Raw genomic sequence first — 144,179 nt, forward strand, 5'->3', positions numbered from 1 at the left:
ATGAATGATGACAAAAGCAAAAATACTTCCCTCTTCTTTTTTCTCACATAAAAACCAAACAAATACCGTGGACCCCTGTTCGTTTGACCATTTTTAATCTGAACACTTTTTAATTTCAACCCCGTTGGTTTGCACGACGTGCAAATTAAAAATGGTTCAAACGTCATTCTCAACATGACATCATTTGTTTATGCAGACAATGCACATAAACACGATTTGTTTGTACTGAACTAGCGTGTTTAATCGGTTTCACATGTCGTTTTTCTAACGATTAAGATAGAAATCCGATCAGAAAATGCAATATTCGCACTTGCAACTGCCAACTAAAACAAACCACCAAAACAATAACAAAGAGCAGGGCGGCCAGTTCGCACAGGTTTCAGCATATTTCGGGTTACCAGTTGTTCAAATTAAAAAGTAACCCCGTTAGTTTGCATGAGGAATCGTTCAAACGAACGGGGGTCCACTGTATCAGCAACTTCGTAGACGCGAATTGTTTTTGTACATCGAACTCATCGAACTGTCGGGTGAAACCAGGTAAGAACTGTCACTGTGAACTGAGCTATTGTGTTACCTGACTCATAACGCACCCCTATTTCCGAAATTCTAAAATCTCATGCTTTTATTTTAGGAGTAAACATGTAATTTCTTATGTTATGTACCCCAAGTAACCATAAGCAGTAATCCAAAACAGTATATAAAAAATGCATCCCTAATGCCAACCTTTTGTATATTAGCAATCTTAATGCTAATAAAACGTTTATTAACATTGTTGATGTATAGAAGCATTATCGTAAAACAGCATTAAAGACAGCAACATATGCGCATATAACGTATCAATATAATGCATTTGGTCAATTAAAACGAGTCGTAAGTGTTGATAAACGGCTTGTACTTGACTTCTTATTTTGCTATTCTACGGCCACTATTCGTGCCCTCTTCCACCTAATGGATGCCGTCCTTTTCTATTGGTAATGCAGGACAAGTAGCTGTGATATGAGAGGGAATATTACCAACATTTAAGCACAGAGAACAGATTCATAGGCTCGAAGGAAGTAATCGATTTTTTGTGTGTAAAATCTGTCGGTGGCGCCCTCCAGAAATAGTTTGCCAAACGCATCAAAAAATATCCATGTACCTTTATCAATATTTCTTTGTGCTGGAGTTACATAGCAGCGATGGCAGCGACATCAAGATTTAGTTTGCCATTTACTGCTCGAGGGGTGCTCTATAGGATTACTCGTAGATTACATAAAAACCTTTTACACACTTTTTGTCGATCACCTAATGGTAGTCTGTTCTCTGTGATTTCGGTGAAACAAACTGAATTTTGCATAAATCTGTCTCCCGTACCTTTCTACATCGCTCTGCTGTTTGACATAAGCGATTACTCGCTTGTAAGCAAGTGAAGATAGAATTAACAAAAGGGCGAATGTCGCAAACGTAAACAAACCGAGTGAGGGTTGATTTTCCTATATGCTGGCCCAGCAAAAAATAACTCTCACCCGTTTTGTTTACATTTGCGACATTCGGCCTTTTGTTAATTCTATCCAGAAGTGGTCGTTTACTTGCAAGATTTAACTAAAAAATTAAAAATTTTGCAAAATGGTTCACAGCCGTATACTGGAAACCCCTTGATCCGAAAGGGAAATCTTGGAAATCCAAGAGGCATCCTATTCGGCGTATTGTAATCCCGGTTGTTCGAAACCCCTTGGTTACTATCTTCAATTTTTCGTCAATTTCAAAGTGACATTTAAAGAATACCGCATTGCTGGCAGTGCTGCGCTGTCTAATTGGAAACAAAAACACAATATTACACACACATAAGAAGTATAGGCCTTTCACAGCCTTTGACGTGTGGCGCAGTGTAGAGTGTAGTGCAGGCATTCCGTGCTCTGCAATTGGAATCTGCCGCAGTTTGTGCAAATTTGTATTCGTTCTTGATAGTCGCGGTCTTAGACTTAAAATGTAACTTTAATGTAAATTGTTTTCCATACTATCGAGGCATAGTATTTAGTTAAAAAAGTTGAAAAGTGCAACTAGCTCGGTGTTATAACTACCTATTGCAATAACCAATAGTATCTACTAGGAAGAAGAGCCTTTCGAAGGTGAACATTATTCATCCCCAAATAAGCGGTCGCTTTGTCAAATTCTGGCCGCGATACAGCTTTTACACGGTACGGAAACTTTTAAGATGTAATTGCAACATTATTTTAAATATTATAGATTAGCTGCAGAACTTTAAATTAATTTAGACCATGTCCAATAAAAAGTACACATTTTGCTTTGTTTAGGGATTATTATTATACGTCAATGTTAAGTGTATTTCAGTTTTCTTACACGTAGTTCTTCAAAGTCCGCGTTATGAAAATGCCAAACCGAATTTTCGTTGGTCTTGCTGAATTTTTAAGGGCAAGTTTCGATTTCCGTGGTTATTCATCAGTGAAACGGGCGAGGGCCGATGGTGGTATACACGCCTATGAACGGGTGCCTCAGGAACTACTCTACGGTAATGATCTCATGAAACAGCAGCAGCAACAGAAACCCGGACGTGTTTTCTTCGAGTCTATTGTGACTCTGGGTGACGAGCTTGGAGCAATCAAGGTGGTGAGCAAAAAGCATATGAAGAAAGCAAACTAACAACTAAAAACACCTAGTATGTGGCAGTATCCACCGTTACCTATGGAATAACAATTTCTAACCAATGTTGTGGTTTACTAAACTTTTACAAGCTTTAATGGTCCTGTAGTAATGATCCTACTTACTCCTATCTATTTGGTTGTAGAAAAGGTGCTTACTGCAAGATTCACATAGTTGCACTGAGATGATCGCCGCAATTTACATTGTTTACTCTTTGTGATCGGCGGTTTATATATTTTTACACGTGGTGTTCCAGAAGTTTTCAAATAGCATTTGCTGTTATTCTGATACGGACAGTATTTCCAAATCCATGTTTTTATTTTGTTTTATGTCAATAGAAGTTTAGATAACCAACAAATGACGTTAATTACGAGCAAATGCTGCTTGTTTGGCGCGATTCAACGATGTATTGTCTAATCTAAATCAGAAAACAGCAATCATTTAGAAAATTACATAAATTGCAATCTCAGACCAACTCTACAACATGTAATAAACATTTGAATTAGGAGGACTTGGGCTGGGCAAGACACTAGGCCGTATGAATAGAAGAATTAGAGCAAATGCTCCCATACGATTTAAACGGAAAAAGCAAAGTAAACTGTTTTATTCATATGGCCTACTGTTAGCATAGCATAGCATAGACAACCGTACACATCATGGGTGGCTGATACGGTGTACCCGCAAGCACACTATACACCTGGCCATGTCCTTACGATTTAAGAAATGGGTACGTTAGTTGAACACCTACTTTACGAGGATGCGTAAAAACTAACGAAATCTTCATAGGTGTTCATGTACCCTATAATATACGATATGAACATAATATGAATATATAAGCGTAAAAATAAAATGACATGGAGCATATTATGGAGGGTTTTGCCCATAGAACAATCTCACCAGCCATCCGTCGAATTAATTATAATTGCGTCATTTGAGTTTCCATCAGTGTATCTAATTTCCAATAATTAATTTAACTCTTCATTCTGATATCCATGTGCATTATTTAAATTTGTCTCGGCCAAAGTTTTTACTGTACAGTAGGAAATGCTTGATGAGCTGAAACAAAACAAATTATTAGAATAATATATTAATTAGGCTTGCCTGGCCGTGTGGCTCAGCCGTCTGCTCAAAATCGCAGTTTTGAAATCAGGTATTCGGGAACCACGCAGCGTTGCAACTCCTAGCTTAGCTACTCAATAGAGCATTACCGTGCATGGCCGCGTGGAGGCGCTAGGTAGCGGCTTGAGATGGCAAGAGCTATGTTGGTCGCTTTCTTGTTTGCCGCCGTTCGACCGCAATTGCTTATGATTACTAGGGATCCCGACTTTTGCTGATACTACACCTCCGAATCTCACGGCTGGTGTCATTGTCCGTCGTTACCAGCGAGCCATTCGTCAACTACCTCAAACTCATCGCTGTCGATCAATACCCTGGTGCTCAAGCGGTGTCTGTCGGTCTTCGTTCCGCCAGCCAGCATGTACTTTGTTTTAGACGTATTTACTTTCAACCCAATCTTTTCTGGAAACCCCGCGTGTTGATATCTGCTCGATTCATAACACTTCGTAGCACTACGTTGAACTAGAGATGGTCGGGTAGCGGAAAATTTGCCCGAAACCCGCACCCGTACCCGTACCCGCCGGGTTCGGGTCGGGTTCGGGTATTAAAAAAAATAATTTGCGGGTTCGGGTCGGGTCGGGTATCTCCATTCACCTTTTTAACATTAAAGATGGTCGGGTAGACGGGCCCGTCCCGTACCCGTCGGGATGCGGTCGGATTCGGGTATCAAAAATAATAAACTTGCGGGTTCGGGTCGGGTACGGGTTTTCAATTTTTTTCTTGATCGGGTACGGGTCGGGTTCGGGTATTCAAATTTTCATACCCGACCATCTCTACGTTGAACAGCAGGCATGACCATCACCTTGACGATGCCCTCTGAGTGATCCGAATGAACTCGACAATCCATCAAGCAAAGTCATGGGTATAAATGTCCTCAAGTACTTGACTTTTCTTTATCGACAGACTTCGCAGCCGGTTACTGGAGTACAAGAAAACTACGGGGCTAGCGTAAAGATCCTATTGACTCGATATCGGCACCGCCTGACAATCCATCCGAAATCTGAACCTGTGTTACTTTGTACCATCCATCGTAGAAAGGTTAAGTTTGAAAAGCTTCTCGGGGAAGACACTCTCGTTCATGATTTTCCATAGCTCTTTCGGTCGATGGTATCATATGCTGCTTTTCAGCCGATTTATTATTCTTTAGTTGTCTGATGGCCTCCTTAGCTTCGCCTATCGTTGGCTGGCACCTCTTTTCCGTTTGTCCCATTGTTGAAATTTTTTCCCCGCTGCGATAGTTGTCTGCCTGGGTGCCATTCTGATGTTCATTGAAGGGCTGCTTCCACCTTTCGATCACCTCACGATTGTCCTCCAAAATACTTGACCAAACTCGTGTTTTAGTCTTTGACCTTGAAATGCGGTCAGGCATGAGGCATTAATATTAATATTTTTTGAAAACGATGGTTTTTACAATTGATGGAGGGACGGCAGGGGAAAGCAATGAATTTTTTTTAGGAAAGGAGAGGAAAGAGTGTGAAGAAAGGGGGTCTAAAAATAACCCGCAACCAGTCACGTCGCTACATTAATAAGGGGGGTTGTGAAGACTTGTTTTGTCCAGCGCTTCTATGGTTCAAAGGTACACGGGTACCAGCGAGCCACACGCCCTGGCAGGTGTTGTGGGTTCAAATCCGGTTATAATCTCTGATTATAGCTTGGTTCGACCCATGCACCTTCCAGAATTGGACAAACTTGTTAAGCGTAGCTACCTATTACCCGCCCCCCCTTCCTTCCTTCCAACTCTTTCCCCTCATTTCAAAAAAAAAAATTTTTTTTTCATCCATCAATTACCGTCCCTTCATCAATTGTAAAAACCATCGTTTTAAAAAAATATTGACGCCAAAATGCTGTTATTTTTATCCCGACACATTTCGACTCGCGGCATAAAGCCTTTCTGGTAGAACTTTCACGTTTCCTGAGAATTACGTAACTGATCCAACTGCGCAGACAGGTATTTTCTCCCGGAAAATTTGGATTCGCTGCATCTTTTTCTTTCTGTGTCTTTCCCCATTCTGACGTGTCTGCGGCACGGCACTGTGCATCTTTGCCGCCCGCGCAGCGTTCTCCTCATCCATCACACTCCTACATTCATCTGCAGCATGCTCTGTGATTACTAAAAATTAATGATCACTTAAGATTATTATTGATCATTATATTGATTACCGTTAGTTACGTTACGTAAGACATAAATGATTAACTACAAGAGTAACAGCTGATTACTACGCTTTTATACACCTTAGAGTGATTTATGTATTTTGGCATTACGCGTGCTCTATTTTAGGCATTTACGGCAAAATCCATTGATAATATCTCAAATAGAGCACACATAACGCTTGTCCAAAATATATAAATCATCCTACTGGAAACCCCTTGCGCACACGCAAGTTTCTATTGCAGTTGGTGGAGTCCCACTGTGCTGTTGCAGAGTTTTTCAACCTGGGGGAAAACAAATCACTAACACAATTATAAATTAGCAACCTCTGTCAGCAGAGCGCACGTCCTCTTTCGCTGCTTGGGATTGGGTTTGAGCTTAAGCCTTGGGCTCAACTATAAGCTAGTGATAGAACTCATCACTCCCTGCTCAGTCAAAGATACGACTGAATCAGCATGTTTCTTCCACTTTGAACGCATTTATTTAGCTCTGTTGGCTGTCCCCCCGTTGACAGTGTTGTGTTTTTCAATGGGTCGAAACTCCGGACAATTTGGTGGGTTCATCTTTTTTGGCACCAAATCGAAATCATTTGCTGCATTCTGCATACCATCCAAGCACCACTTTAGAGTAGTCACAGCTAGCTAAATCAGACCAGACTATAACGTTACTGTTATGTTTACGAATCAAATGAATGGCAAAATCCGTTTCTTCAAGTATTTTTCCATATATAAACTTGATATCATTGTTTACAAAAAGATATGAAAAACTCATTCTTCAGTCCACAGCTACATATTCCTTGCCAGATCATGGCATTTTTTGCGAATTTATCAGCAAACACGAACTTATATGAACTAGGCACTTACAATTTTTGACCAGGAAGTTGCTGAAAGCCATTCTCACGTAGGCTTCGTCGTCCATTAAAATACATTCGTTGAATTTCGTTAAAACTTGCTTCTGCTAGGCATTTGTACATGCTTTTTGGCTACCAAATTCTGTATCAAGTACCGATTCGGATGTTTACTGGCACTGTAAGACCTATAGCCTTCTCGAGCGAGGATATTCCGCGTGGTTTGATAGTTTGCTTCGTACCTTCTAGCCATATCCCGGATGGAGATGCCAGGGTTACACTTGAATTTGAATATAGAACGCACCTCAATATCTTCCCCTCCAGCTTTCAGTTCCTAGTTCCGGTTTTCTTAAAAGCTCTTTGCCACCTTGCCACACCTAGGTTCTCCCTATAATCTTTTAAAACATTACACACTGTTGATTTAGGAATTTTTAGCACTTTCGCAAACTTTGTTCCAGACCACTCTGGATATTCCAGGTAACGGGTGGCAACTAAAATTTTGGATTTTTTTTGCGGCCCTTATACTCAACAACAAACGAGCTCAGAGTGAAGTGAGAGTATGTGTTAGCTCTCTCTCTCCTCTTTTTGTTAATATTTTTTGTTTTGTTTATGCTTACCCAGTTTTGCTAAAAATGGCGTCGAAACAAGAAGCATTTCGGAAGCGCGTTGTACATTTCTACGAACTGCAACAGAAATCTCGGCAAAAAGTATACGGTACAACATTTAAAAAGCAAATATGTTGCGGCTTCGACTGTTTACCATTTCCTAAGATGCCCAACAACTATTCGCAAGCAAGGTAGTGGAAGACCAGCCAAAATTATGGACGCAGAAGGACGTCGTTCTCTCTCTCGTTTCTTCAACAACAAGCCCTCTGGTTTAGCCATCAATTAAGATGCACCAGACAAATGTTTGGAGAAAATTTTGATCCCGTTTCTACAAACACATCATGCAGATGGATAATACGTGCTTTGGCCGAATAGAGCATCATCACATTGCGCCGAAAAAACACAATCGTTCCTAAATACCCATTCGATCCCACTTTTACCTAAGAATCACGATCGGAAAAACCTGTCTCAGTGCGCCCAATCGAAGATTTCTTCGGGATGTTGAGTTCCTTGGTGTACAAATATAACTGGAGAGCCACGAATTGCAAACAGTTGATTGGTATAACCAAGAGATGCATTCGCAACGTTGACATGAAGGCCGTACAACACTCCTGTTTCGACGTCAAACGAAAGCTTCGCCGAACAGCCGATTACGGACCGTTTTTCTAATATACACTAATTTTTTTTGAACAATGGATAATGTAGCTTTAATTTCAGATCAGATCTTCTTCATGTATCTTTGTCTTTTTTTGACAGCTTGACAAAAAAATTTCAAAATTTTAGTTGCCACCCGTTATTTGTGTAAGATTTTTTTACGTTGGTCGAGTTCCATTTTGTACTGCTCTGCAACGTGGTGCAATATTTTGACGAGACTTGCACCAGTTGTTTTTCATAAACATGTAAACAAAGCTATGTCAAATGGTTATAATTTCTATCATAATGGGCATACCGGTTTCTCGCATAAGGGGCGTCCAAATTTGTTTATAGGCGGGCTTTAAACATGGGCATAACTTTGGCTACGCGATTAATGAACATGCATGATGTGGCGGAATCAAATGGGTAGCTTGTACCAAAGTCTTCCACGCAATGATATCTTAGCCGAGTTACCACTGGAAGGGTCTAACTTAGACCGAGAATGAACAGTTAACGACGAGATGAGATGATATCGCAGACCTTCTTCAGCGAATGCCAAATCCAGAATGTTCTATTCTTTGCCGAAATTTTATGTTATCTCGCAGGTGAACTTTACATATAAAGTGGTCAACAGAGGGCGCTTGCATATAAATATCGAATGATACGCACTCTGTTGTTTAATATAGACTGAGGCACTGCGGTTTTAATCAGGTTACTGTCATCTGTATATTGTTGTACCACGAATGCTTAACGCCGATTTCGGACCCCTTCTTTTTCGGGCCCACAACAAATCCTGCCCCGGAAGATAGAGTGTTCATTACGTGCTCGCACCTGCTGTAGTTTAAGTGGCACGTGTATTAGTTTCAGCTTTGTACAAAGCTGGTAGGGAGTAAAGGGCCAAACAGAATGCTGCGTCATCGCGTCCGTCAGCGTTATTCTAATAGTTTTCCCATGGGTTTACTGTCAAATTGACACTGACGGATGCGTTGACGCAGCATTCTGTTTGGTCCTTAAGTTGCGGTTCTTACCACGAGAATATAGCACCCTGTCAGGGGCTTGGTTTTGGTTACAGACTAGTCTCATATATATTAGATTATTAGATTATATAGTAGATTATATGTTGATACACTCAAGTGACGAATGTCGGGCCTGTCCCAAATGTATTGAGAAATAAATAAATGGTCTCTAAGTTGCCCCGTTCTTAATAATCGAAAAACCAAACCGTGTATAAAAAGTACTTGAGTGTGATAATTTTCTATTACCAAAATAAATATCCGAAGAGATAACGGTTATATTTTGCACAACAAAAGGCCCAGCAAAATAATCAACACAAGTGAGTCATTTTGGCCGAAAAGATTACGTCACTAGCTCACTGTTTATCATGGGCAACGCCGTGGCTGTGGGGGGTGTAACTATTTCGAATAGCAACTTGGGAAGTTTTTCCGTAGAACGTTGGCTCTCTTATCGCTTGACATTTCCATTCTCAGCCGCTCTCAGAGTGCTCGGTCGGGGCTCTTTTTCTTCGTTGTTGCAACACGCACACTCATACGGGAGCAGTTCGAATTGATACTGGCAGCGCAGGGTATCTATACTGGCGAACTCCCGCATCGGAAGGACATTTGTGCCGCTGCGGTCGTCGTGCGCGAATCTTCCGTTCTGATTGCGGTCGCTAAGTTAGCAATCGGTGGCTACGAGGAAGGAGGGTGATAGCAGCTGCAATACTGTAGCCTTCACCCAAGCTGTGGATGGGTGGGCAGGACATGTCGCCACGATCCTTCTCCACCCAGTCCGTAGTTTTCCGATCGCTCGGCCGAGATAGTGAGTGTGTTGCGGTACTGTGGTTGCATTTTTTCCCTTGACGCGGAGCGGTGAAAATTCGATTGAAACTTTCTAGAATACAAAAGCAAGGAAAAAGACATATAGTTTATCATTAAAAGTTAATTTCTCAGTTTGTGGCAGTTGGTGCACTTTCTGTGAAACGATGGAAAACGAAGAAAATTGTGAAAAAGGCGACGGAAAAATTGCGAAACCAAGCTCAACCACCAGCATGGATAACAAGGCTGCGGAAAAAGTAATTATGCGTCCGAATTAGTTCATGGTTTTTGTTTGTTTGTTTTTTTTATTCGATAGTAATTTTGATTCGAACGATGTGTTTGCTAATCGATGTCACTTGGTTTTGTGCTTTTGATGTTGGCCATGACTGAAGGCATTTGTTTCCTAGAGAAAGCAAAGTGCACAACAAATTCAACCTTGCGTGAGTGACTGTATAATGATTCCGATAACCCGAATAGATAACGGCACGAATTAGTCGTTTGTGCAAACATAAATAGAGGAACTAGGAAGCACTCGGTGGAACTACCATCTTCGGTTATCATAACAATATTCTTCAGTTGTTGCTCATTAGAATTCATCACCGCAGGTGGTTTTTGCGCTGAATCCTGCTTGATATGCATTTCTCGTTCCGTTTCATTCGAACAGTATGTATTCAACACGTTTATATATATTCTATAATGCTTCAATGAACTGATATTGAAAAGTATACTGGCCTATCGAACGGAAGGTAAGGTTACACAGTAGGACAGATGTCTAACATCCCTGGTCTGTCCGTCGGTTTTTAGTGCTAAGGATTTTATTAAGCAGATACATCCTATTCCTGGTAGTTTTGCATTTGTGTTGGTGGCCATCGCATTCGAACTAGTGACTTGAGAGAGATGAGTTTCTTTGTTTTTGCTGGTAACTTATAATTATTATACCACATATGAATGCTTTTTCTGTCAATTTTTTTTATAATGTGCCCGCAGTGTTTCCAGTGTTGTTGCATGTCTTTAATTTGCTTGAGATACATAATTAATTATTTAAATATTAAGAAGTATTAATGAATAGTAGTAAAAATAAATAAATAAATTCTAAGTGACTATATTTGTAAAGTTGTCACAATATATTAAATGAATTAAATAACATGATGGCCACCCACTGCAATGTGACAATGGAAGATGATGTACACAATGCTAGTTACTTCATCGAGAAAATCCTTTTCACTATCAGGAAATAGTTTAATGAACGTCCGGAAGCGGCTGATTCGAGATGAACAACACAGGATCGAGATTGTGGTTTTTCTCAAAAGAAAAAGTAAATTCTAAGGTTTGAAAAATACCAGGGTATTGAATGATTTTACTTTGTGTTGGAGCAACATAGATTTAAAATTCGGAAATTTATTCAATATGTTCATGAAGTTGCTGGAGTGGATGAAATTATTTCCACCACGAAGTCAGACTATCTGGCTCAGCGTTTTTCAGATAAGTAGTGTTTGCGTTTATCGATTTAAATTGCTGGAAAAAATTTGTTCTTGGTTATAGGTTATATAATTAAAAGCGATACTTTTAGACGATTAAGTTTATAGAGTTTATACTGATATATTACAGCCTTCTTTTATTTTAACCAGAAATCAGTGTACGTTATGTGGTGTTGGATTAGCGTTTTTTTTAACCAAAATTAGTTTGAAAATTTATACTTATTTATTAAGACTAAAATGTGTTTCTTGCTTTTACATTGCCACTCAGCGGTTGGTCACAGCGAATGAATGTAAATTTTCAGTCGAATCGGAAAAATAATCCCGGTTTAGTACACAAATTCGCGTGAAATGTGTGCAATAAAACAAGAATAAGAAAATTTTCACGAGATTAATTCCGTTGCGGAGAGAACCATAACACAGAAGCGCTTGATGAAAATTAATACTAATATTTATCATTTTCTATGTACCGAAAGTGAAAATGTAACCTGTTTAAATACTTTCCAATTGTTGCTAATAAGGAAACCACCGAATTGATTACTTTTTATTCTTACGCATCTTTCACCTATATTGATTGATTAACAAGTGTTCTGATGCAGAACAGATTTTTGCATGTGACGTATATGCCGTGAACGTAGACGAATTATATTTAAAAAAATAATTAGCTTCAATTGTAGGTTATGTGTGAAAACGTACCCTTGATAATATTGGATTTTTATAAACTATCTATGAAACCTATCGATGTATAAATACCTACACGACTCGACCGCATTATTGACGTGAGACTGGTTGTTCGATTTACTAATTAGTGATTTTAGCTTTCGATTCGAAGAAGAGTTAATTTCGTAAATAAACATTTGTAGAAGTTAAGATATGATTTGGTGGCATTAAAAAATGTCGACAGGTATGGTTTATACTATATTTTATGCGTGCTTAACCCATTAAGCCCCACACTTTTCCCAGCAGGGACAGAAAGTTGAAACTTTCAGGAAAATTCTCTTTGCGGCCCTGTGTTCCGCAACGCTACGTTGCGAAAACGCACCGCTGGGCGTTAGGGGTATACCGTTTTTGCATACCTTCATTATTATGCATATAAATACTTCATACTTTTTTACCGTTAAAGCAAACTTGGGATTTTTATAATGTTTCCGGGATATTTTGAACAAGCGAAAGATAAGATTTACATTCATTTGTTTACTAAAAAGCAACGACTTCAAATGAAACATCCGCAGCGAACGAACGAAAACAAACGTTCCCGTTGCAAAATTTGAATATCGTTTCTTCCTAGCGTTGCGTTTTCGCAATGCAAGGCTTAGAACCTTTCTTAAAATTACAAAAGTAATCAAAATTATGAAACAAAGTGTTTTTTGGCAAGCAACCGATTCTTACTAACACCGATTCATTGGTCAGACGTAAATAGAGGTAAAATCGAGTCATATGAGCATTTTTCCTTAACTGTCTGAAAAATAGCAAAACCTGTTATTTTGTCACAGCTGTAATTATGTTACATGTAACATCTGACCTTTGAGCGAAAACAGGTCGACTAGATTTTTTTTTCCAATATTCCTTTGTTTCTCAGGGTCCAAGTTGATATTTTAAACATAGCCTTCACTAGAATCGAATGAAAGTGCGTTGCGTTTTCGCAACGCTGGGAGGAAATGGGTTAAATATTTAATATGGCAAATGCCTAGATGACATAATGAAGTACAACGGAAATATGCCCTGCAATGGAGTGCGGACTCGTTTTATCCCCTGTCTCTTATTAGCAACTATAGTAAAATGTTATAATGAGAAAACATATGTTTTATAATGGAATATAAAAATAAATAAATAAACGACAGTTTAACTGCTTAACTGTTATTTTTCTAAGGCAATAAATCAGCAAATACCTATACAATAATTTTACATGGGAAAAAGTACTATCGAAAATTAAATGTGTTCTGAGTTGGCTCAAATCTTACGTAGTTGTATATTTGAGTTATGAAAAACTTAGTAAAAACTTGTGCATTAGGAAGTCAAATATGTAATTTTTATTCTGAGTTATGGTGGTGCCAAAAATCATCATTTTTGTTCATTTTGCTTTTACATTTTTTAAATATTTATTGCTATTGGTCCACTGAACTGATTTTAGAGATTTCAATAAGCCATATGAACATTTTATCTTGATGCTTAATTTTTTATCATTCCCAATGGGGACGAGTAATGTTTTATTTTTCCACGCGAGTAAATGGATATTGTTAGTTGAGTGCCTTTCTGCAAAATTCGTTCGCTTCTGTGTGTGAATGTGTGTGTATATCCTATCTATCTCGCACTGTCCGGCAGTGATTTTATGAAAAAAAGGTAACTGCAGTGATGGTTAGTCCTTGTAATTATCTTAGTTTCGGGTTATAGATGGTTTTAGCTCTACTGACTATTCAAAGACCCATGAAGAATGACTGAGTACTTGCAGCGCATTCCGGAATCATTTTCTAGTCAGCAAGTCCCGCCAGAAGGTAATACTAGATTCATATGGATGTTACTATTACATTCGGACTCTCAACTCGTTTGGTATGTTATTAGCAAATAAGTTGATCCGTATATAGTAACATGTGAAAAAATTCGACTTGAAACGATCTTACCAAATTGCTGATTGAGTCAGTATAACATTTTCTTACTAATCGCGTCAGTGCGTCTTATAGCCAATAATTTAATTAATTTTTCCTTCTTAGTAAGGAGCTGAGTCCAGCTTGCTACTGCCGGAGAGTATCGTCGATTTTCTCCTGGATTCGATTAAGGATCACTTTTCACAGTACTTTAAGAGTGGCATATAAAGCAAAGCCCATAAACGTCCTTCAGAACTCAATAGCGGCACCACCCAGTTGAGATTCGAACCTACGACGATTGGCTTGTTAGACCAGCATCGTACCCCGGCGCTAACTGAGCGGGCAATAACAACACATAACGGCGGGCGGGCGGGCACATAACAACAAAATATGCTATCTTTGTTGGTGACTATGGACCATAGGCAGTGTAAATATTGACGAAATTGTTTGGCATCTGAGAAAAATACTTGGAATGACTCTAACAGCCGCTCCCAGTCGACATTCGAACATACGATGATCAATTTTCCTGATGCACTTGTGGTCGGGGTTTCTTCAAACTTTCAGGGGAAAACTGCAGCACTATGGTTATGGTTAAGGGTCCAATACAGTCTCACCTAAGTGGGACTGCTGAAAGGGTAGCAGGCATATTTGGGGGTACTCGTCCCGATAGATTTGCGGGGATGGTACTTGTCGAGGTTGTATGGTTGGTTTGTCTTGCCGCCGCAACCACAGATGGTCTGCCAAATCAAGGACTTTTTGGCGAAACGCCAACCGTGATGCGGCTAAACTCGTAAAACTCGTGCACATGCAACTGCTTTCTGGCGCGAGTTTTAGCCTTCCGGATCTTGAAGACGTGGACAACTTGAAGACGTGGACGTGGTAGAACTGGTACATGTAGAAGAGCCGAGAGCCGCGGTGCTTGTCGCATCAGGAATTCCTCTCCACTCTACTCGGTTCTGGGATACTTATTGCCGATTCGTTGCGCGTCGAGACATACGCAAGTTGGCTTTAACCTGGTTGAGCCATCTTTCTAGCTCGTTAGACTCCTCTATTTCTGGCGCCGGTGGGATTTTGGAAGTGAACGGATTTTACTGCACAGTCGTCCGGCATCCTTGCGACGTGGCCGTAGTGTTCCAACTTTCGTCAGGTGTACGATGGGAATCTCTCCAAGTAGTACCTGCAATTCGTGGTTCATAAGCCTACGCCACTCTCCGCTATCCGTTTGTATTCCGCCAAAAATAGTCCGCAACAGCTTTCGTTCAAATATGGCAAGTGCACGTATGTCTTCCGTAAGCAAAGTTACTGTCTCAAGTCCGTAGAGGACTACCGGTCTCACGAATGTTTTGTACATCGTCAGCTTTATGCGGCGTCGTATGCTCCTTGATCGAAGTGCCTTGCGGAGGGAAAAGTAGGCTCGATCTCCAGCTTGAATGCGTCGGTGAATCTCCTTTCGCGTATTATTGTCAGCGGTGACCTGAGATCCCAAATATACGAACTCATCAACCTCTTCCAGTTCATCGCCGTCAATAGGCACTGTCCGTTGGAGGTAAACGTTGCTTTCTCTGGAGCCTCTTCCTATCATATATTTAGTTTTCGACGAATTGTTTTGTAATCCAATCCTCTTAGTCTCCGTTTTTAATCTGGCATAGATTGCCTTCGCCGTCCCAAGGTTTCTAATAATGATGTCGAGGTCATCTGCGAAGGCTAGGGGTTGGCTACTCTTGCTGAAGCTCGTTCCTCTCGCCTCAAGGCCCGCTCGCCGGATCACAATACTTTTTTTTACTTACTTTATTTTCGTTATCAGCCGAGAGCCGTGGTGGCTCTTGCCGTATCAAGAATTCCTCTCCATTGTGCTCGGTCCTGGGCTATTCGTCGCCAATTCGTTGCACGTCAAAAATTTTACATTGCAACGTGGCGATGTGCCAGACAAGTATTAGTTGGTGTTTGCTGATAAATTCTCAAAGGTCATGATCTGGCAAGGAATTCGTAGCTGTGAACTGAAGACTGAGCCTTTCATCACTTCCTCAATAGTGACATCAAGTAGGTATGTTCAAGAAAAAATGCTTGAAGAAACGGATTTTGTCATTCATTCGCAAACATCGTAAGTGGTGCTAAAGTCGTATGCAGCTAATAATGTCGATTTCGTGCCAAAAGAGACGAACCCTCCAAATTGTATGGACTTTAGACACATTTAAAAATGTTAGGCAATTGTCAAACAACGACTTCGACGAAGCGGGGAGACAGTCAACAGTGCTAAAAAAATATGCGGAAATCTTCAACTGTGCAGGATGATGCGTTCTATTAAGAGAAAAATGGCGAATTTTATCAGAAACAGAGAAATGTAAGGATGTAATATTGGGACATTTAAAGCTAAATAAAAATGATGCAATCCAGTCATTTACGTTTTTTTTGCGAAACTCCAGTTCCAAATTATAGGGTTTTCTATGCCTCTAGATTAACTTTTATTTAGGCTTTACTTAACAGATTGTGATGAAATTCTGTCAACGTAAGCATTACACTCAAAATTTCATCAATTTCGATCCATACGCTACAACGCTAAAAACTAACCAAAACGCTTTTTCGCTCGTTTTTGCCCAAATGCAATGTGCCATTTTTTAGAGAGCAGTCTTTATAGTAACATTATCTCATCCTGAGCAGATTTTTTTTTTCGGATTCCAAAACAATAGTAATTATTATGAAAACTGGAGCGGGTTTTGAAATTATTTGTTTACAGCGGTGCTTGGTAGATTTCATACCATTTGTTCAATACGATCGAATCAAGATTTGCCACATGTATAGTGCACTCAGGTCTGGATCCTTACTGTAGACGACAATTAACTGCTAGTCTGTCCTTGTTCGGTTGCATCACTGTCGAGTTAAGTAGAATGGTCACATTATTGCAGCTTGCAAGAAAAATTCTCACATCGCTGTTATCTTGATTGTTGAACCAAACTACCAAAAGATTACCGCAAAACTGATTTCAGTAATTGATTACATAAAAATTTACTAAATCAGTTGTTTTTCATCAAAACCATACAACAAAATTGTTATTTTGTAGAACTGCAAACTATAAAACCAAAGTGGTGAATGACCCTCTGGGTTAAAACTAATCTAATAAAAAAATATAAAACCTAAACTTTAACATTGCGTTTATCTCGCGGTTATCTCCTGAGCGCGTCATCACCGCGGCTGCAGGTTTTCATAAGCGCCGCAATATACAAGTTGAGTAATTTTTCGTCGCTGGGCAATCGACTTAGCCGAGTTACTCGTCAGAATCATGTCTAGCTCGACTTCTATAATACCAAAATGCACGTGTCGAGAAAAGTAAAGTTCAACATGACTTTCATAATAGAGCCATAAGACGCCACAAACAAAGGTCGCATATTTATTATTCCTAAGTGATCAAGTGTTTCCAACTTCTCTAGCAGGGCGAAAAAACGCAACGAAAAAGTTAGCATCAGTTTTTTGGGAAAAATTCGACCTATCAAAGTGAAACATTCCTCTTAGCAGTCGTTCAATGTTCGCAATGTAGCTTAAGAAATAATACAAGCTGAAACGATTTTTTAGGGCTCACGTTGAATAGCCCGATTGAAAGAGTTTCCAATATAGCTCGAAACACATCCGGCAGATAAAGTAGACGCCATTATGTGAAGGATAGATCATTATTACGTTGTCAAGTTAGGAAAAAACGAATGACGGCATGATGATAGCGGCAACAGCTGTACCTGCAATTGGAAGTTTGTATTGGTGAAAAATGCAGAAAAAAATATAGAAAGCTGCTGCGATCTGTAGTGGAACAAAAAAATATGAAGGTTGGTTCACAGTGTTTAATTCAATGAATCTTCCAATTTTATTTGAAATTGTATTTACATATTTGAACATAGTGATAAGTAGCTATTCATATAGTAGTTAATATATTAACAAAATAAAAAGTAAGCAAATGCATGCACCCTACAAAAGTGTACGGTTATCCCGGCAAACGGTTTTAGTCCTTGTTGGCGGAACTTTCGAAGAAAAACTTGTAAGACACCTGTCTTTTAGCAGCACGTACTGGTGCAGCTTTAAAGCTGCAATTTATTTTAATTGTAAATATTTAAGTTTAGTTTTAATTTGATTTTAAACTTACATTTTTAGTATTCTTTGTTCTATAGGTTAGCTTTCCTCATTTGTTCTGACTTCCAACTATCTTTCTGTCCTATAGTTTCCAAGATTTTAAGTTAGATTTTAAATATTTATATAATTTTATTTGTTTTCCTACCTTTCGACTATCTCTAACTTTTCAATCACTTCCCGTTTCTCTGTGCTTTACTAAACACTATAATTTATACTAATTTTATATATCAAACTTTTAACTTTATCTTCTATCAACTTTGGGCTTTCTTCTTTCAACTCGAAATAACTCTTCACTTTTCTTCTGTCAAATTTCTTCTACCTTTGAAACGAGCTGCGCTGTCAGCCTGACAGTCGCGTTCGATTTTGCGAAAGGGCGAAACCGGTACTCACTCAATTCGATCGCACAGTGGGTGCGTCAACATCCCCCCGCCCGTGTAGTTCCGGTGAGCCTGAAACCGTCTAACGAACCTCTCCACCTTTATGAGCGGCTTGTTCTCGACTTGATGATGGAGATTCATTGGGCGGTGATCCTCTTCTATGCTGTACTTCTCCTTCGTTTCCGTCTGCCAGCTTTCTGGTCCTTTCTGAAACTTCAGGCATCCATGAATCTTCAACTGTTTATTGGTATATTTCGCATGAACGTTTATATATTCAGGAACTCTTGCTTCAGCGGTGTGCCGCCCATACACGCACCATCCGAGACGGGTTTTAGCTGCTACCAATGCCCCTGTACTGCTCTCCCAACTCTCGAGTACACTGATGAGATGAGCGTTGTCTACTCCGATGATCAAACTAGGAGTGATTTGGTTGTAGCTACTCAGTGGAATCCCTTTCAAGTGAGGATAGTGTGCGCAGAGTTCAGCATAGTCCACTGTTTGGCTCGGTAACTTTAATTGTTCCACCGTTCTTGCTTTCAGGGAGAAGTGTTTTTTCTCGTCCCTTCCTGCGATCGTGATTTCGATGCGCTGCGACTTTCTCTCCATTCGCGAAACATCTCCCGTCCAGCAAAGATGTAGAGGCTCTCTTGGTCCTTCGATCCCAAGTAGATTAGCTACTTCCGCTTCAAGCATTGTTGATAAGGACCCGTCGTCGAGGAATGCGTAGACTTCCACGGTCTTACCATTGCCGTGTAGCGATACTGGCAGATATCGTAGCAAAGCCGATGATGTCAACGAATGATGATGTTGATGTGCAACGTAGCTGTTCGAATGCCTCGAAGCTGAAATAGAACTAGACTTAGATTCGTCCGAATGCAGCAAAGGATGATGACGCATACGACAGTCTTCGATCGTACACTTCCTTTTGGAGTGACATGGCCACGTACGATGAGGTATGAGACAATTCCGACATAGCCCCTGGTGCCTCATTACTTTCCAACGTTCGTCCATGTCCAGCTTCTTGAAATCGAGACAATTAGCAATCAGATGATCTGTGCGATTACAGTACCAGCAGGATTTACTGGTGTTATATTTCATTTCCTTCTGTTGCGGCCTAATTATTTTCGCTACAGTAGCTGAAGAAACTACTTGATGAAAAAACAGGGTTTCCTTCGTAGCCTTCTTGTTCTCCGATTTGGTTGGTTGCGGATCTACGCCCAATGTTACCTCGCTTGCCATCTCTACTAGCTCTGCCATAAACTTGTTGAACGTCTCCAAGTCAACTAGGTGATGGGCACGCTTAAAAGACGCCCACTGTAACTTTAAAACTGGTGGAAGCCTCTCCACCATCTCGTGTAACAGCATCGGATTGTTGATGTGTTGACGTTGATTCGCTATTATCATGTGATCAACTAAATTTCCGACTGCCATTCCAAAATTGATTAAGCTTTTCAGATCATCACCTTTTGGAGAAGGAGTTTCTCGCATCCGCTTCAGCAAAGAATGAATGATGACTTCCGGTCTCCCGTAAAGTCGTTCCAGTGTAGCCACCACATGAGGTACAGACTCGGGAATCAGGAGCCGACTGCGAACACTATCCAAAGCATGTCCGCGAAGGCACCGTTGCAACCTTGCAAGATTCTCGGCATCATTGTATCCGCAGGCTTCCGTAGAGTTGCGGAAGGAACTGAGAAATAGCGGCCACTCCTGCGGATCGCCGGAAAACATTGGTAACTCCCTTGCTATTACTTGGCGAGCGGCAAGCTGTTCCGCGGAGGGTCCCGTTCTACAACGTGGACGAACTAGATCGGCGGCATTCGGCTGCCTTGATTCGGTTCCATGACCGAAATAATCAAATATACGCGGCTGCTCAGGCCCCGACGGTGGCGCTGGCGCCAACGGATTCGACGCGGAAACGTACTGGTACCCTGACGGTGGTACGAGTACAGACGAATTCGAATTTTGTGGTTGTTGCCCCGACGGCGGCAAACGTACCGAAGATTGCGGGTCACAATACTGCTGCGGCCCCAACACGGGTAAAACCATTGCCGCTTGGGATGCGGGATACTGTTGCTGCATGTACTCATGCAAATACTCAGACGGCTGCTGACTCGGTGCTGCCGTTTCAATCATCTGCCGACGTGCTCCCGAAACAATTGATTGTTCACCGCGTCCCCAGCGTTGCTCTTGTCCGAAAACAGTCGAATTCATCGCTTGCTGCACACGTACATACGGGATTTGCTGCTGCGATGCTGTACGCTGTTGGTCGTGTGCTTTAAGGCCCGTGGTTGCACAATGAAAGCGTCCCGACGTCGACTGATTCCAATTCGGTTCAGGTTGCAACTGTCGCGTTACAAATATGTTCGAAATTGCACACTTTCCAACTCCTGGATTCACTTCACAGTTTGGCTTGGACTGCGATGGTAATGGAGGCATCGATACGATTGGTTCAATTGTTTGCTTAGGCCCCGGCGGTGGCAAAGGCGCTAACGGTTTAGAATTGACACCCGGCTCGTATTTCGACGATGGAACTAGGTGGGGCGGGTGGACAGAGGCTTGCATTTTCGATTGAAATTCACTCGCACTCGGTATTGGTGGGAGTGGGTGACTTTTAATAAGCTGTACCTGACTAACTGTTGCTGTAGCTACTGACTTAACAAGATTTAATTGCCTACGCTGAGCTCCTAGCTGACACTCTTTTTTATTTGAGTCCTGCACTACGGATGACTGTTTAGGTGTACTAGTACTGGCCTTGACTATAGGCAGTGGTCCAACATTCGATGATGTAAACTTAACGCTCACCTGATTAGCAGACGACTGACCTGCGCTGATGACGTTACCGTTGTTACTTACAACAGGGATCACATGATCCGTACGCAGCGTACTGCCAAGCTGCTCGACTGGTGTTTGACCTGGTGCTACAGCAACTTCGTTGGTGACTATTTGTTTCACTGCCGGCTGGTCCCGGGCCACGGCTGGCGACTTGTTGTTAACGGTGGATGACATTTCCGGTTGACTTTGGAGGTTGGTAGGAACGGTGACTGTCGATGTGGTTGCTACTCGACCCTCTGTCTGACTGGCTGCTTCAATCCACCGACTAGTGTTTTTCCGGACTATCCTGGAGCTGACTCTGCTCCTCACACTGGCACTTTCCTCCTCCTCGAGTTGTGCCTCCAGCACGTCGAAACGCTGCTGCTGGTGTTCTGCCTCTACCTGTTGTCGAAGCTGCTGATATTTTTCCGCCTCATCTAACTCTTTCAAACGATTTTGCCGTTGCAAATCCACTTGTTGCAACTTGAGGGCAACTCGGGCTGCCCGTCTGCTGCTGCGACTTGTCGCACGGGAGTGCTGACTGGTGTGATGAGACAAAATGGTTTCCGTTCCATTGTGTTCGATGCACCTCTTGCAGGTGAAACTCCGATCTTCATCGGCAATCGAATCACCGACATCCGCACACGAAAAATGCACGTACCCGTCACATTTGTCGCATTGAACCAGGTCATCGGCACTATCCGGCCGGTTGCACGACATGCAGTGACTTTCCGGATTCATCTTGTAATCCACGTGGAAGATTAAAAATCTTTAAAGTATGTTGGCGGAACTTTCGAAGAAAAACTTGTAAGACACCTGTCTTTTAGCAGCACGTACTGGTGCAGCTTTAAAGCTGCAATTTATTTTAATTGTAAATATTTAAGTTTAGTTTTAATTTGATTTTAAACTTACATTTTTAGTATTCTTTGTTCTATAGGTTAGCTTTCCTCATTTGTTCTGACTTCCAACTATCTTTCTGTCCTATAGTTTCCAAGATTTTAAGTTAGATTTTAAATATTTATATAATTTTATTTGTTTTCCTACCTTTCGACTATCTCTAACTTTTCAATCACTTCCCGTTTCTCTGTGCTTTACTAAACACTATAATTTATACTAATTTTATATATCAAACTTTTAACTTTATCTTCTATCAACTTTGGGCTTTCTTCTTTCAACTCGAAATAACTCTTCACTTTTCTTCTGTCAAATTTCTTCTACCTTTGAAACGAGCTGCGCTGTCAGCCTGACAGTCGCGTTCGATTTTGCGAAAGGGCGAAACCGGTACTCACTCAATTCGATCGCACAGTGGGTGCGTCAACAGTCCTGCTGGTTGGCTGTCTGGAAAATCGTGAATCATTTTCACTGTATAAAAGATACAATCTATACGAAGGCATAAAGCCATCATTGTATAGCTTGTACAGGCGTCAGTCTCTGCTGGCAAAATATCTAGAGAAGAGTGCGAACTGATGAAGTGAAACTAAGCACCACCGGAAGTGGGGAATGGTAAGAAAGCGCAGGACATACTTTTTGTTCGTCCCGGTTTTACTAGCTTCTGTCATGACAGTTTTTCCTGTATCTATTGTGATTCGTTGCTCGAGGTTACACTGTACGAAGTTACGATTTCAGTTCAGTCCGGTTTGGTCATTTGACACGCAGTATAGTGTGTTCCATCTCGATCCTTTGTAGTTTTTTGTTTGCGCAACGTATGGTGGTGTAATTTCTGTTGAAGGTATTGTATAAAATGTTTCATTATTCCTTTATGGTTACATGAATCGTGTCGATTATTATCGTAGCGTTTCCCGTTACAGCTACTCTAAATTTCAGTTTGATTGAAAAAGAAAAACCCCATCTTTTACTGTTCCTTGTATTGGCACCCTGTGATGCAGACAAGGGCTAGACACCATGGCTGTTCTTTTCCCGGACATTTCTCCTTTGATTGCATGAATCAACTATTGGGTATTCATGAAAGTTTGAATAAACTTTTGATTGTATCAAAAGGCAAACGAGCTTACTCGTTTGGTTCAACTTCGTTTTTATTGAATCATGTGGCAATGTTTTCAATTGCTGAAATAGGAACTCGGGAAAACTAAGATTTAATGGTAGCTGTAATGTGTATGTAACATATAATTATTAATCGTTTCCAAGATTTACCAAAAGATGCTAATATGGTGAAAAGTCAACATTGCTATTTAGATTGCTTCAAGCACGAACTAAAGATTCCGTACCCGTGTCGTGTTTGACTAAAGCAAATTGAAGCTGTGCCTTCATGCAGAATATTACTAGACTTGTTTGAAAAAATATTTGCTCTGGTAGACACAAATAAAAAAAGTATGCTGAAATTACACAAAAATCTATTGTATCTGTAAAACCCTTATGACACTATACATTTTGTACATCTAATTTACAGTAAAACGAAACAATGATCGTGCCAGGGCCAAATAAAGCTCGCCCTTCCAACAATGGAACGAGTACAAAACTGTTTAAAAAGAGCTTCCGTTAATTACAAGCTTCATTGTTTCACCCACTTTGCACTAGTTTTACTCTCGAAATCTTGCACTCCGAGTGTAAACTTTCTTATCAGCTGCAAAAATGCCGGCATTTCAGTTTCGAGTTGGAAAGAAGCGAGTGAAAATTGAAAGCAAAAAGCCCCTTCAAGTGCAGATGATGAGAATGACGGTGGTGCCGACGACGGTGATGACAACGACAGAGCTGGTGATGCTGGCTATTCAAGCTATGTTACTTTTACGTACAAAGAAGCACCACATGTACTGACACATATGTGTGCCATATGAAACCAAGTAGTCATATTACGTGTAACTTGGAGTTAATATTACAGCATTTGTGTAAATTACTTTCAAGTGATAAAAAAAGCTTAAACATTTCTGATGATGAAAGAACTTTCAAGCAGACCACTCACGGGCGGTGGTACCACTTTTCCTACTTCTTTTCAACATGTTCCATTATTCGATAATTTCTCGGATTTTCAGGATTCGTCTGTCGGTCCGTGTTATACAAACCAAGCTACTCGACAATGATGACGAGGACTCTACACGTTCGTTGGGCTGCGCTTTTTCTGCCGCACTCAGCTCTCTTTCCCTTGTACGTTCTGGTCCATATCATATAGCCATAGTTCACATTCCTATCAAACCCTATGTGTATGTATTGTGTTTCTCGTTTACCACAGAATGGATTTGACCGAGATGAACACTAATGAAAAAAATAAAATCAATGAACACATCCAATTTTAATCAAAAATGCTCTTCGTTTCGAACTGATAGAACTGAGTAATTTTCGAAAGCTGTAATGAAACTGTTCTCGAAAAATTACAGATTTTGCTATCAGTGTATATAACCGTGTCCTTGTGCTGTTGTACCGCATTAGCAGCGCAACAGAAACCGAGTACAGTTGTTCCTGTTTCACTGAGGATCTGTTGCTTCTGTCTCACCACCACATGGCCAGCTTCAAGGACCTGTTTCTGGACATGGAGCCCGACACGCATGATGGTTGCCATATCTGCTGTGTCACATATATAGTACCTAATATATCATCCTTCTGTTGACGAAGGAATCGTCTAACCATTCTGACATAAACTATTGTTTATAGTTCCCGGCAGGAAATGAGCAAAAGCACCCAATGCCAATCATCAATCTTGCTTCGTCTCGCTGATTCTGCACGCAAAATCTAGGTTCTCCGTGTTCCGTGCAAGGATTGGAATTTGATCTCTTTTCTTGGTGTACCTACGTATAACATTGGTCTTCGCTATCGGGAGAGTTGAAAGAATGCATCTTTGCTAGGTAAACATGAAATCGATCACACAATGTTACACAATGTTGTAAGTTTAGTGACAGTTGAAAGTTGTTTCAAAAATGTTTTACTAATTAGGCATACCCAGTAACAATTCTAAAGCCATTTCATTTAACTTGAACTGGATGTAACACTTATAGCTATCTATAAAACCATAATGAAACTGTTAATGAAGACGAATTTCACGCCAACTCGTCTATGGGATTGGTAGCACCCTCTCAGAATTAAATGAAACTTTTTTTGTGTAAAGTGTTCATGTAAATAAGCAACTCTTTGATACTTAGAACAACCTCGTGTATCTGTCTTGAGGTAGAAAAAAGTCAGTCTAGACTAGTATTTAGGTATGCAAAGTTGCTTATGAGCATGAACTCTTTACACACACAAGCTCTGGTCGAGTTGGCGTGAAATCCGTCTAAAGCAAATTTATAGTGGTTGCTTATATTATCACGATAAAACTAGTTGGTTGCATGATAAAATTTAATGCGCATATGCTGCAAACCTACGCTGTTGAAAACTTATAAATTATTCTATGGTATATTTTATAGTGATGGCCAAACTGCTGCCCGCGGGCCGCATGTGACCTTTTGAGATAATTCGTGCGGCTCATGGACTGATGAACAATGGTGAAATTATGCGAAAATTTTTAGATGACATAGGAGTCCCTCAGTTTGGTCGTAATGCCTCGTGCATGTTGTGAATCTTTCCGGTTTAAATCTTGTGGTGATTCCTAGAAAATGGCTTTTGTTGTTGCGTATTTTACATTTTGTTATGCACAGAAATGGCCAGAGATTATTGCGGCGCGCCGCGGTATCTGATCTGCGCGGCAGCGATCTGATTTGGCCCGCACCATGCCCAGGGCCTGGGCACCACTGGACTAAATGATAAAATTATGAATGGTGGCTTGGTGGGGAGGACCTTTTACGAGGAGGGGTTTTAGTAAAAATAAATCGGAAAAATCGGATTTTTTCAGATTTGTGACGTCTATGTCACGAAATCCGTATTACTTAGAACGATGTTTTCTTCTACAAAAATATACGCGGACACGAGATGTTCAAAGTTACGTGTAGCATTTTACAGGATTTGCTCGCTAGATGGCGTTAATGCGAGAATAATCTGTGTTAGGGCGGCTTCAAAAATCTTCATGTTTGCCATTCTTTCTTTCTTTAAAGTTTCCATGTTTTTGTAGTTCGGAATGCTTTGAGCTATAGTCGAATATATTTTCGAATACATAGTTGATTAAAATATCTTTTATTTAGAACCAAAATCATTAAAATCGATTCAGTGGTTCAAATGTTATGAAGTTTTGAATGAAATAAAATCGGAAAGCATGACGATTTTTGTGGCCACCCTAACTCAGAAAGGGGCACCCTAAGCGTCAAATAAAAAACAACATGGGTTTAAAACTTTTTAACTAGGAATAAACACACCAACTTTGAACGAAATCGGGGCACTTTCGCATTTGCTCCTTTTCCTATCAATACATTCTCAGATTCCAGTAAAAATTGTAGGGTAAAACAAGGCAAACAATTCCCTTACACGACATTTTATTGAACAACTTGACCGTCGTTCGATCTTCTGATTTTTTCAACCTACCCAACAGGCATGCCTTCTTGAAACTCTGGTAAAAGTATCGAATTGGTATTTTACCTGTAGTTCGAAAACCTTGAGTAAGGTGGGGCAAAACAGGGTTCTAGATTATCTTACATTAAAATAAAATTGTTCATATACCTTTTTCCTAACATTCTTCTTCTTTTCTTACCATAGAATCTCAAATTAGAGAGAGTTTGTACATGTTTATTTCAAAACTATTAGAAAATAGGGGTGAATGCGGCAAAATGGGTTGCTTCCTGTCATTTTCGCACGTTGATAAGATCACCAATCGATTTCTTGAGATTTTTTACATTAGAACTTATTACCCTTTAAAACAGCGGTAACAAAAAGTTCCGTTTTTTCGGTCGATTCTGCCGACTGTGCATTGTATTATAAAAAATGCCTCGTGCATTATACGAATGTTATAAAAGTTCATAATAAAAAAAGTATAATACCGACACTTATTGGAAAATTGCGAAAACTTTTTTCTCCGAAAAGCTCGTTTGTCACAATACCGCAAGAACAACCGACAACGCCGCAAACCACAGAGCCACGACGTCTGTATATTAAGCAGGTCATAATTGCACAACTATATTTTCTTTTGCATGTAATGGTGGGATGGGAAGGAATGTTAGTCCAATACTTCTTGCTACTAAAGACCAGGGAATCCTCTGCATCTTCACAAGTATTTCGGGAAAGGAATTGTTGTTAGTATATGGGGGGAGCTAGATGGATAATGTAAGTATGTAAGCACCAGTTATATGAAACTAACCTGTATATTCGAAAATTTTCTCGTAAAGCTAGTAATTACGAAAATCAAGATATAAAAATGCCTTTTTAAAAAATTTAGTATAATGCCGTTGGTGCTGATATACAACCATAATTTAATTTATATCGAAAAATACTATGCACATGAGAGATTTACGACTCGAAAACTACGTGACAACTTGAACTTATACCTGAAAACAAAAATCAGGGATAATGAATCGAGCCAATATAGTCCCTAAGTTGATAAGCATTTCCTCTTACCAATGCTAATATGAAGAGATATAGCGCCCTACACGCTTAGCTTCAAAGTTTTTCCAACCTTTGCTGCAAAGTAAAACTTGTTTTGTTTTAAGTTTAAATTCTTTACTATAATTCAAAACAAGGCAATGTTGCTAATAATGCCTTAATTATGACAAGGATTAAACATTGACAGTTAGAGACAGTTTGGCAGTTTCCGGTCATATAAATATGACATCTGGTAAATAAATAAGGGTCATTCCACGAGAAGTGTCCGAGCCCCGTGTAATCGACCTTCACGAATTTGAACCAAATTTCGACAGATTGTTCGTTTTCGGTCAGAAAGCATAAATCGAAAATTTGGTGCCGGTCGGATATTCCCTCGATTAATTTTTTTTATGAGAGCTTGAACCACTGCGACCATTAGTTAGATCTATTGTGGTAAAATTAATGATCGATTAATGAGAGCACTTCCATTTTAAAGGAAAATACCCTTTTTTGTTAAAACCTCTTATTTTCTTTTGCTTATATCTCTGGAAGTATTGGGTGTAGAAAGACACTATTTTCACACAAAGGAAATTAACCAAGGAATTCGAAAAAGTATTGTTTTTAAGCACCAGTGCTGCCAAACATTTTTAAACTCAATTTAAAACTAAATCTAAATTTTTACTCAATGAAGACAATTTGATCTCAAAAATTCCAACTTCATCGTGTTTTGCAGATTTTTTCCATAAGAATCACTTATCGCCCTGAGGTATTCTTTGCCAATCCCGAGATACAGCGTTTTAAAACAAGCGATACCCCATTTTTATGTAATTTTTTTTCTCCGGCGATATTTACTTTATAAAGACACTATTTTCACATTTTCAAAGGAAATCACCCAAGGAATTCGAAAAAGATATTATTTTTGAGCACCAGTGCTGCCAAATATTTTTAAACTCAATTGGAAAACTAAATTTACATTTTTCTGTCAATGAAGACAATTCTAACGCAAGAATTTCAACTTCATCGTGTTTTGCAGTTTTTTTATACAAGAATCACTCATCGCCCCGAGGTATTCTTTGCCGATCCCGAGACACAGCGTTTTAAAGCAAGCAAAACCCTATTTTTTATGTATAACTATAAGCAAAATAACTTCTTTTTAAGCAGTAATCCTCTACGCAATGTAAAAATACTTTGCCATATCGGGAAAGCATTTATATAATATATAGCAAGGTTTTTCTTAACAGTGTTGCCAGCTTTTCAGTTTTTCGTTTGATTTATAGCACTAGATGAGGAAATGTTACTTCAAAAAAGCGTAAAATATACGTTAGTTGTTTGATCGTAGCCTTGTAAATTGTTTTTCATCTCGCTAATAGGCATGAGCTCTTACCTTCCTTGTTTATTGCGTTTATTGTTGCTAGGAAACTAATATTCCCTTAATTATTGTAACTAATCATGCGGATCGGCAAAGAATACCTCGGGGCCATGAGTGATTCGTATGTAAAAAATTTGCGAAACACGATGAAGTTGAAATTTTTGAGATTGTCTTCATTGAGAGAAAAATGTAAATGTAGTTTAAAAATGTTTGGATGCACTGGTGCTCAAAAATAATATCTTTTTTGAATTCCTTGGATGATTTCCTTTGAAAGTGTGAAAATAGTATCTTTCTAAGCTTAATATTTTCGGAGATATAAGCAAAAGAAAAAAGAGGTTTTGATAAAATCGGGTATTTTCCTTAAAAATGGAGGCGCTCCCATTAATCGAGGGAATGTTCGATCTGTACCAAATTTTGCATTTTTACTTTCTGACCGAAAATGAACCATCTGGCAACATTTGGTTCAAATCCGTGAAGGTCGATTACACGTTTGAACTTTTTCTCGGTCACTTGGCATGGAATGACCCATAAATATATATGAACAGGATGTTGTTTGTCATTTCGGCAAATATTTTTGCTCAAAGCTGTGTTTTTAAAATTAGGGAATAACATTTCTTAACCATCGTCGTCGTCAGCATAGAGCTGGGTGGTGCTCTTGCTGTTCCAAGCAGTCGTCTCAATTGAATTCTACTTGATTTTGGGTCACATATCTTCAATTTCCCGGGCGTCTCAGAACTCGTAAGTCGTGTTTCAACCTGGCCAAGGTTTGCACGTTGGGTTTCTCTGTTCCTGAGGCTGAACGCTGACATTTCGTAGAACTATATGATTATGGATATAAACATTTCTAATCGATTTATACTAATATCTTTGAAAACTGTTATGAAATTATTGAGATATCAGCGTACAAAGCCTATTCACTTTTCGTTAAATCTTACTTACTACTTACTTTAGTGCAACATTATGTTAAAGCTTTCGTCTATGTGAACAAGCCTAATACGTTATACAGAGTGACACATATATATTCGAACAAAAATCATTTTATGATTGCAGCGGCGTATACAATTAATACAATCAAACTAAGACCTTGTGTGTGGCATCATGGCTTAAGTCTTACTTGACGTATTTTCATTTTCGTATTGTGTCTCGTTCGGTGTGCACGTACCAGAGTTTGAGTTACGGTCGTTGATAATAAATAAACTGTTAAACGGTGCTCCTTGCGGCACTATTTTTCGTGACCTTGATCATCACGGCATAAAAAGAGGATTTGCATGCTATATTTGTCTGAGCCATCTAAATGTCCCAAATGTCCACTAAAGAGCTCGTGTTGAAAAATCCTGTCATTTGATACCCCATTTGCCATATTTTCAAAGAAAATTCCAAATGACCACTTTTGAGTTCCGGTAGAACCGACAACGGATGTTCCGAAGTGCGGGGCGTAAGCCAAAATGGATAAATTTTGCGCAGTTGATTAAGCAGATTTCTAGTTTTATTTTATCTGCTACTTATGACGTCAAAAAAATCCCACCGCGATCTGGAATATCTCCGGGTAAATGGAACCATAATTTACCAGCACATTTTTTCATTAAAGGCCAATCTAATGTGGTTCTTTTAAGACTAGTTGCATAAAAATTGATTGAAAAACAGTGGAAATAGAGCCAAAAGTGTAACTGAAAGTACCTTCATTTTTGATGTCGGGGACGTAAAGGTTAAAAAGCGTATGAAGCGTGTTATCCAGGCAAAAGGCGATTCAACAGAGTATGTTTGTTTGTTGTTTGTTGCGTTCTGTATCTATGGGTAAACAACTTCTGAAAGCAAAATTCGAAATTCAGCCTTTATTCACAAAAATATGTTTTATACTCTTTGATTTTCACCGGCTCTGGCATTCTGGCACCACTGCCGCGAACAGAAGCGGGAGATCTGCAGTCCTCGTTTCCAGCTGGTAAAACATGCCTGCTCGTGTGTGATTCCATGTTAGCTCCATTGCCATCTACCATACTCGTCACTTCATCGTCATCATTGTCTCGCCGCCATCATCGTCGACGCTTTCACTGCTCCTTTAATCGGCTACTGCATGTTGGGTACTTAGTTTTCATGGGGCGTGAGTGCAGTGCATCACGACCCGGCACCGCGAGAAGGGTTGGATTGCATATGGTTTACACATACCTACGTCACTAACATCTCTCAGGTCACAGCGCTTTCACCTGAGCAAGCATCCCTAGGTAGACTCGCGCAGGTAAGGGAGAGGATAGTTGCCACTTAAATGAGGCGAAAGCGGGTTCAAAGTGGCAAAAACTTACGAAACAACACGAGAAAATATGATTGTTTACGTTTATTAACTCTCGGTTTTGTCCTCAAGTGGGTGTGCCCTGCTGAGTTGCTTGGTCCCGTCAACCCAGTCTAACAAGGGATGCAGAAGCAAGGCAATCCGAACGAACGAACGAACATGAGATTGCGTTGAAGTTGAGCATTTTTTGTTTGCCAGCTTTCAGCTCTTTGAAGGTTTTTGCTTTCTGCTTTGACGCTGGATCTTTGTAGCGTGGCAATAAAAAGTGAGCATGGAGGTGCTGTGTAGCTGCTTCCAGAGCGGAGAGCTATTAAGTACCGGGCGTTTCCATGAATCACTTCACAGGCGAGCACCCGAACAAGAGATGAAGATTTAGAATGGTTTTTTATTATTTTATTGTTGTGCAGTTTCTTTACAATTGAAAATCGTTTCTTCTGCCTGAAATTGTAAAGTGTTGTGTAGCGTTTATTCATTCCTAACAAAATCCATAGTAATTACTGTAGAGTACTGTCCTATTAAATTCATAGTGAGTACTGTAGGTATGCTGACCTAATGATATTTCACACCAATGGCCTCAAAAGTATTATGTAATATTTACCTGAAAAATGAACTATATTGTCTCACAAAGAGATCGTTAATCATTTTAGTTGCTTCATCTATTATGGACAATTCATTTGACATACTGCATGATATGCGTCGGTAATCTAAATTCGTACATTTTGTTTGTATATTATAAAGATAATGTCCACTAGCACATCAATCAATTATTTGTGATTGTGATTACTGCAGAGGCGAAATTCATGAATGTTTAATTCAGTTTTTCCTATAATTAATGTCTAATCTATCATTGCGTCGCAAACATGTGACCAAATGCCCATTCCAACATACGTAAAAAATTAAAAAAATGTATCGCACTAGTTAGCTTACAGTATTGTCTGCATTCATCTTATAATGGTGCCATAAACCTTGATAGCAGAAGATTATAACTACGTTCATTTGACTTATTTCCACATCTTATCATTGTGACGTTATTTTTAGAAAGGAAGTTATAACTTAAACAATAAATTAATTTGATTTTTGAATGTTCGTTTGTACCTGCAATAATAATTTAATCCTAAAGAACATCTATCAACTAGGCTGCGATATATAATGGACAGTTCAATAAATATGAATTATTGCAAAATATTTATTGTGGATGAATATCTGAAACGCAGGAATTTGTTTCCCTTTATTTTATCACATCTCGCAAAAATCAGCGCTAGGTGAATGGGACAATGAAAACAGCCAACCGATAATGATAACGAAACGAAAAAACATCGAAATCGAAATTTAATTATTATTTTGTTCGTTCTCAATGAAACCATTTTTATCTCGCACTCCTGTTTTTCGGGATATCTACCACTAATCCCTCTTATTACATCCCCTCCCAACAGTTCGCGTGTCGCCAAATGACAACGGATGTGGTAATGGAAATACGGTTTCCTCGGCCCGTGGGAGACGGAAGTACGGACAGGCGTAAAATTGCAAAATGGTTTTCGACTGTTTGCATATCGCATCCACTAATTGTTAAACGTGGCGTCCCAAAATAGCTATCAACTGTTTTTAGCGCAAATGAATCATTAAACGGATTTAGCAAGCGGAACTGCTAAGCGGAAATGGGGTAATGCGATTGCATTTTTAGTTAATGGCAACCGAACTTGTATCCCGTCGGAATTATCTGATATTGGCTAGAGTCGGTTGAATCTAGCGCATGTCGAACAACAAAAAATAAAGTGTAGGATATAGAAACTTTTTGCCTTCATTTCATCGCTATACACTGCATTCAGCTTATTCGCTGGCTGTCCTCAGAGCAGGATGGCCTTTTCGGGCATGCGACGGCATATCACCACTTGAACGAATGATTGCCCGGTTGGGTAACATACGGAAGGGAAAATACGACAGTAAAGTGACACTTAATTGAATTTTCCCGAGTTGCTCTGGCTTTTGCCAGTTTGGATCGACCGCGCTGTGTTGTGGTCATGTGCGAATGCGAACCATGCACGCAAAGTCATCGTCGTTGCGACTACTTCATACATACTCACATGACCACTGAATTTGTCGTTTTGGATCCAAAAATGATGCCGCTTTTGTTGTCGAAAAACGCTGACTGTCAATCAGGATGGCCCATTGAAAACTGCCACGTGTACTTTACTACACCACTCCAGCCACTGACTGTCAAGCTGCGGAGTTTGAATCAACCTGTTTGATGATGCAAACAGAAATAGCCGAAGCGGGAAAACGGTAAATCGATATTTGAAAACTCGTTACTATCGACGTATCATTTTTTTTCGACGTCTGCGTCTGTACGATACAGCCTCGTCTCCTACCGCTTTCAGCCGAATAGAAAGAGCAAGAAAAAAGTTTTCCTATAATCACTTGCTGGTAGATTGCTAACTGCGAATGATGCCTTTGGAAATGTTGTTCACATTTTAAGCTACTGCTCAATAGCTTTCCTTGTCATTTTGTACGCTCCATTACTTCACTGTTTGTCTCTGTATTTGTCAGGCACTAAACTTTACTAAAAGTGCGATGAACTTTACAATAAGAAATTTTGCTCGATTGATTCTCTAGAACGCAATAAAGCACTTAGCAATAAAACTAAGATGATGTAAACCACCCTCTTAAGAAAGAGCCTTCGAAATAGGATTGGGAACTGGTGGTACAATTGAAAAATAAGAATTAGCCAGTTCACCACTAACCAAGAGTATAAACAAGAGTACTTACAATGAATGGCAGTCGTCAGTAAATTGAGTTATGAACTATAAAGTTTATTGGATTTCACACATTTTTTCCTGTGTGACCTCATAGTTATATCGCCCGCGTGTTTGCTATATCCCGCACTGCATTTATTTTTGCTCTAATCGGGTTTTTACCTTTCCTTTAAAGCATGTTCTACTTCACCCATCTCGTTTTTCATACGCCAGTGCTATCTCTAATTGTAGCCGTCCGTAGCGAGTCCTCATTACGTTTCTCTGACCAGTTCACTTACTAGAGTGACTTTCGCAGTGTCAAGAAGGCTTTGCCGTGGTAATATATATCTCAGCATGAAGGAAGCCCATAACCCATACCGTTGCTCCGAACCACCGTGCGTTAAAAAAATTCGAAAACAACAAAGGTTCTAAATTGATACCCCGAGGAACATTCAAAAAGTTGGTAAACCGTAGTAACAACAAGTTTAATTTGCTTACAAACAAACTTCTGACAGAATGTAGCGAGCAATGATGTTAAGACAACACTTACGTTAGGAACAAAAACATTGTCATTGATCGTTCGTTAAATGTCCGTGTTTTTTAGTTACGTACCGGTTTCGGTGCAGCTTTTGCCTATCCTTTTTCATCAATTAATAGGCTATTTATTATTATTTAAAAAATTGATAGTTCAAATCAAAATTCCAAATAAACTATCTGATGTTGAATCTGTAGGTTAAATGTGTTTAGACTCTAGATTAATTTTTATTTATCCTTACACCTCTCTTTTTGATGCAGCAATAGCACTTTTGGCATTTTTACTTGTTTTTCGGTTTAGACTTTTAGCTTTATATCAAAACTTAAAAACAAACGCATAAAACTTAAAACACATTTACACATACTACATATCTAGAAGCATAATGTGAGTGTCGGTTTTACAATGGCCGAAAGTGTCGATTTTACCCCCCGGATTGACTTAAAATTTCGAAACAAAGTTTTAGAGACTCATAGAACTAACGTATAAACAAAAAAATCGCCTTTCTTTTTTACAAAGTAGACTAAAGCATAATCTGTGGTATATCAAGCATGCAAAAAGTATCGAGTTTTACGAATTTTTTCGACTAAAACAACTAAATTCTGTTTGCGATATGCCGATGTTGATTGTATCGCAAATTAAGTACAACGCAATTGAAGGAATGACACACTCGTTTTAGTGTCCCGCAAGGCAGTAACTGAGGATCAGCGTTACTTAAGTTTTTTTTTAATAAGTTGAATTTAGATTGATCCAAAATATAAATTATTTTTATATGATGCTGCTCAGTTAATCACAGTTGACATAAGGTCGACGGTTAACAATTAAATTACTTGCCTTTATTAGTGGAGAGTAGACGAATAAAACTATTAATTAAATATGATGACTTGCTTTAGTAAATTCATAATTATTATTAAAATTAGCGTTCGGACTATGGTAGAAAATTTCGTGTTTCGGTGATTCTCATGGGGTTTGTGAAAAAGTATTACGTGTATTTCGTAGCATCACAGTTCACTGCTAATATCATAACAGTCTGGTTTCGCTGACTTGCATTCTCTAAAATTAGCAGCAAATAATATTTCAACAAAATTCCATCCTAAGCCTATCGAGAATTCGAGTAGTGATGAATGATGCAACGTGTGCAGCAAAACAATGAGTTAACACCTTCCTATACCCGGCACGCTAGCATATGATGGTCGACACATTGTCGGTAGTTATGTGCCTAGCTGCTTGTTTTTATGATCAACAAACCAACTGAACGCAGCACGACTGTAATCTGCTTGATTCGGGATAGACATGAGTTCGTACTATCGACCGTTCGTTGCGGTCGCCGCTGCCGTTCCGCTTATAACATTTTGGGTTAAGGGACCTGTTAGTCTACCTACGCCTGCATTTGATAATTCTGTCCCTTCCGGATCCTACGCTCGCTGGTCGTACTAAGCACCGAACAAAGGCCTTCAGATAAAGGATATTTGCTGTTTTCACAGTGTGGTTTTTATGGTTTTCGGTAAACATTTGAAGGGAAGCGGTTTCACTACCATGTACGGTTTTCAGTTTTTTCTTTGCGCGTTGGATGTTTTCATAACAATGGCTTTAATGTTAAGCTATCGAAAACCAGACACCCATAGAAATATGTTGCGAAAACTATTCTACCCTCACGAAAAAGGCTGCTTGCAATGATGCTAACATTTAGACAAAGGGAACTAATATTTTATTTTTCCTATTCATGCATTATGAAAAATAGCACGAAAATTGTTATTTGTGATAAAGTCCGTTTATTACGAAATTTCACTCCAATGTTATTACTCAACTTTTGAAAAGCACAGCTACGACAAAAGTCACTCAAAGCTCTATTAATCCATGGAGAAAAACGCTTTCAACACTAAGGACCACTGGCAGAAGCATTAACCTAGCAGCTTCGAGTCACGGCTTAAATACTCGAGATGAAAGTTTCAATTGTTTGCAGCATCATTGTTGAGTTGTTGAGTTCACGTATACGAAAGTTGAGTTCACGTATACGAAAAAAGGGAAAGCAGCATGACGGGGGTGTTTCCGGAGCAACAGAAAGCAAGAGAAGACACGCCTTCGGCCGCCTCGAATCAACAATGTAAAAGTGGAAAAGTTTGACTACTATTTCTATCAGCAGCGGGAGGATCTGCCGTTCGACGCCTTGAGCTTGTTTTTCTTTTAACGACGGTCCATAGGGTAGTTTGTTTGTTAGCACCTGCTACTACAATGTTGCAACTGAAGTAAACAGACGTTGTTTGGCCCTTGTTGATGCACTGAAGAAAGTGCAAGACGAAATTCGGATTTCCTTCGCCGGACGTGACTGTCGAAAGTGTGACAAGTTCGTTTCCAGATCAATTGTAAATATTTCTGTATCAGGAAATTCGGTAATTGTACGTTGTACAACAGCTGAATTTAGTTATATAAAAAAATAAAATATTTTTTTGGCAGATGATGTTATGAATGAACTCGGCAGCAGACATTAGATCATCGAACGCGTTAGCCTACAATTTTTATTTGAATTTTTCACGCTGCTTCGCCATTGGAGTACCAAGGAGTGCAATTTCAGCGTGAGCGATTCCCCGAAGTGGAAAATTGCCAACGAATGGTCCCAACTGAAGCGTTTCTCATCTGTCTGTCCGCCGGCTTGTCTGTGTATGTTTCTACAATCCAATCATGTTTTATTGTATTTCAACAGTCGTTCCTAGAAAGTCGTTATGTACAGCGCTGAGAAACGGAGATTACAGCACACCGACTGTTTGCGGAGTGTGCTTTATCATTGATCAAAACAGGACGACTGGTTGCGGAGATAGTGGTAAAGGTCGCCATTTTTGCTGTATGTGTAAAAACCTATGCTCCAGCTGATAGGTATATAAATGCACATATACAACATACGTTGCTATTAAAACGTTTGCATTGCATATTTACAACGAGTTGTAAAATGGATGGGTCGATAACAGGAACAGCTACCCAGCAGCTCCTGTTGCTTTTAAATACATAGAGTCTAAAAAGAAAAACATTTAAAAATGCCCCATGCTTTTAGCGTTCAGGCATGATTGATATGATAAAAATATTCGTCCTCAGAGGATAACAGCTATCCGAAGGTGGCCTTCGTGTAGAACCGAAAGAAATCACGTAATTTTTCATGACAGTGCTAAGCGCATTAGCAGTCGTGCTTTTCATTTATTTTCCGTGCGTTGATTGTGGGTTGGTCTGAATACTAGTTTCGTGGAAATTGAAAATCCCTTTGTCGGTATGCATAGAACAAAATTAAGAAGATTGACTTTCTCCTTGTTAGATTCTTTTCTTTGTTTTCTAAGTAAAGCGGTACTTAAGCAAGCACTTTTCCTTTCACATTCTCAAATAAGCAGAAGGCCTAATAATGCGTGGCACTTGTAAATCCTCCAGATTATGTCCTCATAGTATGTCATAGTCCTCAGCTCTACATTTCCACTTGGTTAGGTTTCGTGCTAGTTTTCTATTAGGCTACAGTCTGGTAAAGCTGTCAAGTGGTATGACAAAAACATTAACTGCTCATAAGGGAACCCAACACGAAGCTCTAACGAAGTCGTGGATTCTAGGTGGCGTGGATTGGCTATTTCAAATCAATAACCGACGCATTTTTATACAAATCTACCGTTTGACGTGCTGTCTCGAAAAACGCATTCATTTTGATTTTCTCACCGAGGAAAGATGTTATTCAATTGAGCAATCGTCATTTTTATGTACTTTTTATAGTCTTTTGACCTTCGAGCTTGTTTTTCTGTGACTTCACTATCTGACATGCTGTTAAATGCACGATTTTATGGGTTGTACATTTCGCCGAATGCCATATCGCGGAGTACTATTGTGCGGAACGTACTGCCACGACGAAAACCTTTTCACGAAAAACAGTTTGGCGAAAAGTACCATTTTGCGGCGTAAACTGTTCTGCGAAAATCTCTATAACAAATTGTGCAAGATTTTGTAAACGTTTTATAGATGACTAGCTGACCCGACAAACTTCGTATTGCTACAAATTATACTGTGTTGTACATAAATCGTGAATCTTGGATGACCTTTGTCACAATCTCGAGTTTTGCAAGTTTCTGAGGAGTTCAACCTTAGATGATTTATTTTGGAAGTTATGTAACTATGAAAGCATGGGTAGGTATACAAAATTGCAATTTTTCCGCACAGTAAAGTAGAAAACAACTCCCCTATTGCTTAGCCAGATAAAATAAAGCGGATAGCAATATTCGGTGTGATTGTATAACATTTCGCCGAATATCATTTCTTGAAAAACACTGCGCGGAACAAACCATTTCACGGAAAACCTTTTTTGCGGAATGTACCATTTCGCAGGGGTGATCCTCTTCTTACTCGCTGTCGCTCGTTCGGGCCCAAATGAAGGAAAGTAGTAGAGGTCAGCATACCTAGGAAAACAAATACACCTAGAACAGTGGTGATTTCTAGGTGATGGCGGTTCGCCGGTAACACTCGCGGCCTATGCCCGTCTCGCCCTGAATCATCTAGTGTTACTATAGATAGTTTTTGGTGGTTTTGTTATTAACTAATGTTTTATGAAAGTTTAAAATTTCTAGAGTTCGATTAGTTTTTGAGTTACGCAGAAATTTCTGTTTTATTTGTATGAAAGTCCTTATCCCCCAACCACAGGAGTGGGGGATCTCACACCATCATAAAATAAATTCATGCCTCCAAAAATCCCCGCATACCAAATTTGGTTCCATTTGCTTGATTAGTTCTCGAGATATGAGAAAATTTGTGTTTCATTTGCATGGAAGCCCCTCCTCTTAGAACAGGAAGCGGTTTCAGTACACCATAGAAAAAAATCCTGTATCCTAAAACCCCCACCTGCCACATTTGGTTCCATTTGCTTGATTAGTTTTCGAGTTTGTATGGAAATTTGTATGTCATTTGTATTGGAGCCCCCCTCCTAAAGGGGGGAGGGGTCCTAATTGACCGTAGAAAAAATTTCTGCCTCCTAAAACCCCTACATACTAAATTTGCTTCCATTTGCTTGATTACTTCTCGAGTTATGAAAAAATTTGTACTTCATTTGCATGGGAACCCCCCTCCTAAAGGGGGAAAGAATCCTAATTTACCCTAGAAAAACTTTCTGCCTCCTAAAACCCCCAGATACCAAATTTGCTTCCATTTGCTTGATCACTTCTCGAGTTATGAGGAAATTTGTATTTCATTTGTATGGGAGACCCCTCTTAAAGGGGGAGGGGTCCTAACTCACCATAGAATAAACTTCTGCCTCCTTAACCCCCACATACCAAAATTTGCTTCCATTTGCTTGATTACTCCTCGAGTTATGCAGAAATTTGTGTTTCATTTGTATGGGAGCCCCCCCCCGCATTTTAGTCTCGAACCATTATAAGAACCTTCCCTGGTCCCAAAAACCCCTACATGGAAATTTTCACGCCGATTGGTTCAGTAGTTTTCGATTCTATAAGGAGCATACAGACAGAAATTCATTTTTATAGGTATAGATTTAGGGCGAGGCAGCCGCAGGCAGCGAGTGTTGCCGGTCGAGGGAGAGGGTAGGCCAAAACCTATTACCAGTATGTGGATACAATCGAGGACATCAAATTGGACTACCGCCATCCGGGGTGAGATTGTGCCAAAAAAGCATATGTTTTTGTTCTTTAGCTCAGTATACACACAATTTAGGAACTAAGCTGATGTCAAACCTGTCCATATATACTAAATTGTTCAATTAACAACTACCGTAGAGATGGTTTAGTTACAATGAAACCTAATTTTACTGGAAGTGCATGAACTTTGGCACAATCTCACCCCTTCTAGGGGGTGACATTGTGCCAAAAACATAAAGTTAAGCTAAAAACCTAAACAGTGAACATTAGCATGTTTATAAACAACACACATAAATGTCAGAATAAAGTAGTTCATATGGGGCCGTCCATGAACTAAGTGGACTATTTGGGACAGGGGGTCGGTCAAAAACAACGCATCATACAAAAAGTATGAACGAAAATAGCCCGGGGAGGTTTGAAATAACTATAAATGAGTCAATGGACAGCATTTATATAGCCAGTAGCGTTTATAGGGTTAATAAGGGGGAGATATATGAAGTGGTGTATCCTAAGGGGGCACACCTATTTGATCATTTAACAAAAGTAACCATTACTTCGTTCGAGAACTCGCGGCCGCAGAACATGTGGGCCTATCCCAGCCCCTTCCCCTCCTTAAAACTGGCAGTTTATACACGGTATAATATATTCGTCTTATATTAGAGTGTTTATTCAAAGCATCTGAAATTTCCAGAGAAAAAGTAAAAATTAGTTTAAATTTTTTATCATAGGTCTGATGCTGTGTGCTCCAAAATGGATGATGCAATCTAATCTATCAAAATATTGTGCATAATAGTAAATAATGTAAGTGTACTTGTGTATAATGACGTATTTTTGTTGTATATGTGAAATCCACAAATTGGATCGATCATTATGGCTTGGCACAATCTCACCCCCGTGAAGCTCGAAAAGTACAAAGTTTCGAAAAATATTATTTTCCTAATCAAAACTTATCCAACGCATAATAACCTTTCAATAAATTGTAAATGATTAGTTTATATACCTTCGAAATAGCAAGTTGATGCGATTTCTTGTTTGGGTTGGTTTATGCGGAACATTTTTTTCAAGCGTTATTTCCGAGTATTTTTGATCGCGAACTTTGAAACCCTATATAGGCTAAATAATTTGCTAATATTATCTGTGTTTCATTCTAAGTTATGAATAAATATGTTATGTTCATCATCATTTTGAATTTAGGTCACCAGTCGCTATAGATATAATAAATTTTCACAAATAAACATATTTGGTTTTTGGCACAATCTCGCCCCCGTGGCACAATCTCACCCCGGATGGCGGTAGGTTTATTACGGTCCTTAGGAATTTTGTCAGGACGAAGGGACTTTATCACTTTTTCTGGCGTACTTCCCAAGCACAGATATCAAATTAGGTAGCATGAGTCTGAACATCGTAAAGGGTCTTCGACCTGTTGGAACAAGGGGGCTTTGTCGCTTTCTAAAAATAAAGTAATCAAAATTACAGTAAACAAATGGTGTGTTTAACTGTCGTCCCTGCCTGTGAACCAAGAGGATTACGAAGAAAATTGATGGGGAAATTTGACCTTGAAACCTTTCGTTAATTTTTACTCATTCGTGATTGAAAAAGAACATTCGAATCGAGATAACATAATTGCTACATCTGTTATGAGCAGCACCCTGCGGTTAGACGTTGTTCTACATCAAAAAAACTTTTGGTAAAGTTTCAATCTGACGGTGACTGCAATACACCTGCGGAAAATAGGATTGAGAATATTCCTTTCCGAAACTTACCACAGATTGAAGATATTATAGTTTTGTTAGTTACTGCTGTGACAATTTTATGAATTCATGCCCTGCTTGTGGAACAAAAGTGCGAGTCGACACTTGATGAGAAAGATGAAGAATTTATTTTGCATTACACTATTACTCCAGATAATTTATAGTTGTATGTGAAGATACTGAGCTATTACACCGAGCTGGTGCCGCATGACCGACACATAAATAGCCGAAATCCAAATGGCCGAATTTCATTTGTATGCTGTGGCCGGCCGTCGGAAGTGTCACAAAAGCACGTCTATTTAAGTGCATTGATTTTGTTAGGTTTGCTGACTAGTAGGGATTATCTCTTAGTTTAAATCCGAACAAGCGGCAGCGAGTAAGGTAAGCATGTACCCAACGTTTGTGCAGGTCGAAGGCCGTGAATATTTTCGGCCGAATGTGACGTTCGACCATTCGTGTTTCGGCCTTTTGTGATTCGGCAATTTGTGTTTCGACCATTCGTAGGTAATCCATTGCATCAATATAAAATAGGGCACAGGATGGTATTTTCGGCATGCTTCTAATTATTGGGCCTATCGGCTTTCGTGTTACCTGTACCTTGAGAACCAATTTATTACCACGAAACGAATGTGCAACCATTGTAATGTATATTGGTAAGAATAAGTGATGCTTTCCCCCTAGGATGCGGAGAACAGAGGGTAGGCCCAAAATAGAAACAGGCTGAAAAACTGATGCGGCAGCCCTATATTTTAATGTTGTGTTGTTATGTCTCACAAAAATTGAAGACAACTTCAAACGTCACATTTATGCCCCGCCCTACTCTATCAATTATTATAGCCATCAGGATCGCTTTAGAGTCGGCCTATATGCCAGGGTCTTTTATCACCAACGATTGGTTGTGTGCGAGTCTGTTGAATGAACATAAAAAACAAAACTCTAGTACCGAAACCGGTAGCATAGCACCCTGAATTTATTTTGCTCGTATGGAAAATGGCTTGAAAAATTAAACGCACATTTTCAAGCTCACAATAGACAATAAAATATTAATTATGAGCGATAAAAATTTGTCTCGAGAGTGAAAATAAAATTATAATTTAATTAACAATAATTGCATGTGTAATCCAGAAAAAAGAAATATAGGCTTAAAAGCCATTATGTTGAAGATTACTGCTATAAAGCTTGTTAAGTGTATGACATAGGGGAACTGTGGGTAAAATGAAGAGGTGGGGGGGGGGGGGGGTAAAAGTGAACAGGCAGTCAAATTCCCAGTTAACCGAATAAAATCTACTCCAGATCAATAGGTATCTTCTCCTAGAAGTATTTCAAGCTGTTTGAGACAATATGCGGTAATCATAAGCTTTCCAATGTGCAAAAATAGAAAAAGTAAAAAATATTTGCAGAAATCTGACGCCGATGGTAATTTCCACTATTAGTAAATAAGCTATTTTGGCGAAACCAATTAAATTTCGACTATTGGTATCATTCAGTGTTGTTTGCTTATCACTATCCTGCGGATCTGTCGAGAATTCCAAATATTTTTGTCAACTGTTTGTTTATAATAAACACTTGAAAACAATTGGTGTTTTGGGGGTAAAATGAACACCTCGCTATGGGGGCAAAATGAACAGTGTGTATAATGATGTTTTGTTTTCCATTTATCAGCAGCTACGAAATAATTACAATTCAAGCAATAAAAATGATCGATCTCTCGAAAAATGACGGAAAATGACCGAGTGCTGGAAAATCCTGCGAGCTAAAAGTCAAGCATTGTATGAACGTGGCGAAGATACATTATGTTAACTTTGTGGAGTTCCATTTTAATTCCAACAGCCCTGTTGAACCTTCAACCTTGAAATATGGATCGCAAATTGGTGAAAGATTTATTTGTCTTACATTATTGTAACCGACAGAAAAATTGGCCAAACCTTAAGTGCTTTAGCTGCACAGTTTGTTTTTACCGTTAAACAGTGAAACGTTACTCAGCAGGTTACAAGAAGGTGAATTAGTTGCTGGGTGGTTAAATCTGTCAAGAAACTTCTTTACTGGTGCCTGAACGCACGCAGTAAATCACGTGAACCGACGGACTAATGGAATTACCGCGTCGTTGGAATAAAGTATGCGAAATCTGTGATGAATTGCACGTAAACCACAGCGCTTCTATCCAGTTCGTTGTTGAATGCCATTCAGGCATACCTGAATGGTACCAACCAACGGAAAGGTAGAAACAAAATTATTAGTCCACTTCAGCTCCTTCTGAAGCTGCCAATGATTTTGGTCCGGAGGGGTTTCTATCAATCCGTCCCGACGGTTTCATTTACGTTCACGTTTTGCAGCAGGAACTACGGGTGCCGTTTACATTCATTAAGGGGGAAAACTGAGCCTTTCTCAAATAAGCACGGTTGATAAAAACTAATGCAAAAATGTAAAAAGGTATTTAAGAATATACTAAAAAGTTTTTAGTTTCATTAATTGCTGAACTCTTCTTTGCTGTGAGTTTACGGAACAATCACGCGTGGTAGTGTTCTTCAACTTTTCTCCGAGTTTGGCTTGTCGTTGTCACATAGAAAGTGGAAAGTGCTTGAAGTTGTATGAAAACCTACTCGAGAAGCAATATAGTCGTAGCGATATTGGAGAAGTGGCTCATTCTGGAGTTATTTAGTGAAGTGCTTGATGAATGGTGTTGATTGCTGTCGGAGATGGAGTCAAGCTTACTTCGGTTTGAGCTTTAAATTGAGGGTGTAAAATGTTAAGCTCCTCATACTGTGTGCAACTCGTCGTGGTTGATTAATAGTCTGGAGTTTTTGTACGTTGAAAATCCTGTGTATGCTTCCAGTTACTACCACCGCACCGTGATGAAACTGGTATTTTCAGATTGTTTTCAGATTTAACCAGACATTGCTTAGCTATTTAGTTTAGCATCTTAAAATACAATTGAAAAATTAATGATTTGTCTCACTTCGAAGTAATAACTAACAACGAAACCACTTTCTCGAACAGGAACACCGACCACCAACAGAACGGTAGAATTGGTTTAATGCTTTCCATAAGTAGCCGGCTTGTGTCTTCTTGAAATGTTTGTTGCAACCCACCTTACTTGGTGATATCGGGTAATTACGGGAAACGAGCTAATGGATACTGCCATTTTTAATTGAATCTCGGTTTACCGCCTCAATGGCATATTATCACCAATACCGTAGCAGTAGCGGAATGAAGAGGAACTACCGATAGGTCTGTTGGTACATACTGCCAAAAACCAGTATCACTCTGCTGTTGACGTGACGGGTGCAAATCGTTGTACCGCATGTTGTTTCACAACACACGCTAAATTTCAGTAGACTATTTAGAGCTGTAGCAAATCTATACCTATAAAGAAGGATTTCTGTCTGTCTGTCCGTATGTTCCTTATAGAATCGAAAACTACTGAACCAATCGGCATGAAAATATGCATGTAGAGGTTTTTTGGGGCCAGGAAAGGTTTTAGTGATGGTTAGAAACCCCTCCCCCCACTAAGAGGGGGGGCTCCCATACAAATGAAACACAAATTTCTGCATAACTCGACAACTAATCAAGCAAATAGAACAAAATTTGGCATGTGGGTGTTTTCGGTGACAAGAATTTATTCTATGGTAAATTGAGACCACTCCCCTCTTTATAAGGGGAATTATAACTCCTCTCCTCTTTAAAAGGGGGGGGGGGGCTTCCATACAAATTTCCTCATAACTCGAGAACTAATCTAGCAAATGGAACCAAATTTGGCAAGTGAAGGTTTTCGAGGGCAAGAATATTTTCTATAGTAAATTAGGACCTCTCCCCACTTTAAGAGGGGGGGCTCCTGTACCAAAGAAACACAATTTTCCTCATAACTCGAGAAGTAATTAAGCAAATGGAACCAAATTTGTCATGTGGGTGTTTTTGGAGACAAAAATTTTTTCTATGATGAACTGGGACCCCTCCCCGTTTTAGGAGGGGGGGATCCTATACACATGAAATACAAATTTCCTCATAACTGAAGAACTAATCAAGCAAATGGAACAAAATTTGGCATGTGAAAGTTTTCGAGGGCAAGAATATTTTCTATGGTAAATAAGGACCCCTCCCCACTTTTAGAGGGGGGGCTCCTATACAAACGAAATACAAATTTCCTCATAACTCGAGAACTAATCAAGCAAATGGAACAAAATTTGGCACGTGGGTGTTTTTGGAGACAAATTTTTTTTCTATGATGAATTAGGACCCCTCCGCACTTTAGGAAGGGGGGCTCCTATACAAATGAAATGCAAATTTCCTCATAACTGAAGAACTAATCAAGCAAATGGAACCAAATTTGACACGTGGGTGTTTTTGGAGACAAAAATTTTTTCTATGATGAACTGGGACCCCTCCTCACTTTAGGAGGGGGGGCTCCTATACAAATGAAATACAAATTTCCTCATAACTCGAGAGCTAATCAAGCAAATGAAACCAAATTTGGCATGTGAAAGTTTTCGAGGACAAGAATATTTTCTATAGTGAATTAGGACCCCTCCCAACTTTAAGAGGGGGGGCTCCTATACAAACGAAATACAAATTTCCTCATAACTCGAGAACTAATCAAGCAAATAGAACCAAATTTGGCATGTGGAGGTTTCTGGAGGCAAAAATATTTTCTATGGTGAATTAGGACCCCTCCCAACTTTAAGAGCGGGTGCTTCTACACAAATGAAATACAAATTTCCTCATAATTCGAAAACTAATCAAGCAAATGGAACCAAATTTGGCATGTGGGTGTTTTTGGAGGCAACCATTTTTTCTATGATGAACTAGGACCCCTTACCTTTTTAAGAGGGGGGCTCTCATACAAACGAAATACAAATTTCCTCATAACTCTAGAACTAATCAAGCAAATGGAACCAAATTTATCATGTGGGTGTTTTTGTAGGCAAGAATATTTTCTATGGTATATTTACTATGGATTTCCCCACTTTAAGAGGGGGGGGGGCTCCTATACAAATGAAAAACAAATTTCCTCATAACTCGAGAACTAATCAAGCAAATGGAACCAAATTTGACATGTAAGTGGTTTTGGACGCAAGATTTTTTTCTATGGTGAATTGAGAATCTATGGCGAGTTATGGCCCATCTCCCCTTTAAGAGGGTGGGCTTCCATACAAATGAAATGCAAATTTCCTCTTATCTCGAGAACTAATCAATCAAATGGAACCAAATTTGGCATGTGAGAGTTTTAGATGGCAGAATTTTTTTCTATGGTGAATTACGACCCCTTCCCCTTTTAAGAGGGGAGCTCCCATACAAATAAAATTCAAATTTCCTTATAACTTGAGAACTAATCAAGCAAATGGAACCAAATTTGGCATGTGGGAGATTTTGGAGTCTTGAATTTATTTTACGATAGTTACCCCTCACCCCTGTGGTAGGGGGATATGGACTCTCATACAAATAAAACAGAAATTTTTGCGAAACTCCATAACTAATCGAACTCGAGAAATTCGAGACTCTTCCATAAAACATTAGTCAATACAAGACCACAAAAACTATCTATAGTAACACTAGATCATTCAGGACGAGACGGTCGCGAGTGTTGCCGGTGACCCGCCGTCGGAAGCGCCGCCCACTGGGGGGCTTGCAAAACTCGAGATTGTGACAAAGATCATCCGAGATTCATGATTCATGATTCATGATTATTTATGTACAACACAGGTTAATTTGTGGCAATACGAAGTTTGTCGGGTCAGCTAGTGTGCATATAAAATAAATTGTGACAACACTGTACAGTGTAAGCACTTTTTTATTTGTGAGCATCTTTCGAAATTATCGTACAAAATGGGTCGAACTTCATGAAATTTTGTACGTGAGTGTATTTAACAGACTAAAAGAGTATTTAAAAAACCCAAGATCTCCTCTTTTCTCACAAAACTTTTTTCCTATATATCAATTCCTATTGATAATTTTTTTTATAACAGTGTTTTTTTTTGTTTCTAATTTAAGGCCGGAGAATTGTCCTAAACATTCTTAATTTTATTAATTCATATCTCATAAGAATAACACGAGCTGTCAACTTAGAAACGGTTAAATGCAATGCATTACTATTTGTGGCAAGCGCATCTTCTCAGCCACATTGCTTATTGCAAGGGGTTAGTGAATTCTGTTCCTGATAAGAGAGTCGGGCTACTGAAATAAGGTTCCTAAATTTTATTTTCAAAAAATAAAAGGTGTGATTTTCACGATATGAGCTGCACTTATGTGATTTAATATTCTTTTTTGTATTTCCGTCCTACTATCGCTATGCTCACCAATTATTGCATGAGTTGTTCTATGTCAGAACGGTTGAACCGAAGCGTGAGTATGTAATTTTTGTGAGTGTGTCATTAAATATTTCATGCCTTTTCTACGTATGTACGTATTCACCATCCATTCGTCTTCGCTTTCCGGCTTGATGAGGATTTGGCGTCAACAATTCCAAAGTGACACAATGGAAAATGAAAAAGGATCGATACTACCGCAAATGATAGGGTTCCTCAGCTTTCGGTAGGAAATTAGGTCCGCATTTGACAAAATACATGCATCCTCGCGAACCAATTTTTTTATTTTCCATTTGGACCGGATTACATACCGATGGATCTGATCATGCCACGTTGTATTTTCTGGTTTCAATACGGCAAAGTTTTAATGAAAGATAGAAATCTTATACGAACAAGCAAACCCTGATTTATTGAATCATCATCTGCTATAATTGAAGTTTAGTTTTCCTATTTTATAACATACTCTGTAAATATCAGAAATACAGCCCTGAAATTACCTTAACTAACTCCGGAAAGATGGAATGGGGTTTACTAACTTATTTACTAACTTTCTGCTAAAAAGTAGTTTTCGCTGCCCTTGTGTCGTTGTGACGTTCTGACCACATGTCCAGCCCATTACAGTCTTCGAGTTATTATACGTCACTATCTAAGCAATGTTTGTATACTTGATACAATTCATGGTTCGTGCGGCTGCCTTACAATCTATCATTCAGTTTTTCACCAAGTATTGAACACAGTAAATTCGCTCGAAGAAGTCTAACATTCGTCGATTAGTCTGCTTTATGCCCGTAAATGGCTTTTGGAATGATCAAAATTCTAAACCATGCTAATTTAGTGCGAGTTTGCAAATTACGGAAGTTAGGGCTGGCTTATAGTTTGTATAAGGCCCTATTCGCAGCTGCAACTCGTCATTTAACTTTGTGATTCACGTCGTTGTTACATGTCACGAGCATATAAATTTCAAAATCACTTTTAATTGTTCCGTATTTGGCTCCACCAAAACACTAATATCAATGTACGTTTCCTGTCAACTAGGAACTTTTTTTGCAGAATTGATGATGATCCGCAATTTCTCAGTTTGTCGCTAAAAGTTTCTTTCACAGCCTAATGATAATTCTGGAATCTTGTCAGATTTCATATCAAAGCAAAGCCTTGGGTTTATATCGTTTTTAGACATTACCCTTCTTTATCGACAGACTTCGCAGCCGGCTGTTCAAGTACAGGAAAATTACGGGGCCAGTGCAACGATCCTACTGACTCTATCTAGCAAACACAGCCTAGCTGAGATTCGAACATACGACGACTGGCTTGTTAGACCAGTATCGTACCTCGAAGCTAACTGGGCGGTCGAGATTTCATATCAATAAAACCGTCTATTGTCATAGCCTGATGACCAACGTTTCTCCAATTTACTTGGTTGTGGGTTACCGCTCTTCAATTTCTTGGACACCGTGTACTCTCCGCACGCACGTGTTCCCAGCGTCAATCGAATGAGTTTCGCAGGAAAACCATATCGAAGCCTTATCTGCCATACTCAGCTAATTTTGTTTAACTGAATCATACCCCGCCTTGAAATTCACAAATAAATTATGTGTTATCTGGAATCTATGGTTACATACCGTTTTCGAAACCTTATTTTCTGATATGTATTATTTGTCAGGCTTCGCAGGCACCTGTTAAAAGTACAAGACGATCCCATTAACCCCAAAAGGCTCTCCCAGCCGAGATTCGAACATATGGCAACTGGCCTGTTAGGCCAGTCATACCTTAAGGGCAACCGGGAGGTCCGGTCTCAGTTTCATAAACAACATACGAGAAAGTATTTTGGGATACAGAAATAAAAAAAGGAAAATGCTTACTTCTTTAATCTATAACTACGCTAATAACAAAAGGTATTTAATATTTATTATTTATGAATTTGTTTGCATATTTTTTCATATTCAGAGTGATTATTTTATTTTTTGCCAGAAGGGTGGTGTTTTAGTATAGTTGGTCAATTAGATTCCCAGTAGGCCTCGGGGTACCACAGAGGGGTCTAACAAGCCAGTCGTCACATGTTCGGATCCAGAATGGGAGAGCCTTTAAGAGTCAACAGAATTGTAGCACTTTCGCCGTATTTGTGCTGAACTCTTCCCTACTAGCACACGCTATTTTATTAAGTTACAGTAACCCATTTATCATCATTTTTAGTCATAAATAGGTTGCAGAAACAAAATGTGGCAGAAATGTGCTACTTGAGTTACCTTACAGTTACTGCGAAGTCTGTGGTATAAAAATAGAATGTCAAGTTTTGAAACGAAATGTAGCACCTGGGCATTGCTTTGGATCAATCATTATACCGATTTGAGTAGGTCTAGGTTTAAATCGATAAGATGGAAATGTAATTTTTTATTTGTGTCAATTGAAACAGAATAATAATCAATATGAGACTTATAGTGTTCGTACTGGTTACTCTTCATGTAACGTGAGGAAGCAACAAATATGCGTCGGTATGCATTTGCTGCGGACAAAAGAGTTAATACAAGTTAACGCAGCCTTGAAACTGCGTAATCGGCACGTTGATCGAACCGGAAGATTGATATAGATTTTTCTATTATCCGTACACCCACTATACATTCACAAAAAACAAGCAATTTCTGATTTACGAAATTCACTGGAATATGAATAGATGAAATAATAATAACCAATCTTGAAAGCTTGTTTCTTATACTGGTGCTAAAGGAACTATGCAATAATTGCCCGACTTTTGATATTTCGTTGGTTATTACAACAAAACAATCCTAAATGTTTGACTTATTACAGGGTACGAAAGGTATTTACGAACAAAAGTCTCTGATGGTAATTCCATTTCCATAGCATTGTGACTTGCGATTCATATTATCACGAGTCATTTACTTCATCATACTCCTACATGTGAAATAAGAAATCAACTCAGTAAGGAACAATTTTGATGTCAGCCATCGCTCAGGTCCTTTTACTGAAAATGTACCCAATGCATGACTCGTCTGGTATTTCAATAGTCCAGAGTGATGCTTACGGGAAACTAGCTACCTTATTTTTAACGTCAAACTTTGTGTGATATTTACAACGTAGCATACCTAAGCTAAGCTTGAGCTTAGCTAAGTTATTCACAATGAAGCCTTAAGGAAGATGCGTTATATTCTAATTGAATTGGTTTTTTTTGTTTTACACGAATACATTAAGAATAGTTTTAGAGAAAAATTCATGTTTTTAATGCGTGGCTAGCAAAACAATGAAATTCATTCATACTAATGAGATGGTGTTCCGCGTTGTAGACGACTGAAAAACAAATTTTACATGCTTCTGAACATATACTTTTTTGTTGTAAAACAGGAACCATAGACTGCCTTCTGTTGCTTACGTAAGCACAGCAACTAATAGGTCAGTTGCCAAGCCTGTAAGTTGTCCCAGGTCCGTCCATACTATGCTGGCCCATATATACATATAACCCAGACACAAGCGTGCCGCCTTTGCCAAGGCTTACTTTATAGTTCTTAAAATCTGTCCACCTAGAGCTAGTTTGGGACCTGCCCACCTCATTGTTTCTAGTGGCTTTACATCAGTTAGCTTACAGACGGAAAACTTCCATCTGTCCATCTGTTTTTGGACTACGGGAAAAACTACTATGAGTCAAACAAAATAAAATAAAATTGCGTCTGCATGTTCCAAACTAGGAGTTGTGTGTAGGGGTCAGTCCCGGCGTAGTGGTTAGCATTCACGCCTCTCACGCCGAGAACCCGGGTTCAAATCCCATTCCCACAGAAGTCACGAATGACCCAAGTTCGTTAAAGTGACTATAATCTAACAAAAAAAAAGGAGTTGTGTGAGACACTATCCCTAAAGCGTACAACTTTGGTGGTCTCTGGGAGCCAGCGATCAAGACTGCCGAGCGACATTTCGACAATAAGGTGGGACATTCCTTACATTTGAGAACTATTATACGGTTCTTCACCAGATCGAAGCAGCTATGGATTCATGTCTGCTACTACCTACGTCTGACGATCCCAACGACTTGGCCTCTGTCCATCAGATCATTCGCTTCAAGCCTTGCCCGATTCAGATATTCAGCAAACGTCAACCATTCCATTCAGCGATCATTCCAAAGAGTGCAACACGTCCAGAAATTTCGGTCCCATTGGTGATCTGCAGTAGCCGATGGATGTCTACGATACGTGCTGCCCAAAACGACAGTATCCAATATCTTCCGGAATCAACCGTCTAGGATGAGCAACACCAGTCAGAGCAACGAGAAGAATTATTCAGTGCGGGTTCGCCTTTTTATTCCACGAACCACAGCGCGTTTGTCTAGCCATTCTAGCAGCCATATTCACTCGGTAGACTAGGCATCTGTCGTCTCGGCAGTTTAGTTTATCCCTTTCAAGAGTGGCATATAATTCTGAGGTGAAATACTCAGGAGTCAATCACTATAAATAAAGTTCCGTAAGCACCTACGAGGCTGCAGCAATCATCTATGACTTTACCGTTTCTACCATAGTCGCCTTTCAGCCGTACGATCTAAGGGGCTGAGGCTGTGGAAGTCAATAAAGTCATAGTACTAGCCTTGCGGGGCGTTACAGACTACAGGACGATTGCGAGGCTAGTGTTATGATCCTATTGACACCTTCTCCCAGTTAAGATTAGAACGTCTGGCTGCAGAACAATAAATGTGAACCGCAGGTGTTAATTTTATAGTCGTTTCAATGCCTGTTTCAATGGAAAACAACCGGAAAATCGTTTCATAGTTTTTTTTTCTGATGTACAGATGTAAATACTACCGTTTACGCTAGAAACATTCGCATCTGTTGATATAAATAAATTATTCTCTGCCGGTATTCTGCTCGTTGCAAGCATAGACTAGCGGAAAACATTTTATGCGTTTTTGAAATTAAGACGCAGTTTCTCCTTGGTTAGCCGAGCGTCTCGGCTGTGCTTATAAGATTTCGTAGGCTGTTCGCACATTCAAAAAATCTCAAGTCCTGTCAACGCGTGTGTCATGATAAAAGCAAATATTTGCCTTCCTCTTTTTCTTACGCAAAGCCCGGAACAATATCAGCATCAGCAACGCTGGTATCGCCAATACGTCGGACGATACTTTTTGAAGGATTTTTTTTCGTGGACTTGCAGGGTTTATTTCTAATTCCCGTCATAGTAAGGAAAGCCACTCCAAATTTCATCATTCCTTAGGTCGCTTTCAAGAATTCTCCAAAAGTTCTTGTGCTGATTTGACTAAAACACACTTACCTTCCGATCCGTGAACTTTGAAATCACTGAAAAGCGATTATTAAAGCATATTATTGAAATTGCGCAACTGACTTTATTACTTAAATTCGTCGGACCGTTTTAAAATCCGTCCATCAAAATTTTTCATCGTCCGAATAAAAAATCTCAACAATATTTACGAAGCTGACACGCATGTGTTTGTGTAGGACGACAAGACAAATGTTATTCTGCAAAATTTCTGTAGGTCAGGCAAGTTTTCCTGGCTGTAGAATAACGACAATGCCTTGCGTGAGTTATTTTCATTTATGAATGACGGAAATTAAAACGATTAGTTGACATTTTCTTCTTCGGCGCACGAAAAAACGTCGGAAATTTGGCTGGTAGGACTTCTTTAATGATAAAGAGCATTTAAATAGATCACAGCTCACTTTGATTGATCGCGTATGACAGACAACAAACTAAAATATTAGGGACTAACTAGTTTTGCATTGTGTGTCATAAAAATGCTGATATTTTTAATAATTTGTGTTGGATAGGACGGGAATAGGTAACTACGACGAAGCAGCAACATACCCTATGTTTGTTAATATCTTTCATTTTAATGTCACAGGTTCAGTTCAGTACACTCAAGTCTTTTTTTTACTCGGGGGATACGCAGCACGTAAAAGAAACCCGTTATTTCGAAAAATGTTGCAAAAAAATGCGTTACCATCTGCCGGGGTGAGATTGGCCGAAAAAAGCATAGGTTTCTGTTCTTTAGCTCGTTATACACATAATTTAGCGATTAAGTTGATTTAAAGCCCGTCAATATATACTTGAATAGACCATACCTCGTGCTTTTGGTCTTGACCTTGAAATGTGGTCAAACATATATTATTATTTTTTGAAACGGTGGTTCTATAATTGATGAAGGGACGGTAGGGGAAAGTAACGAAAAGTTTTTTTTTGAAATGGAGAGGAAAGAGTGGAAAGATAAGGAGGGGCGTTATTGGTAGCTACGCTTAACAAGTTGTCGTTGTGACTCCTACCTTTTGTCCAATGTTGGAAGGTGCATGGATCGAACCAAGCTATAATCTGAGATTATAACTGGATTCGAACCCACAACACCCGCCAGGGCATGTGGTTCGCTGGTACTTGTACCTTTGAACCATAGAGGTGCTCGACAAAAGAAGACTGCGCTACCCCCCTTATTAATGTAGCGACATGGGTTGGGTTATTGTTAGACACAGATAGAGGCACGATCAAAAATCACCGAAAAAGCTATTTAAAATGCAAAAGTCGTCGGAAAAACCGCTGGGACCTAAAAACACTGAAAAAACTACGTTAATTTGAAAAAATGTGAAAAACCGCATTAGTTCAAAAGTCGTAAAAATAAACCGTGTAAAAATACGGTAGAGGTTTATCTCAAGGAAGGTCATATTTTTTTTCTTGAATCTACTAAATTAATCCAAAATCACTCAATGCTAATTTATTTGTTACAGAATGCCAGCACGAAGGCAAATCTATTGGAAATGTGAGAAATTAAATCACAACACCGACTGGGAGTATGAATCGTAAAAATTAAATTAAACTCTAATTGTGAAGCTCTTAACACATGGAATCCCTGTATAAACAGCTGACAGCTTTTATTCAACATATTACTCTTGTATTTCCATTAATTTAAGATACTCACGTGTCAAATTACTAATGGGTTTTGTAATGTAAAATAAATTTGTAGATGGGTTTTTTCTTTGCAATGCTCCAACGAGTGTATTTCTAAATAGCTGGTTTTCATTCCGCTTGAAAGTGCCTAGGTCTGTCACGTTTGATTAGGACCGACTTTCATAGCCTTATCCGTCGGAAGATGGCTCGTATTGAATTTCGTTCAATATATATATTTTGCGAGTCTTTCCTGTACCCTCGGTGTTCGCTGAAGGAAATCCTTATCATGTCATGCTGCCAGATAACCCGTACGGCGCGGTGGGTGTCGTACAGTTCAGGAAAACGAACTGTTGAAGTCCTAATCCTACTGCGTACGTCGGCACGGACGGTTTTCCCTAGGGTGGCGATACTACTAAGCTGTCCTTTTTTGCTCGAGTATCTGTTTATTGAAGGGAAATCGTAAGAGTTTCATCTGCCAGTCAGCACAGAAATGATCGGAAGGAGGGGCGAGAAGGGGTAACGGATAACAGGTGGAATAAAAATGACGTTTTGAGCTGTGTGCTTTTCTGTTCGGTATTTTCAGCAGAGGACGTAATAAGACGCGCTTAATCGAAAAGAAGTTTTCAGTAGCGGAATGCGATGCCTGCACCTGCAGTGGTGGCACATAGAAGGGATAGATCTGTTTTTAATTTTAATTGCACCGGAACTCAAAACGGAAGTGAAAGTTTCTGCTAAAAATAGTTTCAAACTAGTTGAAATTTTATGGAGCGTTACCTCTGGAATTGCATAGAAACGAGTAAGGTCTTTTTTGCACTAACTACCTACTACACATTATTTAGCTTCAGGTTTTGGATTCAATCTCTATCTTAATTAGGTGTCGTCCCGGCTGTTAATTATGTCAATTGATTTTTGACTTCCCTGAATATTGAAGCTGTATTAAAACTCTTTCTGGAAACTTCAAAGTAGTTCTGATTCATTCAGTACTATACCTGTATTCTGTAATAGCCGAACATTATAAAAAGAAGTAAAATCAAATATTTCTTATCGCCTCTATTCAGTGTAACATTTTTGAATGACAGAATTTAACTTGAATTAGCTTCAATTGAGTCAGTGCTCTCTTAATTTAATTTCAAATATTTATTTATGCAATTTCCCATAGACTGCCAGAAAACTATTCTGTTCTTGAAAAGCACCGGAAATTAGCTAGAAAAGTTCAGCACGAACTTCTGTTTCTGTTAGCCTACAAACAACGCTTTCCGGAAGGGCTTTCGGAAGGTCTCCAATATACATCAATAACTGGTAGAAAAGTTCAATCGTCCCGAGGTGGTGCGGGAGATACTACCGCTACTGCACAACAGTGTTTTGAAAGGATTGAATCTGTGAAATAACTTTGACCGCATTGCATATACGGAGACACACAGGATGCAAGTTGTGGTTCCCCAACGTTCCTGCTGTCAGATAAAGCACTGTGGACACAAACTTTCACAGATTCAATGAATAGTTGAATATGTGATTATCAGCGTCGGTTCGGCAGGGTAAGTGAAAGTTTTGAAATATGCACTCTAACTAACTATCATTAATCAAGCGGGAATGGAAGCGAAACTCTTCCGTTTCTCTTGCAGATCAGTGAATGTGGCTGAGTTGTGCAATTTTCGAACAGTTGCTGTGCACTGTATTGCCAAAGCAAGCGTTTACTCTCGAAGCATGACGAACAGAAGTAATTGCTTTCGAGTGCATTGCTTAATGAGTCGATTTTACGCTAATTAAATCAATCATGTAATAGGATTCAGTTCTCAATGGGTGGCAATCGTCGATAAACCGATTTTATAGGACCGTAATGTAAGTCAAATTCGATTATGCGTTAAACTGGCTTAGTCAGAACTTTACAGAGATGATTCCAAAAGCCTCGAATCCTTTCGAAGATCTTATTCTTCGAAAGTCCTATGCAATTTCCGGGCTTGGTGCATTTTCCATTTCCTGCTGTCCCTCTGAAAAAACCGTCATGAATTCTCAAGCCTATGTAAATGAGAGATTATATTTCACCCACATAATCGATTTTTCCCCTTTTTCCCAGAGCTGATCTCCTACATAGCCAAGCTCGGGAAGGAAGACGCTTCGGAGCCACATTCGGCTGCTATAGTTACTCTCTATCGTCATTCCGCAAGTGATGTCTCTCGGATTAAAAACCGGGAATGGGGATTTTCATACATTGGCTGTGCATTGTGCATCCTTCATCGGGCCATTAGGATGCAAATGAATAAGGCGCTTCCTTTTTCCTGCCCTGTTCTACTATAATGGCACTGGCGCCTTAGCGCGAAAAACTACGTAATCGTTTATATAGGTATACTGTGAAACGGTAGAGGGTCGCTACGACGAAAGATGATTTGCATCAGGTCCAAGAGTAAAAAATCTCGGCAATATATTTACGAGCAAAAAAACGGCTTACGCGTAAACTACCGCCAAAAACTAAAACAGAAGCAAGATAACTAGCTGTATTCCCACTGTGGACCGGGGAAACTGTTCGTGCCTTTTTAGCCACGCTGTCAACGTTTTGAATTTTTCACTTTTTATGGCTGGAATAATATAATAAAAAAATAGAAAAGTTTAAACATAAACATCTATCTGTTGCGATGTTTTCAGTTCAAACTTTTGCTTTGCCATTACTGCCATTACTGTAAGTGTTCAGTGATGCCATTTAAATCAGTGTTCTCAAGATGCCAAACAAGGCTAGTAAGACTTGTTCTATCGAATTGGACTTCGGGCAATTGCTGTTATAGTATATAAAGCTTTATTGTTTTATCATTTGAATATGCCATTTAATGGTCTCTGTGTTTTATCCTTCATGCAGTCGTAAAATTTCAGAGTCTTTAATAAATAAAAATGGGTGGTGAAATTAGCTCTAAAAATTTTCAATTGTCTCTCAGAGTCTGTTTTAGCAAAATAAATTAAAATAAAATATTGTTCGTATGTCCACGACTTTATACTCATAAGCAAATTGATGGTTTAGTTAGATCTTCTTCCGTTTTGGGAGTTTGTTTAGGACTTTTTCTGCAGTGTGCAACATGAACCGGGCGTTAGCACTTTTGTGAGGGAAAGTGTATACATGCTCTATCTTGCAAAAAACCTGTTACCGTCTCTGATCTTGAAACAAAAAAATTTAAACTATTGCGTATTAGAAACTAATCCGGAATATGTCGTACGATTCGCCGTTTACCGAAATTATTTTGCCAAAGCGCTTGATGCATGCCTTTTTAGATTCACATACTGCCTGATTCCTTCCTATGGAGTGTATCTATACTGATTTAGCCACCCCCAACTGCAGTATTACTTTTTTTTCTTTCGAGCGAAACACGGTTATTTTATGTTTTGCTGTTTTCCGGATCTGCTGTACTGAACGATGTCTCCGACATCCGGGACGGTGCTGTGTCGACGTTTTATCTTTTCTGAACGTTTTCACTTAAAGAACATATCTTGTACCTGGCAGATTTGTCTTTGTGAATCATACAGTATGCTAAACGAATATTTTCCTAGTCCTAGTTTCGTGTTGTTTACGGGACTTGTTGATTGATTCGATTTAAATTGCAGCGTTCGTATATCATGTATGATTTCGGATGATTTGTTGGGCAAAAATGGAATAAAATAAATTCGTTTGATTGGATGTCGTTTCTTTAATAGTGTTTTGGGCGAGGGAGCTGTTTGCATTAGAAGTTGCCGCTCCCGGCCTCTCGAGTGTAAAAAGCTGACTTACCGGTTACCTACCGAAACCTAGGAACTAGAACTTATCGATTTGCTTAAAGTTTAAATGAGCGGTTGTGAGTTAGGACATCATACGCCCCGACAATCGAGCCGGCGAATATTTCTTTTTTTGCATAAGTAGCGGTTTGCTGTGCATCCTATCAAACAATATACAATCGTATTTGATATGCAACTATAAACACTGTCACGATCAATGAAACATTCTATCCATTTTTCCTAATAAGTCATTCGACCATATAATCAAAGACAAACAGACATAACCCATCTAGCATTTTCATATGTATAGAAAAAATACAAATCAGCATTACGTACAGATATACATGCTGTTGGCAACGCCACTTGGTAGAATAATGTTATTGCGTTAGTTTCGTATGACCCCTCATTATCCCAACAGTCGAGTCGAAGTCAAACGTCATGCTCAAAGAGATAACGTCAAAATAAAGCATAAAATTATTGCAAGTCATCCAAATCAAGACAAAACAAAAACGATATTTGATACTTGAGTAAGTCGGTGTAAATTAAAGCAGTAGTTAATGTTATTATAGTGAAAAATTAACCTACAGTTGGATTTTCTCAAGTTACAATTGTTAAATCTATAAGTAGGTACCAAAATTTATCACTAAGAAGCAAATAATGTTTGTTATTCCTTATAGCAACGGCAGGTCAGTGTACCGTTACACCACTACATTTGTTCGGAATAAGTTCAGAGAGTTGAACACTAAAATGTAAGTTTTGTCATTTATAAGATCCCAGCCAATATTAATTGAATGAATTTATAGCTTTGAAGCTAACGTAGGTTAAGCTATCAAAAGGCGTTTGACTCATCACAACTCCGATTCCGAACAAATGGTTATAAATCGTATGTGATGCGCAAAATTGGCATATCCGTACTATTTTGGAGGCGATATACGTGATTAGGAATAATTTTAAGCGTTACGACTTTATAAGTATTTATTTACGATAATATCCAACTAAGCGCGACTCGCCTTGTACTGCTATGCCATTTTGTGCTGAAAATCGTATGTATGTCAGTTATTATGATTATATACGACAGAAAACCAACCTAGGCCCACTTTAGTTACGATATCCAATTTGTTAAGAGATATTTACGATAATGTTCGTACATTGTTATACGACTTGGTACTAGCTGGGAATTCTTTGAAAAATATCCTGCCAAAAACATCGTCTTGCACATTTTGCTAACTAATTGTGACTAAAATTCTTTCGTTGAGTCTCGTAGTAGAATTTGGAAATAGTAAAGAAAGTGTGGGAGAAATGCCCAAATGGTGAAAAAGGCCTTTGTTTCGAAACGATAACAGATGTACAAGTGACTGGGAGACAAAGAAGACCCGAATACGATCGGGTACTTAGCTAGTTTAAAATAAATGCGGTACACTAAAAAGTTCACCAAAATGGAGCACTAAGAACAAAAGCAAGAAATGATTTAAAGTAATGAAAATCTGCACGAGAAGAAAGACTAGACTTAAACGTTCGTTATCTGTGATGTAAGTGATAATCAAATTTCTGAAAGTGTTACTTAATTGGCTGGTTTTCCAGCAATTTTTTTTATCAACAGCTTGTTAATTTAGCTTTCGTCGTGTGTTGACATTTTGTCGCTGTTATGACCAAAATTACTCATCTCTGACGTCAACCTAGTGTCTTGCGTCAGAACTAAAAATAACATCTGGCTGTTAAGTGATACCGCTAGGATCAGTTCTAATTGTCTAGATTATCACATCACATACAGCTGCGAAAAATGTTATTATTTTTTGTAATGGATTTGCTTTGATTTGGTTCTAAGGCTCAGTCGCGACAAAATAGGGACAAATGCATTTTAGAATGTAACAAATTGGCTGTCAGTTTAACTTGTCAATTTTAAATTTACTTCAGCCATGAGGATTAATGCAGACTTCTCTGCAATTGCAAATGTCGAGCGAACGATATTTAAAAGGTACGAACAGCGCTTGCATGAAAACTAAGCATTTTAGCAAGTTTTCAAATCGAAAGATCAGGACTTTCGACGCGACTGTACAGAATTGCTTTTCAAACTTGCTGTTCTTCTGCCGCCATTTTAGACTAACATGCTTCCACCGCTTTTTGTAGCTTGAAATATCGCATCAACGAGATTCAAGTGATGTATGTGGTTAGACAGCGTTTGACTTTCATCTGACTCAGAAATGTTGCGTTCTAAATTTGTCTCAATGTTTCGATGTTTACTGTATTAGGTATTAAGAGCTATATGGGCATTGTTGCCTGTTGGTAAAGTTATAATAAATAAAGCGGTCACGTTTCCTTCTGAATGTACACAGTACGGAGGGGGTTTCCAAGTTGCGAAGAAATATTATGAAGTGGCTAAACTAAAAGGTTGAGCTATGAATTCCAAAACCAGCCTTAGCTAATTTCGGTTTTAATATAGAACCGTATTGATATGAAGAAAACAAAACGTGAACAAAAAGTTTACTGCCAAAACATAATATTTGAACTTACTTATGGTGCACTCCAATGTGTTAATTTGGGCCCTTTTCTTTTTATCTTATATGTTAGCGTTCCTTTTTTCTTTCAGCGTACCAGTTGTATTTTTTGGAACCATCACCCACCGAAACTATCATGTGTTTCTGGCTAGAAAATATACATTTTTGGTTATGTTTTCCCAGTAACATCCGTTTGCTTGTAGTTCAGAAAAAGGTTATACGTCTGCTTAACATCAGAGATATTTTTATGGACATTAACACTGCGAGTAATATTTGAATCTATTATGCTATCGTCCTGGTGTATTTGTCTGTACTCTGCATCTTGTTTTTTTGTAGCATCCGAACAGCTTAGTATCCACGCTTTTAATCCTTTTTTGTGTTTTTTTCTGCTTTTCAAGCAATCGCGCTCTCTAGAACCAGGAAGTGCGGAGCTAATTATAATGTTATTATGTCCATGAACAAGATGGTGATATATGCAGAATTCAGTATGAAGGAAGGGTGTGGGCTGTACTTAAAGCGGTATTACTCGCTTTGACGGAGCTGCTTCCGGATACTGTGGTATTTTATAGAAATTCCTACCGGTAACCAGGACAGGAAAATCTTGATTTTCAATCCAACATTTTCTAAAAAGCTCATGAAAATACCTTCTACAGTGGACCCCCGTTCGTTTGAACAATTCCTCATTCAAACTAACGGGGTTAGTTTTTAATTTGAACAACTGGCAACCCTAAATATGCTGGAACTTTTGTGAACTGGCCGCCTTGCTCTTTGTTATTGTTTTGGTGGTTTGATTCAGTTGGCAGTTGCAAGCAGCGAATATTTCCTTTATCGATCGGATTTCTATCATAATCGTTGGGAAAACGCAATGTGAAACCGAATAAACATACTAGATCAGTACAAACAAATCATGTTTCTATGCATTGTCTGCATAAGCAAATGATGTCATGTTAAGAATGACTTTTGAACCATTTTTAATTTGCACGTCGTGCAAACCAGCGGGTGTAAATTAAAAAATGTTCAGATTAAAAATGGTCTAACGAACGGGGGTTCACGGTATTTGCTGCCAAAATCGGTTCAGTGGTTCAATAGTTGTGAATTGATAAGTTTCAAGTTCTCCCTATTTGTGGAGGAGGTGTCCTGAGCGCCAACTAAAAAAAATGCGGGTCCCAAATTTCTCGCAAAAGCACGAACACAAAAGCTTTGAACAAAATCAGAGCATTTTGAAATTTAGATATTCTGTTACTATATGAAGTTACTGAAGATATAAAAAGTCTACATCTGCTTTGCAAATACAAATATATAGATGCATAAATAAGTAAGAGATTCTCATGTACAGAGGATGTTAGTCATATCTCCTATTTTTTCCACCCTGTCGGGTCGGGTAGCTCATTTTCTAACTCTTTCTCTATTCCAGCCGGCAAATGATGGTTATATTTCTAATTCTCGGAATTAGCATATGTGTTGGCAAAAGGTCTTAGGGCCACAAAAAGTTTTAAAGATCCAACTGTTAACAGTATATGTAACACAATCACATGGCGTAGAGAGGCGGCAGTATGTGGTACCTATTTAATTATTCACACGTGAATGGGACTCAATTTCGAACAACTTCCTCAACATAACGCTGCGCTGCTGTGTGGGATTTGGTGGAAAGGATGGATGCGAAATTCAATCCCCATTCAAAAAGTTGTTAATACCGAGAATAATTATATCAATTGGAATACATAATTCATGAACATCGTTCGGCCATAATCGAGCAAAAGCAGGGTCGCTGGTGACAAGCAGGGAATGGAAATATGGGCACTAGGGTGATTCAGAACTATTCTCCATTCAGATGCTGCTTTTTTAAATAATTTTAGCATCGTTCTAAGATCTTTTTAGTTTTAAGGTATTCGTTTTTGATTTTTAAAAACACGCCAAAATTGCAAAAAAAGTGAAATTTTTACCAAAACCAAAATGAGAGATTATTGATTATTGAAATCGTCTCTCAATTAGTCCATTGTTTCGCGTGCTATGTAGCAGGTAGCACCATCATGCTGAAACAAAATGTCGGCCTGATTCCATGTTTGCTCTTTCTTCTAGCAGCATAGAGACGGAGCGGTTTCTCCGCACGCTGTCCTGGGCTACTCGCTGAGCGTTTTGACACACGCATGTCAGCTTCAATCCGCGCGAGCCATCTAGCACGTTAAGTCCCTCTATTACTGGTGCCGGTGCGAGAACGGATTTCACATCACAGTTCACGCTATGTCCGAAGGCAATTATTATTTAACTTTCATACACCTCAGATTTTTCTTCACAGGATGTTAGTATTGGTCAAAACAATTAATTTAGAGAAGGTCTTAAAATATTCTACCTTGGGTTTTTTACAAAATTCAATTTTCAAGGTTATATAGGGGTCATTCCCTCTCAAATGATCATATCCGTTGTAATCGACCACCTCCGATTTCAACCAAATTTGGTATAATTACTCATTCCGACCCCACATTCAATTTCCCAAAGTTTTGTACGGATTGATCAATCCCTCTTGCAGTGACATGCAATGAAAAATGAGTTTTTTCGAAAATCTAAGAAAAATGGAGAAGCGTCACTGCAAGGGGGATTGACCAATCTGTACAAAACTTTGGAAAATTGAATGTGGGGTCGGAATGAGCATTTATACCAAATTTTGTTGAAATCGGAGGCGGTCGATTACAACGGTTATGATCATTTGAGAGGGAATGACCCCTATATAACCTTGAAAATTGAATTTTGTAAAAAATTGCCTCCGGACATAGCGTGCAGTTGTGCTGCATCCTTTTGAAGTGGCCGACCCACTGTAGCTTCCCAACTTTCGCCAGGTGTACGATGTGAGTCTCTCCAAGTAGAGCCCGCAACTCGTGGTTCATGCGTCTCCGTCGCTCTCCGCTTCCTTTTGTACTCCGCGAAAAATAGTTCGCAGTACCTTCCGTTCAGATACGGCAAGTGTCGGTATGTCGTCCGTGTCTTGCAGATACTTCCAGCTTGGATGCACATTTCGAATTTTTTTTGTAAATTTACATCTTTTAACATACACATAAATGGAACATCACATTTAAACAACAACAACACATTTACAACATAAAACATCGCAGCGTGTGTTGCATACATGTAGACTAATTTATTACATTTGGCTTGATGTAGAAATATATCTTTAAAAACGATTTATTCTCTTTATGTTTTATTTAATGGAAAAATATTTGTGATTTTTTTTACGTGTTCAATAATTTATATGCATTTTAGTTTACGGCGAATGAGGGATTTTCATTTTTTCGTTCTGTGTGCATCGTAGAATCTCTTTAGTCGTATTGTCGGCATTGATCAGAGATCTCAAATATATGAACTCATCAACCACTTCCAGTCCGCCGTTAATAGTCCGTGCAAAGCAAACGTTGTTTTCTATGGAGGTTCTTCCTGCTATTTGGTACTTGGTGGCTCCCTTTATTTGGTTTTGATGCATTGATTTGTAACCCAATCCTTTTAGTCTAGGTGTTTGTAGTTTTTCAGGGTTTTAAAGATTTTTTTACGTCGTTCTAGTTCCATTCTGTACTGCTCCGCAACGTGGAAGAAAATTTTAACGAAACTTTCACTAGTTGTTCTTCATATACTTTTAAACAAAGTAATGTCAAATAATTCCAAATCCTACCACAGGAGGTGTCCAGTTAGTTAGCCTTTATCACGAATCACGCTTGGGCTGTCCAAAGTAAAAGTTTGAAAAATCACCCTTTATTGTTGCATAACCTACTATTAAAAAATGACCAACAAGGGTTTTCAAATCTTTCCACAGATTTTCTTTCATACTGAAATAAACATTCCTAACAATGGAGCCCCTTGGCAGGATAAGTTTTATAAGTGCTACTGCCTCGAAGAACGTAATGAGGCCTTTCATGCAAGGAAATTGTGATTTGTTTATACTTCCTGGTTCTTAGAGTAAACAAAGTATATATCTATATATTCTGGAGTGGAATGTAAACAATGGAAAAGTCAGACGCACAAGCACGGGTATAATAAATTATTAGTATATCGCTTATTTAATATTGATATTGCAAAGAAAAAGAAGAAGTGCGGAGTACAGAAAACACGGGAATAATATTCAAATAGAAGATATTGAATTCCGGTTTTTTGAAGTTAAATAATTATAAATTTTTCGTACAAATTTATTATTCGACTTCCATAATTTAGACATTGACTGTAGATTATCATTATTATTCTGTATTTGAGAGGTTTTCAGCCTCGCGCACCAACTAGATATTCTCTGATATTAACAATTGAAACAATTTATTTTACTTATTATATTTATTATAATATAATTTATTATAATATAAATTATAAAAGTTATTGTAAAGGAACTATTCACACGTTAATGGCAGTAAAAATATATCCGGAAGATCTTTACGGGTTGAAAATTTTCTCAACTGGTGATGTTGCGCTCATGCTACACTCTTAAATGATTCTACCCGTAAATAGGTCGGATTTTAGCTAAAGCTAGGTTGAAACTATTCAAAATGCCCTTAAAGTGTACAAACTCAAATTTTGGGTAAAAAAATCAACCAATTTTGGCTACTTGCTACCGATAATTGAATTATTCTCTGTAACAGATAACGCACTTTCAAGTTCCTACTACCAATTTTTTGGTTGAAAACTACTCAAAATTTGAGTTTGTACTCTTTAAGGGCATCCTAACTTTAGCTAAATCCGACTTATTTACGGGTAGAATCATTTAAGATAAGAGTGTATGCCGTTCTGATTATCCGTAATCATGTAAATGGTGTAAAATAAAAGACATTGAAATAATAAAATTGACATAAGTTGATCCTGAATGTAAAATCGGTTCCGATTTGAAACTTTAACTATAAAATTTATTCAAAAGAATTATTCTTCTACCATCTGAATTGTGAACCGTTCTAACGCATACACACAAACACATCCATGCACAGTAGGAATATAGGCACGTCATCTGAGGAAATTGAGTATCACTTGAGCAGCAGGTGCAGTCCGGGAGATAGAAATTGCAGCTCATCTTTCTCATCTGTGGTCGATGATTGCTTCGGGAAACTTTTGTAGACTGAATTATTGATCGCAGTTCGAAAGAAGAAGAATTACTTATCTGAACTTCTGTAACAACCGTTGTCGGTATTGATAAATATTAAAGTAAATAATTGTTGATGTAAATAGTTTACAACTTTTTGCTTTAACATGAACTATCGACACACCGTTCAGATTCCTTCGGAATCAGAGAATTGTTTCTCTTATCCCTACGCTGATCGCTAAACAAAGCGAATCCATTGTTTTCTGTGTGAGCTTCTGGAGCAAATCTGGGTTTGGCTGTGAAGTCTGGTGTGAAAGATTTATCGCTTTTGTAATGCAACTGGCATAAGGCTATAAATGCACCGCAAAAAGGAGAGCTGTTGGATGTAACTCTCGTGCAAAGTGGAACAGAATCACCGGAACAGAATGATATGCTATTTGTGTGCCTCGTCCCGGTTCCAAAGAGAATGTAGCGTATAATAGTGACATTCAATAGTTAAGTATAGCAAACAGGATATTTTGCAGGCAGTTTATTTCTATTTCGTTTATAGGACCACTAAAGCACAAGGCTATAAATAGCGTAGATCCGGGAATATGCCACATGTCCACCCGGTTCTATGAAGCCATCTCTGTGAGCAATGGTTCCAGAAGTATGCACAAAGCAGAGGCAGAATATCGTGAAAATATTTTAATTAAACTTTTCCGGTGCTTTTCTGGCAGGAGGGAATGGGGGTATAGCAGACACGCAAGACTGATTTTTTTATTTAAACTATTTTTGTTCATGTTAAACAAATTCAACAACCACTGTTTATAAGACAACATTTCAAATTTTGCCACTATTTTTACCGCGCCTGTTGCAATTTTATTCTGAAGTACTCTTGGTTTCGCTACCATAACCGCTATGTCTAATTTTGGAATTTTTTCCACTTCATGCTTCTATTCCTGTTGGTATAGTGGCTGCTTTAAATTGCTATTCCAGAAGCAACACTACTATTATTCGGAAAACCTGCAGACATACCCCAATTCCGAGGGTGGACTTAGAAATCTTTGAAAATTAAGCCATTTGAATGCAATTTATTTCTCTACACATGTGTTTTGCAGCAATAAAGCTGTTCTTCGATCCTTTGGAAATGGTTTAATTATATATCCAGCCAGAATCGTTATTCCATTTATTCCTTAATGATAGCACGTATCGTAAGTAATGGTTTATCGATTGATTTGGTGACAAAAAATCGGTGTGGCTTATGATAGTTTCATACGCAATTACCGGCCTTCCAAATGTTGGCTTCAGGTTTTCTAAAACAAAACGAACGGTTGGTTACGAATTCATGTTTAAATTAAATTCATCGAGATTGTTCCCTTTTCCACGAAGGTTATGCTACGGGCTCTGCACAACAACATTCACCTTACATAAATATCCCAAAGCTAGAAGGGTGTTTATTTTCCCACGCATACGTATTCAATCATTCGATTTCATGATTGACCAGGACTTGAGGGGAAAGTCACGTAGAGGAGTTACCGGTTCGGTTTGTAAAAGAAAATGAAATGAATTTAACCTTTGATTGTTGATTTTTTCAGTTTTTGCTTCTGAACGTATGTTTGTATAAAAATGAGCTTCAAGAAAGTTAATTATTATTTTTTAAATATGCGATTTATGTGGTCTGCTTCAAATTGGTAAAAACTAAGTGATTGGGTTTCCACCTATAAGCATACAAGCTTGAAGGTTTGATTAAGCATATTTGAAGTTTTTTTTATTAAAGGTGGAGGACCGTTTGGTGAAGAAGAATGGTAGACTAGATGATGCGAAACTTCGATGTGGGCCCAAAATATATTTCGTACTGCAATTTCTGAGTGGGACTCTAACCCACATTCTCTCGGTTTGCGCCCAAGTGTTTTGATAATTAAACTATCAGTACACGACACCCTATATTAGATAATCTCACATCATCACATATCACATGATTTACCTTGCGCCGCGACAGAGACAGACAGAGACAAGTAAAATATATTTTAAGTGCTACGTAAAAAAAATCACTTGCTATTACCACAATGCTTTGAACGTTAACGTTAAAAGCCATTAGTCTTATTTGAAAATCATCCAAATAACATACTTTGGACGGTAAGTTTAGAAAATCAGGGTTTTGATGCGAGTTTTGTGATTTACATTCAGAATTTTTTTTTATCAAAAACATGATTATGTTTTGCCATAAGAAATCGGTATAAATTTCAATGAATGAAAATGAATACACATAGTGATCATCGTGGAGATCTTCCAAAATAGCATAAGGAAACGAACTTGGTGAATACTTTGCCCAAGTGTATGACCGGCTGAATGTCCTCGGTTGACCTTCTCGCTCACTATCTATCCCGTGCCGTGGGGAGCAACTTAATTACTTTGTTCCGCATCCTGTGAGTCTTGGCTGGCCATCGTAACCAGACCAGCAGACTCCCGGCTAGGGTTAGAGCTCGCATTGCGCAAATATCCTTAATAGATTATTCCCGCAAAAGCTGGATCGCACTCCGCTCGACGGACGGCCAGTCGCCCTTTTCACCTCTTTTATCAATTATGCAAACAAAGGACGAGCAAACATAATTTATGGAACTGCTCTCGCAGGAAGAAGAACAGAGCAAAAATTCAAGCTTAGTTTTAATTTGCTTTTGTTTACTTCTATCCTTCCGCCGGATTCATTATAGCCATGGGTGCTGCTGATGCTGAGGCGATTACGTCTGAAGCGTGGGGAACCGCGTTCGTCTCGGTGTGCAGATGCGACCTTCGACTCTTCACTTCTGCTGAGGACGTCCCGCAAAAAGCAACAAGCTTTATGTGTGCGCTCGACCAAAATGAAAGCTCTCCATCTGGGAAGCTAAACAGCATCAAATCGGGGTCGCACCCGTTTCAACTTTCAATGGTTCATTGTCATTCCCACAACAATTGCACAGCGTCGCACCGAGTCGCCTGGTAGCAAAGTGATAAAAGCTCCGACGGATTAAATTATAACAAAAAATTTCATTAAACGCAAGCCCATCCTACGTGCACCGCACGCTGTGTGGGAGGTGATTTGCATATTGCAATGAGATTATGTACGGGAGTCTTCATGTTTGATGCTGCATCCGTGAAGGGCTGTTGTCAGTGTTACTCAGTAAATAGCAGCCTTTCGTAAGAGTGCTTGTATTAAAAGTGGGTATTTTTTACAGAGTTTTAAACAATGTCTTGGACATTGACTGAATACTAAACTTTTAACATTTCAGAATGCTTCAATCTCCAGTGGGAATTGAATAACAACTTAACGAAAATTTTGTGAAGCTGTTTAATCGTAAAGAAAATATGCCGGAAGCTCCCCTGAATAGAGACCGCAAAATGCGGCCTTTCCACTGGGATGCTGGGAAGGCTTGTTTTCGCAAGGGTTATTATCTTTCTTTTCAATCTTTACCGGAAGCTACTGCGGTTTGGTCGCTTTGGCTTCGAAGAGAAATACAATAAAATCTACTCTTCCGATGAATTCCACAAAAGGGAAGCTCAACCTGTATGGAATAAAATAGAATAAGTGTTGAAACGTTAAAAAAAACAATTCAGTGTAAAGAACTCTGTTAAGCAAACAAAATGTGCCTCGCATATAAATGCCAATGTGACTAGGTTTAACTTACAACACCAAAAAATTGAAAAATAATGAAAGATCTTAAAAAAAGGAAGCTTTTCATTGACTCCACTCCTTTTCTTTCACAAATAAATGATCAGTAATTTTTTACTCCATTGGTGTGTTGGTAAATGTGGTTTTTGTGAGCACCAGGCGTGAAAAATAGTAAAGGTTGCGCCACAACATTAGTTTTACTTCTTTTCAATTTTTCCAGCTAGCTGAACTCTGCTCTACAACATGTTGCAGGCAACTAGTTAGCGGTTTGGTTATAATTTATCAAATGCGATTAACTCACTCCACATGGCAGTGAAACTTTTAGTAGTACGAGAGTCAGGAATACCCGAACAGAGTCGAGTCGAGAGTTGTATGCCACCGCTTCAAGTGGGACATCTTCAAGCAGAGAGGAAAGCGGTAGCAGCTACAACGAATGCTATAATACGATTAAAGGTTACTTGTTGGAGAACATTTTCCAACTGCTGCTTTCCTAATTGAGTCAGTTTAGTACAGTGGGTGTTTTGTGCGGTACATTAATAAGCCCAACGAACGGGTATAGTTGGTAACGTTTCTTATCACAACCGAACACGCCACCTCGTTGGGAAATAAATTTATGTTCTGTGTAGCAACCGGTTAATTGTGCGGTTTTATAGTTTTTGATCTATTTCGTAGACTTTGCTTATCTTTTATATAGGTAATGTTTTTGTCTATGTTTTAGAAACAACGTATGCTGTTGTCAGTAGAAACGATAAATGGAAGCTTTTGTGGGTTAATGCAACTTATATTGCTTTAAAAATTGATATTTGTTTTCATTGACTCTCCGTCGTCCTTCATTTTGTTGTAGAATTATCACAAACACTTCACAATTTTATTAACTGTAACAAATATTTAATAGTACCTACCTAGCGTAGTAGAAAATTTATGTCCAAACCCGGTATTTTTTTAATGATGATGAATAATCTTTTGCATGCCGTAGTTTTCATTTTCTCGTTTCATGATAGGTGATGTTGAATAGTTGCAGGATAAACAGTTATTTTCGACTGTATCATATGCTACTTTGAAGTTAATAAAGATGTGTGTTGTGTGTTTACCAGCATTTATGCTATGGCGCGATAGTTGCAGCAGTCGAGTCGATTATAGATGGGACAAACAACTCATTCCATCCATTCCCTCGGTAGCTTGGAAGTAACCCAGTGTAGAACCGCTGCGTTGGTGATATGCGGTCCTTAACAGCGGCATTGTTGATCTTCAGCAACCCGATTTCTCGTTTGACTTCTTAGGGATCAAGTGCTGGCACATCACTATCTTCCATCGGCAGGTCCCAGGTTAACTTCCGTGCCGCCTCCTTCTGTAACTTAATCATTAAGGTGTTCATTGAGGAACTGCTTCCATCAGTCGGCCATCTGCGTTCGCTTCCCATGTTAAGTTTCGGTGTGTAGCTCTTCTAGAATTAGTTCACCTTCTCGTAAGATTTACGCGTGTCATTAGCTCGGAATAGTTGTTCTAATTCTTCACGACGTCTGTCCTCGTTCTGGCGCTTTGAACTTCTCAAGATCATAGTCAAATGGCTACTTACTCATCGGTATTTAGCCAGATTCTCTCTAGCGGTAATGTTTTTCCAAGCCTTTTTTTTCCTCTTTACTGTTTGTTGGCATTCCTCATCAAACCAGTCATTGCGTATACCCTCAAAGTATACGTATCGTCATCTTGTATCACGATAGTAACCTCTCCGATGGCGGAGCGTATTCTGGTGTAACGAGGGTTAAAGCATCTAACTTCTCGGAAGAAGGCAGTGCCTCATACAGTATTCGCGTGTAATTCTCGGCAGACTGTTGGATATCTAGCTGCCTAATCTTCAACCGAGGAAGACGGTTTTAACGCATCAGGGAGTTTTGAGCGCACATATGCTGTTATTAGGTGATGGTCAGAGTAAATATTCGCACCCCGTAGGGAACGCATGTTCGTGATGTTGGAGAAGAAGCAGCCATTTATGGGAACGTGGTAGATCTGGTATATTGTACGTTGGTCAGGTGATTTTCAGGTGACTTTGTGGATTTCTGTGCGTGGGAAAAAGATGTTTCGGATCACCAGGCCTCGGGAAGCTGCGGAGTTTATACAACGTTAAGCGCCATCGTTTGTGCCGAGGTGCATGCTATGGGGCTATCAGGGGCTTATACATTTCTTCCCTAACGACCTGGCGTTCAAATCCCGATGATGGTCTTAATGTCCCGTGGCGAATTGTTGTCGTACGTTTCCTCAAGCCGCGCGTAGAATGCTTGTGGGTCTACCTTCGTGCGGGTAGTGCATGTTGATAATACAGTAATTGACAAAACGGTCCTTTATCTTCAATAGACACACCCTCTTGTTGATCGTTTTCCAATCTATCACGTGATCGCATTCTGACCAACACTACAAAGCCCGTCCCTAGTTTATTGATAGTGTCCCCACTCTGGTGAAACTGGGCCTTTCTAGCGCGGATTCTCAACAGATTATCTGGAGAGCTACGATGTTGAGTTGGCAGCGTTTAAGCTGTCGAGCACCCTTCGGTCGCCTCCTACGAAATTCAGCGAGTTGCAAATTCAGCGAGTTGCAACGTTTGTTAAATCAGCCGCCCGCTCCGGGTCAGACGCTGCCGTGAGTTGCTAACCTGGAGTGCAGGCACTCACTGGGTTGAAGAATGTAGAGCAGCCTCTGTCAAAGTTACTCCTCGTACTGCTTCCTTCCTTGTCCGTATACGATCTTAATTCCCACTGGGGTTGGTTATCCGATCTCTACTAAGGTCGCTCATAATCTAGTTAATTCCAAGGTGAAAGTACGAATGGTCTGGTATTGCTGAGAGGCTGAGAACCATGGTGTCTATTTTTTTTTCTACAGGTACACGAGTCACCAATGGCCGTTCATCAACCGTTTCGTATTCCATATAATTGTTACAAAGAGGCGTCAAAACTTTAGTAATGGGTTAGGGAACCCATTCCATTCCAGTACTCCACTCAGGATACCGCATCTCCTAGCTCGGCTATTCAATTTCAAATTGCCTATTGCCGTATTACAGTATTGCCATTCCTAAAAAATAAAAAATAAGAAAACTTATCCAATTTAATTCTACTATGTGTATTTTATTCACGACAGATACGTATTTCGCCTACGACTTGCAGGCTGGCGAAATACGTATCTGTCGTGAACAGAGATGCCAGAAGTGAAGACATGTCTTCATTTTGAAGACATTTTTGTTACAAAAAAGTGAAATGTCTTCGCTTGAAGACGTGTGAAGACATGTCTTCACCATGCAATTTAAATGGGCGGAAAGCCGAAGGAAGACAAATGAAGACATTTTTCCTTGATTCGTGAAGACTTCTCAAAAAATCACCTGGCATCCCTGGTCGTGAATAAAATACACATAGTAGAATTAAATTGGATAAGTTTTCTTATTTTTTATTTTTAGGTTTCGTATTCTACTAAGACGCTCCAAAAACTTCAGTATTGCCATTACCGAGTATGACTGCGTAGAGGACTAGTTAGGGATTAGAGATAGCTCGAGCTATACTGGGATGTTCTTTTCAGTTGCCTCGTATTTGTATTTGTATTTATTCTGGTAGGCTGTTTGCTTTTAAACACTAATTGAGTTACAGAATAACAAAGATTAACTCAAATAAATTCCCCTTTTGCATTTCAGTGTTGTCAGTGTTTCCCTAGTGTTGTCAGTTTGTATTATGATAAAATTAAGAAGAGGATTTCTTGTAAAGAAATACTGAATTTCTTGTGATAGTCGTCTAAAAGCCCCGCTGTGCACTTGAGGGTAAAGATGTAGTACCATTTTTACCGAATAACGCTAATTGCGTCTATTTTCACATATTTAGGTCGTAATATATCTAGGTAAAAGTGTATAGAAAGGCAGATCATATGAACTTTTGAATTACTGCACGAGAAATCTATGTATATTACTTTTGAGCAACTATTTTTCTTTTTATTGATTTTGTTTCCGGAGCTTGAAACAGTTTTGCATATATTCATAAACATTTGCTACATTAATCATTCAACAAATAAAAGAAAAAAACCTTTTATTTCGTTTCTTAAATATCATGCTATTGGAATATCGAATAGAATAAAATTTGAGTTTGAATTAAAAATATCTTTTAGATTACATAATGTGAAAGAAAAATTTTATCACCTTCAACTACAAATAGGGTTTATTTCTAATTCCCGTCGTAGTAAGTGAAGTCATTCTAATTTGCATCATTTGTTGAATGGATTTAATGAATAATCCAAAAGTTCTTGTGCTGATTTGACTAAAACACTCTAACCTTCCGATCCGTGTACTTTAAAATCACTGAAAAGCGATTATTAAAGCGTATTATTGAAATTACGCAACTGACTTTATTTCTAAAATTCGTCGTACCGTTTTAAAATCCGTCCATCAAAATTTTTCATCGTTCGAACTAAAAATCACAATGTTTACGAAGCTAACGCGCATGTATTTGTGTAGGACGACATGATAAATGTTTTTCTGCACAATTTCTGCAGGTCAGGCAAGTTTTCATGGCTGTAGAATAACGATAATGCCTTGCATGAGTTATTTTCATTTATGAATGACGGAAATTAAAACGATTAGTCGCCATTTTCTTCTTCGTCGCACGAAAAAACGTAGGAAATTTGGTTGATAGGAGTTCTTTAATGATAAAAAGCATTTAAATAGATCTCAGCTCACTTTGATTGATCGCGTATGATAGACAACAAACTAAAATATTAGGGAATAACTAGTTTTGCATTGTGTGTGATAAAAATGCTGATATTTTTAATAATTTGTGTTGGATAGGACGGGAATAGGCAATTACGACGAAGCAGCAACATACCCTAATTGAATCTTGTACTGTACCTACTAGGAGTCAACCACAGATCCCACGCCACTCTCTTAAATCCCTCTATTCTGAACTATTCTTTTGCAATAATTTAGAGTAATACGAAAATCAAATACTTAATAGATACTGTTTCAACAATACATTATACGATTTTATTCGAAATTTTCCCACAACAACTGAGCTTTGACTGAGTTGACAACGAAGCTGGCGGGTTAGCTTTCTCACACCAATTATCCATCAGCTTGAGGATCTTAACGGGTGGTGTGGTGTACATTGTATTCAACCCACAAAAAGTAAAATATACAGAAATTACTATCGATTTCAGTTAACTGATCACTTAATATTGAACGATATTGTTGTAGGTAAAACGACACCATCGCCGCAGCAGCAACAGCGGCAGCCAATTACATGCTGTGTTAGATCGCTTAGGAAGATATGCATTCGTAGTCAATGTATTATCAGTCGAACAATATTTGTGATAAACTCACGTTGTCGTACCGTGCCATGCATGCGCTTCCCACAGCCATCGAAACACAATTGTGTCACCACAAACCACAAATAATAATGAAAGCACAATAATGATTAATTTCCCGCCCTCACAGATGGTTAAAAGTTCATGGTTCAAAAAGTAGTTGTGGGTACAATCATAATGTATGCGATTTTAATTCGCAATCATTCCAATTGAATCGAAATATTTTCAGTAATACCTCGATATAAAGCGATTTATTTTTATTTTATTTACGTTATATAGAAGTTACGTTATATCGAAGCAAATACGAAACTTTTTCCATTTCGAACGAAATTGATTGCAAATGAAAGGGGAACCTTTCAAACCGTTAACTTTCAAATTTTATGTCTTGTAGTTTGAGAGATACATTAAGAAATGTAAAGAAGCGAAGTGTGTGTAAACATTTTGGAAATCTAAATAACGAAATTGTATCATAACTTACAAAACTTGAAAAATAAAAATGATTTTCGCACAGTAGCAATGAGAGATCACATTAACTTTCATTGTTAATTAATTAATAACGTTAGAACGAGGTAAAAGCCATGTTATTGCGAAGTTGTTTGGAAAAGAGGTTGATTTATATCGAGGTATTACTGTAATCAATTTGTTACTTCAATCCTCAATAGTCATGTGTCATAGGTGTCATATATGTCATATTGTTCTCAAGCTCTATTAAACAATGTTCGGTGTCACGAACATGATGGCATGATGATTAAAAGAAAACGATGTACAATTATTTATAATCAATTTCCCTAATCTATTCAAATAAACATAGAAGTGGGCACCGGTTCTAAATTTTCCTATAATATCACAGTTCGACTTGAAAACATAGAATAATTAAAACTCATGTTCAGGACTCGAAAATTAAAACTAAAATAGTGTTGCACAAGAAAAGGCTACAGAATGTTTTTATTTAAAAATTTCATGCATTAATTATCGATACAGTGCGGCACTTGTCACACTTGTTGATATAGCAATTGCACACCTTTTATCGGACTCGGTGTGACTTCGATGAGAATGTCGATTTAGTTCAGCTCGAAACGGACCGTGAAGTGTATAGTTTGCCCGTATAGGAGCGTACAAAATATTAACGACTGGCTGTGTGATAAGGCTCTGTGCATCGATCCGTGTGAAAATGACGCGATCTTATCGCACGTTTGATCTGTTGCAGGTTAATGCTCTTTGATTGCTCGTTTGCCTCTAATCATTATTATTAGTTAATATTTTCTTACACCACTCGCCGTTAACCGCCGTGCCTTGCTTTGGTCTAATGATTGCTCAAGTATTGATGCCGTTATTGTCTAACCGAAGAAACAATGGCAAATGGCTGAAAAATTGTGTTAATTGATTTATCAAATAATGTTGCTTCTCTTCTAAGAAGTTCTAATTAAGTTTCGCGTAGAATCTTCTGTTTTAACTGCAAAACTAACAACCGTTTGGTGGTAGTGGTTTGCTTTTTGGTTTTAATCAATATAATAGAATAATACAATAATAGAAATACGTAAGCATAACTTATGGCGTCTTTTTTTTATTGTAATTCGCAGAGTGACGACACCACTCCCGGTGACTCGGACGAGCTGAAAGAGATGCTGCTATCCACCGCGGAAGCATCGACCTACTCAGCCCAAGAGGTAGCGGCCCGGCTTCGAGTAGACGTCCGGACGGGGCTGCGGTGGTCAGAAGCCAACAGTCGATCCAAAATCGTAGGCTACAATGAGCTTAACGCGCTGGACGATGAACCTACGTGGATGAAATACGTTCAGCAGTTCAAAAATCCTCTTATATTGTTATTATTAGGTTAGTAGATAATTAGCTAGATTAGCTTTGGTAAAGATTATAGCGTAATAACTACAATCGGGTCAATTAAATTCATATGTTTTCTACTCTAATTGCAGGTTCTGCATTAGTAAGTGCATGCATGCGACAGTTTGACGATGCTGCCAGTATTACGATAGCGATTATTATCGTCGTCACAGTCGCATTCATTCAGGAGTATAGATCTGAAAAAAGTTTAGAAGAATTGAAAAAACTGGTACCACCAGAATGCCATTGGTAAGTTGGTATTTTAATCAATCTCTAGCAAATTTTCATAAATCCGAACTTTTTCGCATTCCAGTTTAAGAGAAGGCCGTCTGGAAACATTCCTTGCCAGGAATCTCGTCCCCGGCGATATAGTATATCTGAATGTGGGAGACCGTGTGCCGGCCGATATTAGAATTTTCGAAGGTTTTGATCTGTCGATTGACGAGTCGAGTTTTACCGGTGAAACGGAACCGGCTCGAAAGAGCACCGAGGTGGTGCTGAACGTTCACAATGCCAAGAATCACACCAGCATGAAAAATATTGCTTTCATGGGAACGCTTGTACGGTGTGGCAATGGAAAGGTTGGTATTCACCGGATTATAACAGGATATTTGTAATATGCTGTATTTTCCTTTTCTTTTCTAGGGAATTGTGGTGAGTACTGCCGAAAAAAGTGAATTTGGGGAGGTATTCAAAATGATGCAAGCAGAGGAAGCACCCAAAACACCATTGCAGAAATCGATGGACATTCTGGGAGCACAGCTAAGTTTTTACTCGTTTTGCATCATCGGCGCAATCATGCTATTGGGATGGATCCAGGCAAAACCACTGGTGGAAATGTTTACTATCAGTGTGAGCTTAGCTGTGGCAGCTATTCCCGAAGGTATGTGGAGAAAAACCACGAGCTTGTTTTTGTGGTTTTGAAAAGATGTTACTCGACGTACAATGAAATTGAAAAATGTCTCTCGTCATGTTTTGACTAGAACGTCTAAAAATGAGTGGTAGTTTTTGATTTCCTCGTCTGTAAATGGTCGAAACTCTTTTCTAAAAACGAAATTATTATTAAAATTAGCCATTGATTGCTTTTAATTTGTAATGGGAATCATGAGGAACCGCGAAAAATGTTTCAATATTAGGTATATTGCACAAAACAAATTGTATTATTTTATTCATATACCTAGTTAACTTTATACATGGGTTTGTTGCGATTGCGTATTGAATTGGATTGGATTGCGTATTATGTTTCAAACTATAAAAAGAGACAATTGTCTCTTTGATAATAGCAAAATATAAATATGAATATAATTACCGGCATTAGAGAAGGCACAGTTCATTTAGAATTGAAGACCAACAATTTAAAAGGGCTCAAGTCTAAAATGTAAACAAATCGAGTGAGAGTTATTTCTTGCTGGACTAGCTAGAAAATGAATTCTCTCCCGGTTTGTTTATATTTTGGACTTGGTCCGTTTTCAATTGTTGGTCTTCATTTCAGAATGATTTTCAGAATTACTATTGCCACTATTTCCTAACGTTTGCTAGAGAAATACTAAAAAGCTATTAGTATGCTCCAGATTTCAAAATTCGTTTTTAGGTTCATTTCAAAGAGATAGGTATTTACCGAATGATTCTTTAACCTGTCTAAATTACATCATTCACTTTATCTATAGCAAAAAAGTATGGATAGCAAAAGAATCATCCCAACATACAAGGTAGATTAACGAAACTATTTTCGCTTTCAGGTTTACCGATCGTGGTAACGGTGACACTGGCGCTTGGCGTTATGCGTATGGCCAAGCGTAACTGTATTGTTAAAAAGTTACCTACTGTGGAAACCCTCGGTTGCGTAACGGTTATCTGTTCGGACAAAACGGGCACAATAACCAAAAATGAAATGACCGTTACTGTGATCATTACCTCCGACGGGTATATGGCTGACGTCACCGGTGCCGGGTATAATGATAACGGTGAGATCCACATTCGTGATTGCAATAGTATGGACAACGCTAAGCGAAGCATCAATCAACTGCTGGAGGCAGGGGTGGTTTGTAATAATGCCATTATACAGAACGATACGCTGCTGGGGCAACCGACTGAAGGAGCCCTTCTGGCGGCTGCTATGAAAAATGGTCAATATTCGGCTGCGGATAATTTTCTGCGGATACAGGAATACCCTTTCAGCTCGGAACAAAAAATGATGGCAGTGAAAGCGGTGCCGAAGTATGCTAACAGTAAAGAGGAAATTTATTTTGTCAAAGGTGCCATTGAAATAGTGCTGCCTCAATGCACAAAATTTTGGTATGGTGGCCAGGCAATTACGCTGAGTAAACAAAACGAAGCAGAATTTCTTCAGGAAGCGTATGAAATTGGAAGGAAAGGTTTGCGAGTTCTAGCCTTGGCTAGAGGAACCTCGTTCCAGGATTTAGTCTACTTGGGATTGGTTGGTATTACCGATCCTCCACGACCGTTGGTTCGAGAATCAATTGAAATGCTTCGTGCGAGCGGAGTACTAGTGAAAATGGTAACCGGAGATTCACAGGAAACAGCTATGGCAATTGGTAAGTTAAAATTACATTTTTTTTATTTCTCATCCAAAGAATCCATCAAAATGCAAAAGGTTCGCCAACTTTGAGGGCTTTTCTTTTATTTCTTTCTTAATTACTGGAACATGAATGGGGACCTTTATCGCGTGTGTCTCCGGAACATAAACATCCTTATAAACGATTTCTTCGACTGGTACTTCCTTGACAACCTTAACCACCTTGTAGTGCGGGATTTCTTTCACGACGGGTACCTCTCGAATCAATTCAACCTCTCGGAAGACTGGAACTGGGACTTCCACTCGCTTGTGTACAACCTTTTCCACGGGTACTTCGCGAACAACTTCCACATCACGAAACACTTTAACCTCGTGTTCTACCGGTACCTTTTTGACGTATGGGACTTCATGAACGTGCGATACGGTGTGCTCTACCTCAACTTTCTTGATGACAGGAACCTTAACCTCCCGTACGGGAGAGACTTTCTTTTCCACATGTTTTACATCCAGTACCGGGACCTTGATGGGAACGGGGACATCTACCGGAACAATGTGCGCCTCGCAGGCCAACGCAAAGATGCCTAACAGAGCAAGCTGAAAAAATTGAGAGAATTGATAGAGATGGTTTGACCCAAGTCTCTGAAATGTACTTACAACTATGATTTTCATTATGAATGAAAAACTGTGCGTTTGTATCGGTGAAATATTTCTCCTGAACTGATAGCAAATTTGAGCGGTATGGGCATTATATAGTCATTCAGTTTGTAACATAATAGTTCTACCTGGTTCAGGCTAAGGTTCGGTGTGGGTTTCAAGTTGAACCGGTTTATGAGAAACCATCGCCATCGAGTCGTGATGAGAAGTACGGTTTAGAAATTTAGAAACAACAAATTTCGTAATCAGGTTATGCGGTGAAATGTCTTGGTAAGTTATGTTGCTAAAGCAAAACTTGTGTAACAGGTTGAATAAGGAAGACAAACGACAACCCTTTAAAGAGAGAAAGTAAGGAGTTTGCAAATCAACATTCTTCGCATGACGTTAATACGTTTGTGTAACATTTTGCTTGCGTGGATTAGAGAGCACACTGCACAGCTTAAACATGCAATACTAGGATTCTGCAAATCAAATTTGTAAAATCTGAAGAAATTGAATCAATTGGGTTTTTTGGAGAAGATCTGCTTAAGCTTTTCAGCTTAACTTAATGTTGCTATTTTGGTCGTTTTCCTTACACCATAATTAAATTAATATTAAGATCAATCAATACAAAGGAAAACAACCAAAATAGCAAGGTTAAGTTAAGCTGAGAAGCTTAAGGTAGATCATCTCCAACATACCTAATTTAAATTGAGTAGAAAATGAGTTCTGGTCATTGTCGCAAAGAAAACTGTGTTTTTCAAGTATTTGATGCTGTTCCGTTCGGCTGTTTTGCTCGTTTTGCTGAGCTGGAACCATCAAGGAACAAAAATTGCTTCTCAGTTGTTATGTCGTTCATGCTTGGGAAGTTTGTCTGGAGCTGCATTGACAATAATCAAACTGATGCCCGTGCTAATAAAACAGCTCTCGCTTTCTCAGCAAATGTATTGGTAATGGCTATAATCTGATAAGGCATTTCATTTGGCAATTTTTCAATAATGCACACCTGATTTCAATAGCTTTCTTTATTAATGACGGTGCGCAGAAGATTGTTCGCTGGATTGATGGATGTACAAACATTGAAAATCGGCCAGGAAATCGCTAAGTTATTAGTACTCAAGCATTAACAATTTTTGTGCAAGCTTCATGTCTAGATTTTTGGATTTTCCCATTAGATAAATTCTAGACTTTCAACAACATGCAACATTTGTGTTAGAAAGTCATAAAAAAGTTATGGGATAATTCAAATATATGCAATGTGATTGATAACCCTCATGAGAATGATTTTGGCATTTCTGCCGAATGCTATTATATCACAGCGCATGGAAAAGTCTTAGTCATGGGCTGCAATGTAGTGATAAAAAGAGAATTTACATTCGACAACTCCTAATAGTGATAACATTTTGTTAATATAGACCGCTTATTCAAGCTTCGAAACTATTGCGAGGTTTTGATTTATTTTAGCAGTGCAGTGATATGATTCAGTAGTTGACATATCATTCGAATGGGAAAAACAAGATGATAGACAAAAGTTTTTTCTATTATTTTTATTACAATGTGTTTTTACTCATTTGGTTATTCACCGCGAAATAGATAAAACTATGAAAATTTAATTAATCAATCGACAAATTGCGACACAGGTTAAAGACCTATTTCTTCAATACACTCAAGTCGCTTTTTACGCGAAGGATACGTTCCGCATAAATCAAAATCGCGTAAAAAACCGCGTAAATTTCGATATTCGCGTAAAAAAAGCCACGTAAATTCCGAAATTCGCGTAAATAAACCGCGTAAATTCCAAAATTCGCGCAAAAACAACCAAAAATTCGCATAAAAAAAACTTTGTGGATTTCAACGTATCGTGTAAAAATAGACTAATTGAGCACATCCGCGTAAATTCCGAAAATCGCTTAAAAAACCGCGTAAATTCCGAAATTCACGTAAAAAAACCGCTTAAATTCCGAGATTCACATAAAATTGGCGCGTAAAAACAAACCGCGTAAAAAGCGACTTCAGTGTATATAACAAAACTAAGGTATTGCGAATTGAAATCAAACTATTTAAATTATTCGACAAAATATTGAGCAACAATTATTCCAATTATGAAATAATTGTTCTTCCACTTTAAGAACTTTCGCTTTAATATAGACCTACAACGGTTACCAGTTGCACATTGTCTTGTTGAAAGCGGCCCAATTAAGTGCGTACAACGTAAGAAACGGGTTTTAAGATTTCCTCCTTCCACGATGACGATACTATTTAAATGGCCATTGAAGCAATGGTGAATATCAATACAATTTGCAACTCCGTTCAATACAGTTCTGCAGCTGAACGTCTTCAGTATGAATGTGGTAAGTAATCAATCGTGAATTTAAAATCGTAGATGTTGAATGGCAATTTTCCATCCATTAGATACTGCTGGTATGTGCTCTCGTGGGTATCGCCCATGCACACGTCCCGTCGCCACCCGAAATTCCTGTACCGATTCTCAAGCCGTACATTGAAAAAGTGCCGGTGCCAATTGTTAAAGTGGATTTGGTCCAGGGAGAAGAAATCGTAAAGCACGTACCACAAACTGTCATCGAGAAAGTTCCAGTGGAAAAAGTGGTCAATATCGAGAAACCCGTGGAAATCCTTCAGCATGTGCCCGTCACCAAAGAAGTCTTCATTGAGCGACCGGTCGAGGTGATCAAGGAAGTACCAATCAAAAAGGTTATCATCGATAAGGTTGAGGTACCGTACGAAGTGATTAAACACGTGGAAAAGATAAAACATGTTCCCGTTAAAAAGCACGTCGAAGTGATCAAGCAGGTGGAAGTAATCAAGAAGGTCCCGTACAAAAAGTATATCTACCGCCCTGTGCCAAAGAAGATCGACTACCATGTTCCGTACCTGGTAGAAGTACCCTACACCATCACTGCAGTGCCGGAGAAAACCGTAGAGAAACCGTACTTGTCGAAGCTGCCCGATCCGATTGGTTTAGTGAAAAAGTTACTGCATAAGGAGGAATAAATTTTAGGGTTAACTAAATAAAGTAAAATGTGTATATTTATTAATTATTACTATTATTTCTTTATTACATTTGAATTAATCAAAGTTTGCCGACTTTGTACATTTAAGAATTTTCTAGCATTTGAAGATTCGTCCTAAGAATCTTTGGCAGTTTTCACAAGGGTTTTGAAATAGGCTTCAGTAGTTGTTCAGGTTTCCCTCTTCGTCCCTATCGGCCAGGTTTCTGTATGTAGCCCTAACGTGATTGATTCTTTATTCGTCCATCGCGTGGTGGCATTACCCTTCCAACCGGTCATTTCGTGCACTTACCATTCGTGCCGGTGTGCAGGCTATGGACCTAGGCGTTTATATCCCAGATGATGAGATTGATAACCTAAGGCAAACAGCGTACGTTGCCTCCAACTGCGCGTAGGATACTTCCTTTTCGTCGGCCTATTTACCCTGGTGTTGCACGCAATGCATGTTGATGGAGCTGGCATAATGAATTGAAATTGAAAATAAAGCAAACTGTCGTTTACGTACAAATACAAAGAAGATGTCTTATATGAGCACCTTGCGGGGCCCAAAAAGAAATTTGAATTGTATTCGAGTTCCCAACGCCAATTTTTTAATCAATTTCATTTTTTACCAATGCGTTCAATACTTTTGAGTAAAGTAAAATGATTTCTGCTACAAAAGACCATTATTATTGCAATTGAGCTGCCCTTCTAACATATTAAAAAAAACTTCGAAAAGTTTGAGAATGAAAAATAAAACTTTCAATGTCTCTTCAATTTCGAGAGTAGGAAGAAGTCGTAGGAAGTTATTGCATGAGGGTAAAAATCGAAATATGCGACGTAGGACATACCTGTAGCACTCTTTGGTAATTGCTTGACCCTTGAGAGCATTTGAGTATCATGGGATGCTAATGACCAACAAAAGAGACACGCGGACAACCCCTCCATGTTTTGCTTTGAGCAACATTTCACGATCATCTATCAACCATGTCCGAGTAAAGCTCTTACCGAATACCGATCTGATCGCACAATAACAGAGATAAAAATCGTCCATCATCTCCTCTATTCTAGCTTCTAAAATCGGACTGGATATTGTGCACATGCAAGCCTTGTCCGGCCATGACATGGACCAGTTGAACGAGATGCAGCTGGAAAAGGTAATCAACAACGTTAGTGTGTTCTATCGGGTAACGCCGAAACACAAGCTTGCCATCGTCAAAGCCTTGCAGCAGAATGGTCACATTGTGGGTATGACCGGAGACGGTGTCAACGATGGTGTTGCGTTGAAACGTGCCGATATTGGGATTGCCATGGGTAAAAATGGAACGGACGTATGCAAGGAGGCGGCTGATATGATTCTTGTGGACGACGATTTCCACACAATTATGTAAGTGGACTTGTGGGGCAACTGGCTGGTATTAGAATTAATCAAAATTATTACTTTACTTTAGAGCTGCAATTGAGGAAGGCAAAGGCATTTTTTGGAACATTAGAAACTTTGTTCGTTTTCAGCTGAGTACGTCAATAGCGGCACTTTCACTAATTGCACTCTCTACCCTAATGGGCATATCTAATCCATTGAATGCGATGCAAATATTGTGGATTAATATAATCATGGATGGTCCACCTGCGCAATCGCTCGGTGTTGAACCGGTTGATCAGGATGTGCTCAAGCAAAAGCCTCGCAACGTTAAACAACCAATGATTTCTAAATCGCTTATCATCAATGTACTGCTCTCCGCTGGAATCATCATCCTAGGAACGCTTTGGGTATTCCAGCGGGAAATGGCGGATGGAACGGGAGTGACTAGTCGAGATACGACAATGACTTTTACCTGTTTCGTACTGTTCGACATGTGGAATGCTCTAAGCTGTCGGTCACAAACTAAGAGCGTTTTTCAGGTTAGTTAGCGTTTTAGATAGTTACTTGATAAAAATCAAAATCTTATATGTAACACCTATTCTCAGATCGGTCTATTGACGAATCGAATGTTCCTGTTGGCGGTTGGATTCTCCCTGCTCGGTCAGCTGTTGGTCATTTACTTTCCCCCGCTGCAGATGGTATTTCAAACCGAAGCATTATCGGCGATGGATCTCATCTTTCTGGTGTCACTGACGTCCAGCGTGTTCGTCGTATCCGAGCTAAAGAAATGGTTCGAACGGGCCATGGAAAGGCGAATGTACCGCAAGCGAAATGAGCTGGATTTCGTATGACAGTCGCCTCACGCTGGAAGATTGCACAAGAAGGACTAAAGGAGCTGAGCAAGACCCCGCATAATTGGTAACATTAACGCAGCACATACAAACACACTGTAAGAGACTTATTTAAGCTTAACGTTCAACTCGAGAGGGTAGAAAGAACTTACGAGGAAGCAGATCGACGAATTGCGTTTCCACAGAAAACACTATTCTTTGTCAGCTATAAAGAACTATTTCCGACTCCAACTGCAAGAACATCAACTTTATGATATTTCTAAACAAGAAATGGAAATGAATGTTAAAATCGATCTAATTGGAAAACTGTGAGGGGGTATACAACAGTTATGCTTGTTTACAACAAAAAAAAACTACATTTAATTAGCATTATTTATAGAGTATTTTGTAGATTTTTTATACAAATTGATATGCCATTGGCTGCTCATCATTCGTTTTATTTATACATACTGAGACTCGTTTCCTCTTGATATAGCTGAAGTTGACAGTAGAATTATATGTAGGGTAATACAGTGTATTCTGTTGTAATTTGATTTGGCTTTTAGTTTCGATTATTTGTGAAAGAAATTTTCTTTATTTGGTTACGTGTTAAAACCCATTTATTTATTATTTTTATCTTTTCAGTTTTTCTAGTCCTGTTTTTCATTAGGTTTAACCATTTAAGGTAGTCTTACTTAGTTTGCCTCTGCTTCTGTTCGTTGATTTTCATTAACTCAATTGGAATGCATATGGCGTTGCACTTTAGAGCAATTGGTTTGACGGAAACAATCGCCTCTATTCTATCATACCGATCGTACCCGGATCGTATCAGAAATTTCGGTTCGATCAGAATACAACGTATGCTATAGCACACGTCGATCGGGATGTTTCTGATCGGAAGTGGCCCGATCGAAATATAGACTCAAGGCGAATATAGCAGCACTGTGGATAATTTCTTTTTAATATGGGAAGTCTTTTAGCGAAGACTGCAGATCTCATGACTGGGCATAGTAGAAGGTTCGCAATTTCAATTTATACACAGCGAAGAACGATACTACTAACACCAACCGTTATCCATAGGCAGTTACTATTACCTATAAATGTTAGTGAGCGACCATCTGAAAGAATGTATGCGTGTGATATTGATATCATCAAATGTCAGTGTGGTTATAATGATGGTATATACATAAACTAGCATTTAGCACCGTTGTCTGTGGAGGGCGTACTAACCATATCCGTAGAGACTTGGCAGAATGCCCAGTTTTGGGTTCTGTCGAATCTCTACGAAGTCTCTTTGATCGAATGGAAAACATAGCACAACTTGAACGTAGGATATCTAATTACCAGCAAAACAATCCTGCTGGAACTTTACAGAATTCTTCCAGCAAGGCCACCGTTCTTGGATGCATCTCAAAATGGAGTTACGTCGAGTTACAGCTATAGTGTCTTTTGTTTGAAACGGCCCTCCTTTCAATGGTCTTTTAAATTTGGAGAACAATTAAAGGTGGCGAGAATTATGTCAGAAGAGTAAAGACCTAAACATAGTCTTCTATAATTGGTTTTTCGCAGATTCTGGATCATTTTGCTAAAGGACTAGTCACAATATCCCAAAAGGTGTCTGTTTTCTGATAAACCAGCCCGGTAAGAATTGTCGGACGGACGTCGTCCGACACAAGCGTAACTCTTGCTTGCCTCTGTCCGACGTCGCACGTCAAATTCTTCTCGTCTTTTGGCGCGTTGCGTCTTTTGGCTGTTGTCTAATAGCTTCTACAAAAATCTTTATTATTGCCAATATTGATTACATTCACATCGTTGGATGAAAAGTAGGTGTTCAATTAGGTACTCACCTCTGCTGTTGGCCTCCGAGTACCCCACAGGTACGGTGTACGTTGGCGTCTTAGCCTACCACAAACGGCTTGTTGGCTGCTCTGCAGTTCTACACGAGCTCAGCTACGCCATGTGGTGGTTCATCGTTTCTGTCCCTCGAGAAGTAGGTGGAGGCAACGAGTATCTCTTGCAAGTCACCTTGGCTGCAACCGTCATGTAAGCTTAACAGAATAGTAGTCTTAGGCTTGGACTATGCACAATAAAAAACCAACTTACTATTGGTGCCAGGTAAGCCAAGAGCCTTGACCTTGAACCGTTAATCCATGGCTCTTGAGTAAGAGTAGCAGTTGGTTGACCCTTTGTGTGGTGAAAGTTCTGCTGGATGTAGCGAAAGGTGCTCTTTTTCCGGCAGTTTTCCCTTTTTTGCTTGATCAATGGATTGAAGCCTGTCGAACGAATGCCGGCAGCGTTTTTGCTGTGTTATGCGGCTGCTTTACCGGCAGGCTTCTGTTGTATCAGGTGACAAGCAACAAATTACGTAACGGCGGATAGGTTCGCTGAGCTTGATTACTATCAACAGGTGGTTGCTGCGTATGCCTCTTGCAAATTTCTTGCGGCGCCTTTCTAGTCTTCACAAGGTTGCATTATTTAGGTAGTGGCGGAGTACTCCCAGAAGGGAGTACTGCTCATACCGTTCTTGCTTGTTGCCGCCAACCATGTGCTGAAAAGGCGTCATTCTGATTCGGGAGGAATCGCAAAAAAATTTTCGTCCGTGGTCTCCAAACTACCTGGGAAGTACCCTATGAAGACAGAATTGCTAATTGGACTCTAATTTGAAAATTTAGGTAAGGATACTGTTAGAATAGGTTCCATGACTATGCTGAAAACTTACACAATTTCTCAGTATGTAACAATGATTGGTCGTTTTGGAGCCAGAGAACTTGCGCCTGATCGGTTCCATGGTCTCATTTTATTCACATCTTCCATGCTAATAATCAGCGACGCCAAATACAGAGACACGTGTTTCAGGGCTTCGTTCCGAGAAACCACCCCAGGTAACAATGAAGGTTTTATTACACTCTTATGATGGTTTTTATGACTAAAATTGGTCATAAATACCATCATAGGAGTGTTATAAAACTCAAAATGTTACCTGGGACTTCTGCCGTCGTCGCGGTGATTTGAAGACCCCCAAATAGTCTCAGGTTGCCCATTAACCTCAGCTCGCGATGCCGGATTGTGAAGCTTATCCGTGCAACTATCCTCATTCCCTAGCGGCAAAAATAAGCAGAGGGTCCCTCCAACGGCAGCCTGCGGGCGAGGCTGAACTTTTGGTCCAGTGCCACGTCTTTCAGCGCACTTTTGATCTTCCCGCGGTATCTCCAGTAGTTAGTTTCTTTATCCTAGTTTTCGTTGAACTTTTCCAAAATGACGATGTAAATTTGCTGGAATGAATCAATTATTTTTAAAACCAGCTTAACAAAAAGGGGGGAATGATTCACTGTGCAGGGTACTCTGGTAGCATGCAGGTTACACTGCGAAAGTCAACAAATAGAGAGAAAATATGTTATTTTTGAAACAGTAAACCCGTACTGTGCGTACAAGATTAGACTCTTCTTTATAGACAGACTTCGTTGCCGGTTATTGGAGAGCAGGACAATTTCGGGGCTAGAGCACCGATTCTATTGACTCTAGCAACTCGAACCAGCCGAGATTCGATCATATGATGACTGACTTGTTGGACGAGCATCGTACCTACTTCTTTTGGTTCGTAAATTTTGAAACTTTGACGTAAGAAAGCTTAAGAGTTCGCAGAAATAAGTTGTTAAATAACTGTTGAACAAACAGTGCAACGTCATTTGCATTTTCCAAGCATCGTGTTATCTCTGAATATCATTTCTGTCTGTCTGATAGTACAATGGTGGGTGAAAAGTGCGGAACAAACATGAAAATGAAAAAAAGAATGGCCAAACATATCGAATTAAATTGCGGTGTCCAACTATTAACTAGCTGATGATCTCAAGATTCCCAAGGAAAAAAGAGCACAAGTAACGAAACATGCGTAGTATATGACTAGCAAGCAAATATTTACCAACTTTATTAGGATATGTTTTATGAGGGCACAGGTACGAACCGATCAGCAAGTTCCATCAGCAAACTGTGTAGGTACTCGTTCGTTGCACCATTTAACCGGTTAGGTAGATTACAGGCGAAAGCGAGAAACCTTTTTCTCCCTACTTAGCACTATAGGTTCTCGTATATCTACGGCAGCAATTGTAACCACAAACAGTGAAAACTAAAGACAATAGACTCGTGTGAAAAATGTAGACTTGTTCATTGCCGGTCATTTTCGATTGGTTTATGGACATTAGTTTATTTGGATATTCATATTTTTCTATTATGTAAACGAAAGGTGCAACGGTAGGAAACCCATGTCTGGCGAAAGCAGGTTGGAAAGCTGTTTGAAATTTAGAACCTGTAGAATGTGAAAAATGCGGTTTGATTAATGCAGGTAATTTGATTTGCGTGAGTAATGCTAGATCTGGGTTTAACTGAAAGAATGCCATTAGTGATTTGAACCTAAAAATTTATCCATTTGACGCAGACAAATACAATCAGTAAATTTTGTCCTCTGTAAAAGAAGAAACTAGGAGCAACTAAGTGGAAAATGTAAACAGAGTGGAAGTTTATTCTACTTAGTTTGTTTACTTTTTTCAGTTAGGCCATATTAAAAAGCTGACTTAAGAATGTGCGAACATTTGAATTGTGTTTGAGGGAATGATATAATTTTATACCCCTTCAGAACATTATTCGAGAGTACCATTTATTATGTTCCTATCCTTTTCAAAAACTGAATATTGAATTATGTGGATTGCAATTTGTGGCAAACATGAAACAACACGGCAAAAGTTGATCTGATTGGTTGTCTTCTAAAAGTGATTGAACCTAAAGCACCAAAATAACATTAACAGCAATATGAGAAAAAAACACCAATCGAAGCGAAAACATCAGCAATGTCTAACAGATGAAAGGAAGAGTTTCCAATAACATCACTAAGCAAATCTTCTAGCGTGACTATAAAAAAATCGATACTAATCTCACTGTACGAAAATTTTTACAAAATAAGACAGAAACGTTATGAAAATAGTTGGTAGTATAGAATTGGCGAATGCAATAGAAAATGAAATCACAAATGAAAAAAAGCACTTAGTTTTGTTACAATAATAATATTGAAGCAAAATTATAATAAAAATTAAACAAAAATAGAATAGGATGAGTTTTAAACTTAAAAAAATTCAATTCATAAAATAATTGTTTCGTTACAACAACTCGTGTTACAGCGATTAGTAATCTGGCATAGATGACATAAGAACACGCATAGACAGCACTTCATCGTCATTTTAGAAGCACAATCAATTACTGCAATCAACTACAACTACACAAAGCAGAATGTAATGTTTCAAGTGAACGTTTTATCACTACATTATCATCACAATCCACCAACTCGAATTTTAGATCATAATCTGACGGTAATAAAGCATTGGTACACTTTGTTCCCTGTACATACTAAAGAAGCTAAAAACCTACTATTCCTCATAATTTGGTGTGAACTTAGAAAACGAAAAGTATCCTCTCGAAAGAATTTTTCTGCAAAGAAAAAAACAATCACTCGCTTGCCTAATCCCGCCAACGAAAATTGGCATGAAAATTTCTAAAACTGTTCTATCATTCTAGCTCATTTCACATATCAAACGAACAAAAAAAAAAGCATTCCACATTTGCTTTCCTTTTATCCTTAAACATCCTTTTCTGAACAATTGACTTTTTATCCAGCATACACATATGCACCTCAACACACACTCACCTTTTCTCAAATGCTATGAAATCGAAGCTATATTTTCATCTTTTACTAACAATATTTACAAAAACATATACATGTGCGCGCCAGTTTTCCTATATATTGCAATGTTCATTGTACACCATGGCCAGCTAAATGCGTCATTAAATTAAACATAAGCATAATAGTAAGTCAGAATGCAACAAAGATACAATAATATTAGTGAAAAAACACAAGTGAAATGAAATAATACAATTGCATTACTCAACCAGTATACATTTCAACAAACAATTGAAGAAAGATTGAAGCAAAAATGAGTAAGGTCGAATGACGTGCTTGCAGATTATAAAATCCATAACCCTAAATGTAGCAGGAAAAGCATTTGAAACAGCCAACAAAAAAAAAGAAATATTAAGTTGCAGGATATTATAACCAGTAGATCCGTAGAAATTTACAACCGTAATTCTGACGGGTATTGTGCGTTTTTGCTACTCCCTTTTGCAATTGGTTTTCTTGTTTCACGCTAGCGAAGTCTCAAAGCTCGGTGATTTTATTTAAATGTTTGGCATTTTCGCAAGGAAGGAACATAATTGGAAACGTAAATTATACATTGACACACTTTGACCAAACAATGAAGTGCACACTGTAATGCACTCTCACTCAAGTACGTTGGTAAAGAAACAATAAATTTTACAAGTTCACGGAGTTTTATTACATTGCATATCACACTTTCTTAAGTATTGAGAGAAATGATGAAATATCCTAGTTTCATTTAAAACTTAATGGTAATAGTTATTATATTATGTTTATTGATTTTACTCATCTTTTTGATTAATCTATATCTGTAGAGAACGAACAGCCGAACCATGAGAGGCTGAAACAACAATTTTTTAATGTATAAATATTTAAGCGTTTTAGGCATTATTTTACCGCAAGTTTAATCGTGAAAACCTAATTTATTCTTGCTTTTCATATGTACGTTGTCGTTTTCTATGCGAAAATATACCAAAAGAAATAGACAACCGAAAGATTTTTTTTTACCATTTTTTGGTTATCGCATTCCCAAGTAACATGTTTGTTGTATAATAGCTTATTAAACTGTTGTACAGCTGATTCACGTAGAACAAGTGCTTGATAAGCTATTTTACAACAAAAATGTTACTTGGGTTATTCTAGCTTTCTCTTCTATTTCGTGCTAGAGGCGTTAATACTCCGTATACTCATTTTTACAATTCTTTAGGCTGTAGAACCCACAGACAATTGATCTTATATATAAAAATGGATTTCTGTCGGGATGTTCCTTATAGAATCAAAAACTACTGAACCAATCGGCGTGAAAATTTGCATGTAAAGGTTTTTGAGGCCAGGAAAGCTTTTAGTGATGGTTAGAGACCCCTCCCCCCACTAAGAGGGGGGGCTCCCATACAAATGTAACACAAATTTCTGCATAACTCGAGAACTAATCAAATAAATAGAACAAAATTTGGAATGTGGATGTTTTTGGTGACAAGAATTTATTCTATGGTAAATTGAGACCCCTCCCCTCTTTAGAAGGGGAATTATGACTCCTCTCCCCTTTAAGAGGGGGGGCTTCCATACAAATGAAATACAAATTTCATCATAACTCGAGAACTAATCAAGCAAATGGAACCAAATTTGGAATGTGGGGTTTTTTGGAGGCAAAAATATTTTCTATGGTGAATTAGGACCCCTATCCACTTTAGGAGGGGGGGGGGGGTTCCTATACAAATGATAATAAAAATTTCCTCTCAAATTTCCTCCACTGACTCCCCGCAGAAATCACTACTGTCTAGGTTTATATGTTTTCCTAGGTCTACCTGGGTTTCCTGGAACGAGCGACAGCGAGTAAGGAGAGGATCGCGAAATGGTACTTCCCACAAAAAGTTTTTCCGTGAAATGGTACATTCCGCTTAGGGTTTTTCGCAAAATGATATTCGGCGAAATTTTGTACAATCATGGCGAATATTACTATCCGCTTTCTGGCTATGCAATGAGGGGACAGGGGAGTTGTTTTCCACTTTAATGTAAGGGAAAATTGCAAATTTATATATTAAACTAGCCATTCTTGGTAACTAATAAGCATTAATATAAGCAGCAAATCAGCGTATCTGGCATTTTATAATGCACGTTGTTGTATATTAGCTTTTTGACTGCATAGATGTTGTAAATTGGCATCCAAAATTGTATTCAAATTCTTCGTGTCCGTAATTAGCTCTAAATTAGCATTATCAGCACTATAAGAAGGTTATCAGTAAAGTAGCTGTGTATTTTGCCAAAATAGCATTTAAATAGCATTTAAGGCGACTTATATAGAATAGCGGAAGCCTTTTCCAATTTATTAACATATATTTCCTACATATCGATGGTTTGTTTACATGGACTTAGAATGTGGGTTAACATGATGAAAGTGAATATTGCTTAAGGGCTTTAACGGCAAGCCAGAAAATCACAAAATCTGCCATTACAAGAAGTTTGGAAGGCGACATGGCTGGACAATACGTTTTTGAGACGTTTAACTCCATTTTATGCATAACGCGTTTGCAAAATTCGACTAACAATTAGTAAACAAATCACGAGTGGATGTCAAATGAGTGAATCGTGTTCATTCGTGACCTCACCTTGCAAAACCTTATATCGCATGTATTCTGTAAGTACCTTTATAGATAATAGGCTGTGAACCATTTCGCGAAATTTTTAACTTTTTAGTTAAAATATGACAGTTCGATAATTATTCCTCCTCGAGTGGTTAAAATTAGTTCAGAATGCGAACCATTTCATATTTGACATATTTGACATATTTGTTTTACTCAATGATAGCATATAAGGTGAGGATGAAGATATGTTTCTGTAATAACGAATTTTTTATCCAGTCTGGGTTGGAATTGGATGAATTTTTGGTGTTTATTTGCTCCTATTAGATAGCTAATAAAAAGCAAAGCCTAGGTGCTACATTCCGTTATAGAAACTTAACCTTCTGTTTTTATACGATAGACTTCGCAGCCAGCTGTTAGAGTACAGGACAATTGCAGGGCCAGTTGCTTACTTACTTACTTACTTAGGTGGCTTGCCGTCCTAAGACAAAGCCTGTTGAACAAAGTTTCTCCATGTAACTCGGTTGAGGGCTACCGCTCTCCAATTCCTCGGACACCGAGTACTCTTCGTCAGATCTCGCTCCACCTGGTCTAACCATCTTGCTCGCTGCGCTCCTGGTCGTTTTATTCCTACCGGATTTGAGGCGAACATCATCTTTTCAGGGCCAGTTGCTACGATTCTATTGACTACTACCCAGTAAACCATTTGGTTTGTATATCTCGATTGCAACTGAGATATACGAAATCATATCTGAACGAAAAAGTTATATTTCACGCCATATAAGAACATATATGTACTAAAGTGGAGGCGATATACGTGCGAAAGCTTTGACAATTATTTGTAATTCTTTTTTGCGTAGTTTTTATAACACGCAACTAAATACTCCTGAATATATGATTAAGATATAATCAAATATTGCAATCGTCTATACTGCTTTATAATTCACAGTCATGAATTGTATATGAAGGCACGCACGACTGCAAAACAACTTATTGTTCACTTCGATTTGATATACTCTATTTATTATACAATTCCAATGTGAAATTGACATGAAAACGATTTATTATGAACTTTCTATTACGATTTTGTGTTATCTGGGTAGGCTCTCCCAGCTGAGATTCGAACATAAGTCGACTGGCTTATTAGGCCAGTATCATACCTCTAGACCAACTGGGAAGATTTGATAGATAATATTCATCTCATTTCGACTCGAGTTGAATAAACAAATTCGTTATACGATAAGCATTCATACATTGGCAAAAAATCCAACGAAAAATCAGTGAAACACATCGAAGCTCTCTTACTCACCTGTGCATATCTTATAGTTGCTCTCAGAATAACCATAGAACTGTCAAAATAACCATGCTTCAGAGCAGGGTTATTTTCGACAGAAGGTGGAATAAGTGGAATAACTATCGAACTGTCACATTTTTACTATTATAGAGTTAACAATTTCGCAAAATGGTTCACAGCCTTAAAGCCGAGCCAGCGCTAGCGTCATCAAACAGCGTTAGAGCGAACGAGAAAGATAACATTTTGAAAATCTTGAACATTTCTTAAATAACGCTACAACATAGTTTTTCGAATTCTTCATTGTAAAACCCGTCCCTGTTATGGTATATCACTAATAGTTGAGTATTCAAAACCATCTAATAAAAGTGCACTCTCATTGAAAGTTTTGCTTCGTCTTTTTTCTCTATCTCCCGCTGAGGCGCGTCCGGCAGAAATCGAACAAAAATCTGGCAGCGAAAAACTTTTTCTGCCAGACATTCTGCCGGATTTCTGGCCGCCGTCACCCGTGAAAACTAACAGAAATGACACATTCGATTCGGGCAGAAATTTAGCCTTGCGGTTTTCTGCCGGATTTCTGTTCGATTTCTGCCAGAAATTTCGAATAAAACCGGCTTTGTACCGATTCAGCTTTCCCTCATCTTTTGGAGGGTAGCAGCAGCGGATTGTAGCAGCAAGAAGCGTGCAATAAACAGGTTAACAATTAAATTATACCTGCTTTGTCATGTTCCATATTATTCTCTTATGAACTTGATGAACCACTTTTCTCCTGCCTCAAAGTGTCACATTTGACATAAAAACAATCGAGCGAAAAATGAAGACTGGTTCTATTCGATTTCTGCCAGGCATCCGACTTTTTCGTAAGCGGGCTATAGTGCGCTGGCGTGGCCTTAACAGGAACCATTTTTCGAAATCAACCCTATTCACGAGTAAAGGCCTTTTCTGTATTTCGAGCAGTTTGTTTCTAGCAGTTACCGAAATTCAAAAATATCTGGCAGCTCTGTCACATTTGTTTATATGTTTTATCGGTTTTATCTTATAGATATAGAGTAACTATTTTTAATTACTAATAAAGTTTATTTTAAAATGAGTCTGTTCGACATCGAAGATATTAAAGTGAAGCCGGACATTGTTTGTACCTATCCGGATCCGACGGTACCCGCCAATGCAGCAATTATAATTGATAACGGATCGTACCAGTGCCGAGCCGGTTGGGCTTCGAAGGAGTCGCCTTCGCTGAGTTTCAAAAACGTATTGGCTAAGCCAAGGAAAGACCGCAGCAAGAAGGATGCAGAATTAACGGTTCAACCAGCGGTGCAAATTGGAAATGATATTGCCAACATTGAGGCGGTGCGGTTTCAGCTCAGGACACAGTTCGATCGAAATGTGGTAACTCACTTCCATATTCAGGAACAAATTTTTGATTACCTCTTTGGTAAGCTGGGAATAAATACCAACGGCAGTATAAAACATCCAGTCTTATTAACGGAATGTGTTGCTAATCCTAACTACAGCCGAAGTCTAATGGCGGAGCTAATGTTCGAGTGTTACGGAATTCCAGGAATTTCGTATGGCGTTGATAGTTTATTCAGTTTTCGGACGAACAGCTCCGTGAAGGATGGACTAGTTATTTCATGTGGATATCACGCTACTCATGTCATACCAATTCTTAATGGGCGGATGATAGAAGATAAGGTTCGCAGAATCAACCTAGGAGGTTTCAATATGATCAACTTTATGTTCCGATTGCTGCAACTAAAGTACCCTGTCCACGTGAATGCAATAACATTAAGCCGTGCAGAAACAATGATTCACACTTACTGTTCTGTTGCTTATGATTATCTTGAGTCGTTGAAAAACTGGGCCTGCTTGGAATACTACGATCAGAATGTAATCAAAATTCAACTTCCTTATAATCAAGCAGCATCGGCTCCGGTGTTAACAGCAGAACAGAGAGTAGAGAAACGGAAGGAGTTATCCCGAAGACTGGCCGAAATCAACTTACGTAAAAGGGAAGAAAAGCTTGCCCAGGATAACATACTTCTGTCTCGCATGATTGCGGCGGAGGAAAATTTGGACGATGACAATGTGTCGCTAACTTTACAGGAATTCGGGGTGAACAATACTGAAGAACTAAAAAAATCTATAGTCACGCTAAAGGTAATTGATTCTAAAAAATATTTTATTAATGTTGGTTGTTACATTGCTTCTGAATTTTTTAAGGATCGTGTCACCAAAGCTACGCAAAAAATGAACGCGCCACAGAACTCACAAGAGGAGGAAAAACCACGGTTTTTGCAACCGCCTTCCAATATGACTATTCCTGAGTGGGTTCAGGAAACTCGCAGAAAACGAGACGAAATTTTGGATCGCAAACAGTCTCGTAAGCAGCGGCGACAAGATCTAGCAAAACGCAGAACTGCTGCTGCTCAAGAACGTATGCGAATCATTTCTCATTTAGCCAAGAAAGAGAAAGGTGTGGACGACTTCGGTATGCGAGATGAAGATTGGGACGTGTACAAATCTATAAGTCGCGATGGTGATAGCGATAGTGAAGCTGAAAATGAAAAACTTATAGAGTGTGAAGAAATTCTCAAACAACATGACAGCAGCTACGTTGAACCCACGACGTCAGTGGGAAATATCGCAGAATTCCATCAACTCCATATTGGAGTAGAACGTATTCGTGTGCCGGAAATTCTCTTTCAACCTAGCATCATTGGAATTCATGAAGCCGGCCTCGCCGGTACAATTGATTATGTGCTAAAATTGTTCCCTCGGAAGGACCTAGATAAAATGATTGGAAACATACTACTGACAGGTGGATGTGCAAACATCCGAGGTTTCAAAGAACGATTGACTCGTGAGTTGCAGCAGCTTTTACCATTTCAATCTGTATTTAAGCTTCAAGTTGCTTCGAATCCTACTATGGATGGCTGGAAAGGTGCCAGTCAATTTGCTATGAGCGAGCAGTTTAGGCAATCCCTCATTACGAGGCAGATGTACGACGAATTCGGTGGAGAGTATTTTAAAGAACACTCGGCTAGCAATTACTACTGTCAAACACCTTCTAATTCGGAGTTAAATGAAAGTTTTAACTGAAACCTTTCAAATGCTTTGAATATTTTGCAGAGAAATTCCAATGCAAATGCATTAGTATTTAGGATTAGTACAATTAGAATAGTATTTTTGCATACGCCAAATAACGTACACAAGTGACGCAATCGAATCTGAAAACTCAAAAAATAAGTATTCTAGTAAGAAGAACGAGAATTTTCCTTCACATGTTACCTATTCCTAATAAAATGGGTTGAAATTTTCGTTATGTTGTGGTTTCGGAGCAGTCCGTATGCATACGGTCAAGTTGATAAAGTAAGCTGATTGTGGGGCGGCAAGTATTATGAGCGTATAGTGCGATATCATGGACGCCACATAGTGTCGAGATACCGTAGTACATGGTCAAGGTTAGTAAATCTCGCTCGAATCAAGAGAATCTACCTCTTGAAAAGGATCAGTCAGTGGCCGAACTAATTCGACATCTAACAAGGTAAGTGAATCGTAAATATCAAATATGCTTGAGATGGTGATTCTCGCATATCTCACATAGTCCATACTTTCAATCGAAAATCAATATTATTCTTTGATTATCTCAGAAAATAGTACGGCATTCAGTCTGGCGTAGATTACTTCCGCTGTTGCAAAGTTCTTGGCGATGATATCAAAATCATCTGCGAAACCTACGAGTTGGCTACCTTTAGTTAAAATCGTGCCTTTCGTTTCAATGCCCGCTCGTTGGATCACCCCATCAAGAGCGATGTTGAGCAGCATGCAGGATAATTCGTCAACTTTGTTCAATCCTCGTCGCGTCTCGAAGGGACTCCAGAGTATTCCCGAGATGCGCACGAAACACATTACTCGAACCAATGTTGCTTTGATCAGTCACGTCAGTTTTGCCGAAAAACCATGTTCGTGCATTATCTGCCATAGCTGGTCTCGATTGATTGTTTCGTATGCTACTTTGAAGTTAATATAGATGTGATGCGTGGGCATGTTTTTTTTGTATTGTAGACGCTTTAACCCTAATGGTCATTCGGGTCTGAAGCGTGGGCTTCTCCCGACATTCTGTTGTACTCCCGACATTTATGGAAGATCTATCGACTGGCAAAAATTTAGTACGCAGTTGCACGAGTTGCAATGAAGCCCGCCTGAAAGTTCCTATAAAACCTTGTGCTACCGGTGACAGGCAGCGTAACAGAATCTGGGAGAGTGTCTTCACCCTTTTTGTAGATGGGACAAACAACTCTTTCCATTAATTCCTCCGGTTGCTTCTCGTCTACCAAAATACATGCATGTTGGAAAAAGTCTTCTAAAGACAAAACCTCCATGGTGTTGTGTAGGATTTGCAACGTGCCAACTTCCGTCACCTACTAAAAACTCTCATGCACCCGTTTTCCTGAACTTCTCCCAGAGTTACCATTAGCTTTTACTTTAGGAAGGAGGACGTTCCTAAGCACTCCACCGTTATCGTTGTTGGTCGCACCCGTCAGCTACGGCCTGGGCTGGCCACTCAGCCCATTACCTCACCCTAGCTAAGCTACGTCAGGCCCTGTCGTTGCAACCGTTCTAGCCGCTGCAAATCCGTTACCCCCTTACTGACGGCGTAACACGCGCGGCGCTCCGCGTTCGTTCTCTGTACGATGTTGTTGGCGTTGGTGTCCTTCTAAATCTCACAAATAACCGAGAGAGTCGTTGTCAGCGTTTCTCTGCCATGTTTATAAAGCTTCGTTGGTGGTCTTTACCGGTTGCTTTGTTGGTTTTTAGCAACCCTTATTTCTCGTTTGATTTCTTGGAGGCCAGGTGCCGGGACATTACTATCTTCCATGGGCATCCAGGTTATCTTTCGTTCCGTCTTCTTCTGCAGCTTTGCCGTTCATCAAAGAACTTCCACCTGTCGACCACCGTCGTTTGTGATCAAATTCCCTCCCACGTCCCTACACATGTCAGGTTTCGGAGAGCAGCTCTTACGAGTTTGGTTCACCTTCTCGTAAAACTTGCGCGGGTTCTAATTCTTCATGGAATAGCTATTCTAACTCTTCACTATCTCTGTCCTCCTGACGCTTTTTATTCCCCATTTTAGGGATGGAAACTATCATTAAAAATCGTTACTGATAACTATCTGTAATTTCCAGTGCGTTACTGGTAATTACCCAGGTAACCAGTAAGTATTTCCAATGCAATTTAAATGCAAGCCAATAAGCATTTAAGTTGCCTTAAATGCTACTTAAATGCTATTTTGACAAAATATGCGGCTACTTTACTGCTAGCCCTCTTATAGTGCTGACAATGCTTATTTGCAGCTAGTTACTGACAAGAAGAATTTAAATAGAATTGTGGATGCCAATTTACAACAGTTCTGCAGTCAAAATGATGATAAACAGCAACCTGCAGTATAAAACGCCAGGGATGCTAATAAACGATTGATTTACTGCTTATACTAATACTTATTGGTTACCTGGGATATCTTATGATAAATTAACTCTGCACCATTTGTCCAAAGATTATCAGGCCCCGTTTCAAAAGGCGGGCGTCATTAGGGGTTTTTACTGCCATGCATTACATTTTCTAGTCGTCAGCATATGATAATCTCAAACATTTGAGAATCATTTACAGTAGCAAACAGAAACGGTCCCAAATGACTGCCTTGTGGAACGCGAGAGGTAACTGCGAAGGGTGACGAAGCGTATACTTGCCGGTTTTGACAGACATTGTTCTGCCAGTAAGGTAAGAGCGAAACCATGGATTGCACGGATGATGAACAATGTAAAGGCACTGATGGTAAAAATTCAAAATCTCAAAACTCATCAAAAATCAAAATCAACTGAATCATGCCAACTTGATCCTATGCTGAAAAACTCACGCGTGAGTTTTTCTGTTTTCATAGCAAGAAGCACACAACTCACACATATTTCTTCCCGCTTGATCACAGTCTGCTTTGCTTTAACTGCTACTTGGAACTATGCACATATACATAAAAATTCGTTGTTGAACAGCATAGGCATTTTCTCGTGCAATACGTAGCTGTAAGTGAGCGTGGGAGAATGAATATCTAAATAAATCGCAAAGTGAAACTAAAACACACATTTAAATTACATGTTTATCTAACTCTTATTAGGCTTTTTACTTTCTAGTTAAGAAAATGTCGATTCCCGCGAAGGAAAAATGCAAATTCCGTCAATATGTTTGCCATCTCAATTAATGAATGACGGTAGATTCTCTTTCGCTCTCTGGTTCGTTGTATGAAATGCCTGCTGTGGAAGAATTAAGCAAAATGCTCATAGCTGAATTTGGTTCACAACGCATAGCAACAGAGACATCGCGTATAATAGCGAGAGAAATTCGTATGTGAGTTTGGCGCCTGTGATCAAGGTTGAAATTTCATGTGCTTGGATTCTCATTGAGTTTTTTGCTGCTATGAATTTCTCAACACTGTGTAAAGGTGATTAAATTGGTTCTCGTCAAGAGCTTTGGCATAAATGCATGCTGGTCAGGAGAGATACATTGTGAACAATCTCGGACTAATTTTTCCAGAACGATTAGCTCAAAAAGTTTAGATATTCACTTAAGGCAGCATTACCACGGTAATTAGCGGTAATAACGGTTGTTTGCACCCCTTTTTGTGCACAGGGAAACAAAAGAATCTTTCCAGAATTCAGAAAAAACTCTCGTCGTCAAACATTTTTTTTAAAACTTAGCGTTAGCTAAGAGTAACGCAAGAGTATTTATACAGAGTTTCGAACTATGCAAAAAATGCCATCTGGGCCACATTCAGTTGAGAATTTCAAACGTTTCCCAGCAGAAATCAGCACACCGCTAATAACGTTGAACGGGAAATTGGAAACAGCTAAGCGAGGAACGTTACTTATGGCGCTACAATGTCTTGAGTATTGGCGATTTCACAAAGAAAACGCTACAGAATTGCGTGTAAAACTAGTCGGCAATATCTGCGACTGAGTCCGTCACTATAACGCTGTCAGTCGTACTGGAAGGCAGTTCAGATTTTTTCCGTTGCTCGTTTTCATAGGGCCAAAACTTCTTGGGATTCGCTCTAAGACAGCTCTACAGATGTGAATTATGGTCAATGAACAAATTGTTATCGAGACGTTTGTAGTTCGCGTTAACATGTGCATAGTCAACTTTTGTACGGTCCGTGTGATACAGTACTGACAAAATAAAGTACGCACTTACCACATCTTGAAACTTTCATGCTTTTCTCATTATTTATAGTAGATAACTATTCATAGTGATCGAACAAAAATTAGCTTTATAGATGTACTTTCAGAAGATGTTTTATACAGAGGCTTTATACTCCAGAGGTTTGTCGATATATTTTTGAGCAAATTTAAGACGTTTGATCCTATACAAATTAATATTACTTAAAAACAAATATTGAATATGAAATAAATAAACCTGTAACATTTCGGATAAATGGTCTTCGTTGAGCAAATCCATTTTCAAATCCCATTTCCTTCAGTCTTCTACGAACAGTTCGTTCGGAAATATTCAAGTTCGTATTTTCTCGGATAACTCAGCTGGTAGAGAACGGATCTTTAGCCACTTTTCGACGAATCAGGCGATCATCACTGGTTGTAGTCCTCCGCTTTCTTCCTCTTTCAGTCCGGTCTTTCACGCTTCCAAGTTCCTCATATTTTTTCAATGTTTTTCGTACTCATGCCTCACTAATTTTATATCTTCGAGCAATTTCTCTATTCGAGAAACCTTCCTTACGATTTTTAACGATAAGTTTACGGATGTCTTCACAAATTTGCTTTTTTGACATCGTACCAGATAAAAAAGCGCACCAGTAATGAAAAATCAATCACAAACAATTTGTTTTGACACTTCGCTGCAGTGTGATTGGTAGTGCGTACTTTATTATGACCAACTAAAAATTAACTTTTTCTAGAACTATACAATAGCTTGATCAAAATAGCTAATGAATACATAAATCGTTTAAAGCATTGAAAATACTACAATTTGTCCAAATATACCGAGTTCATATGTTTGACAATAAAAAAGATACCGCGTGTTATATAGTATGAGAGCGGGTGCGTTCTTTATATTGTCCAGTACTGTATTTACAGTATTTTCTAAGAGCAGCCCTCTTCAGTCGTTTCAGGTGTTTAAGTTCCGAGTTAGACCGCGTGTGCTTGATTTTGCGATAATTTTTTTTGGTTTGGTTTGCTGGTCGTAATTTACGAGTAATGAATTCTAGTCCAAGTTTGCTAAAACCATTGTTTGTAGTCACAAAATGACAAATGTTAAATAGACTGACAATAAGTTGAGAGTTGCGCCCGCCCAGTTAGCTTCGGAGTAGGATGCTGGCCTAACAAGCCAGTCGTCGTATGTTCGAATTTCGGCTGGGAGGTGCTAGTATATAGAGACAGTAGGATCGTTGCACTAGCCCCGTAATTGCCCTGTACACTAATAACCGGTTGCAAAGTCTGTCGATAAAGAAGGGTCAAGGGTCTCAATAGGACGTTTATATTCATGGCTTTACTAGTTAACCCTCTCTGTCCCATGGTAGCACAGGTGCTCCATGACTTCCGATACTAAAATCGACCGATAAAATTTTTGAGGCATTCAAATATGGATATTTTGATTTTGTTACGTAGTAAAAACATTGTTTTACAAGGTGTATAGTTGCGTTTGACGAATTGTTAATTAATAGCTTTTGTACATGATCAAAAACTGTAAACCACCAAAACACCCCTGGGACAGAGAGGGTTAAGAGTTGCGGATAATAGCAGTTTGAACTGTAATAAAATTGCATATTCGAATATTACAGCATTTATTATACATGTTATTTCACTTGTAGAATAAAAAATCGATTTTGATCTTGTTTTAATGCAATGTTACCTCTTTTATTTTAACCATTACCATTCCTTTAATTTTCTTTCGCGCATGTAGGTAGTTATCCCATGAAAGTTTTTATGCCATACCTTATAACGTATTGAACATTTAATAATTAAATTATTTTGGAATCAAATGTGATATGGGAAAGCATGCTTTCGATATGTATACAAAACTGTGACAGAAGAAAAATAATCCATTAAAATCTGCTGTAGACGTTTTTCTCGCTACTGCCCACTATTTTCACCGCTCGTGTCGGAAATGCTCTTGTAATTCTCTCTGTTCACACCAATTCCTTTATACTTTTTATCGCACTCACCCACGTATTGGCAGTCGGGGTTTCCTACCACCACAGAAATGGAATGGAAGGCTCACCGGTTCAGGCAGGACATATGCATGCCCCCTTGGCGTTAGTTCGCCCGCTTTCGTGCAGTCAGTTCGAATACACGCGAGTATATAGGTTCCGCGAAGTCACCGGAAAAATCAAACGAGTGTTGACCACCGGACCGGGCGGACACGTTTTCCTCGGCATTCATCCAACCAGTAAAGGGCAATTTGTCAGTGATAACCATTTGAAGGATTTGCGAGGGGGAAAACTGTGTCTGTGGATCATTGGACAGCAATCAATCCTAACAGGGGAGGCAATTATTGGACACCGTTTCCATGCCAGTGCCTCCCAACCCTCGCGTTAACCCACGAAAGTGAACATATATGTGGAGGAGCGTTGCGTGTCCTTGTCCTTTGTGATCGCCACCTTGTCGCAACCTCACGGTTTCCCCCAGCCTGCGGACGATTTATCGACTAGTGGTAGTGCAATGTATGTTCAGAATCCTGCAAAGTTCGACGCGCTGTCTATTGCGAGACCGCGTGGAGTGATTTGAATTGAATATGGGTGTTTACTATCGAGAATGAGGATAATTTGACAAGAGAGCCTACGGACTCAAGGTTGTGGTAAAAGAACATCGGGAATGGTGGTTTTGTGGCTGTATATGTAGAATGTTGCATCGATGTGCGGTAATTTATCAATTTTTAACGGTTGTATCCTCGTGTTAGCTGTGGACGCGTGTGTTTCCCGCCGTAAGGAGTTAAATATAAACGGTAAACTCCAGTTATGTAGGAAGTGTTTAACAAAATCGTTGTGAATTGTGTCATACGGAGCATTCAGCTGGCGAAGCTTGACCGAGTGGCCTAAATATTTGTAACATTACAACTCGTTCCTTCTTTTTTCGGTGCGATGGCTTGACTGCAAGTAATTATTTAGATTATTTCGAAGCCTTTTCCTAGTTTCGGTTGCATGCATAATTCGATGGCTTTCGTGGTTTGTTTGTACCTTGTCCTGCACTATGGTGAAGTGGAAGTGTATGTTTCGTACATTTTAATAGATTCAATAGTAACAAAATTGATTTGATCATTATTGTGTTTTGAAATAGAATCTTGAAACGTGTTTTAGTATGAAGTTAAAATTATCAATCCTAAAACTATTGTGTTTGCAAATAAAAGACAACCAATCCGGGGTTTCAAGCAAGAATCCAATTAAATGTAAGCTGTTTGTAATGCTAAACGTAAAACCTCTCTAACAAATTTCCCAGTCAATCAATCCACAGGTCTTAAGAGTTAACGGTTAAAGTTAAAACTTTATAAAATAAAAAGAATGAAAAGAAAAAAAACAAAATAAAACAAGGTGGACATTACCACCTTACATGAACAAAGAAGCCATGAACCTTCTTGCTTATGCTTAGTGTATTTTAAAAGCTCCTCGATTCTGCATAAAAAGTCAAATGAGCATGATTCTTCGCAAAACATAAAACCGTTAGAATCAAGTTTTCCTCTATTTATTGTGTCCCTACATTTTCAATAGAAAACTGTTGAAAGTACTGGCGTCAAAACTGCCAAAACCAACGAAACATAAGCAGTTATTTCATTATGGCGTTCAGAGAAACTTACACCAGAGTACCCTACTAGGTTGGGCGTCTGTTTTCCATAGTGCAATTGCAAAGTACAAAGCTGTTTGCACGCTATTTAAGCAAACTGGACGTTTCCTATCAGATTGGATATGATAAACGGTTGTGATGAGCGCGTAGTGGATAATTACGTTTGTTTGGACTGTCTCTGAAACGAGGTCAACCTATTGGGTTCACCCCGATAGTTGTCAGCCTGCATCAAATGCACAAACAAAACGGACTTGAGTGGCCTCATTGCTTCGCGTCCTTATGATAGGTCTGTCTGTGATGAGATATGCTCAGACATGCATACCGTTATTAGAAAAGTTTGTCTCGTTTCATGTAAAGAAGAGCACAATTACATTAGGTTGCAATACCGTTTTACAAAAAAAAAATATTATACCGCCCAACAGTGTGATCTATTTAGCTTTTTTGGGTCAGGGTGGCTCGTGCAGTATCAAAAACATCTCTCCACTGGGCTACTCATCGTGAATTCATTGCGTATTTCGACACACGTAAGTGTGGCTTCAAACTGGTCGAACTATCTAGCACGTTGGGTCCCTCTAGTTCTGGTGCCGGTGAGGGGTTTGATGAGAACAAATTTCGCTAAATAGTCGCCCGGCATCCTTGCGACGAGGCCACCCTTTCGTAGCCTCCCGACATTCGGCAGGTATTCAATGGAATATCTCCAAGTAGTGCGTGTAGGTCGTGATTCATATGTCTGCAATGCTCTCCCCTTGCCGTTTGTACTCCATAATACCTCGTTGATATATGGCAAGTGCAGGTATATCTTCCGTAAGCAATGTTACAGTGTCGAGTCCGCAAAACAGTAGCGGTCTGATTAGCGCTCTGTACTTCATCAGCTTTGTGTTGCGCCGTATGCTCTTTAATCGAAATGTCTTGCGAACGGAAAAGTAGGTACGACTTTCAACTGGTACACGTCGTTGAATCACAGAGGTTGAATGGCGTATTATTGTCACTGGTGACAAGGGATCCCAAAGATATAAACTCATCAGCCACTTCAAGTTCATCGCCGAGTTGAAGCACTCAGCGCAGAGAACAACCGCCCGAACCTTAGTGCCCGTGAGCTGACCAACGTCCTAATACGGGCATGTAATACCACTATGCCCAGGACGGGGCAGCCAGCGAACGGCCTTCGCTCGGTATACTGGTGTAGCGAGAACATTGCTTAGCTTCGCTCCAGATGCCACAGAGCGAGAAGGCTAGCGCAGAGGGCCCGGACCGATGCAGATGCTGAAGCTCAAAGGGTCGAAATTAGAGCGGCCAGGCTGGCGCTCAACAAGGAGGTTAGGCATAGCAAGAAATCCTGTTTTCAGGAGCTATGCTGCGATGCGGATTCGAACCCCTGGGGTGGTGCATACCAGGTGATGATGAAAAAGATGACGGCTGCGTCCGCTCCACAGAAAACCTGCCCCCAAAAGCTGAAAGTCATCGTGGAAGGGCTCTTTCCGCAATACGAAACACGATCCAGTTTGGTGGCCTCCGACCCCGTACGGTCCATCGAATGATGTTCTCATTCCGGTCACGAATGAGGAACTCATCGTAATTGCAAGGGGTTTAAAAACGAAGAAAGTGCCCGGTCCTGACGGGATTTCGAACGAAGCACTCAAAGCGGCGATCCAAGCATATCCCGATATGTTTAGAGAGATGCTTCAGAACTGCCTAGAGGTATGCGAATTTCCAGACAAATGGAAAATCCAAAGATTGGTACTGCTGCCGAAGCCGGGGAAACTACCTGGTGATCCCTCGTCGTACAGGCCAATTTGCTTATTGGTTAGACAAATTGCTGACGCCTGTGGTGGAGAGTGATGTCGGGCTGGCAAGCACGCAGTTTGGCTTCCGTAACGGAAGTTCACTGTAGACGCCATGAAGTCCGTGGTAGAGAGGGCAGTGAACCCTACGAGACGGAAAAGACGAGGCGACAGGTATTGTACCATAGTCACAATCGATGTCAAAAACGCCTTTAACAGCGCTAACTGGGGTGCAAGTGCTGCATAGGATGAGGGTACCGGATCATCTATGCAGGTTGCTTAAAATTTACTTCGAGAACCGGACGCTAGTATACGACACGGCGGATGGGGCGAAGAAGTACAAAGTGACAGCGGGTGTTCCACAGGGCTCGATTCTCGGCCCCACGCTCTGGAATGCCATGTACGATGGGGTGCAGAGGCTCGAACTACCCACTGGGGTCGAGATCACTGGCTTCGCCGATGACATCGTCCTTACAGTGGTAGGCGAGTTTCTAGAGGAGGTGGAAATGCTGGCATCGGACGTCATAAACATAATAGAGGGTTGGTTGGTGGGCGTCAATCTACGATTGGCCCATCATAAGAAGGAAGCAGTGATGATCAGTAACCGCAAGTTGGCCTTAGAGGCTAAAATCATCGTTGGATGACAACGAAGCTTGAAGTATCTGGGTGTTATGGCTGACACTTCACCAGCCATGTAGATTATACTTGTGGTAAAGCGTCAACAGCGGTTACTGCGCTGTCCAAGATTATGCCGAACGGGTATGGACCTAGCAGCAGTAAGATGGTCAGATATGATGGCAGTATGATGGCCAGCGTTGCCACGTCGGTGCTACGGTATGGTACATCGGCATGGGACCCGACTTTGGATAGTAAGCGCAATCAGGCATGTCTGAACAAGGTGTTCAGGCTGTTGGCATTGCGCGTAGCGTGCGGCTACCATACCATATCGTTGGATGCGATCGGGGTACCGTCGACAGGGCGGCAACGGACGTGATAAAGGAGTTGCAACGGCTAGAACGTTTGCAACAACAGGGCCGGACATAGCTTAGCTAGGGTCAGTAACGGGCTGAGTGGGCAGCCCAGGCCCTAGGTGAAGGGTAGTGGCGGTATGAAGTGACAAGCGTGTTGTGGGAACCCACACAAGCAACGGATACGACGGAGTGCTTATGCACGTCCTCCCTCCTGAAGTAAAAACTAACGGTAGTTCCGGGAGTGGTTCAAGAAATGGGGAGCAGGAGACTTTTTAGTAGGTAGGCGCATGTTTGCACCTTGTGAATCCTATTCGGCACCGTGAAGGTGCTGTCTACGAAGATTTCCTCCCTGCATAAACAATATAAAAAAAGTTCATCGCCTTCAATAGTCACTATCCATGGAAGGCGAACATGGTGTTTTCGGGAACCTATCATATATTTGGCTTCCGATTTTCTGCCCAACCCTCCTAGCCGCCGTTTGTGGCCTGGCGTGTTATGCTTCCGCCGTCCCAAAGTTTCTAGTAATGCTATCAAGGTTGTCTGCAAAAGCTAAGAGTTGACTACTCTTGCTGAAGATTGTTCCTCTCGGTTCGATACCTGCTCGCCGGATCTCATCTTCGATAGCGATATTGAATAACATACAAGACAGTCCATCTCTTTGCCGCAATCTTTTGCTCGACTCGAAAAGACTCGAGTGTGTCCCCGAAACACGCCCGTAGCACATCACCCGCTCCAGGGTAGCTTTGATCAGCCACGTCAGTTTGTCCGAAAAACCATTCTCGTACATTATCCGCTACAGCTTCTCACGCTCGACTGTGTAGCTGCCCGAAAATCCACCAAAATATGATGCGTTGACACGCTGTGATCCTAACATTTCTGGAGGATTTATTAGAGAGTGAAAAAGTAATCCACAGTAGCACGGACCCCATGTAGCCCGCCTGAGAGTGCCTTACAAAATCTCTTGCTATTGGGGATAGACGAAGTAACTAGATCTAGCAGAGTCCTGTAGATGGCTAACGCCTTTTTCGTAGATGGGACGAACCACACATTTCATCCACTCCTCCAGTTGCTTCCCCTTGTCTTGAATCCTGTAAAATTATCCATTGAAGTGCTGTTGCTAATGGTTCCTTAACGTAGTAGCGTTCTGCGGGAGTTTCGGTACTTTCCGGCAGTTCTTTCACTTACTTATTTAGTTGGTTTAGCGTCCTAAAATAATGCATGTTGAACAAAGCTTCTCCAATTTACTAGGTCATGGGCTACCGCTATCCAATTCCTTGAACACCGTGTACTCTCCGCCAGATCTCGCTCCAGCTGGATTAATCATCTTGCTCGCTGCGCCTCTGGTCGTCTTGTTCCTACCGAATTTGAAGCGAATACAATCTTTGCAGGGTAGTTGTCCGGTATTCTGGTAACATGCCCTTCCCATCGTATCCGTCCAGCTTTAGCCACCTTTCGAATACTGGCTTAGCCATAGAGTGCGACTTCATGTTTCATTCTCCGCCTCCATACTTTGTTCTCCTGTTCGCTGCCGAAGATCGTTTTTAGTACTCGACTTTCGAAAACTCCGAGCCCTAGCAGTTCTCTCTCGCGCATTGTCCATGTCTCATGCCCGCAGAGAACAACCGGTCTAATGTGGTGTGTAGCGACGTCGATTGCAATGTAGCACCCAGATGGCTCTTAACGTTGATTTTAGCTCCTGTTTTCCTTTTCGGTCACAACGTATAGAGATACACCTTTACTTGGCCAAGCAGATAATTCTTCTGCCTATTAGCTGGTACCAGCAAACACTAATTATCGAACTGAGATCTTTTGTATGGCAATCATGCGCCTTGGGCAATCGGAACCAACGACAAAGAAAGTTGAATAGCATTGCACGCACAAACGGCACTCTTTCGCACTTCGATTGCACCGCGAGGATTATTCAAGCGTTCGACGTTGATGATTTACTTTCGCTCTGGTGCTTTTCCAAGAGCTTGAGATCTTGTCTGTCTGCGTTCGAACCAATACGTTTCTTAATTCAGTCGCACGCCGCGGGTCAGACGCTGGTGCGGCAGATGTTAAGTAACAACTTCAACAGTAACATAAATCTTGTCTTTAGTCTTTCTTTTGCGAGTTTCTTTTTTTTGCTCTTGGTATACAGTTGAAATTATACGCTTAGTTTAAGCTACAATGTTTTTCGATTAATTTTTAGCCAAAACGTAATAAAAAGATTTCCCCTTAAACTGTAACTTACGTAACTTTTGATTACCGCTTAATGCGCGGTGATGTACTCTGTTTCGAAGTTCTATCCCAAAGGGGTTATTTGGGTTATTACGCTACTCACATCCCTGTCAATCTTACTTAGAGGAGTTTATTTTTGTCATATCATTTAAAATATAATAAGAGTTAAGCTAAGACTGCAACGTGAGCTTGAAATAAAAATTTATTTCACCTTGACCGTGACTCTCGTAATAGCCACTATACTGTGTCCTAACAATTTCCTGTCACTTCAGTAGGTGATGGAAGCACGTCAGGTTGGTGTTATTAATATATTTTCTGTAATCAATTAATAGATATTAGGAAACACCTAACGGGTAACATGCAATTATAATTGTACACATGTCATTCGGAAAGGTCATCTCTATTTATGATTTCCTTTGACAGATAATTTTATTAAAATAATGTTACCCATCTTCATATCAGAGTGAACGCATTCATTGTGTACGAACTTATCAACCTTGAGCTGTCTTCACACTGCGTCACGTTCCTAACAGATGGTGGTGGAAACTTGAGATGGTGTGATAGGACTATCAATCTATTTTAGACTTGCAACAAAATTAAATGGAAGTGTCCAAATTATGTTCAGCTGCAGACAGGGTTGTCCTGTACTCAGTAGAACATGTAACATCTCCACCGAATTCAAAAATATTATGTATATGCTATTCATAGAATAGATAATAATTTATCCATTATATTGCTGAACTACGTATTGCTCTATCTTAGGTTATTACGGCACACTCCCAATTCATACTAAGTTGTACACCAAAAGTGCTCTCTGCGCACCACACTCGCATATTCGAATGACAGCCATTGGCATAGCAAAAAAGTTTTCATGGAAAAATTTTCATCATGATCCTCTGTTATACCGACTGTTACCGTTAGCACAGGGTTTCTTAGGGAATTACCAGGTGGGCTTCATGGGAGTCCGCGCAACAATACAACGTTTCCACGCATCACGTCTTTATTGATTTCAAAGCAGCATACGACACAGTCGATCAAGACCAGTTGTGCCAGATGATGCACGGACACGGTTTTTCGGATAAACTGACGCGACGGATCAGAGCTACATTGGATCGATTGATGTGTTTCGTGCACATCTCGGGGACACCCTAGAGTCCCTTTGAGACGCGGCGAGGGTTGAGAAAAGTGACGGCTTATCTTGCTTGTTATTCAACATAGCTCTTGAAGGGGTGAAAGCGGAGTCTAGGAGGATTGGGGTAAAAATAAATGCGTCGAAGACCAAATACATGAAAGAAAGAGGCTAAAAGGAGACAAACGCGACGGCAACTCACACGGACGGTAACTATCGACGGCGACGAAATGAAGGTGGTCAATGGTTCGTGTTTTTGGGTGATCGAGACATTAACATTAGTAAAGGAGATCCAGCGGTGCATTTAAGCGGAAAATTGGGCTTTGGCCTTCGCAAAACGCTATGACCAAGAAGCATACGCCGCCGTACGTAATTCTTTATGGACTTGAAGCCGTGACACTGCTCACGGAGGACATACATGCGGAAGGTACTGCGGACGACATTTGGCAGAGTATGAACTGAAAGCGAAGAGTGGCGGAGACGTATGAAACACGAGCTACAGGTTTTGTTTGGAGAGATTCCCATCGTTATCTGGTGTAGGTCAGTGAGGTATGGTGGACCGGACTCGTCATAAGGATGCCGGACGACAGTGCGATGTGCAACGAAAACAGTTCTCTTCAACAACTGCACCGGCACCAGGAATAGGAGGGCTCAACGTGCAAGATGGTTCAACCAGGTCGAAAGTGATTTGCGACTTCTGAGACGACTAGGCAATTGGCTACGAGTGGCCCAAGATCGAGCCGAGTGGAGATGACTGCTTGAAATAGCATGAGCCGTGGGGCTACTAGGCTATTGGCGGGTACTGACGATGACAACTTCGCGTTTGCGATGCCTAGTGAAAAAATTATATCTACGCAGTGTGAACTGTAGAATATAGAACCGTAGAATATAGCAGATAGAATAAAAGGATTATAATAAATATTAATGAATATGTAGAACTAGATCTAATAGTATCATATTCCATTACAAAGGTTTAACATTAAACTTTCATGACGATAAACTATGGTCTATTCTGACTAAAGTTCCGTCATGAAAGTTTAATGTTAAACCTTGCTAATGGAAAGTGATAATATTAGAACTAGTTCTACATATGACACATTCCAGCGTTACGGGACACTATTCCGATTATGCAGATCGATTCCTGTTTAATTAAATCTCTAGCATTCTACTGAAAAATAAAGTACTCTTTAAACAACTATTTTACAAACTATTTGCCAAAAAATTAGTGAAACAGCAGGCGATTCACACGATAACAATGGCAATGGGTGCTAATTGTGTCCCGTAACGCTGGAATATGTCATATTCATTAATATTTATTATAATCGTTTTATTCTATCGGCTATACTCTACAGGAACATATACACTGATTTTTTTCCGGTTTTTAAAATCAAGTGGGGATAATTTCTTGAGGGAGCCTGGCCCCTCGCTTTGGGATTATTCCCGGTGGTTGGCATTCACCCCTGTCGCGAAGTTGGGTCGCGAAGCCCAACCCCGCAGAAGTCATGAATCACTTAAGTGATTATATAATCAAATAAGAAAAATTCAAATTCACTTCCAAATTACCCTCCAGTTACAAGTTCAACTTTAAGTACAGTGTTAGGGCCAATGTAAGTCGAATTTTTAGTCTTGTTTATAGTGCAATTTCACGTTCTACTTCAGTCTTAGTTCAAGCCCTATTTTATGTCTAATTTTAAGCTCAGTTTGCTGTCCACTTGCTAATGGGTGGCAACTAAAATTTTGGAATTTTTTTCTCAAGCTGTCAAAAAAAGACAAAGATACATGGAGAAGATCTAATTTACCGAAATTAAAGATACATTATCCATTGTTGAAAAAAATAGTGTACATTTGAAAACGGTCCGTAATCGGCTGTTCGGCGAAGCTTTCGTATGACGTCGAAACAGGAGCGTTGTACGGCCGTCATGTGCAAAGTTGCGAATGCATCTCTTGATTCTACCAATCAACTGTTTGCAATTCGTGGCTCTCCAGTTATTCTTGTGCATCAAGGAACTCAAAATCCCGAAGAAATCTTCTATTGGGCGCGCTGAGACAGGTTTTTTGGGTCGTGGTTTTTGGGTAAAAATGGAATCGAATGGGTATTCAGGAACGATTTTGCTTTTTTTTGCGTAATGCGATGATGCTCTATCCGACCAAAACACGTATGTCACATCTGCATGATGTTTTTGAAGATACGGGATCAAAATTTTTTTCAAACATTCGTCTGGTGCATCTTAATTGATAGCCAAACCAGAGGGCTTGTTGTTGAAGAAACGAGAAAGAGAACGATGTCCTTCTACGTCCATAATTTTAGCTGGTCTTCCGCTATTTTGCTTGCGAATAGTTGTTGGACATCATAGAATATGGAAAATAGTCGAAGCCGCAACATATTTGCTTTTTAAATGTTGTACCGTATACTTTTTGCCGAGATTTCTGTAGCAGTTCGTAGAAGTGTACAACGCGCTTTCGAAATGCTTCTTGTTTTGACGTCATTTTTAGCAAAACTGGGCAATCAAGAACAAAACAAAAAAGATTAACAAAAAGAGGAGAGAGAGCTAACACATACATACTCTCATTTCTCTCTGAGCTCGTTTGTTACTGAGCATAAGGGCCGCGAAAAAATTCCAAAATTTTAGTTGCCACCCGTTCAGTTCAGTTCGGTTTTAATCTCAAACTTTAGGTTCACTGGTGGCCTCAGCCTGGCACACGGTTTCCGCCTTCTCTAAAAAATTTAATATAGTATAACCTCGTAACCAGACTCGGAAGAACGAAGTTTTGAACCTAACCTAAACTTACCATTTTTGTGATAAGTTGTGTAAAAATAAATCCGCCAGCCTACAATAACTTGATTTTTCCTGAAAAAAAAACATACTGTTTAAAGGTCGGTGTGCCTTCTGTTTATGTTTGGGCATGCCAGTTATCGCCAGGGTGTGTCGTTTGAATCCTCCCATCAGATTTTCGTCCACTGTGTGCGCCGCAGAACGCCACTTTCGGTTTTCGTTTTCCGCTTGACAGTAATGGTTCTCGATTGGGCGAAGCTCTGGCGTGGTTTATGACCTGGACGTTGTTGGAGGCATACCATTCTATGGCCACTGTTCGATAATGGAAAGATGCAACAATCGTCTTGTTTCAGGAAAGGTAACAGGCTTTTACTAGCTAACGGTCACAGGCATCAGATAGCCTGTCAAAGTAGTTATTTCTTATCGAACATCGACAGTTTCATATGGTTGAAGAGGTCTGCACCTGTAGGGAAAGGTTGCCGTAAAAAATCCTATCAACAAAGCAGTGTAAAGTCTGCTTTGACGTAGATTTCGCCGTACATCACCACAGAATCGAAATTAGTTAGCCATGTACAGCTTCTGAATCATGCTTTAGCCGTCTTGTCTAGTTTATCGTTACGATTTTGAGTTACTATCTTCTTATAAGTGCGCAGTCGGCTTCGTTTTTCTGCTCGATGCGACACTCTCAGCTCTTTTGGAGTATATCGCATGGAGAGGTTACGATTCCGCTGAAAAGTCCTGGCGCCACCATTTTTATGATGCACGAGAAAACATTTGAAGCATTGCTTCTCTTGCTTGGACGCGACACACCTACAAAATGAACGTTTTTAAAATGGAATATTAAGAGAAATAGATCATGTTTAACTTGAATAAATTTAAATCTGAATCTCTAACATCTATTTTTGGGAATGAATACTCTTTTATGCAAAAATTAGAAAAAAAAGAAAGGAATGGAATTTTTGACCTGATCGCAGAAAAATCTTTTGTTTACTCATTTTACTTTTATCGTTTATAGCTTTATTTTATTTCAGTAATTTAAGAACTATGTCTTATTTTAAACATAATTCGTATAAGTCAAATGAAAATTGAAAAGAATTGTATATGTTTTAAACCCACTATGGATTGAAAATTAGAATGTTATAAAGCACTGAAAAAACTATTTTAGCATTAAATTTTTTCTTAGTTTCACGTAATGATCCCAAATTGTATAAACTATTGATTGTCACATTTCGCACACTGCACTGCCGACTGTTAGCACAAAATTAATCGTTCATCATTTCTCTATCACTTCGTACAGATCCTATGGCTTTTTTCATTCGAATTGGTTCGTCATATACACGGATTGCTGCAAAACAAGCTATATAATTCATTTTCATTATATCGGCAATCAGCATAGTGACAGAGAAAAATTAGAGAAAGTGTGTCTGCATAAACAAAACTAATGAACATCACCATATGACCACCGGTAACTAAAGAAAGGTCCTTTTCATTCTGTGTGTCCAACATTGCATAGTGAAGTGATAAAGCAAATAAGATAGCTCGTGTGTCGCTGAAAGCAAACAATCCGAATTTCCGCTTCGATGCCTACTGTAGCAGTTCACAACAATAAATCATATCCCGCTGGGGCAGAATCGGTTTTCCTCACGTGACCAGCTTGAATCTTTTATCATCACCCATCAATCCTTCAGTGCCAGCCAGCGTGTGTGTGTTGCTTCTTTTTATATGTTTAGTGATTGTGGCGTTCGTGCTAATTGCGTCGCCTTTGCTTGTCCGCAATGGTTTACAAACCACCGGGCACCTCCCCGTCAATGACGAGGGCGAGAACGGGTGGGAAAAGCCCATCGCCTTCCTCCCATGGTCAATCGCCAGCGTCCCGCGGGGGTTCGTTTCGTGGCGGCGGCATCTATAACTCTAAATCTGTGTCTAGCCTCAACAATCAAAGAGATACTACGGGTGGAACAACACGTGGCCGAAATGGCGAAAAATTCACAATTGGTAAAAAAGTGAACAATAATTTAAAAACGGCTGACAGCAGTAGTAGTGGTGGTGGTGGAATGAAACGATCGAGTAGTTTAAATAATAAAAACAACAGGTCGAATAGTGTCGAAAGGATGAATAACGGGAAAGTTTACCGGGGTCCTAGCCCGATGCGGAATTCTCTGTCGAACCTCCAGCAGCACCAGCCGGCTAAGAATCAGCCCTTTCTCGTCCGTTCTAGAGGAAATGAGTAAGTATATATGTAGTCAAAATTGTTCTAGCCGGTAACATAATTAACATTCAAAAGCACGAACTTTGTACATAATATTGTTTGGAAATGATGGCTGTAAAATCCAGTGTATATAATAACGGTATGCCTGCGAACATACAAACATACGGTCATGGGAATGTCCAGTTTAACCTTGACATAACATGCAAAGTATGACGCAGTTTGCTTTTAACGGATTTATATGGTGTACAACTAAAGACTTTCTGATTGATTTTTAGATGTATTGGGAAAAACACCATATTGTTTCCTGATTATCATTGCAATTAAATTATTCCTGCAATATAGTATCATGTAGTGCGTTGAATTATTGCGCCCGATATAGTCATATAGGTGTATATTTCATGATTTGCGTCACAAAAAATCTATGGTTCAATGAAATGAGGTTTGCAATCAGGACTCTTTGAAATTACACTTTAGGTTTGCCCGGAAATTCTCGATGGAACGCAGCTGGGGGACGTTGGGCGGGTTCGCCAACTTCGATATTCAGCCGCTCCATCTCCTCCAACGATCGCTTTGAGTAGTGGGCCGACGCCAGATCCGGTCAGAACACCGCGTTTTCGCACTTATGGTATTTCTTGATGAACGACGTATCTTCCGGCAGGCACTTCGTCCGGAACGAAAGAAAAGCGGTTTTGACATCCCCTTTTCGCTGATTGTCAGCCACAGCAGCACCTTCTTAGGGAACTTGTTGGATGTGTGAAATGAACTTCACCTCGGAGCTTACATCCTTCGTAGGGAAAATGAAATACGAAGTACCCTGCCTGTCGCGTTACCATCCAGTGTGAGACAGGTCTCGTCGTCCAGCACCACGGCTACGTCGCGATTCGCCGGGAAAATCGTCTTGATCATCTTATTCAGCCGCTGTCGCTGCGTCATTGCCTGCAACTCCGAGGCCAGTGGATAGAACTGCCGCCCTCTGACATGTATGTCCATGTTCGCCAGGTACTTTTTCACCGGCCAAGCGCACGCAGCGATGTAGCCACTTTTCCCTCGGTCTTCCTCTTCAGTATCCTTTGGAGCATCTTGCCGCTCAGGATCGTCGGCCGTCCGGAACCGGGCTTTCTTTCGATGTTCTGATTGTTGTCTAATAGTGCCAAGATGTTGTAGATGCCGTCGCAACTCTGGGCCCTGCAAAATCAGTTGAAATTCTATAAATACAATATGACATAACTTAACGATACTGGCTGCAGCAGTCTAGCGTTTGAGTCACAATCCTACGTAAGTGCTACAACACCGCATCATTGCCTTGAAACTGACCACTTCAAAGAACTAATCTCGAGAAACATTTATTTTATGTTAATCAGGATAAAGAACGTGAAAAGTTGCTTTCTTTAATTTTCCTTGTGTGGCTCTGTTGGCAAACCAGTCCCATATTGCGGGCAATCAAAATACGATAGATGTGAACAAAAGTTCAGAAGTATGCTTTGTGCACATTTTGATGCTATATTAGTTTTCCAGATAATTTTTCTGTAGACATGTTAATTAAAAAATTTCATACCTTGGATGCCGCTTTGAAAATTTACGAAGAATAATCAGCTGTTGAAATTGGTAAAATGGCTACTACGCTAAAACTTTCAAAATTTCAAATCAAAATAATCAAAATTTGAAGAAAACCCATTTCATATTAGTGCCCCTGGTAGATAGTTACCGACAAATTATTAGAGTAGGGCGGGGCATAAGTGCGATGTTTGAAGTTGTCATCAATTTTCGTGAGATATAAAGAAGGACTACAACATAATATATTTTATAGTGATGCAGTAACTCAATGTCTTCACATCCAACTATAAATTATCTGCGGCAATAGTGTTTTGCAAAATAAATTCTTCTTTCTTCTGATCAAGTGACCCCACTAGCGGGGTAAAAGTGCGAATACCGCGGGGCAAAAGTGCGAAGCTCGAATCCATAAAATTGGCACAACAGTAGCTAACAAAACCATATTATCTTCAATTTGCGTTATGTTTTGGTAAGGAATTTTCTCAATTTGCACCTTTCCTATTTTGCGCTGGTGTATTGCAGCCTCCGTTAGATCGAAACTTTTCCAAAAGTTTGTTTTTTGTTTCATCAGCGGAAAAACATTGTTTTCCTTGGCCAACATATGTAGAGCACACAGTTTTCTGCAGATCTTTCATTTCTAGTATCTGTAATATAGTGCCTAAAGCTGTATATAATAAGCTGTTCATTTTTGCCACGTCCATGAATCGCACTTTTACCCCGTCCGTGAATCGAACTTTAACCCCGCTAGGCGCTTGACGGGGTTTGATTAAATTACGGAAAAGCGAAATATATTTTGTAAATTCTTTTCACTGTATTTTCAAAATAGATATGTGAGTGATGTAAAACGCTGCTACAAATTTTCAACGAGTAATATCCTCCTGTTGATATCGTATCTGCCGTATAACGAAAATTTACGTCAAAACCACCCTAATATAACATTTGCATAACTATGCTTCGTAAGCAACCAAAGTTTACGTTAGATTCCCATGCATGCCAATGTAGTTAGTCAATTTACTCGGAATCTGCACCGATAAATCATTGAATCGCACTTTTATCCCTCCTTACCCTATTCATGCTCCTAACGGCAAAGATGGAAATAAAAAATCAAGCCTAAATTGATTGGAAATTTGCTAAACCCTTTTGCTTTGCATTTATAATACCTTGCGAAGGAAAGTAGCAAAACAATTACTCATCTCTCGTAAGTAATGTTAGTCAAACATTCAACTTACTCAAACAAAACACTTGCTTGCATTGGGGCGACGTCTGACGGACAATTCTTATCGAGGTATGACATATAGTTATATGTTCATATTAGTAGTTCATATTCACATGGTAGTGGTATAGGTAGTGTTCATATTACTATTAGCTGAATTATTAGGAATGTCAACCAAAATCCGGAAATTGCGACCAAATAGTTTAGCTTCATGAGACACCTTAGCGAATACAAATTTCACTGCAGTGTAGGTACCGGTGCTCACAAGTCACAAGCGTCACGACACTATTGCGCGTATATTGACCCCGGTATACTGTCAGGACAACAATGAAGGCGCGCGACCGTCGCTGGGCACAGGCACACGCGTTGTTGACCTTTGTTCGTGTGGAAGTGGACTAAAATTAATGTGAATAGTTTTACCACCCCTGTCTGGACAGGGATTAGTACGATAGGTCTTAAGAACGAAGGGGAAATCGTACCTGCTAGTAACTGATTAATTATTTAAATTGAGAAACTTGTTTCCTTGTAGTAAACATATACGTTTAAGTTGTGATTGTTTACTTTCGAAACAAGCCAATGTGCATTGCGGTGTGATAACCGTAATCACTGAAATATCATTTTTATATCCTTCGATTACGTAGTGTATCAGAGACAATCAATGGTGTGATTAAGCCACGGTTCAGCATTATTGTGTGGTTCATCTTTTTCTCTCAATTCGTTGAGAATAATTTTGGAAATTGTTTTTATATTTACATATTTCGAGTAGAGAAAAATTTCTTTTCTAAATGTGACCGGAAAATTGTACAATACATCAGCAAGCAAGAAGCTCCCATCTACCGGATGTTACCTACATTCAATGGAGGTTATCGATTTTCATGATATTCTGTATCCTCTGGCTTTGCCATATAAAATAATTAATTATCATGCTATTTTCACAATAACGCTCGCAAACTCTCATAATCTATTCATAAGCCTTTTGAACGCCGAGAAGGTATCTAACCATGTAACATCACAAGAACATGCTCTAGTAATTTGGTTATTGTTGATTAACAGTGACAGTGAAGACCTGAATAGATTATTCCATTGGAAATATTTCTCAACTATATGTACATATAATTTTCGTGATTACAATAATCACGGCCTTGAGTTATTTTTGCATATTGCGGTCAAGACTACTGTTGGAATGTTGCGTGATAAAAAATGTGTGAATTTGAAAAAAGCTTAAATCATTTAAAAATAGGCCACTTTCCAATGCGTATATTCTTTTAACAGAAAAACGCTAATTAGGTAATTAGGTAATTAGGGTAACCGACCTATTTTTGACGAGATCTGCATTTTTTTACCAGTCGAGAGCCGAGGTGGCTCTTGCCGTATCAAGAATTTTTCTCCATTCTACTCGGTCCTGGGCTGCTCATCGCCAATTTGTTGCGCGTCTCGACACACGCAAGTCGGTTTCAACCTGGTCGAGCCATTTGGCACGTTGAGTCCCTCTATTCCTGGTGCCGGTGGGGTTCTTGCTTGTAAAGAACGAATTCCACTGCGCAGTTGTCCGGCATCCTTGCGCCGCGGCCAGCCCACCGTAGTCTCCTAATTTTCGCCAGGTGTACGATGGGAATCTCTCCAAGTAGTGCTTGCAATTCGCGGCTCAAGCATCCATTTGTACTCCGACAGAAATAGTTTGCAAAACCTTTCCTTCAAATGCGGTAATTGCACGTATGTCTTACGTAAGCAAAGTTGCTGTCTCATGTCCGTAGAGGACTACCACTCTGATTAACGTTTTGTACTTCGTCAGTTTGATCGAAGCGTCTTGCGGAGGAAATAATAGGCTCGACTTCCAGCTTGAATACGTCGTTGAATCTCCTTACTCGTATTATTGTCGGCGGGAATCAGAGATCCCAAACAATTTGAACTCATCAACTACTTCCAGTTCATCGTCGTCAATAGTCACTTTTCGTGGGAGCGAAGCTTTGTTTTCTTTGAAGCCACTTCCTAACATATATTTGGTTTTCGACGCATAGATTTGTAACCAGGGGTGCCACATATAATTCTATGTTTTTGGAAACCTACAGCGAGGAAAAATAGTGCAAAAATCTGTCCAATGCACAACAATGAGAGTGAAAGAGACGGAGAGTCATTTTGTTGACTATTTCCGTCTCTTTCACTCTCACGTAAAAGGTCAAAAATCTGTGTAATTGGCGAAAATCTGTATTCTATGCACACAGATTCTGTACAGGCGGTTTCTTTCAAATACCTGTTAAACACAGAACAATATGTGCATGTGGCAACCCTGTTTGTAACACAATCCTCCTAGCCTCTGTTTTCAGTTTGGCGTCGATTGCCTCCGCCGTCCCAAGGTAATGATGTAAAAGTAATCTGCAAAGGCTAGAAGATGGCTATTCTTGCTGAAGATCGCGCGTCTCGTTTCGTCTGCTCGTTGGATTACACACTCAATAGCGATGTTGAATAACATACAGGACAGTCCGTCCTCTTGCCGCTACCCTCTACGCGATTCGAAATGACTGGAGAGTGTCCTCGAAACACGCACGTAATACATCATTCGCTCTAGGGTAGCTTTGATCAGCCGTGACAGTTTTTCCAGAAAATCGTATTCGCGTCATATCTGCCATGAAGTAATTTGCGGTTTCGTCACTAACGAGAATGACATTTACTGAGGCTCGATTATGTAGGAGTGAGAGGGGAGCAAAGAGTGGAGGAGAAGATCCGGGAGTTTGGAATTTGATGTTGTTGATATTATTCCTACTGCAAACAGCTTCAGTGAGGTCCAAAGCTAATGTCAAAAAATCTTTATATGTGTGCGGGGTGGAATACTTCATAGCTTTTCACGACTGTATCGTAGACTGCCCTGAAATCCACAAAAATATGCTGAGGCACGTATATGAAAATATGCTGTGGGCACGTTATCCTCCAGACGTTTTCGGAGCATTTGCCGGAGAATAAAATTTGATCCTTAGTAGCACGAGCTTTCATGAAGCTTGCCTGGTACTGCCATACGATTTTTTCTTGCTATTGGGGATAGACGGCGGAACAAAATTTGAGAGAGCACCTTGTCGGTGGCGTTAATCAGCGTAATGCCGCGGTAATTACAGCAATTTAGCATCACCCTTTTTGTATAAGGGTCCAAACACACCTTACATCTACTCCTTCGGTAGTTTCTTCTCCTCCAAAATCTTTGAAATTATACAATGAAGTGCCGTCGCAAACGGTTATTGGCAGTTCTGCCGCGAATCAGTCGTTTCTGACGGCTCTGTTAGTTATTCTTCAGTTTACCCATTTCTCGGTGGTTCTCTTTGATATTTGGAACCAGCACACTGTTATCGTTTGTAGGTACTCCTAGGTTAACTGCCGCTGCGTTTCCTTCTGTTATGTCGCCGTTGACATGCTCAACGAAGAACTGCTTCCACCTGCCGATCACGTCGCGCTCGTTTGTGACCAGGTTTCCCTGGTCGTGCCTACACATATCAGCATTGTCACCGGTGATATACCGTTAACAATAGTTTCGCTCTACGATACAACCACCCTACGCAGTTTTACAAAACGATAGGGACAAAAGCTAAAAATTAGGGTTAGAAAAAATACTGTGAATAGTATCTATTAACCTCCATCCCTGGAGAAAACGTCTAGCATCTCGCACAAGGAAAGTCGCCCAAAAGTTGACAGCCCTGCCCTGTGGTATCCGGGTTTTGACAAAGAAGGCGGTCGGTCTTTGGCTTGGAAACGACGAAGAAAAGAACAAAAGGGAGTTGACTGTGGACGTCCGTGGAGAACAGTCGCCACGGCAGTAGTCGGGAGTAGTAAAAGTGACTCGCGTGTGGGAAATTTATCCCCGAATTCGGCCAAACAACCGTAACCCGCAATAACCGGTAGTAAAATCCGTCAAGTCATCGGTGCCCTTTGTGAACTGGTAAACTGGATAGTTTTCCCGGAATGGAGGGAGAATTGTGGGCACGGCGTTTCCCACGTGACCAATAACCTACACCACACGTTACGGCACGTAGTTGCTGCAGTTTTCCTTATACATTCATGATGCCCAGCCAACGCGTCCCGAGAAATAGTATTCCGGACCACCAGTAAAGTACGATCGTTGTTGCCTACTATTCGTAAGGTACGATCGTTGTTGCGCACCGCGTGCATCCACCGGAACATCGTCCGTTGTGGCCCGTAGTAGCATCAAGTTTTATTATAACCTCACTCTACTCCGGAAGAAGTTGCAGGAGATGTTGGCAGGCTTCATTTTGCTCGTCTGGTGCATACAGAGGCAGAGCAATCTGCTTCTCACAATGATCAAGTTGCTTTCGTTTTCTGTTCAACCGTTTCCTCTCCCTCCGACCGATGCCTGAATACTGTTTTCTCTTACGACCACTCATCTTGCGCAGAAGGAGCACAACGACAAGCAGCGCTAATAATTTTTGGCACACTGGAGACACGCGGGTATTCGCTCCGTGTTCCAAAGAGAATATGCGATAGGCAATTGTATGGACTGGAACGATTTGCTCCGTGACCTTGAGAGCATGCATACGGTACCGATCCGGCAGAAAAAGAAAGATGAAACCAAACTGATGCTCACTAGCCGGCAGAGCAATGCAGCAAAGCATTGCAAAAGCAAAACAAAACTCGTCGCGTCGGAGAAGGTAACATCCGACTGAGAGAGAGCAAATCGATTCGTCTTCTGTGCTTTGCCAGGAAAACGCCGAGAATTGAGATATTTTGCAGAGCATAACAGAAGCCTGGATGTTGGTCGTTTGTAAATTTCATCTTCAAGCTACCGTTTACTGTCATTCGCCGGAGTGTCGAAAGGTGCTGGTGGTCAGCGAGCCCCTTCCCGAAACAAACGTTTCGGAGGCTAAAGCACACCAACAACGCTGTGGCCGATGACTTTTCCCTCCGCATCCGAGCATCAGAAGTAGAACCCTTCCTCCACGTGAACACCGGAACCGAAGAAAATTCGTCGAGAATTACGTCGCCCAGTAAAACACGTTCTCATTGAAGATCAGGAACGAGAGTAAGTTAGCCTTTTTATGCCCCGCATGAAACCGGAATGAGCTCCAACGAATCCTGCACGGCCGCAACATAACCCTCTACTTTTTCCTAAATTGTATATCCTTTATTTTAATATGTCATGTCAATAGTATAGTTATTCTTTAGTGGAGAAACTAAAGATCTGTTTGTCTTGCCGAGCCAACTGTTGTCTGTGGTATACACGTAAGTAAGAGGTCCATAGTCTCCGCAAGCAGTGTTGGGCGAGCTGACCCTGAAAGAAGAGTGGTGCTGAGCTAGCTATGTGTTACAGGATTCGGTGTGTGGCCTTAACAAGAATGATTCACATTCTCACAGAACTTACGCCACTCATTAGTCCGGAATAGTTGTTCTAGTTCTTCACAATCTCTGTCCACCTTCTTGCGCTTTTTATCGACAGGATCGTGGGCAATTCATTCCGCGTTCGTCGATACTGGGACAAATTCTCCCTCGTGGCAATACTTAGATAGTTTTTCCAAGCTCCTTTTTTCCTCTCCATCGTTTGTTGGCATTTCCCGTCAAACTAATACGCCCGAGGTTTTCTTATTTAGCATAGCGGTTGCGACCTTATGGTCGAGCGAGCGTTTCCTACTTCATCCGTTTTCGAGGGTCGAAGCACCTAGCTCCACAGAGGAAGATAGAGCTTAATCGAAAAACGCCTACATTAACAATTTACATCATTCATACTAAAAAATTCAACAAGAAGTTTTTGTTTTAACTTTACAACGAGATCAGATATCGAAAAATCCTTTTGGCACAACATTTCAGAAAATATACCTTGGCATCCCGAAAATGCAAAAAAGGAAATTCCATATTTTCGACTTCCTAGAGTAGGGTCGATTCTTAACTGTGGATGCTGAGATAAAAAATAAATAAAATAATTCTTTCAACCGAGCGTCATTTTCATCGTTTCGTAAATGATTTACGTAGTAACAAGCTAAAACTGATCGCAAAAGACATTTTGCAATTTTTTGGTGGTACAGTTACACGCTAAAAGCAAAAATAAATGATTACCGATTAAAAGTATTTTTCTCGCAGTTTTCGCGCCACAAAAACGAACTTTCAAGCTTCATATAAATCATCGCTTTTTATTTTCAGACGTGGCAGCATTGATAACCTGGACAATATCACGCAGTCTTCAAACGGGAGTGGAAGCTCACTTCCGGGAACCCCGGAAGATAACATCAATGTCGTCGTACGAGTGCGCCCACTTAATGTTCGAGAGACACGAAACGGCGATGATATGGTTGCTCAGTTTCCCGGAAATGGACAAATCTTGGTAAAGGAAAGCACTGGCAATTTTGTTTGATAACTGTTCCAATGTATGATTTTCCGATAATTTAGTGCGACGGCATTCCGGCAACTCTAGGAAACGGTGGTCAGAAACCCAAACTTTTCTCCTACAACGTAGTCTTCGAACCGGGTGCAACCCAGGATGATGTGCTGCAGTTTTCCGGCATCAAACGGTTGATCGAAATGGCAATCGAAGGATTCAGTTGTACGGCGTTTTGCTATGGCCAGACCGGCTCAGGAAAAACACATACTCTCACTGGACCGCCTGAGTTGGTATGGCTCTCTAATCCATTTTACGAGAGAATAATAATAGACGCATTTTACGATCCAGAACAAACTTTCTCGATTTGGCTAGAAGATCATATAGCGAATTCGTTTCGTTGTCCACTTGTAAATTGAGTTTCATAAGCGAATTCGGCGTAAAAATTTCGTTTCTCAATGATCAATTTTGTAGTTTAAGTTGCAATTTCTAATCAAACCTAATTTTATAATAAGGTTTTAGTGATTTTGGTACCTAAAGAAGATTTTAATTTCGAAATTTAAAATCACATTTTTAAAAAAGCGCATGCTAAACTATGATCACAGACAAACAGACATAACACTCGTTATCCATTCTTCGTACCGATTAAACCGTCATTTCAAATTTGGGCTTAGTTGGGAATGGCTCCGTTTTGGTCAAAGTGGCGCTTTTTGATGAAAGAAGGGGAATTCCCCATAAAAAAATACTTGCTACTTCGAGGAATACCCATTTTGCTATTTGATATTTGGGAATGTTGGCCATAGATGGTGCTAGTGTTCAGGCTAAATGTGAGGTATGATCATTTTTGTTGATTTTTCTTCCAAGAGTTATGTCTGTTTGTCTGTGCTATGATGTTGCGTCAATACCTACCTACATACATGCACAATGAAAAACTGACTGTGAAATGATATGTACATTTTAAGCCAAATCGGAGAAGGTCGGTTCGAAATCTTTTTCACCCTTTGCCACGTATTTTAAAAATAATAATCAATTATTATTTTCCACAGTTCTACGGCAAACCGGATCCCAAACACGAAAGCCATGGGTTGGTATTTAGATCGTTTTTGTACCTGTTCAAGCTGTTGAAGGAACGAAAAGATACCAATTTCGTGCTGAAAGCATCCTTTCTGGAAATCTACAACGAAAAGGTAAGAGTCATGCAATCAATAGCAATCGTATTAATATTTGAATTTGTTGGCAGAACAATTAGTTTAACTGTGAACAACACAGGTAGATGGTATTCGTGGTCAATACAAACTGCGCAATTTCAATGGAAAAAAAGCACATTATAATAGCGATTAGCATCATCAGTACCACTATGTTGTGATACTGAAGGTCAAGCAAACAAAAAGCAACTGTCCTAGTTAGGATTCGCGTGTTTATAGTAAATTAGCTGGATTAAAAATTGAGAAGCAGTTTAGACTCCACACGGTTCGGATGATGGTGGACAACGTGCAGTTCTGCAATTGATTAGGCTAGCATGGTTAAATTGAATTAGCTACAATTCAATTTAGCAACAGTAGATAATTAAAGTTTGATATTTCATGATAATTTGTACTAATTGTGTTCACTGGTTAATTGATAACTAATATGAATCTGTTATGTATTACGTAATGACGTTTTATGAATTTTCGAAATTGATGTTGGAACTTAATAATGGATTCAAATATTGTTATTGTAGTTATACGAACATGCATATGAAGAAGTTACAAAGAAAATTTCATCAAATCACAAGCTTTCCTCAAGAACTCCTCTGATAACCGTTATAAGTTCTTAATAGTTGAGCCATTTTTTTCCTAGGATGCGTGAAATTTCTTTATTATTGCTTTTAATACTTTTTTGTTACCGCCGATACGTATTACGCCGTCCACTTGCTGGCTTCATCAATGCCTGTTCGAAATTCCCATGTTTAGAAAGTCACTTTGCGGTTCTGGGCATGTTTAAAAAGTCACTTCGCGGTTCGGTTGTCGTACGCTAACAGGAAAGGGGACACAGTGGCTTCCGCCTACATTAAGATGGCAGCCCTGTCAGCGGGATAAGGACCTTAGGTTAACAGTCTACTGTACCGGAACACAACTGTTCGTCCGTTAATGAAAATAAAAAAAGAAATCTATCTGGATTATTGGCAACGACCTTGAAAACACAAGCTGGCTCAACTTGCAAGGGCCACTTGAAGCTTGAAATCCTGGGGCTGAGCGAGGTCCGCTGGCCGGGTACTGGCGAACACAAGACATCATCCAGGCAAGTATTGCTCTATTCTGGCGTACGAGGTGAAAATTCTACTCGAGAAAGAGAGATGAGTGAAAATGGGGAGCTGTTTACAGAATTCTGTGGTTATAACAACATGGTTATTAATGGATCGCTCTTCCCCCATAGACCAGTACATAAAGTCACGTGGGTTTCCTCCGACGGCCGAAGAAAAAACCAAATCGACCACTTCTGCATCAGCCGAAAATGGCGAAGGAGCCTTCTTGATGTACGCAACAAACGCAGCGCTGATATTGCATCCGACCATCAACGACGGGAGGAGAAAATTGGGTGCCGCGCCGACGTTCGCCGATTGGAGAATCCCGAGGTGAAAAGGGCCTTTGCCGAACAACTTCAATGCTGAGCCTCGGAATTGCCTCCTGATGGAACCTTCGAAGATCAATGGACCGGCATCAAGAATGCCTTTATCACAACCAGTGATGAAGTCCTTGGCAAAGCACGCAGCGGGCGGAGGGAGTGGATCTCGGACGAAACTTGGAGGAAGATCGACGAGCGGAGAGAGGCGAAAGCTGGCATTGAGCGAACGCGAACCGGATCGGCTAAGACAGCTGCCCGTCAACGATACGCCGAACTGGAGAGGGCTGTAAAACGTGCTTGTAGGCGGGACAAGAGAATCTGAAATAACTCCCTAGCCGAACAAAGAGAAACCGCCACCGCCAATGGTGATATCAGTTTGTTGGACGATATTTCTCGCCACCTTTAGTGGTGCCAGGATGAATACAAAGATGCCGCTAAAGGACCATTATATAGGAACAGATCAACGAATTCCAGGAATCTCTTCTGCTGGCGTTCGTTGACTTCGAAAACTTCGTTGACTTTGAAAACTTCGTTGATTTCCAGATAAGTTAGTCCATCTCATCGAGGCTTAATACGAGGTGTTCTCGTGCAAGGTTTTGCACGACGGTGTCTTGTCCGACCCCATAAGCGTTACTGCTGGCATGAGACAGGGCTGCATATTATCACCGTTTCTGTTTCTCATCGTTATGGATGCAGCTATGGAGCATTATGGATGGAGCTGGAGCAGCTAAGTGACCTAGACCTAGCCGATGACATTGTCTTGCTCGCACAATGCCGAAACGATATGCAGAGCAAGTTAGATGACCTCTCCGAGAGCTCCCAGACAGCAGGTCTCACAGTCAATGTACCAAACTAAGTCTATGGTAGTGAACACTGACGATTCCATCAACTTCACAGTAGCGGGACAAGTTGAACAGATAGACGCCTTTTAATATCTTGCTAGCCAGACAACGCCCGATAGTGGTAACAAGACTGATGTAGCCACATGGATCAGGAAGGCCAGGGGTGCCTTTGCAGGTTTGCGAAACATTTGGCGCTCAAACCAGATCACTCTACGTTCGAAAACCCGAGTCCTTAATTCAAACGTTAAATCCGTACTGCTGTATGCCTGCGAAAAGTGGTGCTTCTCAGCGGAGACAACGCAACAACTGCAGGTATTTATCAACCGGTGCTTGCGATATATGATTCGTGCCTGCTAGTCTGACAACTGGATATCCAATGAGGAACTTCATCGTCGGTGTCATCAACAGCTGATAGCCACAGAAAGTCGTGAACATAGGTGGAATTGGATCGGACACCCCTTGAAGAAAGGAGGAAACGAGGACTGCAGAGAAGCACTTGACTGGAATCCACAAGGACAGCGTAGAAGAGGCAGACCCAGAGGCTCATGGCGACGCAGCTTAGCCAATGACATCCGGGCTGTAGACGAGAACTTGTCCTGGCGATAGGTAAAAGCCATGGCGGGTAACCGTCAGCAGTGGAAATCTCTGAATTCATCTCTTTGTTCTGCGAGACCGGCGGATATGAACACATAAGTAAATAAGTAAATAGGCGCTGTCCGTGGCCGACAAACGTCATTTTCTCTTGAGCCTCTTACTTTACTTTAGTCCGTTATCAATCCTGCGCCAAACGAGCTATGATCATCCAGTATTTTTGTCCCAGGGCCGCTGTTCTCCAATCCCTTCGATCACCAGCTGAACGTCATCGTCCTCGACAGCGCACATCCAGCGGGTGCGGGGCTTGTTCCGAAGTCTATGACCTCTTCCTGGTTTTTGTTAAAAATAGTTTGGGGCAATCTTATATCACCAAGTATAGATCGCAAAATTTTACGCTCAAAAACCCTTTGTCGATCACCATTCTTTAGCGTTCACGATTCATATACGTAAAGGGCCACCAAGAGGACTAGAGTTCTATAAAGCGCCTGTTTCCTGCGAAATTGCAAACTACGGAACTTCAACTGGCTACGTAGAAAGCACGATTCGCGGCTGCAATTCATCGTTTTACGTCGCGTTTTTCATCGTTGTCACATGTCACGAACGTACCAAGATATATATGAATTCGTCCACTACTTTATATCATCCCCAATCCAGCTCAACCTCGGTACCAACAACATTTGGACTCTCACGTTTCCTGCCAGCAACCATACACTTCGTTTTGCTTCCCATTTAAAAGGCCTTAAGACGTCTTCTACTGCTTTATGCTTGATTCCGCTGATACCGACGCCATCCGCAAAACCAGGAAGCATGTGATATTTCGTGATGATAGGTTTTATTCTACGTTTGCCGTTTGTATTACATCTTCTTAGGCAATGTTGAACAGTTCATCTAACGTCATGAAAGCAGTGAGGTCTCACCCGCTATTCTGATTCATGATTTTGACCCATCCAGCGTCGCACGAATCACATTACTAGTTTCGTCGGAAAACCATGTTTAACTGAACCGTGCACCGCATAAAGATCACAAACTGATGAATCTGCAAGTTGTGTTCCGGAAACTTGTCTACTAATTGCCGTAGGGTAAATATCTGATCAATCATGGAGCGATCCTCATGAAAATCATACGGGAGAGACCGACACTGTAGTAGGTATGGTACTTAAAAGAAATGCGTGCAATAAAGTCTAGTGCGTGGAACTTCCTTTCTTTGGAATTTGGTCACCGAGCTTCCTGAATAGCAGCATCTCCACCCCAAGTCGATTTAGGTCTCGAGCAAGTAAAGCAATCGTGCCGTTCATGGAGCGTTCGGACACTATTCCAGGTACCAAGTTTCCAATGGTTGTCCATTAGTCGTTTCCTTGTTCTTTGCCAATTGATTCGTTCCAAATATTCCTTTTCGTTTTTCGTGGTAAATGAGACTTTCTATACCTTAACGGGGCCCTTACCTCCATCCCGTTGATGGGCCTGCCATCTTAGGTATAGCTTGCGGTACCCAAGTAACATTTTTGTTGTGTAATAGCTTATTTAACTATTGTACAGCTACTTTACGTTGAACTATTATACAACAAAAATGTTACTTGGGTATTTCATTTCATTTTTTTTTTAAATACATCGGCTTTCAACAGAACAATTCATTCAACAATTCATGTTTCTTAGATTGTCTCTAAGAAAGCTAGCGAAAATGCAAAGGGTAAGTGAGAAATCCGTGCGAGCAGTGATCAGGAAGTTCAGTGCGGATAACTCGTTTAAGCATAAGCTGATAACGAGTCGAAAGAGGTCCTCCTATTAACCCCCTCCTTTAGGCGGTTAATCAGAAGAAGGAGGTTTTAGTACGGGATGTTGTGAAAAGCTTTTGCTAATGAACATTTATTAAATGCTCAATCCCTTTTCAATTGACATTTCAGGTAATTGATCTTCTCAATCCCGGAACGGCACGAAAGCCGCTGGCTGTTCGATGGTCGAAAAAATCACGAGGTTTTTTCGTGGAAAACCTCTTCACTGTGGATTGCGAAGAACTGGATGATCTACTGGCAGTCCTGGAGGAAGGCAAGTTTAGCTATTTTCAATTAATAGTGGATAGACGAATAGATTGAATTTGTTATTTATTCATGCCTCAACGTTATGCAAATTTAATTTCCTACCATCTGAACATTTCGAGTGGATGGTGGTTCTTCGCTAACAATCAATTGTTTCCTTTCTGCCGTACAGGCATGCGGAATCGTTCCGTCGGGTGTCACTCGATGAACGACTACTCGTCCCGCAGTCACACAATCTTGACCGTCCACATTACCTCCGAGCAACAGGCTGAGGGCGGCGTGTTTATATCAAAGCAAGGAAAAATAAACTTTGTCGATCTGGCGGGCAGTGAAATGACGAAAAAGACTCACAGTGAGGGAAAAACGCTGGAGGAAGCGAATAACATCAACAAAAGTTTAATGGTGTTGGGTAAACTTCTGAATCTCTGTGTTGATTTATCTACGTCATTTTAAGCTCGCTAATTAATTATTTGTAGGTTACTGTATAGCATCATTGAGTGATTCGAAGAAGCGCAGTGGTCACATCCCCTATCGAGACAGTAAACTCACGAAACTTCTGGCAGATAGTTTGGCCGGAAATGGCGTCACTCTGATGGTAAGATAATTTGAATGTTTTACTTTTTTATAATGACCCGGTGAAATTGATTGGTGGGAACCGATTTTAGCCATCGAAAATACTAGTTTTATGTAAAACAGTAAACATGATAATTTATGAACACAACTTTCTTAAAACTTTTCCAGATTGCTTGCATTTCACCCGCTCGGTCGAACATAACCGAAACGTTGAACACGCTTCGCTATGCAGCACGTGCAAAGAAAATCCGCACGAAGCCGATAATAGTGATGGATCCTCGGGAAGCGTTAATACTTAGTCTGAAACGGGAAATCGGAGCTCTGCAGGTAGAAAATGAACACCTTCGAACAACTCTCAATCTACAATCGGAGTCCGCCGAAATTGGCAGTCATTTGGATTTCTTCGAAAGAAGACCAATTCCAAGAACACCACCCAAGCTGGACCTCGAGAAGCTCACCGATATGGAGGGTAATGAGCTCAAAGATCTTGTCAAAGTGTACATGCTGGAAAATCAAGCACTCAGGCAGGAAAATTCGGAGTTATATTCAACCCGAGAAATGATAATGCGTGATCAAGAGGTGGTTTGCCGTGAAAACGAAAGACTGCTGAAAAAGCTAGAGGATGTAAACTCGTAAGTTGCGTTATTCTTTTTCACTGTACAAATAACTCCCAAGCACCTTTTCAGAGTTTGCTGTCGATCTCCTATCATCCCGGCGAGACCAACCTTTTCGGCGGAAATGCTGAACCTCTCCGCCAGTGGTGAAGATATTTCCAATGTTTGGCAGAATGCTCTCAGTATCAGCAGTGATAGCGCGGGCAGTGTGTCTAAACTCAAGACTGAATCGCTGGACGGGAGAGTATCGGCTAATGAGAATAAAATTCCCGAGCTACTGCAAAAGGAGCTGGACAAGCGAAGAATTGGGGATAGGTTAGAAAAGAAGAAGACGGCTGTTTCTTTGTTTGATTAGTTCTAATAAAAATATATTTCAGTATTACAACAATTGCAAATAACCTCAAAAGACACAACTCTTGGGAAAATAATCGTTCTCAGAACGTCAAGCTCTCCTCAAGGAAAGGATCTGCCGATAGTAGACATTCGGATCATTCACAGAGAAGAACTTCTCAGACACGAATAATAGAGTAAGTTACACTTTCTTATTACATATGAGTGTGTATGTCCAAAAGGGTAAATGGAAATTCTACGTTCATTATTAAGAATTAATGGCCTTCCCGTTTTTGACAAAAGGCGCAAATTTTAGTTGACCGTAACGAGAATGTTTGTTAGATATCGCACATTCGGGATATTTCTTTCTTAAATTGTCGCGTTTAACCTAATATTTGCGAAATGTTACAAGACGTACGTAGTATGGCAAAATAAATGTAGCCAATAACGGTAAAGCCCTGTATTTCGTATTTCATTACGTGTAAAATAAAAGCTTCTATCAATTTTTTACGTTAAATGACGAGGATAAATTTGGAAAATAATTTTTCTGACTGAAATTTCGAAAACCTTGCCACTTTTGCTTATAGTAACTTGATTCAAAAAATCTTGGTCTGCCCATTTATATAGAAAGCTGCGCAGTTGCTGTTAGCATGCTGTAGATAAGCAGAAAATTATAGCATGTTTTCATAAAAAAAGATCATCGTTTATTTAATATGATATCGATATCCGGGGAACCTTGTTACGCTTTTGAAGCTTTAGTAACAAATGATGATACAAAGAAACAAATCCGTTTGAACTATCAAAATGCCATGCTCAACAGTGTTTCAGGTTACCCCACCATTCCAAGTTATCCCGGGCCGGGATGGCGGTATCATATTTATTTGTCATAATCACAGATCGACCAAACACTTAGTAAGACAGTGCGGATACATCATCTTATTAACATTTATATCAACTCATATGTTACTTTTAGCCTTAAATCTTATCCATACATGTCTGATAGAGTCGGTTCCTCCTGGTCGCTGACCACTAGAAGACCGGGCAGTAATACAAGTATCAGTACAGTTAGGCACTCGCCTGGTCTGCCGCAGCGGAAACAGAATATTTTCATTACCAAGAGCCAATCCACCGATGGAGGCTTACTGCCGATGAAGCGAAACATCTTCGGTAGTCTTGTATCGCTCAATGGAATCGATAATGGCCTTTCGCTAAATTAAACGTTTATTATAAACAGTTAAGACAGTTAATATTTTTTCCTTAAGTAGTATGCATTCTGTGTATATACCGCTTGATTCAAACTTTGTAGTAAAATGTTTAGCCAACATTAGTTGTTAACAACTAATATTTATTGTACTAACATAGTTTTTTAAATTTGAAAGCCTCTGTCTTGTCTGTACTATGTTAGGTTTGAAACGCGGTTGTATAAAAAGTCATCGTTAGCTACACTTGTCTGACATGCTTTGCAATTTGCATGAACAAATCACATTTAGCTACTAACGCTTTAATATTTTGATTATTCACAGATGTATAATAATGAAATTTTTTTCTTTGTTGCAGCATGCTAAGCTAGAGATCGGAATGCCACTATGAATGTACCATACATGCATAAAGTGATACATAAACGAGCAGGGATTTGTGAATAAAACTCGTGGACATTTAAAAATGAAAATCTGACGTTTTCTGTCTAGGAAATTGACTGTAGTTAAATGAGAAGGAAAGTATTAATTTCATAGGTTAACGGACATTCTGAAAGTGAAATAAAATGAAATGTTCTAATGTTGACGATTGTTTATTAGGGTAAGGGCACTATAATTCGACCTATGAAACCAACGCATGGCTAACAAATTGCAATAAATCATCCAAATAGCGCCGTTTTTTTTTTTGAAAATATGATAGAATAGTAGAAAAGGATATATATTCAATTAACATTTAAAAGGAAATAAGTGTACGATGTATATTTTTCACTCATTTTCTCGTTTCAATTCTATATCCCATTTGGTTAATTTTCGACCCCTTATTTTAGTTTTCGACCCTTACGTGTTCTAATATTCGACCCAAGTACAAAGTAATATATTTTCAAAGCCGAGAGTCGTTTAAATCACCCCATCGACATTTCTATAACGAGCTGCAGTGAACGTCAGCGAGAGCATGTCGTGGGCTCAAAATTTGACAGCGGGTCCAAATCAGCCTGCTGGCAGTTGAGTGAAACGCAGTGCTGACATGCTATCTCATTTTCGCACACACGAGATGTTGGCAGCGAAAACATGGTTACCTGCCGATGGGGTGGTTTAAATTGATGAATTTAATGCAAAAAAATAACTGCAACATTTCTGTAATATAACATTGGTATTATTTTTTTTAACTAAACCGTAAACCGTTTTAACGCTAGAGCGGTCGCGCTAAAAAAAGTTACGTAAGCGGTCGCGTCGTGTACTGAGTACACGGCGAATAATACTGCCTATATCTCAGGACTGGCATGAGATAGAAGGTTGCGGTTTTCGACAAAGTTGTTTATCTGTTTAAGACGCATCTGGAAACAAACAATAAAGTTTGAGAACTGATTCGCTAGATGGCGCAAACGGCGACCAAAATAAATGATTCTAGAATCTCGATAGTAGAGTCTCTATCTCGGGACTGAGAAGAGATAGAAAGTTGCTGTCTTTAGCAAAGTTGTTTATCTGGACGAGATCAGTCTGACAACAAAATTCGGAACTGGCACGATAGATGGCGCTTATAACGAGCATATTGATTTTTTTTGGAATATCTCATACTGTTACATAACAGTAACAGTATCAATGTCACTGTGTTCTACAAAGTTGTTTGTTAGAACAAGACACAGTTGGTAATGCATAACAAAGTTTGAAACCGTCTCACTAGGTGGCGCACGTGGTCAAATTATAATCTTATGATGATATCTCACGACCATGATACGATAGAAGGCTGCGTTTTTGACAAAGTTTTGTGTCTAGACAAGACAAATTGGAAAATGATCGGTTAAATTCGGAACTGTCCCGTTAGATGTCGTTGGTAAAATCATATTTCTTTTTGCGATATCTCAGCTTATGTCGAATAAACGATAAAATGACTTATCTGGTCTGGAAAAGAACACCAAAATGTTTGCAAATAGTATTCTCTTGGCGATTTTCCCAAAACAGAGTTTGTAAATCATCGACAATGTTGACAAACTGAATAATGCACATATCTCACCTAGAGATAAGTATCATTATTCAACTTACCCAAGTAGCACACTTACGATATTTTTATTTATATCAATTTAATAATGACTCATATTAGTTATATAACAATCAGGTGCACAGTTTATAATGAGTATGTTATTGGGGAAGTTTGCTAGGGTATGTTGAGGTAATGCTAATTTCGGAATTTACGCGATTTTTTTTACGCGATTTTCGGAATTTACGCGGTTTTGATTTACGCGGTACGTATCCTTCGCGTAAAAAAGCGACTTGAGTGTATTAGAGTCAATAGGATCGAGTCTCTTCCAGGCCCGGCAAAAGTCGAGACAAGTTGACAGCTTAACCTGCATGCTTTTCAACATGGCCCTTGAGAAGATGATTCGGCGAGCAAAATCGAAATGAGAGACTTAATTTTCAGTGAAGTTAACTTCTTGGCTACGCAGATAACTTTGATATTGTAGGCCGAAACTTCGCAACGACGGAGGCCATCTGCGCTAGACTGAAAGCGGAGACTACGTGCACTTTTCGTGGGCGGTAATAGTTGGGATCGCTGGTGGCCGCGGTTAACACATATAAGGAGATCTTGCGGCACATTTAAGCAGAAAATCGAGTTTACTTTGCCCTTCGCAAAACGCTTCCATCCGCTGGCAAACGATAGTCACCGTACGATGCTGACAAAGTACACAGCCCTTATTAGACCAATAGTTTTTTTGGATTTGACGATACTAACGGAGGACATGCCCGCACTTGCGGACGATATTTGACAGAGCAAAAGCTGGAAGCGGAGAGCGGCGGAGGTACACTAGAATCAATCTCTGTTTACGTTAATGGACGTTTTACGTGATTTCCTTTTGTGTCAATATTTGTAAGTACGGAATTTGAATTAATGTCGTCTCGCTTTACGTCTAAATTAATTTGAATTAACGTCCACCTTGTTTACGACCGGTTGTTCTTACGTCCCATAATAGTGAACGTATAACGAGATTCGCGTGTATGTGAATCACGAGCAGCAGACATGACTTGGGGAGATTACCAACGGACATCTGGTGAATCATACGGTAAACTACAATAGACCGGACAGTCATAAGGAAAACAGAGGGGCCCTACGTGCGAGATGGCTCACCTTGGTCTTGCGATTTGCATCTTCTAAAACGCTTGCGAAATAGGCGACGAATAACCCAAGATTGAGTTGCATGCAGCCACGAGGTCTATGCGACTAACGACGACAACGAGGATCGTACAACTAGTCAACTAGTAGCAGAAATTTCAAGCTTCAAAGTGTAGAACAAATTTTCGTCTGGGGGGGAGGGGGTTGAACGCCAAACCCCCCCCCCTCGCTACGCCCATGTTTCCTGGTAATCTTTCTGGCTAGAAGATGTAGACGACGAAATTGCTTCGTCAAAAGAATTTTGATCAGTCTGTGCTCTTCATCTTGTCTTTTGATAAAAGTTGAACGTATTAATTGCTTCTGTAATGAATCCATAGAGTTGTCGATTGGCTGGAATTGACAACGCAATCAATTGTGCAATGAATAACGATGCGTTATCTAACGTGTTTTGACTACAGAAACCAATTTGTAGCGAACAGCAGTGTTCTATGTCATCATGATTCCGCAATATTCCGAAAAGAATTTGTTGGCCGAAAAGAATGGTTCGGAAATATCGCCAAATAAATTAAATTTCACCGTATACTCCATCTAACGGACTAGTTCCAAACTTCAGTGTTCGTTACCAAATGCATCTTGTATTTACAAACAACTTTGTAGTAAATGGTAACTTTCTAGCTCATTACGGTTCTGAAATATTCCTAAATGAGTTTAATTTCTTCATTATTAAGAACGCCATCTAGCGAATCAGTTCCGAACTTTGTCGTATGTCACCGGATGTGTCTTAACTAGATAAGCAACTTTGTCGAAAGTCGCAACCTTCTATCTTTTCATAAACTTGAGCTATTGCCCGCCGTGTACTCAGTACACGACGCGACCACTTGTGTAACTTTTTTCATTTCAAAAAAGTTACGTTAGTGGTCGCACTGGTGCAGAGCTGCCATAAATACAGATATTTGTGCATGCATAAATTTGGGACCCTGCCGTTTTCTCCGGAGTATTGAATTTTCTCGATCTAATCTTTTAAATAACATAAATAGTTTATGGACTACTTTATAATTCAGGAACATTAGTAGAGCCAGAAATCAAAGCAACTGAAATAATTGATGGGTCCCAAATTTATGTATGCACAAATATCTGTATTTGTGGCAGCTCTGCACTGGTGTACTGTGTATACACGCGCACGGATACACTATTTTTACAAGCAATTTTCGACCACTTTTTTATTTCTTTTTACTATATTGGCATCATTAGAAAGAGGATGAGTAGATTTCCGAATACAACCAAAACCTGGTGTGATTTGATTAAAATTTCGATGAATGTCAACTTGACGTGAATAAAGTTGCCAAAGGCGTGGTAACGTTTTCCGAAAGTTGTACCCACTCGCCGCCGTTACGCACGCGAAAAGGTGGATATATGGAAAGAAGCCCTCACATCGGTTTGTTTATACATTTTGCAGATTGCCTCTTTTTGGTTCATTTGAAACGTTGGTACGTTGGTGCCAGCCAGCGTTACCAACCGGTTTTTAAGAAAATCTGGAAAACGAGAATAAAAACGTCTGGAAAAATCTGGCTGTCATTTGATCTAAAGGAAGACAATGTTTGAAAAACGTCTTTTTTGTCTGATTAGGCATAAAAAAAATCTGGAAAATCCAGACAAATCTGGAAGGTTGGCAACGCTGGTGCCAGCTAACTGGCACCTTTATCTCATTTGCTTTGCGTTGACGAGAGCTAACATCAGGCGGGCTCAGGAGTCGTGGGCCCCACTGACAGCTGAAGAGCTAACTTGTGTGAAGAGAGGCGAATATATGATTTCTCGTTTACGCTAATGCTAACCTACGGGGTGAAGTGGCTGTCAAATTCATACATTTTCGATGTCCCACGCATAGGTACCAAAATGTTAATTTTGACAAGAACCAAAAAATTTGCTGGGAATTCCCCTTTACCGAGGACCATTTGAAAGTTGCTCTCTTCACTCCCACATGAGAAAGAGATAGCAACACACCATGCCCTTGATGCTAACATGTTGGCATCGAAAACATGGTTGCCTGCCAGCTACTTGGTTGGTGCCGAAGTAGTTTTTTAAGCTATAATCTGCACATCTGGTACCCCTGGTATGACACAAGCATCAGACAAGCTTGACGTTTCAAACTTCTTGCTCGCACGAATGTCATGGTGGCTGTCAGTTGCGTCAGTTGCAGTTCAGTGGCTCGTTTCTTGCAGTTTTTGTCGGCGTCGACTTTTCAATTGCGATCTCTGTTCGGCATTTGGCCAGTCAAACAATCGGACAAAAGCCAGCCGCTTCGTGCTAGTAGCAAGCAGCAGTGAGAATATTTGGCGTTCCTGAACGGGGTGTAAATTTTGCGTTTTCTGGTGTAATTTGATGCAATTGTCGACGACATTTGGATAAAAAATTCAATCTTGGTGCGGTGATTAATTTCGCGATATTTATTTTATCTAACGGGTGCTCCAGTGTCTCGTCACGGAGACGCACCGGTTCCCTTAGTACGGCTTAATGTCTAGTGGTGAATTTTGTGACAGTTCCGCCGTCGATCCCCCAGCCGCCAAAAAGCGGAAACTGCCTTCATCGCCTTCGTCTTCGTCGTCATCGTCGTTGTCGACTTCCTCCACCACTGCAGCAGCAGTAGTAGCCGGACAGCAGCAGCAACAACAACATCAACTAGAAGAAGACTCAGTAGCAGTTGTAATGGCGACGGCAAACAACAATGGATCGACACCGTTTGAAGGTTCTGCTGGGCAGGATATTGACGAGGGACTCTACTCGCGGCAACTTTACGTGCTGGGACACGATGCCATGCGAAGGATGGCTCGTTCCGATGTGCTAATCTCTGGTCTCGGTGGATTGGGTGTGGAAATAGCGAAAAATGTTATCCTCGGTGGTGTAAAGTCTGTCACTCTGCATGACAAAGCGCTTTGTTCGCTAGCGGACCTGTCATCGCAATTCTACCTCACGGAAAACGACGTTGGAAGTAACCGTGCGGAGGTCAGCTGTCGCCAGCTGGCCGAATTGAACAACTATGTGCCTACTACTGCATACACTGGAGATCTCACCGAGGAGTTTCTCCGCCAGTTCCGTGTTGTGGTGCTAACATTAACACCACTCGCGGAACAACATCGTATTGCGGAGATAACCCATCGGCACAACATTGCGCTTATAACGGCCGATACCAGAGGACTGTTTGCTCAGATTTTCTGCGATTTTGGCGTCGATTTCACCGTGTACGATCCGACTGGAGCCAATCCAGGTTCGGCCATGGTGGCCAGCATCACAAGTGATGTGGAAAGTATTGTGACTTGTTTGGATGAAAATCGCCATGGATTCGAGGATGGAGATTATGTTACCTTCACTGAGGTAAGCAATTTTTCTGTGAAATAATATCTGAAAATGTAATTTTTCCGCCTTGTGACTCATTTCAATTACGGCGATGAGTGTTTTGCTACGCGGCGGTGGCGTGATGATAAAAGAGGAGGAAGAGTGAAAAGCGCTTTTGCGCGAGCGAACACTGCGAGGCGGAACATAAATTGCTGCGCTGCACGCTGTGACGTCACTAGGGAAAAATAAATAACGATTGCCTTTTTCGTTGCGGTGGGCGGTTGAAGGGCGGGGGAATGTTGTGAAAAAGTCGATATGTTAACCCCAAAACTAGTTTCACTTTCAGTTGAGGTTGAAAACTTTTCTTGGAGTTGCCGATGCTCGAACTACTCGAGTCGAGTGCATTATCTTCTGCTACTTATAGCTATGTTGACGATGGATTGCGCTTGGGTTGGCCAAGTAATGTTAAATGAAATGCTTTGTTCGTTTATACAACATGGGAAAGACAATTTGTTGCATAAAACACTTTTGCGTGGTCGCAAGACTGCCCTAAAATATTGAAACTATTTGTTCTGAGCGTCTAGAATCAAATTTAATTATTTCGCAAGCAATATAAACAATAATAATGAGCAGAGAATGAGCAGCTTAAACAGATTTTGAGTGTCATAAAAGTTTTTAGTGAACTTAGTATTAATGTAGGCTTCTATTGCACTAAGAATATTTATATTGTTGATTCGATCTGAGCAAAAGAATTTAATCTTTAGAGAGAAATAAGTTTTTTTTGCTTGAAACAAAATTTTGTTCATGAAAACATATGTTTTCTGCGTTCACATTAGCCAGAAGAATGCAGTAAATACATTTCTAAAGATTGCTTCCAAAATTCGAAAATATAATGACTGCTCATTTCTCCTTAATTGTACACTGTTGTGTTCTTCAGGAATAAAAAACGACTAACGACTGGTATTTGCAGCAGCTAATTTATTACTATTTGCTTTTTTAGTGGTTGTTTAACGAATCAATTTAAATTTTTAATGTTATAACTGACACTAAGTTTAGGCTGTCTTAATTCTTGGAGCCTTGACAGTAAGTCCCTTCAGAAGAGATCCTAGCTTAGGGTATCAACCAAGATGGAAGCTTACAATTATGGACTGCAAGGTTAGACTTGTCAAGAGACTGGGAACGGCTTATGATTGATTCTGCGTTTTTTAAATTTACATCTGGATCAACTTTAGGTGCGATTGGTAGAGTATCTTTATTTACAGGAACAGCGATAACCATTAGTTGGAGGTTGAATTTATCTAGCACCATTAATACTTAATTGAAACTCCACAGTCCATCATGTCGGTGTTTAGCTGATTGGCTTGCGTGCAAATGAGACACCCTCTATACAGTAGAACATTGTAGTTTACCCGGAAATTGCAATCCATAATCGTTCTAGGGCCTCCTTTAAATGCATTGAGTCGATCAACATCTGTTTACTCCAAAGCACCAGCTTTGGACTTGACTGACAAAATCGAGAGTAGTTGCGAAGGAACGCCGCTCTTAAGGCTCATATGGCATCGGTTTCCGAGATTTCTTCCACAGCTTCTGCTTCTGACGGAATGCTCATTTTGGGTGATTTCAAACATTCCGGCATTTCTTCAATGTTTTCCTCGATCTCGAATGAGTCGCTCGATTGCTGTAGTACAGGTTAACAAAATCTCGTCCGAAAACGGACGATGCTTGTATCTTTGCTTTGGTAGTGTTTGAAGCCAGGCTCCAATATGTCCGTTGGCATCTGCTCCATTTATTAAGGATATTCTCCACTGTATGGCTCAACCGTGCCGATGTTTACATTATCCAAAATGTTTTAATCAGCATCGATTGGGCTGCAGTCTAGGATGTGAATGATATTTTCGAGACTGTGAAACCATTAGGTATCTAGCTCTCTCAACAAACATACAAAAAGTTTAGTTGGCATTGCTTCCGAAAATACTTCAGCAAAGTTGAGCGTAGATTTGAATGTAGTCCCAAGTCGTTCTGGAAATAAGTTAGTGTGTTTAACGCAAAGATGACGGTCTATCATCAGTCGTGTTGTTTGGAGACGACACTGTTACAGATTGGGATATGGTTTGTCAATTGTTCTCGCAGAAATTCCCCACGATCTTTGTTGACGAAAGGCTGTCTGAAACAGGAGTGTCTACCGCACTAGCCAGTTGTCCTAATCTCGGTGAGTCACTCACTAAGTTGACTATTGACGATCATGACGGTATGATCCAGTTGGCCTTCAATCTTTTCAAAGAACTGTATTGATGCCTTGGTTGCTTCAATCCGATTTCTATTTAGCTCATATCTGAGTGGAAATCTACTTATACAGGCTAGATAAGAAGGGTAACAACAGAGACGTAAACAATTAAAGAAAGATCTTTGCCTTACGCGGATAATCGAAACTCTTCGAGTTTGTTGTGCTCGTGGCAGGTTCATCGTTCGTCCAGCAATACATCGCCGGTTTCATGCCCTAGCGTTCGACGTCTATCAACAAAATATATAACTTATTGTCTCTAAACAGTCTAAACTGGTCTAAGCTTGGCGTTGAAAGGCCGTTGCCCTAGAGGTATAAATCGTATCTGTTGAATTGACTCGTTATTGTATTTATCGGCAGGTTCCTTCTGCCGGATCTTACTATTTTTTGCATAAATTTGTATGAATTGACGGTTACTCTCGTCCTCCATAAATAGCTATTAATATTCGCTGGATGGAGCTAAAACAACGATTTGATACTAACCCCCGATAAATACTAAGTGATACGAACTCACGAAAAATCTGAATCTGATAATATTCGAATATCGACCATCAAGTATATCTTTACGCCTTGTACAGTACGTCGAAGATTTTGAGCGGCTACTCGACTCCAAATTGACATTCAAATAACATGTTTCATTTGTTGTCGACAAGGCTTTCAGGGATATGGGTTTCCCGT

The 144,179-nt window shown here is 39.8% G+C and overlaps 4 protein-coding genes across 12 annotated transcripts in view; all 4 read left to right on the forward strand.

The window, feature by feature from the left end:
- Positions 1-1,885: 1,885 nt before the first annotated feature.
- LOC128738781 (calcium-transporting ATPase type 2C member 1) lies at positions 1,886-85,990 on the forward strand. Of its 9 annotated transcripts, none has more exons than XM_053834147.1 (10): positions 1,886-2,177; positions 2,332-2,607; positions 76,806-77,058; positions 77,157-77,313; positions 77,378-77,645; positions 77,710-77,947; positions 78,804-79,619; positions 84,313-84,628; positions 84,693-85,143; positions 85,210-85,990. In XM_053834147.1, exons 2-10 carry the CDS (start codon positions 2,365-2,367, stop codon positions 85,453-85,455), a joined length of 2,988 nt encoding a protein of 995 aa, XP_053690122.1. In that variant the 5' UTR covers positions 1,886-2,177; positions 2,332-2,364; the 3' UTR covers positions 85,456-85,990. The 9 variants fall into 9 exon arrangements, with proteins under 9 accessions (XP_053690122.1, XP_053690125.1, XP_053690123.1 ...); XM_053834150.1 differs by having other exon boundaries at positions 2,332-2,604; XM_053834148.1 differs by having other exon boundaries at positions 2,347-2,607.
- Positions 85,991-96,076: 10,086 nt separating this feature from the next.
- LOC128737558 (actin-related protein 5) lies at positions 96,077-98,104 on the forward strand. The gene is made up of 2 exons (XM_053832228.1): positions 96,077-97,162; positions 97,226-98,104. Exons 1-2 carry the CDS (start codon positions 96,089-96,091, stop codon positions 98,102-98,104), a joined length of 1,953 nt encoding a protein of 650 aa, XP_053688203.1. The 5' UTR covers positions 96,077-96,088.
- Positions 98,105-116,493: 18,389 nt separating this feature from the next.
- LOC128735632 (kinesin-like protein KIF12) lies at positions 116,494-134,805 on the forward strand. The gene is made up of 11 exons (XM_053830116.1): positions 116,494-116,945; positions 125,824-126,004; positions 126,070-126,291; positions 127,045-127,185; positions 131,940-132,081; positions 132,244-132,480; positions 132,548-132,666; positions 132,813-133,276; positions 133,331-133,573; positions 133,636-133,785; positions 134,562-134,805. Exons 1-11 carry the CDS (start codon positions 116,494-116,496, stop codon positions 134,803-134,805), a joined length of 2,595 nt encoding a protein of 864 aa, XP_053686091.1.
- Positions 134,806-140,191: 5,386 nt separating this feature from the next.
- LOC128738518 (ubiquitin-like modifier-activating enzyme 1) overlaps positions 140,192-144,179 on the forward strand; it is a 13,669-nt gene continuing 9,681 nt past the window's right edge. The window contains exon 1 of the mRNA XM_053833722.1: positions 140,192-141,259. Within this exon, the coding sequence (XP_053689697.1) occupies positions 140,402-141,259 (858 nt within the window). The 5' untranslated portion in view covers positions 140,192-140,401. The remainder of the gene's footprint in view (positions 141,260-144,179) is intronic.

Source organism: Sabethes cyaneus, chromosome 2 (genome assembly GCF_943734655.1).
Source record: "Sabethes cyaneus chromosome 2, idSabCyanKW18_F2, whole genome shotgun sequence".
Lineage (NCBI taxonomy): Eukaryota > Metazoa > Arthropoda > Insecta > Diptera > Culicidae > Sabethes > Sabethes cyaneus.

Coding starts and splice junctions, on each gene's coding strand:
- LOC128738781 (XM_053834147.1), top strand. CDS start 2,365: ATGAAAATGCCAAACCGAATTTTCGTTGGTCTTGCTGAATTTTTAAGG. Junction 77,646..77,709: donor TACGGTGTGGCAATGGAAAG/GTTGGTATTCAC, acceptor TTTCTTTTCTAG/GGAATTGTGGTGAGTACTGC. Junction 85,144..85,209: donor AAACTAAGAGCGTTTTTCAG/GTTAGTTAGCGT, acceptor ACCTATTCTCAG/ATCGGTCTATTGACGAATCG.
- LOC128737558 (XM_053832228.1), top strand. CDS start 96,089: ATGAGTCTGTTCGACATCGAAGATATTAAAGTGAAGCCGGACATTGTT. Junction 97,163..97,225: donor AATCTATAGTCACGCTAAAG/GTAATTGATTCT, acceptor GAATTTTTTAAG/GATCGTGTCACCAAAGCTAC.
- LOC128735632 (XM_053830116.1), top strand. CDS start 116,494: ATGGTTTACAAACCACCGGGCACCTCCCCGTCAATGACGAGGGCGAGA. Junction 126,005..126,069: donor CCGGAAATGGACAAATCTTG/GTAAAGGAAAGC, acceptor CCGATAATTTAG/TGCGACGGCATTCCGGCAAC. Junction 132,481..132,547: donor CAAAAGTTTAATGGTGTTGG/GTAAACTTCTGA, acceptor AATTATTTGTAG/GTTACTGTATAGCATCATTG.